The sequence below is a fragment of the Amphiprion ocellaris genome, chromosome 11 (genome assembly GCF_022539595.1).
Source record: "Amphiprion ocellaris isolate individual 3 ecotype Okinawa chromosome 11, ASM2253959v1, whole genome shotgun sequence".
Lineage (NCBI taxonomy): Eukaryota > Metazoa > Chordata > Actinopteri > Pomacentridae > Amphiprion > Amphiprion ocellaris.
The window spans coordinates 20,002,269-20,146,447 of record NC_072776.1 but is presented as its reverse complement, the minus strand read 5'-3'; the positions used below and the strand labels follow the sequence as shown (position 1 = coordinate 20,146,447).

The window sequence follows — 144,179 nt, the reverse complement described above, 5'->3', positions numbered from 1 at the left end:
TGTCAGTTCCTGTTTGTTTTGTCAAATGTATTTTTCTCTGAAGGACCTTTGTCATCAGTTTGCTGTTGTCGTTGAATTTAAGTTGCCAGTAGGTTGGATTTTTAATTACTTCCAGAAATTTACTTTATCAAGTTTCTTAAGACACTCTTTTTGCAATATCCAAAATCCTTAGCTCTACCTGTGAAGTTCTCACAACTGCAAGAGAATGACAGGACCAAGTCTGTCCAAGAAGGCTCTCCTCTTGTCCTCAGCTGTGAACTCTCTCATGATCCCTCTGCTCATGTCGACTGGTATAAGGATGGGATGAAACTCCTGCCACAAAACAATGTGGAAATACAATCAGATGGTTTGACGCGGACACTACTGATCCCTTCAGCTGAAAACACGCATGCTGGTACCTATAAATGTTCAACATCAGAAGACACCATCATCTTCAAAGTGGAAGTAGAAGGTGATTCATTTCTATCCTTGCTATCCTCTTATGGTACTTAAATCCATCTTATTCTGTGGTGTGAGTGGCAAACACATACTTTGTTTTGAATGATCATGAGAAAATGGAATGACTGGCCGGGTAGTGTTTATTTGTCCACTGTTAGTGAATCAGTCTCTTATCCAAACCCTTGTTATTCCCTTCTCTTAGGCCGATCGCCACAGATCATGCCAATCCCACTGTCAGAAAAATACAGGTTGATTGCAATTGGTTGTCCAATTATCCTCCAGTGTGAGGTATCAGACCCTGTTTCCCAGGTCTCATGGTTTAAGGATGAGGTGGAGCTTTTTTGCAAAACAGGCCTGGATATGAAAAGAGATGGCAGCCTCAGAAAATTAATAATCCATTCTGCCAAGGTCTCTGACTCTGGCCTCTACAGCTGTAGCCTCGTTGATGATGTTGTGACATTCCAAGTCAACGTCGAAGGTGATTTTCTTGTATTCACTTTGATTAATACACTTCCAGGTGCACGTCAAGCATTCTAGCATGGCCTCAATTACCTTTAACTACACTTCTCTGTACAAATTACTATTGACAGAGCTCTTGAAAAAATGTATTTAGTAACAGTGTATGAAAACAGTTCCCAATAGTGACTGTGCTAAAATAGCCAAAAAGTTTGATGTCCTACATTTAACACTACTTGATAAATGATGTTGTGCCAGCTAAACAGCAGTGCTCTGAAAGTGTTATAATACCCCTCCAGCTACTCCTGTGAGATTCTCAGCGCTTCCAGATGTCGCACGAAAAAAAATTGTTGAAGCAGGCTCCCCAGTCAGGCTGCAGTGTGAAGTCTCTGAGCCAACTGCCCAAGTCTATTGGCACAAACATGGAGAACAGCTGCTTCCAAAGAGTGAATATGAAATCCAAACAAAAGACAAACTGAGAGGGCTGGTTATTCAATCAGCAGAAGTCAGGCACTCTGGGGTGTACAGCTGTGAGGCCGCAGATGACCAAATAGAATTCAAGGTGGATGTTGCAGGTGATCTAAGTATTTTCAGCTTTGTCGGAATCACTAACTTTCAATTAATGCTTGGCTACTAGACCAACATAGGCTAAAACATTTAATTTTATAATATAGTATTCTAAGACAATGGCCACTAATGCTTAATTATGTCCTTCTATTTAGTCATTCATGGTTTTTCGTAAACAGATTTACCCTAACAGAAAATTTATTGTGACAGCTTTTACTTAAATTTGATCATGGTAATTAATAATTCAATTATAATAGTTTAAGTAACAACAGTGATTTGTTTCTGTATGTCATTTCTGATACTTGTTAAAATTGCACTAATCCATATTTTTATATTACCAAATTACTGTAATGTTAGAATTATCTCACAGTAATGAATTGCAGTTCCATATTAACAGACAGGCTGCTCCATTCAGCTCTACAATATTTACAAGTGTTTTTCCGTGGAAAACTTTGGTTTTTAGTCCAGCAACTTTAAAGTTTGATGGTAGACATCAAAGCAGTCTTAAAAAGACAGTGAATACTGAAGTTATTTTTATTGAAGAGACGCAATCACAACACCAACTAATGCTACATTTATGTTGTCTGCTTTTGTGTCAATAGGCAACTATTTATTAGGGGTTGACTGAAGTATTTTTCTCTCATACTTAGCAGTACATTACTAATTAAGAAGACTGATAGACTTTGGAGTCTAAATATAATAATGATAATAATAATAATAATAATAATAATAATAATAATAACAAGAAAAACACTCAGAGAGCATAGTACTCCGCCACGGCTGCTCAGTCATATCATTTCCAATGGCTGATATCTTGAAAAAATTTGTGGCAGAAATCACAGCAACATAGAATGTGGCCATTTAATATAGATGTACCCACAGACAAAATGACCTTGCGCTGAGCACAGCCGTGTGTTATGCATGTGTACGTTATGTACGGACACCGAATCGCATGACCTAAATATGGAGCGGGCGGCGGAAATTGATGGGACTCAGAAACACCCCACAATTTAATCAATTGTTCCTTGTATCATTTCCGACGGATAAGTCCCGATAAGTCTGCAACGGTGGATTTGTAGTAGGATCGCAATCATGTGATCATCAACAGGCAGCTGATGTAGTGTTCACTTGTCATAGTTACAGTGACGTTGTGCCGTTATCTCACAAGTTACAGAAATCTTTAACAAATCCATGGATCCAGACTATAAGCTGCATCCCTGCCAAAATCTAATCACTTGGTCCTTGTGTCATTTCTGACCTTCCCTGAAAATTTCATCCAAATCCGTTTGTTTCTGAGTAATGTTGCTAACAGATAAACAGATGGAAGGAAAAACATACGCGGATCGTCACATAACTTTGTTGCGTTCCTTGGTGGAGTAATAATAACTCAAATTCCAACACAAAATTGTGCTGAGAAGCCTTTATGTATACATGTGTTTTGTTTTTTTAAAGAGAGCGTTTCAACATTTATCCTTCAGTGTTGCTAGGTTGATAGGTTGCTGTGGGTGTGGCAAAAAGACCATAGAGTGACGACTACCCAGGCAAGTGGCAGTGTAAGAGCCAAAGAAGAACATTTTTTAATTGATTTATTGTTTTTCAGGAATTAGTTTAAAAAAAGAAAACAAAAAACACCAATAATCAGAAAAAAATATGAATATTGGATTCAATAATCAGCCAAGCCCATTAATGCTCAAACCCTGCTATTTACTAACATATTTATAGCATAAACATGTATATTCCTACATAGCAGCACACTGTTAAAATAACTCAGTGGCTGCACTCTAAGCCTGCATAAGCACAAACTTTGTTAGTCTAATTTTGATGCTGTCTGTTCCATCAGGAGCCAAATACCAATTTTGACATTTTTTCTTAAGCAAAGTAAGAATGTGGTATAGCATAGCAAAACATAACAAATATGATCACTATCTGTTACTGTTTAATGAACTGAAACTCCTATAGCATGGGTTTGATTCTCAGCTGTTCCAGAGGCTGAGGAGAACAATTCTGTTGAAGCAGGCAGCCTCACCAAACTGCAGTGTGAGATCTCAGACCCTGCAATCCAGACGTACTGGTATGAGGATGGAATAAAACTCTTGCCAGAATCGAGAATAAGCATCAGTTCAGAGAACAATAAGAGGACACTGGTTATGACGTCGGCCACATCTTCATGCTCTGGGGTGTACGATTGTAAAACTGATGATGATTCAGATTTCGACGATTTCTTTGTGGAGGTTAAAGGTGATGTGCTAAGCTTTTTCTTGGCAAGATGTTTTCACTATTCGTGTTTGTTCACCTCCATGACCTCTAATATTTAAAAAAGCAAAACCTAGATCATCATCATATTCATCATAGCTGAGTTTCCTCTAAGTGTCCTAATTTTATAAAACATTTAGTTGCTTTTCATATACATGCTTCACACGAGGACAGTGTCTTAAAAAGTAGCATGTATTTTGATAAGCCCGTGTTTTTCACCATACCCGTGGTAATTGCATTACAACAAGGCACAGCTTCAAATAACGTTTCACTTTGCTGAACAAGTGGATTAACACTTATTGACGATTATGATGTCTGCGAGTTGTCATTTAGACAGCAAGGCTTAAGATCAGCATGTTTAAGCTGTGAAAAAACACTACAGCTATTGCATGTATGAGCATAAATACTGAGTTAAACTTTCAAGCATTAACTTACTTTTTTTGTGTGCTGTTTTCTGCAGCGCCACCGGTAACATTTGCAGATGTCCCGGAGAAGGACCTTTTCCACAGTGTTGTGGAACACGAACAGCTCATGCTGTCATGTGAAATATCAAGGGCTGATGGTGTTGTCCAGTGGTACAAAGATGGAACTGAAATGCAACCAAGCAGTAATGTCACAATCCACACAGATGGCACCAAAAGAAATTTGACCGTACATTCAGCCCAACTGTCTGACACAGGCACATATACATGCCGTGCAGGAGACAACATTTTAATCTTCAAGGTTACCATTCGAGGTACTGACATACCTTATTAAGCCTTACTAAAAGTACATTACATAAAAATTAATAACATGTTCACTTTAAAATTGATTTTACCTGTGTTAAAATGTAAACAGATGTTTCAGTTTAATTTATTCTTCCTTCAAAGAACCTCCTGTGATGATAATCTATCCCAAGGAGGATGTCCATCTTGACCGTCACGTTCCTGAAGAGATTATTTTGAGCTGTGAACTGTCTCGTCCCAGTGGCGTTGTCAGCTGGTACAAGGATGGCCAAAAGCTACAAGAGAGTGAGAACATCAAACTCAAGATAGAAGGCCCCTATCGGCGACTTAAGATCATCTCTAGTGGAGTTGAAGATTCTGGAGAATATGTCTGTGATACAGCTGATGATTCCATATTCTTCCACCTCAGTATTACAGGTAAAATCTCTGATTCTAAACATACCGTATCTCAGTATTCTAACATCAAAAAGCACAGTGTTTTGACTGTGGTATGTAAGGCATCAAACTAACAAGGCAATGACAAGCGTTATTAGAACATGTCTCAGGCCAGTGATATATGTTCTGTATCATCAACCACGGTCCGCTGTGGTCTGATGTAAATTCCATCATTCCCCGAGTCTGCAAGAGTCTATAGGGGCAATAATGCAGGTGCTCAGCAGTGGTGTGCATACATGAAAAAATGTAGATCAACTTACACCATATGTATGGAATAAAGTCCTGTTAGCGGACTCCCACTTGACACATGTAGAGAAGTATGAACTCTCTTGGACCCCTATTGTTTGCACCTATATGATGGTACACTTCCTGTAAAATTTGTTAAACATGAGTCATAATATCTATTTCCAGAACCTCCAGTGCAAATTGTATCCCCAAGTCAATCACAAATGGAACTGTGTCAGCAGACCTCTGAGAGGATGGTACTGAGCTGTGAGATTTCACGGTCCAATGCAGTGGTGCGCTGGTATCGAGACGGACTTGAGGTGGAGGAGAATGACAACCTAATTCTAGAGGTGGATGGTGTCTACAGAAGACTTATTATACCTGAAACTACTGTTAAAGATTCAGCAGAATATGTTTGTGACACAGCAGATGCCTCAGTGACGTTCTTTGTAAACATAGCAGGTAATTGGAATACTTGGTAATATTGGAATAACTGGACAAAGAATACACATTTAAAACAATTGTGTTGCTGTGTCAGGGTTTGTTTATTTTAACACAAAATTTTCTTACTAAACAGAGCCTCCTGTTCGCTTCATACGTCCACGGAAGATGGCAAGTAGAGTCGAGAAAGTAGCTGGGGAGACTCTGGTTCTTGACTGTGAGGTTTCAAGATCCAATGCTGAAGTCACATGGAAGAAGAATGGGGAAGAAGTAGAGGACTCCAGAAATATCACTATCCTTGAGGATGGTGTCATGCACCAATTAACCATTCACTCTCTAAGTGTAGAGGATGCTGGGCAATATGTCTGCGATGCAAAGGACGACGTGATGGATTTTAGAGTGACAGTGAAAGGTATGCTATTTCACTCCAGAATTAAGAATGTACATTCACATGATATATCATGGTGCCCCAAAGTCACAAAAGATGACATGCTTTCTATCTTGTAGCGCCCCAGTTCATAGAGTGGGCACACATCCCACTCTCAAGGGGAAGAACTCAGTAAAGTTTCAAATTAGATTGTCATAAAATTTAATTCTTTCCACTCAAGCATTAAAAAAATAGGGATTGTGCCAAGAAGGAATCATCTGCTTTGTACTTTAACAAGACTACACAAATATAAATGCAATCACTGACTTCAACTGGACACTAGAATAAATATCTTTAACATTTAACATTCTTGATCAGATACCTTTTCTTAGCCTAAAGGTGTGTTCAGGGTCATTGTCCTGTTGAAAAACAAATGATAGTTCCCACTGAATTCAAGCCAGATGTTACTGCATATATGTGTACAGATAGATAGAAGACACAGATTCATACTTCCAGGGTTTCGTACCTAAGAAACCTAGGGACTCAATCTTGTCAACTTGCAAGGTGGGGCTTTCCATATCCTTATTTTAATTGACAAATGGTTTCCAGTAGGAAAATGTATGGCTGAATTATTCTAGTATTACAATTTGCCATTGTGTTCCGCAGAGTAACTTTACAGATCCCTGTGATGAGTAGGTGTGTCCCAAACTTTGACATAATTAGTACCTCCTGAGACACTGGGGTCCAAAACTATTTAGTGAAATTAACCTAGTTGTTTAATTTTTTTTATTACTATTTTTTTTTTTTTTGCCGACGGTGGATACCAAAGACTATGTTGCAATAGAAATTCTCTTCTTCTTTTCATTTTCAGATTTGCCTGTAAAAATACTTGGAAAAACTGATGCAAAGACAGAAAAACAATTCGTAGTATCAGATGATATTATTCTAGTGTGTGAACTTTCAAGATCCAATGCCTCAGTCACTTGGTACAAAGATAATCAGCTAATTAATGACACTGAGCGATACTGTAGTGAGGAGCAAGGTGTTTTCCGATCACTGGTTGTCCTCAATGCTGGGCTCGAGGATTCGGGGGAGTATACCTGTGATGTAGTGGATGATAAGATGGTGTTCTATATCACTGTCAAAGGTAATCATCTCAATAATTTATAATTAATAAATGTAGCCTATATTTCACCACTTAGAAAAACAATAAATGATACTATATCTTTTATGTTTAGAGCCCCCTGTGCAGATCGTTGGAAACTCAGGCCACCCAGAGCATCATATACTGGTAGCAGGAGATGACCTTATTTTGGAGTGTGAAGTGTCGCGGTCGAACGCCACAGTCCAGTGGTTATGGAATGCCGAGATACTGAAACCAGATACTCGAATAAAAATTGACAGCTATGAGCTTGTGAGGAAGCTTGTTCTCTCTGGACTTCAGCCGTCAGACTCTGGAGAATACATTTGTGATGCCATCGATGACAAACTAATAACAATAGTGGAGGTCCAAGGTGAGCTTAAAATGATTTTGAAACGTGCTTCTGGTTTTCATGTATCTTACTGCTGTACTTTGTATGTACTTGGAATTTGCAAGTAACATCTTGGTAAATCAAATTTTTTTCAGAGCCACCAGCCAAGTTTGTGAACAAAAAATCAAATAATAACATCTCGGCCTATGAAAATGAGAGTGTCACATTGTGTGCTGTTGTGAGTCGCGAAAGAGCTAATGTTCGGTGGCTGAAAGATGGCCAACTTTTGAACGAGGACAACATTCACATCTCCAGTGAGGGTAATTCCCACAAGCTCACCATTAATCCTCTGCAGCTGTCAGATTCAGGGGAATATGTCTGTGACGTAAACACAGATGAGATGTATTTCAGTCTTTTAGTCAAAGGTAAGAATTTGGCACTCCTTACCAAAATGTGACCTCCATTTCCAAATAAACACTAACCTGGTTGCAACTGTCACAAAGTTTATATCTCTGAAATTGTATTTCTTCATTCATCAGACATGAAGGTGAAATTTATCAGACAATTGGAGAATATTGTGTCTCTGAAGGGCAGCAGTCTTATGTTGCAATGTGAGATCAACAAGCCAAAGGGAGATGTCCAGTGGCTAAAAGATGGCCAGGAGATCTCCCCAAGCCGTCGACATACAATACGGGCACAAGGTCGAGAGCGAAGCTTTACCATCCACCAACTAGTGGAAGAAGATGCTGGGGAATATGTCTGTGAATCTACAGATGACAGAACCTCAGCAACTGTCACTGTAGAAAGTACGTCTATTCAAATTCTACAATTTTGAGAAGGGTTAAGAAGAGAAACAGTCTATTAACAAAAATTGTTCTGCTGTCAGTGTGCCATATTAATATTTAGAGCACCATTAATCTAATTCCACTTAATGTTTTTCAGCTCCCCGTGTTGTTGAGTTCATAGCAGAGCTTCGTAACATCACCGTCTGTGAAGGAGAAGATGCAGTATTTAAGTGTGTGGTTTCACCAGAGGACACAAAGTTGGTGTGGCGCTTAAATGACAAGCAAGTAGCTCTGAATGAGCGTACTGTCATTTCTAGCAATGGACTATGCCACATGCTCTGCATCAACAACTGCATGGTTTCAGATAGCGGCAGAGTGACAGCTGATGCAGAGGGATTGGTATCAGAGGCAGAACTTCAGGTTCAAGGTGAGTTGGTGTCCCTTCCATTGGCATTATGGATCACAGAAGTTACACTATTTCACAGTCACTTACTGCTGAATAACTTCATATCCCTCTAGCAGTTAAAAAATAATTCAACTATGAGCTATATGCAGAAAGACTGAGGTGAATGTGAACATATAAGTAAGCGTTTAAATCCTAGTACACCATTAATACCACAAAACATATTTGATGAATGTATGATAATTTCAAACAAGTTTAAATTATTGAAGAGGTGTTTTTCACAGCTGACACTTAGCAGATTCTCATGTTAGAATTCCTCTGGTTACTGATAGAGACAAGTGGCTCAGTGGTTTTGGTGTATATAGGCTGCAGGGGGCAATTCTCCTCAGAGCTTTTTGCTTGTTCACTTTGCTTGAACTTGCCATGTAGCTTTGCTGGCTTTCTTTGGTCTGTATCGTATTTCGTTCTGTCTGAGTGTGGCTTTATCGCAGTATTAACAAAGAGCACATACATAACTCTTTCATATAGTGCATAAACTGCATAAAAAGTACATATACCCATAGATGCTGCTATCTAGTAATTCCTGACATTCATTTTAAGAGCAACAGGTGCTGTTCACCAAGAAAATGACACCAGTTGTAGCTGAAGAGTACAGTGAGGCAACTCTAGAGGTGGAAGTGAGTCTAGATGCGGGAGAAGTGCAGTGGATGAGACAAGGGGTGCTGATCCACCCTGGGGCCAAGTATACCCTGAAACACATGGGCCGAAAGCACAGTCTTACCCTCCACAAACTGGCTGTGTCTGACCGGGGCACCTACAGCTGTGAAACCCTCCATGACCGCACGCAAGCCCAGCTCACAGTGGAACGTGAGTGTGCACGTGTTCTCACTATGCGCTGTTGTTGTTTGTTTACTGCTGTTGCCGACGACTCCATCTCTAGCGCACCCTCCATCACTACTTCTTGTGAAGGCAAAAGCTCAATTAACTGAGTAAGAGTAATTTGAGTGACTGGGGACCAGGGTGGCACTTAAACTGGAAAATGATGGAAACGAACAGGTGATTTCCCTACAGCGCTGATGACTTTCAGTCCAAAGTTTATGTATTGGCACATAATCAGTAAAGATGATTTCACATGGGTGGAAATCAATAACACAGAGAAATCAGCCCACTGTTTTAAGGGAAATGCTGCTATTCAAGGTATAGAATTATATTTTGTAAACAAAGTGAAAATTTCCTATGAATAAGCCTCAAGTACCTTTCTCGAAAGCAGTAACCATGGCACACTGTAAAAACAGCATCTTGTACTGATTAAGATGTACTTATGCTTGTTTTTCTTGTGCATGCCTCTTATATTTCCCAGTTCTGTGATCCACAGGCCAGTGGGTGAATTAAAGGCTGTTCTTTCAACACTAGTGTGGGTGGGAAGGGGAAAGTCAGGACTTCAGGCTGCTGTTGGCACCTCCTATGAATTTGGATCTCCTCTCATTGCATCTAAATTTACACCCTGGCCTTCAAAACTAAGGTTGTTGTCATCAGGTCTCCAAAATAAACACTCCTTTTTTTCCACGGGGAATGCTTGTCTGTGTTAGAATAAGTGAAAAATGTTGGCAGTTTCAAAGCTGGCTTTTGTGTAAAGCCCAGTGCTCAAATGGCTAAAATATCAGCTTGTCAATGTGTGCCAGCTTGTATTGTTGAACTGCTGGAAACAGAACAGACTCCAAGCCGTAACAGAAAAATGACACCATGTCTGCTCAGTGTTAACTTGGAATGAAAATGCTTGTTCCTGGCCCCAGTCTGTCAAACATAACTTTTCTTTCCTTGTTGCCCTTGCAGCACGCAAAATCACAATCAAGAGGGGTCTGACCGACATTAAAACCACAGAGAGAGAAACGGCTTCTTTTGAAGTGGAGCTCTCCCATCCCAATGTACCAGGCACCTGGATCAGAAACGGAATCCAGCTTAAGCCGACAAATCACTTTCGTATGAGCGCCAAAGGACAAGTCCACAGCCTCACTATCTCTAACCTATCAGTAGAAGACACTGGCACTTTCGTGTTCTGTGTAGAGAATCTGAAGACATCTGCAAGACTTGTTGTGAAGGGTAGGCAATTTAGAAAAGCTGTAAATATATTGCCAATACCCAGACTAAAAACCAAAAGCAAGCTTAGTAATGATGTAAACAATCTAATAGTCCAACTTAATAATTACAAACAATTAATTATTTGCACATTTTGTCCACAGCAAACAAACAATGTACAGTCCACTGCACTACTAACAAAAACAAAATTTTACTGTACTCATTTTGTTATGAGCCCAGACTGGTAGCTAAAGTGGTCTACTCAACGTAGGCCAAATGCCAGCCAGTGGAGGCATGATAATAGAATGGAGTGACGGCTCTGCTACCGTTGCTTTTATCCAGGCTCACGTTACAAACACAAAATAGCCTAGCATGACCCAATGAAAAGCAGTAGCTCTGCTCAGTCTTTTCTGTCAGGTGCTAGTTTAACCTCATGCTGTAATTTAATCCACTCCATGCCTAGTCACTCAGTATGCATCATCCCCTTGAGCTAGGGATGAAATGCTGTGAATGACAATTGGATGAAAATGTCATCACAATAAATTAGTCCATATATCCATATAGGTTACTTTAAAGTTGAGCAGTTCTGCATTTTGGAGAAATTTGAATGATGTTTTGTTTGTTTAACTAAGCAAGATGTTTTCTCTACCAGAGCCTCCAGTCACCATTTTCAGAAAACTGGAGGATCAGAAATTCCCTGAAGGGGCAGTGATCTCTATTGAGTGTGAACTGTCAAGACACAACATTGACGTGAAATGGATGAAGGCGAGTGTTGGATCTTTCTTTTTCTTCATAAGCAACATTTATGATACTGACAAGAGTCATGTTTTAATGTTGTCACTTAAAAGACAATAAAAGAGATATCCAAAGCATTAAAAAAGAACTTTCAGGGATTATAAATACCAATAAATAACCAAAATATTTGTCAACAAATAAAGTTGTAACAGCAATAAACCTAAATTTTTGACCTTTCGCAACACTTGTATTCGGTTGGTTTGATTTGTGTGGAACAATAAAGAAGCACAAATTACTGTTTAGGACAATACATAACATATGACATAAAGTGTGTGATTTTTAAATTTTGTTTTAATGCTTTACAGGATGGCACTGAGGTGAAACCAAGCAAGGACTTGCGGATTTATGCAATGGGAAGAAAACGGTTTCTTCAGATCATGAAATGTCAAGTCAGTGATTCTGGCATGTACAGCTGTGATGCTGGAGATGCTATGACATCCTGCTCTGTGGAGGTCTACGGTAAGGTCTGCTGTCCTAATACCACAAATTTCTAACTGTAGCTTTTTAGTGGTATTATATGATAGTCTAAACAGGCTGAAAGAGTCTGTTAATACCAGGCTGAAAATCAATATTTTGCTGCCAGCTGGCTAAAAGTTTTATGCCTGCTTCACCTCTAATGATGTGTAGCTGAGTGTAGTTAGAGTTGTACTCTGTTAAACCTGTAACCACACCCAATACTGATGCAGCTGGGTTCTGGAGAAGAGCTGCAGCAAACTGTAAAGTTATACCCAGGAGGTCAGCAAAGTTCGGGTGTTAAGTTACTCTTCAAAGAATGGGAATTGTGTCATGAAAACAGCACAAGCTGTGTTACAGTATTCAACAAAAACACAGTAAAATTGTAAGCAAGACATAGGTAGGATTTACTATCAAAACACACAAAGAGAGCCCTCTAACTATGACAAACCACTGAGGGGGTCAACAAGTCCAATGAAATTATCACCATCAAACTAGAAGCCACTGAGGCATATGTTGGATAAGATGCACAAGTTATGTTTCTTAAACATCACTTTGTAACAACAACTTGTCTAGAAATGTGACTAACTCAAATATATTGAATATGAAACATCCATGGTATGACTCCAGGGGACCCTTGTTGCACATCACTCCAGTCTCTCTTCATGTTATTTGCCTTTCTCTGCAATATTTATCAAATAAAAGACAAAAGTCATTCAAAAAACTAGTCTTTGAAAGGAAAGTTGGAACAATAGTTATTAGCTATGGGTCCTTTAAAACGGATTTTTTTTTTTTTAAATTTACCTAATTACTGACTGAATGCATGAGCTATTCTACTCGATTCACATTGCAGCTGGCTGTTACTCAGAAGTTAGACTCAGCACTAGCAGCAATTGGTGCAATTTTTTCTTAGTTTTAAGATAAAATTGAATTTTCATTCATTTCAGTGGCTTCGACTACTTCAAGCTAGGTAGCTTCGCTTGAACTGGCTTCTTCTGCAGCGCTGCTCAATTAACAAACTGCCAAGTGGAAGCGACACTGGGCCACATGCTCTCAATTGTATGTGTGACGGAGAAAATGCACTGAGCACTGGTCCATTCACGAGTTCAAAACAGCATACACTACCAATTAAAGTGAGAGTTTCCTTTGCCCCATAGAAAATCTGAAAAAACCAAACAGATTCGGCCTCAGGTCACCTGCTTGCAGAAATGACCCTTTTTCACCAGAACAATTCCAAGACATTGTTAAAATAAGTGCTGCCCTGCCTACCACATGCATAGCACAAGTGAACAATTGTCATTTGTTTATTACTTTTTCAAATAGTCTAATTAATTTACATGTTGCATGTTAAAGTGGCATTTTCTCCAGCACCCACATTAACTATTTGGCACTCCTCAATTAAAAGTCCACATATGATACTAATAGTGCTGAACTATGTAGAAATATTTATCCAAATTTTGGGTACTAAGCTTTTTTGCTGCCAACATTTTTGACATATTTTGACAGAAAAAAAAATACAATGTAGTCAAAAAATAAATACTAAATAGATTCATTTTAGCTCTGTCTTGTGCATGATGGCTCACTGTTACTTCTCTTTGTTCAGAATATTAGTTCTACCTGTGCTTTTCCAAGACGAGTAAAACAAATCTGTAGAATAAGGTCAAAGAAAGGAAGTGATGTCTAAGATACTCTTATTCTTTAGTGAACCGGTTTTTTTCCCCATCCGGCACCAGCATGTTGTGAAAGGAGCACAGCTGCCTACAGCAGAGTTTTGGAGACCTAGCAAAGATGTTGCTAACGCTGCTAGCATAGGCAACTTTTTTCACAGTATTTCACAGTAACATTGAGGTTAGAAGAGAGTCTTTTAGAAAATGTCAACGCTTAGCATGTTTCCTTTACAACAGGCAGGTAGCTTGGTAATGCTAGGTACAATAATTCTGAGCAACAAGAACGTAAATACGTAACTTCTGCACAACACTTACCACTATGTTGGGGCTAGCCGCTGTTAGCCACTTCTTCATTAGCTGCTGCTATATTTACAGCTCCATTGTTCTGTTAATAAATAAACTGTATTATCTCTCTTGGGCTAGTGGTCTTCTTTAGATACTATCTAAGCTTGGCCAACAATTAGTTTTTCCCTAAAAATGTCGAAACCGGTTGCAGGCTTGAGGCCTTCATCCTAGACTCTTCTGTTAGCTTTGCAGCACCTGTTCGTCCTGGCGTCTAATTAGAGTAATAGAAAACAGCTGTGCAGGATGCTGCATATTATTTTCAATAGACTTGAAACTCCGATAGAAACGAATGTATGAGTTAAATATTACGTTTACAAAAATACTTTGAAGTATTATATTTCAGTACACAGGAGGATTTTTTCTATAAGGGTATATTTTTTTCAGTAACAGTTTCTCACCTATTATTGTTATTATTAAGACTTGTTTGACTAGTGTGCAATCTATGACTATAGTACAATAACGGCAATAATCTTTATTTCTGTAGCAAAACTGGAGTTAGAAGGTGTTTCAACAGTAACAATAAAACATTAGAAATGACATTATAAATGATTACACAAATGCCAGTCAGTACACATTCGCATTAGAGCTAAAACAGTGACACTATGGTCCCTCTTTGTTTTAAGCCTGGGCTGTGGTATTTTTAAATGCAACAAATTTTTTTTTTTTTTTTTTTTGACATGAGGGATCTGTGTGCGGAAGAGGAATGTAAAAGTTCTTGGATGTAGCGTGGAACCAGACCATGTAGAGGTTTAAAAGTAATCTGGAGAATCTTACATTGAATTCTGCAGCAAAAAGGGAGCCAATGTTTTTCAGTCAGGGATAGATTTGTTCCACTTGCTGTGCTTTGAACCAACTGTAAAGTGGCATTTGTGGCATCATTTAGTCAAATGAATAACAATTCCAGGTAGGGAAAAAATACGTGTGTGGTCAACTCTGCTTTTAGGAAGCATTGGTTTTACTTTGGCAATAGTTCTAATGTGTAGAAAGCAAGATTGAGTACAACTCTTCTGATCGATATTGCAGTAGTGGATGGTATTTACTATGACATTTATATTGCTGGCATTAGACTTTAATATGGTAGGAAAATTTATAAATATGGTACTTATTTTTAGCTTGCTTTATAAAGTAGTAGAGATAACACTGTATGTTGACCGGACTTTGAGTCTTGCTAATACAGCACAACGCTGCCACCTGCCTGCATGTAGGAACTACAATGCACAGACTTAATGATGTCTACACTTCCTACACATTTTTTTCTCAGAAGGGGAAACAGAAGTTCTTGCTCTGATACAAAAACAGATGTTTCTTAGGGTGTGTCCAATATCACCTTGAATAATTCTCTAATGTTAATTCTCTTTGCAGAGCGTGAACTGTTGACTCTGCAGCGTCTCGAGGACCTGGACATTCAGGAGGATCAGAACGCTGTGTTTGTTTGTGAAATCTCTGTGGAGGACGTGCCAGGAGAATGGTACAAAAACGGGGAGCGGATACAACCCACTAGCACCATCAAGATCCGTCAGGAAGGTCAGCTTGACAACAGCTTTAAATACTGTAACAATATAGAGGCTTGAACGGCTTTGTTGCTTTTTTAAAATGAATATATATACTACCATTCAACAGTTTGGGGTCACTTAGAAATGTCCTTATTTTTGAAAGAAAAACAGCTTTTTTCAATGAAGACAACATGAAAGTCATCAGAAATACAGTCTGGACATTGTTAATGTGGTAAATGATTATTCTAGCTGGAAACGGCTGATTTTTAATGGAATATCTCCATAGGGGTACAGAGGAACATTTCCAGCAACCATCACTCCTGTGTTCTAATGCTACATTGTGTTAGCTAATGGTGTTGAAAGACTCATTGATGATAAGAAAACTCTTGTGCAATTAAGTTTGCACATGAATAAAAGTGTGAGTTGTCATGAAAAACATGAAATTGTCTGGGTGACGCCAAACAACAGTAGTGTATGTATCAATTCAGTAAAAGACCTATCAGTAAATATTGTTAAAAACATCATGTAATTGCATATTTTTAGCCAGTAGAATGAAGCCACTTACTACTAGTCTTGCTACAAAAATTCTTGATAATTAATGATTTATTTTTCATAATTATTCTTTCATTCCAGGGACAAAACATTTTCTTCTTATGTGCAATGTGCGACCAGAGGACTCTGGAGAGATCAAATTTGTTGCCAGACATGTTGAATCTGTCGCTTACCTGGATGTGGAAGGTATTAGATTAATGATCATTTCAGACCTTTTAAAAGTATTCACTCCCCTTTTGCCTTTTTTTTTTTTTTTTTTTTTTTTACCTTTCAACATTGAATCATGGTCAGTACAATTAGGATTGTTTTAGAGGATTTTAGTTGAAAAGGTACTTTCAAGTGAAAAACTATTTTTACAAAGTAATGCCCATTCATTGTTCAAATAATTGATTGCATAACTATACACACCTTTAAAATGACTCACCTAATTCAACATAGGGGCTGCCAACTGGTGCTGGAACTCACACAGTTAGTGAAACAGAGATTATCTAAAGACAGTTAATGTGTCTCAAGGGTTGTAGTATAAAAACACTGGTATCTGGAATGTCTAGTTACTGGTGAATCAGTACTAATGGCTATAACTACACCATGAAAATAAAAGAACACTCCATTTAACTCTGTGAATAGGTTATTGAAAAACACAAGTCCAAAATATTATTCCAAATCATGAAATAACTCCTTGGAGTACATTACGTCCATCCTAAAAAATGAAAGGAATGTGGCACATGTGTAGATCTGTTTAGCGCAAGCCATCATCAAAAACTAAAGTGACAGTGCAGTGGGGGCCACCAAGACACCTATGACTCTTTTGAAGGAGTTACAAGTTGCAACACCTGATATAGGGGAGCCTGTGCATACAGTTTTTACTGGTTCTTCATGAGTCAAAGCTTTAGGAGAGAGTTGCAAAGACAGTCATCCATCCGTTTTCTGTACACTGCTTTATCCTCTGTAGGGTCACAGTGGGGCTGGAGTCTATCCCAGCTGACTTAGGGTGAAGTCAGCTGACAGGTCGCCAGCCCATCACAGGGCTACACAGAGACAGACAACCAAGCACACTCCACCAGTTAACATAAACATGTTTTTGGACTGTGGGTGGAAGCCGGAGCACCCAGTGAGAACCCGTGCAGAGAGAACATGCAAAGTCCACACAGAAAGCTGAGCTTTCAACCCAGAATCTTCTAGCTGTGAGGCAACAGCGCTATCCATTTTTCCACCACACTGCCCCAAAGACAGCCACTGTTGAAAAAAATAGATGATGATTCTTTGGACTGATGAGACCAAAATTGAGCTTTTTTGGCCATCAGACTAGGTGAACACACCATCCCACCATGAAGCATGGCTGTGACAGCATCGTTGTTGTGGGGATGCTTCTTGGCAATAAGTCCTGAAAGACTTGTAATGGTAGAGGGTAAAAAGAATGCAACAAAGTGAAGGGAAATTCTGGATGACTCCCTGATGCAGTTAGGAGGAGAACTGTCACTTATTATTTTGCAGACTGAGTCCCATCCGCAGATCATCAAAGCTGTAATTGCATTCAAAGGTCCATCTACTAAATACTGACTTGAAAGGGGTGAATACTTATGCAATCACATATTTTACAACTTATATTAATTGGCATTGTTTTGTAGAAATGTGTTTTCACTTTGACGTGAAAGAATCTTTTTAGGTACAACAATTACACATTAAGTCTTGCACTAGATACTGTCACAGTGTGGTCTGATTTCTTCTATCATGCTGTTCTATAGTGTGTCCTAAATTTTATTTACATTTCTTCCTTTTCAGAGCTTCCTGTCAACATTGTAAAACCTCTGCAGGATAAGACAGCCCTTGAGAAAAGCCGTGTGATCCTGGACTGCACCGTGTCCAACCCCAGATGCAGTATCCGCTGGTACAAAGGCAGCAATGTCATCCTGCCCTCCGAACGCTTTGAGATCTGCAGTGAAGGCTGCTATCGCAAACTGATCATCCAGCAGGTGGCGCTAGACGATGAGGGCACATACAGTGTGCAGGTTGGAGAGTACACATGCTCTGCAAAACTGACAGTGGAGGGTAAGAATTCAAGATTAAAGCGCTCTGTAGTTTAGAGCCAAACTTTGTAAATGGATTTTACAAATTAAATTGACAATATCAGCATAGAAACCAGTTGTATTTTAGTCTGTAAACTGTTTGTTAGCTGGATGTTGTTATCAAGTGGGCTTGTATACAACATGCAAACAAACAAAATAATACAATACACTTATTTTTAATCACCTTACTCTGAAATTCATTTTGCATCCTTAATGCAAACTTCATGAAAAAGGCAAATTCACACTTGTTTATACAATTCACATGTGGCCATTTACAAAATCATGCAAACACATAATGATGGTACAAATAAAAGTTTCAATCTACTTGTTAAAAAATATTTTCTGACCAAGAATCCCATTTGGCAACACACTGATCCTGGTTAGGCAGCAAAATGGAATCATGTATAAAAGAGTTCTCCAGCTTTTTATAAATACTGTGTGTATACTGCAGCTCTTGTCATTGGTGTGTGTATGGCATTGGCAGTCCTATACTGACTATAGTCATGCCAGGACCTCAGTTGTCATAGCTCAACAACATTTCATTTTCCCCAGCAACATATCTGAATCTATTGTAAGATAACAATAGCAACAGTATGAGACCCCTCTCTTATAGCAGTAGTGTAGTGGTGCAACGAAGGGAGCTACAGACTGTATATACATACTTGACAGCACCACCTACCGGAAAAGCAACGTTAAAACATGAATTCTCTGCATGAGGAGGTTATTACCAGCCCCCCATTTCTCAGTTTGAACATCCTCAACTCCTCTTGTCAAAGCAGAAGAGGCAAAGGAGGAGAGAGGAGTCAGGTCAACAGGCATTGAACAAAATGAGACATCCTTGTTTCAGATAGCATCCACAGCTGCATTATCAGTCTATTTTTTTAGTTTTACCACTGTGTTTCATAATCTCTGTCATATGAGCAGAACAGCCCACAAAGAGGTACATGTATTCTGATTGAGTGACATACACCAATCAGGTATAACATTATGGTCACTGACAGGTGACGTTAATAACACAACAAAGGCTGGCCCATGTGGTCCGATCCAATAGACGACTATTGCTCAAATTGCTGAAGAAGTTAACGCTAGTTGTGATAGAAAGGTGTCAGAATACACATTGCGTCACCACCACATTTCAGTCACCACCAAAAGCACCGACAATGGGCACACGAGCATCAGAACTGGACCACGGAACAAGCCTCCTCAATGCTTGATTTGCATCTTTTGAATTGAGACGCCCCTCAAAATGGCAGGCTAAGATCAATTTCTAGGTCACAGGCAGGTAGAAGGAGAAAAGGCCCAAAATAGAGAAATGAGTCTCATGGCACGTTTTCATAATTTGTAATCATGCTTTTACATGCATGTTTTCCTTTTACACTTGGCTTTGTAGATAGTGGCCTCTGCAAAAGGCTTGACTTTTTAGTTTTTTATTTTTTGCATTTGAAGAACAAGATGCTGTTAATAGGTAGTGGAGTCATTTACACTGCATTCTAATGGAAGGTCTGCTTAAACCCACAGGCCACAAAGCCACACGATGAATAACACCCACTGAATTCCATTTAGCTGCCGTAGTACTGAGCATTCTAGTTCACTACCAGACTGTTATGACTTACTGGTGAAAAAGTTAATGAATATTATTAGTAATACCTGTTCTTTCCCTACTAGTACAGGTCAACACATGTATCGCTTTTATGTACTATAAATGCCTGGGAATGAGCTATCACATGGCACAGGCTAAATAAAACACTATATATTTTTAACCAGTAGATGTCAGTGTTGTCAAAGTTTTACACTTCTGGCTTTGTTACTTTTCCTCTAAAATCCTCCTAATTTTACCATTCAACTCTTACATATGCAAGCAGCGAACTTGTTAAAAATACATATGTGTTTACATTAATTTAAAAAACAGCCAACACTGCTCCCTCTCTGTTATTTACTGACACAGCCCAGTCTCTGCTGATGGTCAGCGAGCTAAAAGACGTGGAGGTCGTGGCTCCTGATGAGGCCTGCTTTGAATGTGAGGTCTCAGTTCCCGTCCTTAAATCCCCCATATGGAGTCTGAACGGGGAGCCCCTGCAGCCGAGCTCTCGGGTTCGCCTGGAGAAGATGGGAACAGTCCACAAGCTGACCCTCCGGCCAACCTCCCCAGATATGAGTGGAGTGGTGGAGTTCACCTTTGGGAAAACAAAGAGCAGAGCCCAGCTTCGGGTAGTGAGTAAGTAGAAGAACACCATTTATTAACTGCAATTTTCTGAACAGTTTAAATATGATGTAGACATGGACGTATAGGTTGAAGGATATATCTGTGTACATTTAAGATTGAGAGAAGGCCGCAGGAAGAGATTATGACTTCCTAAAATTACCATTCAAGTCATTTGCAAATATGTCAAAGTAATCTATTTAGTTTACAAATTGCTAAAGGAATATTTTATTACAATCAAACGGTATTAAACTAATACTCACTTTTACAGGTGTATAGGCTAGAAGTGATGCACCTCATTAGCACCAGGAGTTACAGTGAATTTAGTTGACAAGCTGCTTAACACTCCTGTTGTCTTCATTTACAGGCACCAAAAAATATAGTTTCCTTGTCTGAAGAAAAATTTGAAGATTCAGCAAAAAAAATTCCCAAATTTCAGAAAATTTGCAAAACCTTCAGGAAGAAAGTTCCAATAATTCCTTAAAAGTTTTCCTTAAAAATTTCAGTTTAAAAAAAAAAAAATCCCCCAAATTTGGTATGGAAATTTTGGTAAATATTTTCAAAAAAAACAGTAAAAATCTTCCAAAAAAAAAATCTCCAAAATTTCTAAAGTGATTACATATACATCAGTAAAACTTCTATTTTCTTTAAGAACATTCACAAAAAAAATCAACCATTTTTTAAAAAATATTTTTTTGTGAATGTTCTTAAGAAACTTTTTTTTTTTTTTAAACATTTCTTTTTTCCACCAAAAAGTGTTCAAAAATTTCCCAAAAATGTTGAAAATGTGGACATCAGAAGTTTCACTGTGAAAATATTATTTTTCTCCACATTTTCAAACTTTAAAACGGGTCAATTTGACCCGCAGGACGACACAAGGGTTAAATGTGTTATATACTGTATAACCCAGTAATGTAATTCAAAAATTGACCACTAGATGGTAGTAATGACAAAGCTTTGAGTTTGCTTCATATGTCTGGATAAAAATGTCATTAGATTAATAAGAGGAATGGTCCATCCTAGCAAACGAAAACAGTGTTTAACTGTAATAGTATTTTTTTTTCAAAGAATTCAGTTAAAAAGCCATATTTGCAGTAGCATGAGAAAACTAAAACTGCAGCAACAAAAACATAAACCCTTCGGACTGATTCCAAATTGCCCAGGGGGCGTGTTTAAGCGCGTTGCATGACTTGGCGCGGCACATGCAGCCCATAGCAATAAATACAGTAACTGTTTTGGCCCCTAGAGTGCTGCAATCTGTAAATAATATAGGGTATTTATGGGGCCTACCCTATCAACAGACATGTAGGTCGAGCAATCCAGAGCACATACCCATAGAACCTTCTGGAGCCTTTTGAATGTGTAGACGTGTAAACTAATTTTAGTTTTATTATGTTGGCTTGAAATGAAAGCGTGTTATGTTCAATCATCTTGCCTCAGTGGTAAAACTGTTGTAAATTCATTTGGGTTTAAACTGAGGGCAAAATGCAGCTCAACCAGAACTCGGCCACAGCTGGGAAAATTAAAGTGCTGGAAAACCCTATAAGAGTTGTGGATACATGTCATGCATGTCAGTACGCTGAGTGGTTGCTATCAATACAAAATGACACTGGTGAAGCAGATGGTTTTGCTCTGAATATTTTTTGAGCTAAATGTAGGTTATGTGCTACCAGTGCATACAGTAGAAGTGAGTACACCCTTGTGTGATATATAGTTAAATGTCAAATGATTCAAAACTGTATCCCCTCTCAATAACTGCACTACTTCTAAGTTCATCTGTGATCTCCAGACCTTAATTTTGGGCCTATGGCCTGCGTCTAACATCACGGTTCCACATGTAAACAAACTTCATAAATAAGGAAAAGGAACCAGAAAGATTAGCGACCAACTAAAAGTGTTTAAAAACACAGTTGCAGCAGTAATCAGGAGGTACAGAATAAGCCATAGTACCACTTTCCGAAAATTATGCCAGCAGCAGTGCACTACTTGCACAGTCTGTCTCTGAAAAACAGTGGGGCAGTGGCTTCACGCTTGGCTTATCAGTGAAAATCAGTTTATGGGACAGCTGGGTGGAGGCCATTACAGCATCACTCTATGGACAGAATCCAGGAAAAAGCCCTGCTTGCTGTTCAACACAAAACTGCAAGATTAAACTGTGTTAAGCATTATGAAATGAAGCCTGATCAACACTTTTTGGTATGATCAGGCCAAGATAGATTAGTGTGAGTCAAATGGAGTCCAGCTTGGTTTAACATGAGCCTAGCCAGGACCACCACAATGATAGTCCTAACAGTGAGGCACAGAGGTGGGAGAGATGATACTGGGACATGTGAGTGCAAAACGTGTTGGGGAGATGACATTTATAGATGGCACTATGAACATAGTAGCTGACAAGAAAAAAGTGGAAGCTATGACCCAGCCAAGTATGTCCTGATCTGAATCCAACAGAACACCTTTGGGGTATTTTAAAGAGAATGTGCGCAGCTAAAAAATGTCTCTCAGAATGACAGAACATCTTTTCAGAGACATGTTATCCTCCATGCTGAGTCTGAAGTCTGTTATCAAAATTAGAGTTATACACTACTGTTCAAAAGTTTGGGGTCACCCAGGCAATTTCTTGTTTTCCATGAAAACTCAACACCATTAGCTAACACAATGTAGCATTAGAACACAGGAGTGATGCTTGCTGGAAATGTTCCTCTGTACCCCTATGGAGATATTCCATTAAAAACCAGCCGTTTCCAGCTAGAATAGTCATTTACCACATTAACAATGTCTTTACTGTATTCCTGAATAATTTGATGTTATCTTCATTGAAAAAAACTGCTTTTCTTTGAAAACTAAGGACATTTCTAAGTGACCCCAAACTTTTGAATGGTAGTGTACATAAGAGGTATTGAAAAAATAAAAGATTTGAATCTCACTCCTGAATTTTGTTTGCGCTGAGTTCCGACCGTGGGCCCATATTTTTTGTTTTTATTATTCTATCCATCCAGTATCTATACACTGTTTAATCCTCATTAGGGTCGCAAAGGGCTGGAGTCTATCCCAGCTGAATAGGGTGATGGCAGGAGACACCCTGGACAGGTCACCACTCTATCACAGGGCTACACATAGAGTCAAACAATCACATTCACATTCACACCTACAGACAATTTAGAATCACCAATTAACCTCAGCATGTTTTTGGACTGTGGGAGGAAGCTGGAGCACCTGAAGAAAACCCACGCATGCACAGGGAGAACATGCAAACTCCATGCAGAAAGATCCCATTCCCAGGCCGGGATATAAACCAGAGATCTTCTAGCTGCACAAGCCACTGTGCAGCCCTATTTTTATTACTATATTTTGTTTTTCTGTAAATTTAAGCTATTAATTCAGAGCAAATACCTTCTGTTCAAATGAGACGTAATGCAGTTACTGTAATGTGCTACGGTGTAGAATCATTTAACTTTTAGGTGATTATTGCACAGACGTGTACTCACTTGTGTTGTTTACTGTAAATATTGGGAAATGTCTTCAGGTGTTAAGTTTAGTCAAGTATAAATATTTCTGCTATGCAGCTGCTTTGGCAAAGTGAAAGCTTTGAGCAGGACCCATCTGATGGGTTACAAAATAACTATATGAGAGAAAAACAGATTATCTTGCGCAACATACAAAATGTAGGATTTATTATAATTTTAGCTTTCTTCAGGTTAAATACTCAGTAATTTTGGCTATATAAATCACTTGAGATCCCTTAAATGAATTGCGAGATGGGGAAAAAAAATCATTCATTCTACTCATATCTCATCTTAACATGGCTCAGGCCATAACTTGTAGGGGTTCATGAGTAGAAATTACAGTCTTTCGAGGTGTTTCAGTTAATCAGTTTTTTAGCACATCCTTTGCTGGATAGAGTCTGTGATTTGTAATAATGTGTACAATATGTATGTAGTAGACTCTTGTAGTAGACTTGAGTAGTACTCAGGTTTGCTGACATGTTGACAGAATAAGGCCAGCTTCGTTCACTCTCTGTTCTTCAATCTATTTTTTTTTCTCTGCTCAAGTTTCACAGGTGACCCCGGAGTGAAATCCCTCATCTGTCATCACCTGATAACTAAATTGATTGATTTCAAGTTGTAACATTGACATTGCTTATATATTTACATGCAGGCTATAAAACTGGCTTAAACAGGGTTGTGATGGATTTTCATGCAGTTCTTTTAATTGTCTCATGTAAAATGTGTCGTAGTGTGTGAAGATATTTCGATGACTTGATTTTGTTCCGTTGTCATTACACAAATAGCAGTTTCAGTGTAAATAATGCCCTGTGTGAAAGTGGTTTGACTGTTAACTGGCCGGAAAAAAAAAGCTTCAGCTTCATGTGTTTTTGTGCCAATAAAAATCTGGTTTGAATACTGTAAAGAGGAGTGTATAGTTAGAATCAGTACAATCCACATTAAGAGTTCTATCTAAGACATTTTAATTAACAGGACCGATGCTAAGGCCCCAAACTGGCATAAATCAAAACCAAAATCTCTTATATTTGCGGATATCTAGTCTTGTTCAGGCTGCCCACACACACTGATTGTACATGTGGTTTTTCCCCTCATAAATTCATTTTTTGTGCTCCAGATGCTAATTTGGTCCTTTGTAGAGCTCCAGAACCACAACTTACAGACTACATATGCATTTCGTAACATCATATACCTTGATTTGCACTAAGTTTCGGTTCATCATATATCAGAGCATGGTTTTGTGTGGCTGCAGTGACAGAGACTCAGAATTCTTTGGGTTTAGAAAACAAAAACACCAGCATGAGGTATTACCAGTGTTAGCTTACAGTCAACTCCCCTAAATCAGATCAAACAATATGCTGAATGGATCATTTCAACAACAGCTCATTCAGTTTCACAGTTCGTCTATTTTCATGATCGGTTCATTGTATAGAAATTGTTTTGTACGTTTTGATGACAAGTTTGAATGAGGAAAGTTCTGTCTTGCAGCAAGGGGCTTGTAATGTAAATACATTGGGCCAAAAATGAAGTAATTTAGGAAAGAAATAGGTTAAAAAAAATGTACTTGATCACTTTGATTGATAATCAGGGCGTGCTTGATTTACTAAAATGCTTTGTTGAGTGGATATTACGTTTGATGAGTGGAGAATGATAGCTGTTTTCATATGAAATCTGTTCCATATTCCATTTTTCCATTTGACCTGTTTCCAGCTCTGCCATGTTGTGTTGAGCGTTAGGAATGTGAAATCAAGTACTGTAGTGAAATATGACCTGTTTCAATAAAACATGCTTTATTGATGCACGGTAAAAATATCTCTAGTTGGTTATTATTCTTTTCTGTTTGTTTGTTTTGTTTTTCAGTCTCAGCAGCAATTTAAAAACTCACTTGTTTGAACCAGTTTAAGTCACAACGTTAATACTCTTGATGCATACAGTAAAAAAAAAAAAAAGTTAAATCATTATTCCAAGACAGGTTATAGTTGTTCACGTATTGTCAAAGTATATTTTGTTTAATCTGAAACCCATAGAAATACTCACGCTGACGCAATCACACTGTAACACCACACATACAAAAACACACACTCGCTCCAGACTGAAGCAAAGTAGATCAGGACTCAAGCATGTCTGGCACAAGTTTCCCCCCATGAAACTGGACTTACAGATCAACAAGGCAGTGCACTTGACTCCATTTACGTCTTACAGCTCGGATTCAAGTTTGCCGATGGGAGGCATCGAAGTGTGCTTTCAAATCCGACTTATTTAAGATCCTGTAGCAGGTCACAACCTGCTCCTGCACACATTAAACGATACTGCATTACTGATGCACGGCACACTGTGGCAGCTGATACAACTAGATAAAATAACATTAGATAAAATAACATTAAAACCAAATCAAAACGATTGCCTAAAATCCTGATATACTGTATTTACAAGAATAATCTCACCATTTCTGCAGTGGTAAGTCTGTGTGTGTGTGAAAGGTCCAATAATCTGTTCCTTAATGCTATTTCAGAGTTATATATATAACAGATTTTAGAAGCTTAATGTTTTCAACAATTACTGTTAAGCAATTATGAAGCTAAAATAATGTGTTATGTTTTCATCACTGGACAGGGCTGAACAACTTCTAAAAGGATTATTACGCACTCATAATTACTTTACTGCAATATTGGATTTAGTTGTCAACTAGAATAAATATTACATTCAGTGACAGTTCATTACTGTGTTCTGAATCATTTTAAATCTAAATGTAAATGCTACAGTAAATGGTAGATTTTGTTCAAAGCTTTCCAAAGGCATACAGTAAGTGCACAGTGTTTGGAACATGTCAAAGTGTGCATTTCAAGAAATGATTACACCTAAAATCTCCAGAGTTAATGATTGTCAACCGTGTTTGTATTAAGTTAATGGATTCTTGTTCTTTTCTGTGTGTGTTTACGCTTGAAATCTTACTAGAAATGCTACATTGTACTGAATTAAAATGACTGATGGCGGTTCATATGTAGAAAGGCACTGAACAACTGTTCACACAATCTAGCTTTACAGCACACTTACAAAGGTCACCGCTGTCACATAATGACAACAACACTAGCTGCACTGCAAAAGACATCTACAGAAGTCATTTAATCTCATATGAAGTCTGGCATTACGACAAATACGGATGGATTAGGTAACTGTCAGTGCAGTCACACCTAACCTGCTGCTTTTACTTTTTTTTAAATCCAGCTTACTAAAAGAATATGAGATTAAATGGCGGGTAAATTTTCGCAGTGTGGTCCTTGTAGTGGGAAGCAGTGTGGAGCCGCTGGCCCACCGGCCTCCGTGGCCCCGAGACAATAGCCGCTGGTGATTATTTCCATCCTAGTATCCTGCCTCTGTTAACTTGAAGTCCTCTGCTGCTTGAGAATATCGTAGATGTCGTCCACTTTGCTCAGTCTCTCAAAGAAAGGGATGAGATCGAGGAGCTCAGTGTCTGACATGTCGTCAAACCAGGACGCTACAGGAACCTGGAGGTTTAAAAAGGCAGAAGTTGGTAAAGTTAGAAATCCTTTTCAGTACTCTACAGCACTTTGTGATGTGAACCTTTATGTGGATATTGTTCTGAAAGTTAGGTATTACTGTTGGTCTTAATCACACGTATGCTGTATGACAGAGAAACAAACAGAAATGGCATACTGCGTTGTCAGGGTGGAAGACGTAGGAGGCTGGGGAGTTGTCTATGATGATGACCTTGTTCAGGTCTCTTCCTAAGCGGCTCAGGTCTTTTACGTAGTTCCCTTTGTGGAAGACGCATGACTCCCGAAAGAGCCGGCTCCGGAAGGCCCCCCACTTATCCAACAGGTCCGAGACAGGATCTGCGTACTATAGAAGCAAAGAAATTAATAAATACAATGATACAACAAGCTTTAAACACAGCTGAGCTCCACTACCATTCAAAAGTTTAGGGTCACCCACACAATTTCATGTTTTCCATGAAAACTCACACTTTTATTCATGTGCTAACATAATTGCACAAAGGTTTTCTAATCATCAATTAGCCTTTCAACACCATTAGCTAACACAATGTAGCATTAGAACACAGGAGTGATGGTTGCTGGAAATGTTCCTCTGCACCTCTATGTAGATATTCCATTAAAAATCAGCCATTTCCAGCTAGAATAGTCATTTACCACATTAGCCATGTCTAGAATACATTTCGGATTAATTTAATGGTAACTTCATTGAAAAAAAGTGCTTTTCTTTCGAATATAAGGACATATCTAAGTGACCCCAAACTTTTGAACGATAGTTCATGTTTGTCTACAGTTCTACAGCTGTACAACAGTTATGTTTGGGTATGTTCATTAAATTATTTTCCAGTCAACAACAGCAAGACAAGCACAGACTACTGAATTAAACAGCAGATAATAGGTGGTGGTGTGCGCTGTAGGGCACAGATGCTCAACTTCATTTGCCTGAGAGCCACTTTTGCAAAATGACAGGAGGCCAGGGAGCTGGTAAACAAACACATTTCTTTATCAGATAGACAATTAGACAATTTCATTTTCTTTTAAATGATGTATTTTCAATTAAGTGTGCAACCGCTAATTGCCTAGGGCTGAACAATGAATCAATTTTAAATCAAAATTGTGATTTGAAACAATGCAATTAGCGAATGAAAAAGGTTGCTAATTGGTATACATGTGATGCAGGACGTGTAACCCAGGCTTTTAATGGTCGTGTCAAAGGTTTTACAAATTCATGCCAGCCTCTTTGTGCAACAGCTAGTGGTTGATAATTTTTTTTCCAGCCTGATGCCGACATTGACTATCTATAATTAAGAAGATGTAGAAATGGTGATTGGAACTGAGATACGTGTGCAGTAAAAATGTAGATTTTATGTGTGTTTAATTACAAGAGCTTTTCAATATTTATCCTTGTGTGTTAAAAGGCTGTCAGACATCCTGTACAACCAGACTGCATAATCAGATAATACTGTGGGGGGAATCAAAGACCACGGAGTGACTACAGACAGACAGAGGCAGCTCCTTCAGGGCCAGAGTTGTGCATTTTTCTATTAATTTATCTGATAAGGAATCACTTCAAAAAGTAAGGAAGCTGAAGAATACTGAATGTGGAACCTAGCCTGATAATCAGTTGATCCCTCATGACAATCACACTTTTGAAATGGTAATGCTCCAACCCATCCTTTAAATCTACTGGAACTGGTGCTTGACTTGTATCGCAAATCAAACCATAATATTAGTCGGAAAAACTGCAATTAAATATTCCACAGAACATTCAGTCCTAACAAGGTTATTATTGAGCACTCACTCACTAATAAAACAAAAAGAAATCTCAGTGTGAATCCATTTAGTTGCAGCTATTAGCATTTCGTTGTGTGTCTGATGTGTCCCCACAGAGCTGGCTTTCCATTTGTAAAACTATAACTTTGTGCATATTGTACATTAGTCTGGGAATGATGCCACTTTACAAGATTTTAAATGAATTATTCTTCACAGTAAGCTTTTTAAATATGAACATTATGGCCTCCACGGAGCTACAACCTTTCACGGCATCAGATGTTAATGTGCAGTATAAGCACATTCACTTTGTGTCTACCATAAAGAAGCGACAACTAATAACAGCATTCAATCCCAAATGTACCCATTAGTTGTGTAGCAACCAATAATGTAATACCTGCCAATAATGTTAGAATTTCAGCCATTTTAAATGCAATAAAGCCAAAACCAGAATAACTTGCCAATAAATAGGACTGCATTTCTTCTCTGACATATAAGAGAAGTACTGGCAGAGAACCTAGAACTAGACACAGAAGATGACTGTTCCTTTAGTATTATGAAGCTCTGCAAGGCTGCTGGATCAACAGCGGTCCAAGTTTACACATAAAACAGTTATTTGGCAAGGCCAGCCGAAGGATGAAATCTGGATTCTTCTCAGTAATATACAAAGTTAAAGACATTTACTGGGAGAGGTAATGTCAATTTTATGTTGATGTTTTCCCCTTAGTTCAAAATATGTCCATAATACTCTTCAGTTTTTTGGAGTTAAATGCCATTATAGTGCCAATCCAGTTATTTAAAAACAGTTTTAAGTGAGGCCTGAGAGGCCTTGAGAAATGCTTGAGAAAGGTTTTAAAGAAAAGTTTTCCAAGAAAAAAAATGCAGTAAATTCATTTGACAATGCAACATCCAACAGAGACACTGACATGGAATTATGAATTTAGACATCTAAGCAAATAAACAATGTTCGAAATAAAGATTTTGTACAACAAATTATTTCAAACTGAAGACTGACAGCTACATGGGACGTATCTTTGATGAGTCAATATGACAACTTTGCACAAAAACTGCGGAAAAAATCTTTTATCTCCAAGAAATGCTGTCCTATTTATGTATTATTATTATCAGCTGCAGTTACGACATTTTCAAAGGATTTTTTAAAAAGATTTTTTAATGCTAGGCCATTAACGTAATAACCAACCAATAACGTAGTAACTGATTACATTATTGGCCGTTACTACGTTACTGGTTGCTACAAAGTGCTGCAGAGAAACAAACGCAGTGACTAAATCCTGCAGTGTGTGAGTGAGTTCATGAGTAATGGCTGACCAGATGATTCACAAAGTTAAGATAAGGTTAAGGTTAACACAGTTTGAAGTAAATGTTAGAGGTTAAAATGTCTGTGCAATCCCCAGACAGACATCTGGATGCGAAAGGCTGGCTCTAAATCACTGTCAAAGATGAGCCTGGGCTTGCAGTAATTCAAAGCATAATGTTTTGCAACTGCGGGTGTCATTTTGCAACATGCTATCTAGTAAGGCTGAACAATGTGCAAAAAAAAAAAGAATATTGCGAATATTTTGACAGATAACACATATGTAGTGGTGATTTTTATATTTTCTTTCTACTGAAAAAATATGATGTGAACCTTGCTGCAGTTTGTACCAAACAAACATGGTCCCTCATGTCTGGAGAATATGATTTGCTAGTTTAAGAATCTGTGTAGCAGCACTATTCTTCATTAACAGCATTCTGTGACATATTGTATCTTTATCAAAACATGCAGCTCTGATTAGGATATTACACTTTGCCATATTGCAACTTCAATAATATTTTCTTTTTTAGTCCTACTATCCAGGACTAAAAAATAAGTCCTGGATAGTAAAATTTGAACTAAAGTTCAAATTGGAAGTAAAATGTGGAAGTAAAATTTGAACCAAAAACAGACATTGAGAACAGACCTTGGATAAGCTTGCGGTGAACAAAACGCACTCAAACAACTCTCCCATCCTCTTGAGGAATTCGTCAACGTGGGGTCTCTTTAATACATACACCTGGGCACAAAGGACACAGCAGTATAAATACTATATGAGTGCACATCATTCTGTTGTTAGGAACTGGTTCAGAAACACAAACAACTCAAGGGAAAATACATAAAAAACTGAAATCTAATGTGTTTAGAAATTCTGAGGACAAAATCTGCACGTACAGCCCCTGCACTCTTTATTACAAGTCATTTGTGTTTGTGCTAACTCGCATATAAAATATAACAGTCTCTAAACATAAGAGTTCTATCACTATTTAATGTCAATTATTGAAAAGGAACAGTATGCATCTTCTTTTGTATGTACACTACCGTTCAAAAGTTTAGGGTCACTGAAAGAAAAGCAGCTTTTTTCAATGATGAAAACATTAATCAGAAATATAGTCTAGACATTGTTAATGTGGTAAATGACTATTCTAGCTGGAAAGGGCTGATTTTTAATGGAATATCTACATAGAGGTACAGAGGAACATTTCCAGCAACCATCACTCCTGTGTTCTAATGCTACATTGTGTTAGCTAATGGTGTTGAAAGGATAATTGATGATTAGAAAACCCTTGTGCAATTATGTTAGCACATGAATAAAAGTGTGAGTTTGTCTGTGTGACCCCAAACTTTTGAACAGTAGTGTACTTGCATGTTGTTTTAGTGACATTAAATTTAAAAAAAAGATGTAGCCTATTATTTACATTAACTCTCTGAACCCCAAAATCCACTAAAATCACAGCATTTTTCAGAGCTAGAAACAGTCAAAACAAATCTGATTTTCATCTTTCTAATGGTTCCTGAACTAATATGTGTGATAGACAGACAATTTAATTGGGAGTGAACCAAGTCTAAGCTTAACATCATATTTCATAAAAACAACTTTATTCTTCATTTTAAAAACTGTCAAAAATCATTTTTGCACTAACTAGATTCTGTTAAAAAAAAAAATAATAATAATAATAATCTGCCATCCTCAATGGAGCTGTTAGTTTGACCCAGCTGTGGCCAGCAGTCACATGAGAAAAATTCAGGAAGTGTTTGGCTGAACTGCAGGCTGTGTTTATACAGCGCTGAGAGGAGGTAAGTATGGAAACAATTAAAATTATAACATTTTTCAACAGTTCTCATGCATCTGCAAAGTTTTTGAGCATGTTTAGGCCCTCAAAAATGCCTTTGTTTTGTCCCAAAAATATAATAATTCCTTCAGTTCCAATAGGGTCTTCGCACGATTCGGTAATTGGACCCTGATAAAACCAGCAAGATACCTATAATGTGTAGATCCACTAGTGTGGTAGCAAAGTTATAAATGGTGATGGCAGTGTTTTTTGTTGGGGTTTTTTTGTAAAATAAATAAACAAATTCACCTTTCTTTTTTCTCCTTTTCAGTGATTAAGTCATTGTGCCTGTGTCATACTGCACTGAAGACATTAATGAGTCCTTTCTACTTCTAGCCACAGTTGTGCTGTTTTCATACAATGAAGGACTGTTTATTGCAGTAAAAAAAAATGTAAAAATGTGTAAATGTGAAGAGGCAAAAACTGTCCAGAAACCGTTTGGAGTTCAGAGGGTTAAAACATACATAAAAGCACTTCAACAGTACTTTATTTCTACTTCCACTAAGACGCTGGCAGCCTTGTTTCTGAACCAAGTCGTCCCGAATAGGCTTTCCCCACTTTAACAAGCCTATCCTGGATTACTTGAAACAGACCCAGGCCCTTTGGACAACAAAGCTCCTCTGTCTTCTGGAAGGCCAAGCACAACAGACTGTAGTTACCATTTAAAGCCTGCAGGGAAAAGTCACTGCCTTTCCCAATAAGCACCAATGAGCAGGACATAATATGCACAGAGAGCGAGATTGATGGCCAGTGATTTCTGAGAAGCCTGCCAGGCTTTTCTCATTCCGTCAGTCCACTGAAATAGGCACCTGCTGTTTGGAGCCATCAACAGAGAGGCCTACAGCTCTGTCAGGCCACTAGCACAGTGTTCCTAACTGTAGAGAGTGGGACTTTTTTTTTTTTTTTTTACTTTTACTGTCTTTTTTCTATATTTGTGGGTCCATAAACTTGTCAAAATCAGATTGTGCATAGCAGAGATATTGGTTTCCGGCATTTTCACACAACAAAGTGACACATAATTCAGATAAAATGGTGCTCTGTGTTAATTCTGCTCGCACAATTTTATACAGATCTTCTACAAAGAGGTCTTACAGGATTGTAGAAACTACTGTGTAACTTACATGATGACAGGTTTATGCTTTAATACTGCAGCGAAATGGTAATAAATTCTATTTTAAGCATGCCAAGTGCCTACCTGGTGAACTGTTCCATCAATTTCCACTGGAATGATAAAATCTGCATTGTTCACTGGCTGTTGAAAACAAACACAGAAAGACACAAATAATCATTTTAGTTTAATCTCCAAAGTAAATCAACACTTTGTCACAGAGATGAAGTTGATGGCAATAAATCAAAAGTGAAGATGTGTCAAGAAAGACGTGTAGACGCCACCACAGCTTAATTTCACTCCTGACCCTTCAATCACTGAAATATAGGTGCTACAGAGAGTGACAGGGCCCATAAAATATCTGATTTACTTCAGTGGTTCTCACACTTGAATATGCTTCTCGAATGTTAGTATTTGAGAGCATGTTCTATGTAAGGCGTCGCACCATGGCCTACATTGAGATATGAGGTCATGTAAGTAAGACAGAATCACATGACTTGCAAACAGAAAGTTTAAGTATACCCTCATAAATGATGCACGTGTATTTTAGGTCGCATGTTGGTTCGTGACATGTTCCACACCAACTGTCTGATATGAGTTTGACTGGATTTGAATAACATTTCAATTAGTGAAACAATTTTTGTTCTTTCTGTTCTTACTCCTACTGTAAAGAAGTGGCTTGAACTCAATCTAACCATCGAATGTAATTCAAAACCAGGATCACTGCAGTTTTTTGCCTTGTGAGACATTAAATGTCTGCACCAGCCGTTTTGTTTTCCTCTCGCCTATGTTATAGAACTCCTTTGTCCGCCTCCACGCAACTTTATAGATAGCCCTGGTTCGACAATCCAAGGATTTGAAATGTTCAATTCAGAAGTTATTTTCCACTTTTAAAAATAAAAATATTTACCACAGAAAAATGACTAAGCTCATCAAAATTGCCAACATATACCCATCAACCACTGTAATATGTACACCGGTGAAATCTAATGCAAACCAATTCAGCAGCTCTGTCATAAATTCTACTTTAATAAAGCTTCTTCACTTTCAGTTTTTGTCAATGAAAGACGATAACTCTACTTCATCTTTATTACTGGACAGTTTTACATTTAAAAGTGTTTCTAATATTTTGCTCCACTCATGTGTGATAACGGTGTGGACAAAATACTAGGAATCAGAAATGCTAAAATATTTATGTCAGAGTTGTTGCATTAGAATGTATTAGATTTACGAGACATACCAAATGTTATTTACACTACCATTCAAAAGTTTGGGGTCATTCAGACAATTTCTTGTTTTCCATGAAAACTCACATGTTTATTCATGTGCTAACATAATTGCACAAGGGTTTTCTAATCATCAATTAGCCTTTCAGCACCATTAGCTAACACAATGTAGCATTAGAACACAGGAGTGACGGTTGCTGGAAATGGGCCTCTGTACCTCTATGTAGATATTCCATAAAAAAAATTTAAAAAAAATCAGCCATTTCCAGCTAGAATAGTAATTTAACACATTAACAATGTCCAGACTGTATTTCTGATTCATTTAATGTTATCTTCACTGAAAAAAAAAAAAAGCTTTTCTTTCAAAACTAAGGACATTTCTAAGTGACCCCAATCCTTTGAATGGTAGTGTACATACATACATATATATATATATATATATATATATATATATATATATATATATATACACACACACACACATATATATATATATTAAAAAAAAAATATATATATATACACATATACATACACACACACACACACACACACACACACACACACACACACACACACACACACACATAAGTATATCTAGCCTAATTAGTCCAACAAATTGTACAAACTTGAATCACTTTTCAAAGTTTTTTTCTGTTCATTAGGATCTATTTTAAAAAATTTAAATGAAATTAAAACATTTCTTGGCAGGTGTTGTCTATTATATTTTAGTGCAGAGATACAGTATTACAGTTACAATCTGGAGGTGTTTAGGCAGAGCACCTTCAGCCACAGACTCATCCCCCTTAATGCAGGTTTGAGTGCAGCAGGAAGTCCTTCCTACCAGCTGCCGTCAGGCTTTTCAATTCACATTAATATTTTAACATGTGATTTATATGCTGTGCATATGTTTTAACTTTTATGTTTTTTGGTCATACTGATGACTGTTAGTGTTCTGTCAGGTTTGTGGGTTGTTGGTGTGTTAAAACACTGCCATAAGAAAGCAATTTCCTGTAAATGATCAATGAAGTATTATTCTATTCTATTCTATTTCACAGCCATGTTTATGTGGCCTCAAAAAGCAGCAAAAAAAGGACAAAAAATGTCTTTATTTCCTAAACCGTCCTAAATGGGTGGTCTTAAACCGACAGAAGGTTGATGATATGATTTCAGAGCAACATGTACAGTAATACTTCAGAGCCAGTGCACCCTGAAGCTTATATGCACACTCCATGTCTAATCTATTTAAAGTTTCAAATAGCTTAAAACCTATGCCACACAACTCACATGAAACCAACTCTAAAACTGTGTGACCGAATGCTATTTTTAGTATATGTGTCAAAGTAATAATGAGTTTTATTATCAACCTTGCCTTAAACATGAAGTTCATAGAGTCTGACCCTGTTTACGCCGAGCTAATGGCAATATCCAGTGACATCCTTAAGGACAGTCTGTGACCTGAGAAGGACTAAACACCACATGGCATTCATTACATAATTGTCGTGATGTGAGCCTTGACTTCTGGCATTGATTACTTTGTTCACTGAATGCTACCTTAAAAGGTATCAAACTCATCAAAAGGAAGCCATGTAACAGTATGAACAATGTAAAACTCAATACATTTTCTAAAAGCATATTTACATGTAATATATTAACACTAACAGATTTACCCTGTTGAGCAAATTATGTGGGGCAACATTCTTTTTAAAAGTGTATATAATTGCATTTTTTTTCTTATAAAGCATACATGGAACTAATGACTTTTCTTCCTAGAAAATCAGATTTTATTGGCTTTCCAGAGATCTCATATAAGCTTTAGGTTCCAAGTAGCTTCTACTTCATGAAACTAGAGCACTCATAAAATATAGAGTTAATTTTCAGGAAGCAATATTTAGAAGTCCTTTACGATAAATAAGTTAAGCGTCTCTGAAAAGATACAAATCCCGTTGCTATTCTTGACTACTTTGTACTATTTTTGACTTGGGTATGAGATTACATGCTTTGCGAGGGAAGCTTTACATTAGTGTGTCTACGATGCTGTCAAGACATCAAGTCAAGTCATCGCCATATGCATATATAGCACATATAAAGCAACAAGTTAAACCATGGTGCTTTACAATACAGAAAGAGCACTGGTGTTAAGAATTTAATGAACAAATTCATAATATTAAGGTGAAAAACCTACAAAATTGCAGAAAATTTTAACAATCTACCTGACTAAATGAAATATTAATGTTAAGACCATACAACATGATTGATTATTAAATATTAACGTTAAAACCCTACAGTACAAATGTACCTATATTTACCATATTTCCCTGACTATGTTTGAATATTGAAAAGGTGACCTCTAAACACAGCAAACAGGGTAGGCAAAAAGCCATTTACGCCAAATGTAACACATTAAATAAATAACAATTTGGTTAAATGCAGAATTATTATACTTTATATTTAAGAGTTAAGTATAAAAATGTGTAATGTCTTCTACAATAAAATATTTGCAGGATTTTTCTGAAGTAGGTAGTTATCCAGTAGGAAATACTGTCTGTTTTGCAATTAAAACACCTTTGAGGAGCCAAATAGCTTTAGCATGTTAGCATTCCACCTGCCATCAGACTACAATAGAGTCAACTGTTCTGATGGCATTACAAACATGAGCTACTAATGAACAACTGCTATTGATTGACAACTGCCCAGCTACATTATACTCTAGGGCCTGAAGACAAATTTCTAAGGACACTGCAACACTAAAAATTTAGACTCAGACTAGTTGTTCTCATTTCTAGGGAAAAAAATCATGAAAGAGTAACAACTACAGTGAGCACTCAGCAAGCTTAGCTTAAGCACTGGAAAGGAAGGGAAGTAGCAAGCCTGGTGGATTCCAGGTTACAAAATTGACTTATCAGAGCCTCGGTTGTTTTTTTTTGGTTTGTTTTTTTAAGTTACTTTTTGGCTGTTTTGCCCTTATTTATATAGGACAGTGGAGAGAGAGACGGGAAACGAGGGTAGAAGAGTGGGGGAATAACATGCAGTAAATGGCCATGAGCTGGATTCGAACCTATGACCGCTTCTCCTGTTTATGGGTCACCTGCACAGCCAGCAAAGTTATCTGGGAGCCTGCCTCTGTCTTGTCTATACAAAAACCATAGCCTAAAAATGGAAATATGCTGTTTTATGGTGGATTATATGTTATTTTGCTTGTTGTTTTTCTGGAGCCATCCCTGATTACTTAGCAACCACACAGGTATTTATGCTACCTATTTGGATCCTAGTTTTACAGGGGATATTGGGGAAGGAATATTTTTATATAATTTTTTTGTTGTAGATTAAATTGTTAAACTCTTTTTCTTTTATTTTACAAACCTTTAAACTTAGTTATGGTCGACAACACTGCATGACTCTACCCACCAGCCCATACTGGCCAGACCCTTCCACAATGAGTTGACTAAAAATATGTATACGGTATATTCACCTGTACTATCAAACTGACACAAACTGACACATCACCACACTGAAAAATCTACTCAGGAATGGTGGAAGGAACATGATAAAGAGACCAAAGTGTTGACCCGGCCTTCCAAATCCCCAGACCCCAACTCGATTAAGTATCCACAGGATGCCCCCCCCACCCCACAGGACCGCTGCCAGTGTCCTGGTGCCAGACACCACAGGGCGCCCTGAGAGGTCCCGTGTCCATGGCACGACAGTTCAGATCTGTTTTAGCAGCACGAGGCAGACTTACACAACATTAGACTGATGGTTTTAATGCTGTCACACACAGGCCAACTTACCTTAAATGAACTATGCACTAGTGTTTCATCCAAATCAATGACCACACAGATCTTCCCTGCATCATTCGATTTCATCTGTGGGAGTAGCGGCTGTGCTGGAACCTGGAGACAAAAACACACAGTCAAGACCTAAAGCACAACTATCGCAAAGGTTGCTACCAATTAAAATGCTCTTTTAACCTTTTATAGCATGAGCAGCAGCAATATAAGCAAGATAAGAGTTACTTTAAACAAAAATGATCACCTCAGTATGTTGTGGAAGTCATTCAGCTTGTTGTGTGTGTTTCTTGTCAGTTAAGAGATTAAATTGTGTTGTGTTTCGGTGAGGGGTTACAGGAAACTTTGGATGCTACAGCTGCTACCACGTTGATGGAACATGTAAATAACACTCTAAGGTGTCCCGTCCTTCAGCAAGTGGTCAGTGATCGTGGTTCATTAATGTGATTCTGCTTCTAAAAACAAGCTGGTATGAACAAACAGGCGGCCTGTAACACTGAAGCATCTGTTTGTCCGTGTAGAGTGAACTGCCACGTGAGCATAATGACAGAACAGGAATTTGACACAGATGCCACACAATATGCCAAGTGGAGATCTGTAACTTATTCACTGCCACGACTGGCGGTACAGTCTAACCGATGTAAAAATAGACCAAGAACATTTGCCTCGAAAAGGACTGTTTTAAGTTTTGCCTACAGTTCTGAAGAAGTGCTTCACTCTGAGGGTGCAAAGGCGTATAATACCTGCTCTGTTGGTGGAATGCAGTACTCGCATTCACAAGGCTCACAGGATTCATCGTCACTCTCCTCTTCTGAATCCCTGCTTTGTTCGGAGGCCTTGTTATCCTCAGTCCTTTTAACCGGCACATCCCCTGCCTCAATTTTGACATGTGCTGAGACACTGTGAATAATATCTGAAGGGGGTTTTAGTTGTCTTGAACTTTCATTCAACACACAGTCCTCATTGGCTGTTTTTTCCACAACAGAGCAGTTCAGTTCAATGACTTCAGTAATTTGATACGTGACCGTTTTGCACTTCTCTGGGCTGGCCTGTGCTTCTTCCAGAGATACAAGAGCATCTTTTCTCTTGTTTCTAGAAGCATCGTATGATCTTTCTTCCATAATAAATCCATTCAAGGCTTGTTGAACAGATGACTGAATGCTTTTAATCTGAAAGGCATAGTAGTCCTCAACATCCAGCTCATAAAACTCTTCGATTTCTTCATCATCTATAAGTGACCAATACGGCTCCATCTCTGAGCATACAATAAATATGTCGTCTTCAGGCTCAGGCTCATCTTTGTCATCAGTAACAGTTAATTCAGTCTCGTCATTTGTACAGGTCACATCACGAAGAGATTCATACTTCTCTTGAGTATCATAAATCTCATCTTCATAAGCATCACCTTCAACAGAGATTTCCTTGGCACATGGTGCAAACATACTCTCCTCGTTACCAGCAGACAGGCAGACCTCATCTTCTTCATTACAGACTTCAGAAACATGGTCATCTAATGCACAGGGTTCTTCATCAATAGGGGCTTCATCGTCTTCTGCTTTGTCACTGTTCTCTGTGTAACCGGCTTGGGTCTCCGATTCGTTTTCTTCATCTTCATCTCCTGTCAAACTTGATTCTGATTGTCCGTTCCACTCCTCATCTCTCTGGCCTGCATCTTCCTCGCTGCTATCCTCGTGTGCGTCCTCTGAACTCACATCGGTTTCTGGTACATTTATTTCCTCATTTACTTCTTCACATTTGTATACATTTTTGGCTCTATGCATCTGTGCCTCTTCTTCAAGATACAGGTGGTCATGGATATCTCCCCCGTCGAAGCAGGAGACGTAATGCCGTTTTTGCGCAAACATGTGTCTGTGGTAGTCGGCTCTGTCAAATAAGTCAAAGTAATCCTCAATAACAATATCAACAGAAGGTGTTTTCTGTTCGTCCTCATTACTTTTGTTAATGTTACTTTGCTGTATTTCTTCATCTTCCTCAAAAGACTCCCACTGCGTCTGTTCATCACTTGAATCTTCCTGAGCTCCTTTTTCAGATTCTCCAGATGAATCGGAGCAGGGATCAGAAGGAATACTGCCATCTGGACAAGTCTTGAAGGATTTGGTTTCCACAGAAGAGCAATCTGAGGAACCGTCTTCCTCGGAGCAGAAGCTGTTCTCATAGTTGCGCCCTGACTGATGAGTGGGTTCGTACTCCTGGCTTGTTTCAGAGTTATCATTTCCACATAGCTCCCTGGGATCTGCAGACATGTCTGATGTACTAGCTTGCTGTGAGTTTTCTTTACTGTACACATGGGTCTCACAGAAATCCCCTACACAGGGGCTGTCTTCACTGTCTTCTACTGATCTAGAGGACTCTTCATCACTAGGCTCCAAGTCAATTTGTTCACCTTCATAGCTCTCATCATCATCATCATCATCATCATCATCATCATCATCATTTGCGCATTCAGTTTGATTTTGATTTTCGTCATACTCACAAAATTCAGCACCACAGTCCAATGAGTCCCCTGAGTCAGAGATGATAGACATTTCACATTGCTCAGAGTCCTCTGTTGATATGTCTGGCTCAGAGTCAAAGGACTCACACTGCTGATGTGACAGCTCGTATTGTTGTAGCAACTCAAGGTGTTCTGTGCATTCAGGCCCCAAATCAGACATTTCATACTGACCAAAATTGTCACAGTTGACTTCCAATTCATCTGGCTCAAAGTCAGAAGACTCCAACTGCTGATCAGTGGGCTTACATTGTTGAAATAATTGGAGGTGTTCTGCACACTGTTCACAGCAAGGACTACATTTGGAAGCTAAGCTATGATTAGCACAGTGCTCAGAGGACTTGCAAGGTTTAAAACACTCACAGTGTTGAGCACATTTGTCAAATGATTGGCTTAACCCTGAAGTCTCACACTTATCGAGGGTTTGGTCGGACTCAAAAAATCCGTTGCTTGCTGAATGTTGCTCAAAGATCTCAGCATGTCCATGGCAATACGTGCAGGATTCAATCTCATCTGTGTTGATGTTGCAGTGTTCCAGACAAAGGACAGAAGGGTCCATGTCTCTGCTGACGGTCTGCTCGGGGTATTCCACAAAGACCTTCATGCCTTGATTAGCACTTTCCTTCAAAGGGATGGTTAAATCTGCAGCTTCTGTTAATTTAGAGGCCTGGCACTGTTCAGTAAGCAAGGCTTCAGGAGATGAACCCCCTTCTCCTTTGCTTTGCTCAGAGTTTTCCAAATACATGAGGAAATTGTTTCTCAATCTGGACTAAGTTTGCTCCAAGTAGTTACTCCATGCATTGGTTCGTGCTGAGTACAAATCCAAATGACAGGCAGGTAACTGTCAGGTCCATTCAGAGTGGGTATTCACAGAGCTGGTGGGGGGAGTCACTGAGACCATGGCCCGCCCAAGAGAGTAACAGCAACAGGAGCAGCGTGCTCCTGACATGACAGGTTGTCACAACCAAAACTGAGACTAGCACTTGACTCGACCCTCCCTTTGCCAAAGACCAAGCAATTTATTTTGGGGGCTTGGAAAGACGTGACAAATAACTTCTGGAATATCAAATCTCTATAAAAGGCTGAACTAAGGCATAAATCTGAAACTGACACCTGAGAACGTCTTGCCCACTTGATCTTCAGACCTCAACTGCCAAAAGCCATCTTGATTTCCAAGAATACACTCACTTTAACCATAGGGGGTATTGTCAATTGTTCAAAAATTTGTATGTAAAGTAGTAGTGGCTTGTCACTGAATCAAGCAGTAACACTTACATGTTTTGTATCGAACATCCATCATGCACAGCAAATGTCCTTTGTACAAAGCCTCTATTGATTCATTTAGAAACCATTGAATAATCTGTCATTCTGTTTGTGCATTCAAACCCCCATGAATGCAGGAAAGGTCCGCTGACAGCACATGCTCTTACAATCACTCCTGATACCAGGTACTATACTATATGTATCTCCAGTAAGTCAAAGGGACTGCCCTGTCATGTGTCCTGCTCAGTGGTGCCTCTGTAGTAGCTGTTCTTAGGTTTTGCAAAGCAGTGATCTTCAGGTCAGACACACACTTTTGCAACGTTTCTTCGCTCCGTATAACTCCATGACTGATGCACGAACATGGAGTACTTTTCACCTTGCCATACATAATAGCTCAGGAGAGACGCTCTTGTAAACATGAAAAGCTCTGAGCCAAGCAAACATGTGTTTCCTGCATCAAACGAGCGTCAATCATGCTGACCACATGCTGCTCAAAAGACGACAAAGAGGGAGGTGGGAGAAAGACGATATCTCACGGAAGAGTGAGCGGGGGACGCTGAGAGACAGACTTACTTTTGACAGAGTCCCATTTTCTTCTACCAAGAGCGGGGCGTTGTGTTTTACTGAAGGGGGCTCGGATTCTTTGTGACACAGACAGCAGAAGAGGCTGTGGAAAAGGCCTCTGCTGCGATGCTTCTTTGAGGCAGAAACTTCACATGAACCTGGATCATAGGGAGACAGAGAGGATACAGTGTTCATACCACCACATGACATTAACACAATGATTACAACAATTTCTCCTTTGAACCTTGAACTAGTTTGTTACCTCAGCTGATACTGATATTATTGTTCATTGTTCTTGTATCTGTCTTCCATGTTTTTCATTTTTAAAACTACACACCTTGCTAAGTGGAACTGATTTAGGATCACTGTGTGTGTGTGTGTGTGTGTGTGTGTGTGTGTGTGTGTGTGTGTGTGTGTGTGTGTGTGTGTGTGTGTGTGTGTGTGTGTGTGTGTGTGTGTGTGTGTGTGTGTGTGTGTGTGTCAGGTAACATAAGATTACAACTATAAATCAAAAGTGGAACCAGTCTTACTGCAATTTGTTTTGTATGACTGTGCAATTTTATTGACTAGGAAATTCCAGCGATTGCATTTCAATCTGACAGATAGATGCCATGATGTCAGCGTTGGCTCCCTGGGCTCTTTCAGTGTATCCGATCTGCGCATCCCTCCAGCTGTTCTGTCAGTAGGACCACTACTGTGTCCTGCCAAGTTGTTTGGCTATTTTAACTGCCCATTGCATAACAAAGTCTAGGTGTATATTTCAGCCCCAAAATAGTCAGGTGGAGATGTCCTGTGTCAGTTGGTTTTCCAGTGTACAATTTGTTGATTTAAATACCGAGAATTTGCTTAAAGAAATCACATTTTTTTTATTTGTCTCTAGAAGTTCTTTTCAAAGTCTGAGACTAAGGGCATCCAATTAGATGAAGCTTAGAGAAAAGATGGTCTTCCATTCATTCGTTAGTTTGTTTGAATTCTTGGATGCCTATTAGATTGTGATTACTGTATTCAATCCCATAGACCACTGAACAACTGAGCTGAGATAGCGTAATATTTAAGTTCGACATAACTTTACACTATAAGACAAAAAAAAACAGTTTGTCCTAAGGCATTTATTAATTTCTGACTCTGGGAAATCGAAGAAAAACAGTAAAGGCTTCTCTAAAAACTGCTCTTTAACCAAGTAATCTTTTGATAACTAATATTTTTTACACTTCCATTCACTAAGCCTCCTTTGAAACAGTTTGGAGTCCTCCTGGGGAGGTCCACCACCCAATTTGAAAACCTCTGGTCTTTTAAGTCCCTGCCTCTCTCCACTCACTATGAGGATACAGACAGTCCCAAGCTGCAAGTTAACAGGACTTGGGTTAGTTACATACAAAAACCTAGAAATTTTAATCTGTGTTTCTGAGACTGTCATCAATACATTTGAAGTTTCAAGGCTAAAAAGCTGTTGACTATTTCGCTAATAATGTGTCTTGCACCATATAAAAAACACCACATGGACACGTTACCAAGGTAAAAAAAATAAATAAACTGATTTTCACAGCTGGTGGTCTTTAAGCACTTCCAGTATGTAAATGCAAAACACACTCTGTTTACAAATGAACATAAAGTGTGAATATTGTTAAAAAAAACAACATATTTTACTTTTTTTACTCCAAATAACAGTGTTACATTTAAAAAAAAGACACATTGTAAAAGCACTGCATTAGATCACTGCAAAAATGTACCATACGTGAAAAAGATGATGTTCACTGTTAAGTTGTGATGCTCCAAATATATGCTGCCATTCAAAAAATAAATTGCTCTCTCTAATTAAACCATCTAAATATTTCTATAAATGAACACTGATAACACACATTTCTGAGAACATTGTTTTCCAAAATGAATTTATTTTGAACCTGAATCCTCCTCAGCTTCAATGTTGCACTATGTACCAAGACCAAGCAAAGCAATACTGCTTCAAAAGTCAAAATAAGAAGCAAAACTTTTGTTGGTGTTTGGTTAACACAAGATGTGCTACTGTCGCCCAATTTATAGCACACTACCTTCTATATCTGCTAACATCATCACCCCCAGCAGGAACCACTATTGGCACACGCAGGTGGTAGAAAACATCCCGTCAGCTGGTGTCACAGCGACGAGCGCCAGTGTTTACAAAGAAAGAAACATCTCTGACAAATTAGCTGAGCCTTGATGGCCAGTCAGAGCTGTCAGCTAAAGCATTAGCATGCCGCACAGACAGGACTAAATCTGTTGCCTCAGCATGGTGCGTATCACGGACCTGTCAGACTGCTTTGAGTGTAAATGTGTGATGATTGCGAAAGAAGCACAGATGGGCGATGGGTACTTTGTTGAGCGAACAACAAACGGAGCAACGGGCAGTGAACACTAATGTCTGCGTAAATAGTACTGGATGTGCCACCAGAATGGACACACAGATTAAAAAGCCAAACATTAAGTTTTTTTGTTTTTTTTTTTTTAAGATTTCTGCTTTTCTTTGTCTTGTGTGATGACAAATGATGAGTATTGCTGGGACAAAACAAGTAACTTGGTGGCATCACCTTGACCTTCAGGACATTCTGATGAGGACATTTTTCTATTTTAGGCAATTTCATAGACAAAAAAAAACATTTGTAGGAAAACTATTGGCCAAATGAATCAATGAACACCAAGTTTTAATACCATACTATTTATTTACTGTTTATCTGGATGTATTGACCAGTTGGTGTCAGTGTTGTAGCCTGGATGGCAGGAATGACTTTCAGTTGTGAAACGCACACACAAGACACTAAAACACTTCCTCTATGAATTAAATTATAATGAAAACAAGTGGGATGACACAAACTGCAATTATTTTTTATTATATCACCTCTCAAGCTGTAAATAACAATAATTCCTGGTAAATTGGTATAATTGATTAAATTAATGCTACCTGGACCTACACAAGCAGCAAGAAATAAATGAATCAACCAATTAAAAATGATTTATTCCTTTAATAGTAGCAATGATGAGTTTGATCTTTGACCAAAATAAAATTAAATAGATGTTATTTTTATAAGTGATCAATTGCCCCTGCTATTTATTAAGAAAATACACAACATTTAGGTTGCATAAATTAAACAAAGCAGCTCTAAACTTGACACTGACATGACTCTGTAATAAATAAGCATGGTTACTGTCACTCTGTGTGATAAAGCTGTCTGTTCTTGTAACAATTTCAGGATTATGAAGGCAAAAGCTGGCTGTAAACACATACCTAGGGTATATAACAGTAAGAAGCCTGAAAATATAGTAACAACTAAATACATCAGATGAAGAAAAGGTGCCTCAAAAGTTGAATTACTATAATTAAAGGTGAATATATATGTATGTATGACTACCTTAAACCACACCAAACAGTGCTACTTTACAGCAACCTTTACTAACCTTTCTATTTGGCCCACTTTCAGCTGCATCCATGAACAAGTCTGACCTACTTTAGACAGTTACTCCCTATGGCTTTGGCCTGTTGACTGCTTCATTCAACTGGGGCTGAAAGAGGCCGATGCCACTGGAGAGCGATCATTATGGTCAGGGCATGCTGGCTTGGACATGCCTCTCTTGGTCCCTCTATGACAGGTTTGTGAGCAAAACATGTGTTGAAGGAGCAGGCAGGTGAAGACGGTTAAAAAAGACCTCGGTGTCCAGAGCATTACCTCTCCTGAGGGTGCTTAAAATAGCCCGCTATAGCAGCTGCTGACAGCGGTTAATGATGAGATCCGATGTATACATGTGTGCATAGTGCAGCGTTCTCACAGCAGGCCATAAACAGTCACAAACAAAACTTTGTTGTGTCACTCACAACCCACAGCAGGAAATAGCAGTGTTTACACTGTGCAGTCTCGCTTCAGTGCTCTTATAGAAAACTGAAATAAGTTAAACCACTGACACTGTATACTCTGCAACATCGTGTCATTCTCAAAGCCTCCTAAGTACCATCATGCTTACAGGGCAAATGTCAACATAAACACAATGCCAGGCTGCACAGAGAGCAGAAGAGAAGTCGCAAAACACCAACCACAAAATCTTTTTATAGCTAATATTCTGTGGGGGTGACAAGGAAAAGCGTAATATTAAAAGGAGCATTTCTATTCAGCCATGTCACATCCAGACAAGTCTTCTGCATGAGGACTACAAGCTAAATCAGTGCCAGGAAAGTGTTTAAAAGAAATGCCACAAAGGAATATCCACACGTTTTCTCTTTTTAGTCATGTTAGTCATGAAATATATAAAACAAGAAAGATTTTTAAAGATCTAAGGCAAGCAAACTCTTACAGTACATACAGCCACATACATATCTTTGCTGACCAAGCATTTCTAATATTTGCTACACATGTGCCACACTAAAACGTCAACTCAAAATGTCCAAACCATATTCGACGTTCTACATGTTTAGTATGTAAATAAATGATTTTAAAATCCAGCTGCTAAAATGTATGATACACTCTGACCATGCGATTGCTAAGATGCCAACAAAAATACTAGGAGAAGTACTGAAGCTCATGCAAATCAACTGGCAATAAACCCAGAGAAGTTCAGTACATTATATTCAAGCTGCAGTGTTAAAACAGTGAGTCTTTTCACTCTATATATTAAAAGTACATATTAGATTATTGTTCAAATGTATAAATAAGAACAACAAATGAGTTGAAAAAAGCTTTCACAGTCGTGTATTCAGTGTCAACAGAAAACAGTAAAGGCAGGCAGCATCTCTGTAACTCAGTGTTCAGATAAGCTTAATATGTGGTTATTTATTTGTGTACTATGTGCAGGGCAGGTCTAAGGCACTCGGTGCAGAGCTGTTTTGCAGATCGTGGCTTACAGGCAGCCCTGCAGCAGTGTGCATTCAGTCACACGCCACACTTCTCGCTTGCTTTCAACAACGTCAAGCTCACTTTGGACAGCACATTCTCACACACTGGTAAACATTTTGGCTGCACTGGCCGCCTGCTCCAAACGCCATGAAAAACATGAACCTTGGTTTCCTATGTCCTGTCCTCTTAACCCTTTGATGCGCAGCGTGGGTCAGGAGGTACCCATTTTCCATTGGATTTGGGTCACTTTTGACCTATGTTGTGCATCAAAGGGTTATATCCTGACCTGTGATGAGCAAATTTAAAAATAAGTCAATGAATAAAATACAACAAATTTAAAAACTCTTTTTGTATGATGAATTCTATACTTTTCCATACTGCGCAGGAACTTTTGTCTACAGGTTCATGATAGTCTTGCTGTGCTGTGTGCTCCTGCCAGCTCGAGGTTCTTAGTCCAAGAGACACTGTGACATATGTGATACATCTTCAGCTGTAAGGAAGATTGTGGGAAAGAATGAGTAACAAAATCATGTTGTCTTTGCATAGTGCAAAACAAGACCAGATGTAGTCAGACATCCTATATGTGTATTATACAGTGTGGTAGTATGGGTATTGGAACGTACCCTGAGCACCAAAAATGCTCTTTAAAAAACCTCTGGGTGATATCGCAGACAGTTCGTCCATCTTTAAAAACAGCCAACAGTGTGGACTACAGAGGTGGATTAACTGAGCATTACATTACCATCCCTAAAGCCCAACTAGAGATAGCTAAAAATAAATTACGTGACATGGGTGCACCCACTGCCTTGACACAACAGGAAGCAGCAGTAAATAGGACTTACAAGCAGTGTTGGATGGTGTAACAAAATAAGAATACTTGCATGGCAGTGTAGCTGTGATGTAGAGAGTTTACTGACGCACTCATTACTTGACTGACCACTGGTAAAGAGATTCTTGGCTTTTTGTTACTGTTATTATTATTGTACACTACCGTTCAAAAGTTTGGGGTCACTTAGAAAAGTCCTTATTTTTGAAAGAAAAGCATTTTTTTTCCAATGAAGAAAACAATAAATGAATCAGAAATATAGCCTGGACATTGTTAATGTGGTAAATGACTATTCTAGCTGGAAACGGCCATCACTCCTGTGTCCTAATGGCACATTGTGCTAGCTAATCGTGTTGAAAGGCTGATTAGAAAACCCTTGTGCAATTATGTTAGTACATGAATAACAGTGTGAGATTTCATGGAAAACATGAAATTACCTGGGTGATCCCAAACTTTTGAACAGTAGTGTACATATCAATCTACGTACAATAGATTGTTTGCTTTGTTCAGAAGTGGACTCCATGCACTGTAAAAGTATTGAGCAGCAGAGAGCACAATGTCCACTGTGAAGACAGCGTCTCGCACAAATGGCCTCAGCAGCATTAACAGTTTCTCACTAAGCAGCCCCATCAACATGTTTGAATCCTGATATGCAGGTGGCTCATCTACGAGGCATGTCGGAGCACTGGCAACCTTTTCACACGACGCTTGACGAGCATTTAAGTGCTCCACACTGATCACATACTCTGCAACCGCATTCAAAAGAGCAGCGGGGATATTACAAATTCACTTTAGCAGAGGTTTTATAATTTATCGCTAATTTGACATTTGTCACTGCAGCTAGATTCCTCAGTTGCACCTTACTTCCTCCTCGTATCTCTGTTTAATCAGTGCCACGTGTATTATTAGGTAGCAGAAATGAGTAAGAAGCAAACTGTCCTGCAACATTCCTCACACTTCCCTGTCCAAGTCAGCTCAGACACTGATAATGAGGTTACAGCATTTCCAAGGGGCAGCAACGACCTCGCGCCACATCAGCATGTTTTAGCCTACTTAGTTGAAAGCAGGCTTATCTGGGACCCTTTCAGGCTAGGCATGCCTGTGTGCTTGGCGGCTTCTATTCCTATCCAGACGTAGAAAGAATGAGGCCCCCCACGACCGACTTTCCGCCACTTTGACACCCGATATTCTGCTACAATCTGACAACTTGCTTCACAACACTCCAGAGCAAATGGTACGACAGGTTCACGTTGGCCGAGCTGGACGTAGGTCAGGTCAGATCAAAGTTTAAGCATTTTTGCATCGGAAAATATTCACCCTGCAGCCTGTCTCAAGTCCAGTGCACAAAAAAAAAATATACTGTGGAGGTAGAGTTGCTGGAATGACTTTGGAGACATGTGCTGTGGCTTGAAGAAGATACGCATTAAAAGCAGGGTTATTGTGCCGATAAAACTGCATATTACACATCACTGCAGAAGTGATATAATAGAAATAAATAACAACAAAACATCAAGAAAAGTGATGTTTGGAAAGCTGGAAGTTGGCAAAAACTGTGCTAGACATTTTGCCTTCAAGTTTTATAACATCTCCGTTGGCTGCAGCAACTCATGAAACTAAAGAAAGGCCAAAGTGAAGCTCTCCCTTTCCTTCCTCTCTGGCCCCTCACTTCTGGACAGCAGCCATGTTTTGGCCTCATAACCTCTTGGCCAAAGGGAAGTAATCTGAGAGCAGGCTGGAGTTGGCCTTTACTCATAAACTGGACAGTGCTGCCACCTAGTGACTGGGCCAGAGAAACTAAACCAGGGGTGGGCAGTTAATTTTCATACGGGGCCACATGAGAAACTTTGACGGTTGTTAAGGGCAGGACCAGTACACTTACAGCTCTGCTCAATATATATCTCAATAAAAACAGTAAATTAAACATTACAGTGGTGCAATGAAAATGTGGAACACAGAGCACAACTATTTAATGAAATATTTAGTTTTTTCATTCAAACTATGATTGCTGCCTGTTGAGTTGCAGATATTTTTGATGGTGTGACTTCCTTCAGTGTGGGCATGTAGGTGAGAATGTTGCCCTCCAACTGGCTTGAGAGAAACTTCAGCTTTCTCATAAAAGCGGTCACCAGGCTGTACATTTCATGTGCAAAGAGGCCCTCGCCTTGCAGCTTGGTATTTAGTTCATTCATTAGTGCAGTCACATCAACAGCAAAAGCAAGGTCTGCCATCCAGTCTGCATCTGAGAGCTTGGTGATGTCCCTGCCTTTCTTCTCACAAAACTCTTGAATCTCTGCTCTCAGATCCCAAACTCGTTTAAGCACCTTGTCCAGGCTGAGCCATCTGACCGCTGTCTGGTAACCAAGATTACCATGTTCACTATCATCTCCTCCAAAAAGACAACAAACTGTCTGTAATTCAATGCTCTTGCCCTGATGAAGTTAACTACTTTAGCTACAACATCAGTCACGTGGTTGATTTTTAGCACTGACTTACACAGCACCTCCTGATGTATAATACAATGCAAAAACATCAGTTTTTGTTCTGGGTTTATTTCAGTCACTTTATCTTGCATCCGTTTCAAAAGTCCAACATTTTTCCCTGTCAAATTTGAACAGCCATCAGTTGTAACACCAACCAAATTCTCCCATTTTAGTCCCAGCTCTTTCATGCATGTATTTACCTCAGTGAACAAATCACTCCCCGTCGTGGTTCCCTTCATTGGCTGCACAGCTGCCAGCTCCTCCGTCATCTCAAAGGTTTTTGTTAGTCCACGTACAAAGATGAGTAACTGGGCTGTGTCACGGACACCACAGCTCTCGTTCAGAGCCAAGGAGAAAACGTCAAAATCGTTCACTTTGTTGCGCAGCTGAAGCTCCAGATTTTCGGCGATGCTCTCCACCCGCCTCCTTACGGTTCGCCTGGAAAGGGCCACATTAACTAACGCTCCTTTTTTCTCTCCGGACATATAAGCGCTGCAGAGTCCACCAGACATTCTTTGACAAACGCTCCATCAGAGAATGGCTTACTGACATCCCTTTATGTGTGAGCTTTGGTTAAAAAAAAAATCCTTGCTGCTTTAGCAGTTTAGCTAGCAAACCTTCAGATATCCTCTCTGCTCTGCATCAGTCAAATGTTTGTACTTCTCCGCCATGTTTGGTCTCGTAATGTCGATTCAGATTATAATCCTTGAGCACCGCGATGTGTTCTCCACAAACCAGCCCACAACTTTACCTCTGACTTCAGTGAAGAAATACTTGCATTCGGAATCAATCTTTCTTTTTTGCCGTTAGCTTCCCGGGCTGAAGCTGACCAACAAACCAATCAGCGCATAAAACTTATGCAAAGTACGGAAAGCACGCACTAAAAAACGTAAGGTCGCGCGTGACCTTATGGCCTAAGGTCACGCGCGAAAAAACGGTAATTTAGCAGATCTTTCAAAATAAAAGCAGTGCAGGCGTATTGCTGGCATGTATTGTGATGATATATATTTGCATTGACTTTTAATATTTTCCAATGACCTCATACGGGCCAGTCAGGGTCATCCGGCGGGCCGGATGTGGCCCGCGGGCCATACGATGCCCAGGTCTGAACTAAACACTACATAAAGACGCACAGTCAAACACTGGTTAGGTTTTTATTCACACTGCTTCTTCATATGCAGCCCTTTGCCACAATGCTTGCTTGTGGATAGGTCATTCATTTCAATTAATTAGTTCATTTAGATTCAGCAGCTGAGGGAAAAGCCACAAGGACTGGGCCAAATCACATTACTGTGTGCAATGATTAACATTTAATTACTAAGTTGCTACTCCCAATTATCAATCTTATCTTCTTTAAAGTGCAACAGCATTAGTATTCCTAACCACTTAACCTTTCTGTTTCTTAGAGTGAATGGGAACACTAATGAAAGTCAAGTGGATCAACCCAGGACAGACTTTCTGGGAGGAGACCACAGAGTCACCACCATTAGTCCAAGGCCTCTCTCATGATGGTGCAATGACATGACGCTAGGTTATGAGCCACATTATTACTTTAAAAACGATCTATTTAAAGGACCAGTATTGGATATTTTCATTAACTGAGCACCTCCTCACACCAGACTGTTAACAAACCCAAACAAAAGCACACAAAAGGGAATTGCACAAACTCTGTTGTCTTAAACAAGTGACGTCTTTGTTTATCTGTACACTGTTCATTTATAGACAAATACTAGGTTTGTCTGGGCCGATACTGATATTAAGGCATAAGAAATTCTGAGAGGAATAATATTGAAAAAGAAGTATAGTGGGGCCAAATCTACAATTCTACATTTCTATAATTTCATTTAGCAGACGGTTTTATCCAAAGCGACGTACATCTGAGAGTAGATACAACACAAGTAAGGACCTAGTCAGGAGAAAACAACCTGGATAAGTGCCATAAAACACTTTCAAACACTTCACTAACTTTCTAGCACAAACTAGTTAGCATCTTAGCATGAAGATGACGCTTTACTCTGCTCAGCTATATGTACTCTCCTGCATGTGCTGCAGACAGTCAGACCCACTTTGCTGGACAAACTACATTATTAATGGAATTTCTAAATTATCCCAACCATTTTCTTTCTGCATTATGTTCTGATTTTAAAAATAAATGATGTTACACATCTGACACTGTACTTGCTGATACAACTTTATGACCACTATAGATGATTTTAAAGGAATGCGATTTTTAGGAGCAATTGTAGCCACTAATGTGACTTCTCCATTCCGCCAGAGGTCTTAATAATGGAGTGGCCTTGGTTTTCAGTGGCTACACAGTATGTCCAACATAATTTAACAGAGCAGCCAATAAATGCTATGAACATAATTGAATGAATGAGTTTTTAGAGTGGCTAAAATAATGAATGCCCTTGTGTATGTGTTTTGAACATATCCAGCATTACCAGCCACTTAATGATATGGTGTTGAAGAATGGTCTTCATAATTACACAGTGTAAAAAACATGATATACCTGCTAAAGGCCAATATCGGCCAATAATATCAGCCGACCGACATATTGGAATTGCTCTAGTTTACACCAAGACAACCTTCTGGACTTTTAAACAAAGCTAAAATTCATGCCCAATGTGGATTTATCAACATCATGATCAACCACATGGCTGTGGTTTGTCACTGCCAGGAAAAAAAATAACAATATTCTCAATAAACAGATAAATATTCGATTCTGAAAACTGATCTTGTACAAGGAGTCTTTTATGAGGCTAAAGGGATTTCAGCGTGACATATCTTTAAGCAAATGCAAGAGTGTGAAACAGTGATAAATACAGAAGCAGTGTGAAAAAATATCATCTGCATATAGAGGATATTTTATGTGGCACTGCTTCTCAAACATCTATTTATTTATGACGCCAGTGTTAACCAAACTCTGGAATGTCTCTGCGTAGACAGAACTGAATCCAAATCACTGAACCAGGGTTCACTTGTCTTCAAGCTCAGACATTAATATTAGACACTATGAGAGGATCTGGCAGCTCTGTCTGCCGGCATGGTTTAGGTCCATTTGTCCCCTTTGAGTGAGGAGTCACTACAAATCAATACAAACATGGTCTGAGTGATCACCTTTACCCTATGATGAAACATTTCTAGGTTGATAAGAGCTGTCTCTTTCAGAATAACAATTCCCATCTACAGGGCGCGAGGGGCTCAGTGGTTTGAGTATGACAATGACTCGAGTCAAACTGTGTGGCCTTCATAATCACCAGATCTCAACTGAGCTGAACCACATGGCAGACAACACTCTCTACCACCCTTATGGAAGAATGGTGTTCATCTCTCTCCAACAGACATGCAGGGATTTTTAGAATTAATGTCAAAGAGCACTGAAGTAGCAAATGGTGGCCCAACATCTAACTCGGACACTTTAAGTTGCTTTTTCCTTTTTTTGCCACCAGTCTGTATATAACACTATCTACACAGGACTTCAATGCATTTCCCAAAGACAGACTCTAGAGAAAAAAGTGCTGCACATAAAAGTGATGTTATGATGTAAGTGAAGCTGCTCCTGAGTGAATTAATTAGTTAAAATGATCAAACAGGCTATACATATCAGGGGAATCTGGGGCTATAATTATAATCTTCTTTATGTCGTTTATATTCATTCATTACACAACAGAATAATATTCTGCTCTAGACATCACATTCTTTATCATGGTAACATGATCGTATGGTGCTCTCTATATGCTGAGGGACATATCAGGAGTGAAATAAGTAATTAACAACATGAATGAGCATTTCCACCTTGAACCTGCAGAGTACTGATGAGAGTCTTAAAAACATGGAGCAGTCTTCCAGGGTTTCACGTGTTACAAACCCATGGAACCAATCCTATCAATTTGCAGTTTGGAGCTTTCTGTATCATTATTATCTTATTTGCAATATTATGACATGTTGCTGTGTGGCACAGAGTGGTTTAAAGGCAAAGTTATCACTTCCAAATGTCCAATTCAGACTTTTAAAAGTAGTTGTGCACATCATATATATATCACAACGACTAAGCAGAAAGTCACAATGCAGAAAAGAATTTGGGGCTTCCATTGATTGAGCAGAAAGCACGTGATTTCTGAAGAATGAAGAACTTCCTAATATCTCTGGCCTATTCAATTACTTCTTAAATGATGAATAATAACGGTGTGGATGACGGAGAATCTCCTTGTCCAGCCTCTCCTCATAACACTTTTTTTTTCAGCACTATTTGTGTTCCAAGCACATGTGCAGTCACCAATTTTGGGATGAACATGGACGTCCACGGAGGAGTCCACGTGGATGATGAAATTCACATCATGTAGACTCTTGTGGACATGAGGACGTGGAACGTATCAATTGGCCTTTTCAGAGTTTAGGACTAGATGTGCACATTCTAAAAGGAATATAGAGTTACATCTAATCTAGTCTCACTGTGCCAGCCCATTCAGTAGTCCATAAATAGTATTCAGTATTTTAATTTCTTTAAACCAATCACAGTTGTCTCAATGAAGCTAAGCAAGGGATGTGGCTCCTCTGGTGTTTGTTCAAAACAGTGACGAGTGAAAGTGTTTTGGGAAAACATTTTGCATACGCGGAAACGAACGCTGTCATTAAAATGGAGAATCCACCGACAACATCAACAGGTCTGCCTTACTGCAAGATCCAAAATCCAAAATCCAAAGTTTTCAGTGTGATCAGTTGCTGGCTTTGAGGTTGTTGTTTCTATTAGTGAGGTGGGTTTTTAAAAATGGTAACACACAGAGAGAAGGGCAGGAGGAAGCTGACTGAACTGAGCAGCCAATGTCAGACTTATACCTGCTTCCTACATCCTGTAAGATGTAGAGTTACATTTAACTCACTTTAACATGCAAAAGGGCAATTTTAAAAGAAAAAAATCAACTAAATTTGTGACTTTGATACATAGAGATGACTTTTTAGAGTGGATTTTAAGGTGAGACATGCCCCACAGAGTCTAATATCTTAACTTTACCACCTGCAGTAAAACTTCTCGTGCTGTCCTGTTTCTACAGTAACAGAAATGAGACTCAGCTAAAATACTTTTTATTTCTGTACAATATTGCACCTGTACAATATTTTTGCACTATGAACAATATCCTTGGCTTTTTGCACTATTCTCACTTTAGCAATTTTCCACTACTGTGTATACACACTGATCAGGCATAACATTATGAGCACCTGCCTAACATTGTGTTGGTCCCCTTTATGCTGCTAAAAGTCCTCTGACCCAGCAGGGCATGGACACAGGACCTCCTGGGATGTCCTGTGGCACCAGGATGGTGGCAGTGAATGATGTGGGTCCTGTGGGTTACAGGGTGGGACCTACTTAGATCAGGCTTATCCTGGCACATCCCACAGATGCTCAACAAGATTTGGATGTGGGGAGTGTGGAACCTGGGTGAACACCTTAGCTCTGTTCCCCAGGCCACTTCTGAGCAGTTTTTTGTGGTGTGTCGGGGTGCTTTGTCCTGCTGAGGGTGGCAACTGGCATCACATGGAGGGTGGGAGGTTGGGAGGGTTGCTCGATCTGCAGTGCTTGCCAACAAACTTGTTTCCATTGTCAAGTGCAAGATTTCTGTGCAATACATCCATTTACTTTCAGTTCACTTTCTGTTCATCTGTTTTTTGTTATTTAGTTTACAGCTTTCATTTTGTTCTTGTGTTATTTATTTTCATTTTTTCCGGACACTATTCCTTGGCATCTACTTAGACACTTTGCGTTTTGTACTTTGAATCCTTTTTTTGATTTCTATTTAACCACCAACCTCTGTGTAATTGTGTGTATTTCACTGACCTTTGTTTATTGTACTGTAAAACAAGTTCCTCTGGGATGAATAAAGTTGATCTTATCTTGTGTTTCAGTGGGTACACGTCAAACATCCACCTGAACATCAGGACTCAAGGTTTCTCAGCAGAACATGGTATTATAACAAGATGAATGATGTTATCCACTTCATCTGTCCATGGTCATAATGTTGTGGCTGATCGGTGTGCAGTACCATTCAAAAGTTTGGGCTCACATAGAAATGTCCTTATTTTTTTAAAGTTATGTTTTTGTCCTTTGTGCCTTTATTACATATGGCAGTGGAGTGAGAGACACTAAATGTGGGTAGAAGTGTGGGGGAATGACATGCAGTAAATGGTCATGGGCTGGATTTGAACCTAGGACCACTGCCTCAGGGACTATAGCCCCTGTTTATCGGTCGGCTACTCAGCCAGCTGAGCTATCTGTCCTTATGAAAGAAAAGCAGGTTTTTTTTCAATGAATCTAGACATTGATGATGCGGTAAATGACTATTCTAGCTGGAAACGGATGATTTTTAATGGAATATCTACCGAGAGGTACAGAGGCCCATTTCCAGCAACCATCAGTCCTGTGTTCTAATGCTACATTGTGTTAGTTAATGGTGTTGAAAGGCTAATTGATGATTAGAAAACCTTTGTGCAATTATGTTAGCACATAAATGACCCTGCACTCTGACCCCCCCAATTGTGGGGATATGCAAAAATCTGAATTTCCCCTCGTGGGATTATTAAGGAGTAATAATTTTTTTTTTTTTTTTTTAATGTGTGCGTTTTCATGGAAAAAATGAAATTGCCTGGGTGACCCTAAACCTTTGAGTGGTCGTGTATATTCTTTTCTAGATGTGTAAATATCTCTATTTTTTTTCTGGAGTTATTTTGTTCTTGTCTTTTCCTTATTCCTAGAGCAGGGGTGTCAAACATATGGCCCGCGGGGTAAAACCAGCCCGCCAGAGGGTCCAATCCGGCCCACAGGATAACTTTGCAAAGTGTAAAAATTACAGAGACGTCATTAACTTAAATTTTTCAATAAAAGTAACTGCTATTTTAAATTTGTCCACTGTACTGTCACAACTTTTATGTATTTTTTATATTTAAATTTAATACATTTACAACACGGGGACAATTTAATCTTTTTTCTTTGTCGTTCCCACATTAGTTTGTGTGGTGTGGTGCTCAGGACACGGACGTGTAAATCAATGTAAATCGAAAGTAATACCTATCTTGATCTTGACAAGTTGTTTGGATCATAAAGTAAAATACTGGATTGTTCAGTTCCAGATTACTAAATGTTTTGTCCCTTTTGTAGATACACGGTGATCTGAAAATAGCAATGTGTGAATAAGAAACAGGGATGATATTGTTGAAACTGAACTTGTTTTTCTGAAGAAATTTCAGTTCGATCATAATGTTTTGTAAAAAGACAGTTCATTAAATGTGAATTGTGGTTATGTATTGGTTATTATGTTATGATTTTACTGGTCCGGTCCACTTGAGATCAAATTGGGCTGAATGTGGCCGCTGAACTACAATGAGTTTGACACCACCAGCCCAAACCAAATTCCTTGTATGACAGTGAGTCGTAATAAAAGTGATGCAGCTCAGCATCAAAGTCTCCACCAGCAGCTGTCTCACTGACCCCGCCCCTCTCGACACTTTATTTCTAGAGTTGAACTTTCATTCTGCTTAAAAACTCCGCAACACATCTCAGCCAAACTCTGCTTGCGTGCTTTAAACCCACATTCCTGTCACTTCCTAAAACTTCTCCGCCGCTACCACCGAGGCTCCGGGCCTACCTGGTCGAGCTAAGCCGGCTTCAGCCTCAGAGGAAGCCGGTGTGAGTGCGTGAGAAGAGTCGGGGACACGGGTCGGTGTCCTCAGATCGGGGTCTGACATGGTGACACGGTGGCGGACCGACACTTTGTCATGCGCAGCTCCGAAAAACTTTCAAACTCACCTTCCTCGCGACTCGCCGCATTTTCCTCGTCGTCTCTTCTGACCTGCGTGATTACCGACGAAGAGTTCTCCATTAGCTCCACTCACCGGGGACACACGGCGCCGCTTACACTTACTTCGAGGGAGTTAAGGCAGAAAAAAAAAACAAAAAAAAGATTGATATTTTGCCACTCCCTGTCTGCGCATAGTGAGCGCAAAAAACACAGAAAGTCTGTTAAAGGACGATGGAACAAAGTACAGAGGAGCGAAGAACGGGGAGATTTAGAGGTTAAAGGACTTCTAAAAAGTTCTTCTAAAAGTAGTTATCGTAGAAGTTCATCAATTTGCCCATGCTAACATGGGGGCTGACGGTTTCAAGGAAGCCCAGTTCTTAAAGCCACAATGCAGGATGTGAAGCTTTGAACCGCCTGTGAGTTTAACGCTGTGTCCGTTTACTGACACGGTCTGAGAAAATACCGTCTGGACCGATCAAAAAGGGAAATTTGTCAGAGTTTTAAGTAAAATTTGAGTTTTAATTAAGTGCAAAAATGCGCTAAGACATTAGATTTACTCTGTGTTTTTTTGCGTTAAAAGCGAACATTTTTCAGTTTTCCTCCATTTCCGTAGTATCTCAATTATTTACTAAAGTTTGTTCAGGGCCAACTTTGACAAGGCTGGGGGCAGCCTTGAAACCGGCCTGCAGGAGGAGGGACTTAGGGACAGTATGTAAAGTGTCCACACCTAAGATCAGAGGAACTCTCCTCTTTTTGAAACGCTGCCATGAAGACTCATCAAACCCAACATGATGTTCAATATGAGACACACAGTTAGTACAGTGGTTTTCTAACTGTGTGCCTTCAAAGTTGTGTTATTTATGATAATTTTCAGCTGATGATCGCATGTAAAGTTGTGCTTTGTGACTAGAATGTTAGTGAACCACTGAGCTAGAAGAGAGTTGAAAACTTTGAGGTAATTAGATTTTTAATGTTCATTAAGTTTTTTTTAATAATTTTATTTAATAGTAATTTAGGTGATCTACTTTTTATATAGTCCAGCAAAAGGGATGGAGGTGCTCATGAGAAAAAAAAGCTTGCTCATAACATCTGATAACACAATAAGCCCAAACAGATAACTAGTTATAATAATCTGAGCAAATCTGCTGCCTGGTGCTGAGGGACAAAAGTTGGTACTACACTGAGCAGTGTTTTCCACCTACACAATCTAGCCTCACCAAAGTTATAGAAACACGACATCAGATTCTTCCTTAACAGTAGGAATCATTGATGATGGTCCCCAGAGTTGTACATGTTAATATCATCTTAAAAGTCTTTTCTCAAAGATTCCCTTCATGTAAAGGTCCGTTTCTAGTTTCCTTTCTGATCTTATCTACTTTTCTTTTACATCTGGTTTTATTTTTATTGTTGATCTTAAGTTATATTACGCTTGCCTTCTACATCCTCCCTTTCTGTTACTAAATATATCACATTTGTTATTGTGGTTTTACACAATTTCTCTTCTGCTTTTAGAATTTTATTCCCGAGTAGTAAGGAGATTTGACTATATGCAATTCCTTCAACTAGTTAATATAGGCGTATGCAATCCGATTCAAGGCCGTGAAAACATTTGTTGCACTTGAAAGCCCAGAAACACTGTGAACCACTGCTGTAAATGAGTATCCTGGTCCAGTGTATGATCTGTGGAGTAATACTGTACTGTCTTGACTTACTGAGCTGCAGTTTCTCTGATCGCCACTAGATGCTAGCAACCAGAAATCTGTGACACTGTCTTCCTCTTCTTTGGCTCTGTGCTCAAAATGCTAATGCTCATGTATTCATCACTTACACTTTAGAACAGATTTAGTGACTCTTGTGAGGCAACAAGTGAGAAACCAAGCATCAATGATTTACAGTAGGCATTTGAACATTTTGCTACTAAAAGACAAACAAATGCATAAATTAGTGATTACTTATTTTTATAGACTGCTTTCACTTATCTTTTTACTAACTCTTATCTCACTGATCAACAAAAACATATCATTGTGCGCCAGTTATTATTGTAAAATCATGTCTGTCTAATTGTTAATGTGTTCTTTGCCATTTTTGCAACATCAAATAAACTATTACACTTCAAGAAATCTGAAAAACAAGATCTGAGCGAATAAATCCTTTACTTCCTCTTATGAGCATGGTTTAAGTTGTGTACAGCTTTGAATGTAGCATTAATCCAGTTAAACTGTAAGAGAACATGTTCATGGTATTAGCACCACAGCTGTGAGGCTTCATCAGAGGATGTCCACTCGTGCAAAGGACTGGTCTGTACCCAGATTGTTCTCCACAAACACTTCATACTTGCCAGCGTCAGATGACTTTGCATTTTTGAGGTCAAGATTGTGCTGGTTTCTCCAACATCAAAGAATACCCTGCAAGGAGGTTTTTAGCACCATTTGTTAGGAGTAGGATCTGAATCACTTCATTTGAATCTAGTATGTCTGACAGGCTGATCAGAAACTACAGAGTTTCCCTAAGTGAACCCACCTGTCATCTTCATCAATGTCATCTCCATCTTTGAGCCAGGCAACATCTGGAGGAGGTTCTCCACTTATTTCAGCCTTCAGAACGACTGTTGTCCCTCTCTTGGCCTTGATGCTGCCTGGACCTCTAGAAATTTTAGCAGGAACTAGGGGAGCAAACGTTTTGTCAGCGATATGATTTGGTGAAGAAAAGAAACGCTAAAATCCTATAAGAGACATTCATAATCAATGGAAAACCTTCTTATCGGGCATTTCTGACAAGGTTCCCAACAGTGACAAACATTAGCATCAAGTTATTTCCAATAGAAACAGGTTTACTTGGTGTTATAATGCTGGATGATTGTTTAAGAAATCCTTCACTGCATAATCTGGAAAATAGACTAAGCTGTTTCTGATTCTACCAATCTTGACAAATCTACAAAGCTTAAAATCATGCCTCATTGCGAAGTACAAAAAACTAAACAATTGTCAGCTACATATAATTCTCTCATAGTCTGTACACACCTTCCACTAGAATACAGGCATATCCAGATGTCTGTCCAAATGGATTCTTAATCTTAACAATGTATTTTCCCAGATCAGCCAGAACCCCGTCACGGACCACGAGTGCCACAAAATCCGGGTCTTCAAAAACAGCGGTACTTTGGACCGTCCTTCAGCTCTTTGCCATCCTTGTGCCAGACGATGAAAGGATCTGGGAAAGCACTGACTCGGCACTCCAGCTTTGCAGCGCTGCCCTCAACAAGGACCACATCTCTGAGCTCCTGCAGGATCTTAGGAGGACCTTTCTCTCGCAGCTCTTTGCGTGACCTGTATGAGAAGCGGCATGAGGGACACAACAGGCTCCACAAACTTTCTAAAAATGGCAACCATGGCAAGTATAAAGGGGGTAGAATGCTTGTCCCTAAATAGAGGAGCAAGAGTCTGTGATTTTTCTGATGGGGACACACATGAGGACAACCTCCCCTCAAAGGCATCTAATGGTACTGTGAACTGGACACAGATATGATAAAGTTTTATACATCCACACATCTAGTCTGTTGGCATGCTTGGTGAACTTCTGATTTTCTAAAGTTGTGGGAGGAATTTACCTAAGCCTTATAGAATGATATGCTTTACACTCTGCTCTAAAGGTTCTTGAATGTCTATGATATAAACAGGAATAAAAGATTTTGGTACCTGTGACCGCGATATGAGGCCTGGAATCGAATAGCAGCCTCCTGGACTTGAGGATCATTGATGTTTAGAGTGCACCCAGGAGGAGGTGCAGTCTTAGCTTTGGACATCTGCAGCAGTAAGAGGAAATTAATACTAACATAGAACACAGTAAAACATCTCCAAGCTAGCATGACCACAAACGGTAAATTCATAAGTTCTTACCTTGGAGATCCTCTCAGAGATGTGCCCGATCCACCGCAGAATCAGCAAACCTAAAGGACCTGATGCTTTATATGTAGGGGTCAGGAGGAGCTTTGTAGGTCCTCAAGGATGAAGGCAACTTATCACCAGACATTCATTCTCCTTCTTTGGGTAGCAGGAAACACATGATGAGATTGATTGAAGATGCGCAACAAATGTTCCAGAGATCTTTTCCCATCCTTATATAGAATTCACATGAAATACTCCTGAGAATCTGTGGAGCATTTAATAGTTTAGTTGTTGTTTATATAGTAGAAGGAGTATTCTGAAGTATGAGTCATCCCCAGTGAGAATAAACACATAATTGCTGGTCTTCAGGGTCATGCAGAAGGAGCATAGTCAATAAATATCAATAATTATGATTCAGTAGTAATGTCTCCACCAATTTTAAGAACAGTTAATGGTGAAGTTTCTGACACTGTCCTGCTACAGCCTTTCAGACTCACTTTTTCATCCAACAAATTGCTCGTTGCGTCCGTATATTTTGTCATATTTCCTTTTATTGTTCATAACCTTAACAACTGTCATGCCTTTTCCATGCCAGATTCAGAAATTTCACAAATAAAAAGCAGAAGCGGTAACAAACACAGTCACCCAATAAATAAACAATTTGTGAAACACACACACAAAGCGGTCACATTCATATAATCAAAATAAAGAACTAGTCATTCATTTAACAAACTATTTTCTCTGTGGGTCTAATATCCATCACGAGGCACTGCAACACATTCCACAAAAATACGGTGTAGGATTTTAATACAAAATGTGGAGCGTTCAACTTCTTTTTCAAAACCCTGTTGTCTGCTTACAAACAGTTACCATTTCATTTCATATGATTAAAGAACATATTGCAGACATTTAGAATTTAATGCAACATGGCATTCTCATGCTGATCTTGCATGTTTTCATTCCAGTTTAAAACAACTCCCTCTGTGACTAGTTCACTTCTACCCTGCATAGGAAAATGACTGAGCCAAAAAAGACAAAGAGCTGCAGAAAAAGGGCAGTATTTATCTAGCAATAGCATTAGAATATATAGAACTACTAAAATAATCTCATAGAATTACCAACGACCTCTGTAAGTCAATACACATATTAAAAGAACTCAAGATTTGACGTATGATGCGGCTTCAAATCACCCGAAAAACTCATCAGTGTCTATTTGTGACTCCTCCAATCTCCTGAATGTTGTAGAGTAATCCAAACTGTCCGCAGACATTATGCTTTGAGTGTTAAGTGTGCAAATGTGTGCTTGATATCAACGCACGTGGCAGCAACAGCATCACAAATCTGATGTTTTACATGCTGGTCTGAAAACTGGATTTACCCTTTAAAGGGAAAGCAATATACTGTATATAAAGCCATTTCTTTACACGATCAGAGATCAAACATTGATAGAGTCGATGTAGTGGAATAGACTCTTAAATGTGGCAGAGGACAGATGTCAAAAGCTCTGAAACACCTGATCATTGTGTCTCCACTTCTGTAAACCCTATCAGATTTTAAAAAATACTAATTTCATTGTGGCTGGGTATAGTTAATCTGATAGAATCTCGCATGTGTAGCTGTTTGGGGCTTTACTGTTTTGCTTTGTTGTTCCCCACAAGCAAGAGAAGAAAGTTGCGCCGTTCCCTTACAAAATTTAGAACAAGCTTTTTAATTTGACCACATAGACTAATATGAGTGAAGATTCAACAGATGGACTGATTATTTCTTGCCTCAAATTTGCTCAGAAACACATTTTGATGGATTGCTAAGGTGAAGTTTATGTCGTATAACGGAAGACTACTCATTCTGCTCACATATCCTGAGCCTCATTAGGGAGGTCTGCAGTTGGAGTTCTCGAATATTTCGTATTTTTTCTGAATAGTTAAGAAGTCATGCTTCTTCTCATATACATTCTCTTTATGATGAACAAAACCCTTTTTATTTATTTACCTAAATATATCTTATACATAGAACATGGAGTAGGAAATGCTTTCTAGAGTTGCAAGGATTGTCTTAGATTTTAACATTTATTATTCAATCTGTTTTAAGGTCTGAGGGGCTGCTGGTTTGTATTAAACCTATGTTTGGATCATTGTGTATGCTGTCTAGTTAGCTTGTATGGCCTAGAAACTAAAATATGGCACTAAATTATGGGGTATAAATTACTTCTGGAAATCTAATGCTAATTATAAGAATTCTAAGTGTAACTACATTCAATTTATGCCAGTTTCTGCCATTTAACTGTAATTTATCAACGCAAATAAAGCAAACGTCCTTTTCAAAGCAGTCGCTGTTAGCAATTGAAAATGACAGCTAAAATAATACACTCAGCAGTGTCTTTCTCAGCTAGTTTTATGCTGACAATGCTCTTTAACGGCACTTAGAGTTACCCCAACATCTCCAGCGGGTTCATAAAGTGATTCAGTTTACCACTAATCCCCTGAATAAACTTCCATTTAATAAGTGTCTCGGTTAACTCCTGCATGCGCAGCCATGGATCTACTCTGAGAACTTGTAGACCTGTTTTTTTTAAACCTCAGAGATGTGTAAATAAATATCTCGGCATAGTTGAAATAACTTACACTGGTCTGAGAGGAAGAGTTGAGTTTAACTGGAAGCCAGTGAGCAGGCTTCTAGCTTATCTGTGGTGAAGGAACCAGTGTCTGGGAGCCCTGCAGGGACACGATTATGCTGTCCACTGTATCACTGGGAGAAAAAAAAATGTTTTGAATGGAAGCTCAAAGATGACAATCTAGTAACAAATCTTAAAAACAAATTGTGATTTTGAGAACGACAGATTCATGACTATTCTGTTTAATAACACGAGGGAAAATGCACAGATTTAAACTGTTCTACTCTAATAGCCCTTGTAGAGAAGCCACCGGTGTATCTTCTGAACTTGATTACTGAAAAACAATCAAAACAAAAGTCCTCTCTGGAACTGCTACAATCTTGACAATCACTGAGGTACTACAGCAGTATAAAAACCCACGTAGCACAAAGTACATTACTTTAGTAAAGATGGATTCAGTTTATGGGTTTACGAAGAGCAATATTTACCATTCCAGGTTGCTGTAACTCAAGGACTCAGAATTAGACATCACAGGATGAAATTCTGGTCATTTAGCTGGTCAGGAAACATTTGAATAGAAAACTGAATATGAGACTGAGATAAGAGAGGTGCTCCAATGACAAAGGCATCAGTTGTTTTAAAATTTACATTGAGTTGTGTAGAGTACTTCTTCTTGTGAAGTTGTGCTAAGGACTATTTTGGAATTTAATTAACTAATTCTTCTCTTAAACAAAACTTTACATTAATACTCTATAACTGCAACTTTAGGCCTTTCATGATGGGTTACTACACTATATCAGAGTGTCCTCTCTCATCAGTGTAGAGGTAACAGTAAGAAAGGATGTAATTAATCCAAAATGTATGCAAAGTTACAAACCTCGAGGTACTAACTTGAAGACAACTTCCGGCCTTGTATGAACAAGGTTCACGCTTTATAAAATGCAGTCAGGCTCTTGCATCTTTGTAAGAGTTCCCTTATGCATGAAACCATTTTTTTAGATTCTCTTTCAGAACCACAAAAGAAAAAGAAATGATGTATCTGTAGATCTCAGCCACTGCTGGTTTCAAGAGTTTCTGTTCTTCTGACTGAGTTCGGCAACTCAGACCTGAAGGCGTCACCCCACCTCGTGGCCTAAAGTCTTGTCCCGCTCTGAGGATGTTTGTTTCGCCCACCCCGCCCCACAAAGTCCTGCCAACTGGTGTTTGGAAGCCTGTTTTCACTGGGTGACAGGTGTAGTGGGTGATGTTGGCACGTTTAGCGTGACGGGGCTGGTGGGGGTTTGTGGCGAGCTCTGGTAGGAGCGCAGGAGAACTTTGTGCTTGGTGGCCGCTTCCACTCGCCTACGCTGCTGGTCGGCCAAGAATTCCTTGAGACGGGTTGTTGTAAAGGTGAGAGTTTGCCTCCGAAGGCGCATCAGGTAGGCATCTTGAAGCCAGGAGTTATTGAAGCAGTCCTTGATGGATGGACGAGCCCTGTTGAAAATAACATTGAAATATAAATGATTAAAGATTTTTAAATATGAGACTCATATAGTATTCTGTAAAGAGAGGAGATCATTCTAAATGAATAATAAATGAACAGACCAGTTTGTATCAAGTGAACAATTTATTTGACTGTAAACTTGATGACAGATGGTATGAGAGAGGACAACTGTTCTTTGCTTACCAAGGGTAGCTACAGAGGATCTTTTTGAGGAACAGAGAGGCACTTTGGGACACATTCTGGTAGAGTTTAGAGAGGTCAGACTTTGCCGCCTGGATCCTGGCTTCAGTCTCCTGGGGATCGTTTTCCATGAAAGGCGACCTGCCACTCAACCTGGAAAATCAGAAGGACACAAACAAAACATATCAACAATGCACAATAAAAGTTACTTTAGATTAGTTGTAACATTAAATCAACATAACAGGAGAAGCAATATGTCTACATCATGCAAAATTGTAGCACATACAAATTTAGCAGGCAATTTTCAATCATATGCCTTGTTTCACATAAAGAACACAAAAAACATTTCTGTTTAACGAGGACTTGCTGGGTGGAAGCTGTGAAAACAGTACTCACATGATGAAAGTCAGTACGCCCACGCTCCAGATGTCAGCTGGAGGGCCAACAACATCCCCTTTCAACATCTCTGGAGCTACAAAGGGAAGAAAGGAAAAACGCGCTGCCTTTGTTATGTGCAAATAGACTTTGTACCACATTTACAACAGTTTGTGACTTCTGATACAGTATATGTGTTTGTGCGTTACATTAACTAAATATGTGTGAGTGCTTGGTCCTATTTTCTAATTCTCCTTTGTTTTCATAGTCGGTGCATGCCCACTGAGAAAACAGTTACATAAACCTCCTCAAAAACACTAATCAATGAAGATTGGTATTAACAGAACATTTATATAAACTCAAAATCAGCAAGAAATAAAATCTTTCATTTATACTTAATTTAACTTTTTTGTACAGCCTTCCCAGTTATGCTCACAAAGATTGTATTCTTGTAGTGCCAGTGCATAAAATGACTATAATATTTATATCTTATAAAAGTTTTGTAGTGAATTCTCCATTTGTTATCCCTTAACACTATTTAGTACAGCAATCATTTAAATTCAATAGTTTATCATAATTTGAACCTTACTACTGGAATGAAATGCACAATGACTTACAGTGAAAGCTGAGGTGATGTAGTGTGGTGTTTGCTTTGTGTAAATGAATAAACTAAGCGTTGATATTGAAGGACTCGTGTCTCTCCTGCAAAACATGTATTAATACATTGTAGAAATGACTAATTGACTAAACAACATTGTCAGCACATGAATAATTAATGTTTTTTTGGCCACATGGGTACACGCAGCAAGCTCCTTGGAGTACCATCAAGAGATTGCAAGACTGCGTCTATAAAAAGAAAACCTTTAGGATTTAAATTTGGCCGATATCTCTTTTAAAGTAGTCTTCTTATGCTGTGATACACAGCTCTCAGTGCTCCTGCTATGCCTGGAACACATGTGAAGCACTATGTGGATGTCCTCCATTGTGTCAAAAATTGCAACCCTTCAATTTCAATTAATTTTTGAACGAGATGATTGAGTCGATTGTAATGGTGCAGCTCCAACGTTCAACACACTGAGTGGCATGAAGTAGCATGCCACACTTCAGGTCATTTGCATTAAACGTTCTCCCTGAAACACCTCAGTCATGTTACAGTAGAACTCAGCATTGACAGTCAGACCCTCAGGGACCAGATGAAGCTGCACAACCTTGTGAATGTTAAGCAAAACAACAAACAGGTTTTTGGTTGCGCTTTAAACCCAATGTGCCTTCTTCACTCTAAACCTGAAGATGTTAGGCCCATCCATGGCTGTTTGGTCTCTCAGTAAAACTGACCCAATCATGTCTAACATGATGTCTGGGTTACTTTGATGCAGAGTTTGATGTTTATTCTCTGTGCAAGTTTGAAATCCATGGTGAAATCGCAAATGGGCACCTGTAAGTGGTCAGAACAGGCTTTCCAGGGAGCGAACATCATATCACTGGACAAGAAGACTATTTCAAAGTGGATAGCAGCCAAATTTAAATCTGATTTTTTTGTAGGCACAGTCTAGAAACTTCTTGATCACATCTCAAAATAAAACACAGTCCTTATGAAATTGACAAGGCTCATGTGCTAGCAAAAAGATACTTACACATCGGTCTGGTACAGAACAGCATTAGCATTCATTTAGTACTCTTGTGTATGGCTACCTGGTAAATTTAAGTTCAATACTCCCTCTTCTTTTAGCTCTGTTGTGGTCTCCTCCAACTACTGCTCTTTGTCTCCTAAATGTTCCACTATGTTCACAAATCACTAACTTTGGCTGTCTACCATTTGATGCTGACTTAGTCTGGCAGATTCACAACAAGTGACCACGTTTTATATTACAAGCCATCTTTTTGTAAGTAAATAAACCAAATGTTTTCCAAGTGAAGTGTGAAAAATAAAACTCTTACACATATATTCCAGTGTTCCAATAGGAGGGCTGAACTGCTTGAGGAAGAGAGGGTTGTATGTCTGAGCACTGCCAAAGTCAATGATCTTGATGATATTCATGTAGGTGACAATGACATTCTCCGGCTTGATATCCAGGTGGAGGATGCGTCGAGTGTGAAGGTAGTCCAGACCTTGGAGGATCTGGACGATATAGGTCACCACGTCATCCTCTGAGTAACGGAACCTGAGAGACAGCAGAAAATATCTTGCTAAATCACTTCAGGTACAGTATTTTAAGGTGATTATTCATTGATATATTCTAAAAAAAATAAGAAATGGTGTTTCTACTGAGCAAATTCACACCAGGAACCAGTTTTTTCACTACAGCTTCACCTGTCTATGAGACTGTAGAGCAGCTCCTTCCCACTGCAGTACTCAGAGATGAGCACCAGGTAGCGTGGTGTGACATAAGCTTCATGCAGAGCCATGATCCTGTCATGATGAAGGGACTTGAGAATGTCGTATTCCTGCAGCACTGCCTGTTTGCTGTCCGCCTCGTATGGAACAATCTTAGCCATGAAGAGGTTGCCTGTGGCGTTCTCCCGACACTCACGGATCACACCAAACCGACCCCTGTGTCATAAAGACATGCTATAAATTCATCAGGTAGGAGCGCTGACAGTGACTTATAAATATATAGCTACTATCTCTAATATCAATGATTTTTTTTGCGCATGGTCAAGAAAATCTAATACTATTACTGAATGTTTCAACATATTTAATTCCACAGAACTGAGAACTGAACTGAACATATACTATTTCATTTTAGTTTTTTATAAACATATTTAGTAAATCCTGCCATCAGCTTTCTTTATTTCTAGTTGTACTTTGTTTTTTTTCACATGGTAAATATATCATCCTGTTATCAAGCTATACCACTGCCAACTTCACATTTCAGTTATTTTTATTTGACAGCCGTCAGTTACAGTCTTGTTCCACCACTAATCCTTACCTGGCTTTCTCATCCATGAATGTATAAGGTTTCTGTGGAACTCCCTGGCGCAAAGATCCATCTCCAGACTTGCCCAATGGCGTCCTGCGTCCTGAAGGTGTGGCCCGTCCTGACGGTGTGGCCCGTCCAGATGGAGTACTGCGGCTGTCCCCTGCCTGCAGCACTGGTGTCAAGCTCTGCACCACCACCACAGGTGGGGAGATGGCTACAGGAGCGACTGAGGTGGTGGTAGTTGTCGGGGTGGAAGGAGATTGAGAAGGCGGAGTAACGCGAGCAGTTGCAGCTGGCACGTACATCGGTACAGACGAAATAGGTTTCCCAATGACAGGTGCAGATGGCGGCACAGAAGAAGGAGGGGTGTTGGATTTAGGGGGAACTGTGTGTGCAGGACTCTGAGGTTTGGGTGGAACAACAGGCGGAGGCGTCAGCTTTGTCTGGGGTTTGCTTACACTGATGCTAATGGTGGTCTTGGCTTTGGCTGGTGTAGGTTGGACAGTTGTTGGGGCCTGAACAGGAGCTTGTTCAGTGGAGGATGTAGTAGCAGCAGGGGGAGGAACAGCAGGATGGCTGGCATCAACCTGCACAGCAGGCTTGATGGTTACTGGAGAGGCAGATTTAGCCATAGATGGAGCAGGAGCGGAAGTTGAGGGAGGGGCACAGGGGGCAATTGACACAGTTGTGGATTTAGTCGGAGCTGGCTTAATGGGAGGCACTTTCATGGATGACATCATTACCACAGGGGGAGGAGGTGTAGTTGCAGGAACAGTCTTGACCACTACAGTAGCAGTAGATTTAGCCGGTTCTAATAGAGGACAATGAGAGAGAGGAAGCTCATCAAAGACTTGATCTGATGAAAACAACACATGCAACACAGTGATGCCCTTTTCACCTCACAAAGGAGAGTAATGTTCAATAATTTGTAATCTACATTATCACCAGACAAAAATATAATACACATAAAAACATAACAACCTATGATGACAAAAGAGAAAATATACAAATTTAATCCTTTCAATATCTGTATTTTTTGAAGAATGCCCATGCAGTATACACACTACATACAGTGCTATTTTATGTACATTTGATTGCCCTAAAAAAAATATACTCGAATCTGAATAGATTTTTTGACATAGTATATACCTGAGGCATCCAAGCTCACGACATCTGAGAGGTTGCTGTATGGGCCCTGGCCAGCTTTGTTCACACATGCCACTCTGAACCTGAAGGAGCCTCCAGCTGGCAAATCAGTCACATTATAGTAACAGTCTGCTACACCAGTTGCCACAATCAGCCAGTTGGTCTCACCTATAAGCAGTGTTGAATGAAGTGTTTAGTAAAATACAAATGCACAGCTATAAATATATTCTCAATGACTTAATTTTCAGAACAGTTATGTTGTTTATTAAGTTTGAGTAAAATTTTAATCAATAAATTGTATAGTCAGGCATATAAATACCTACAGTACATAAGGACTGTGAGCTGATTTGGGAGAAAGATTCTGGATTCAATCTTTGTAAGCTTTACTGTACATACATAGTCTGACCCCAAAGCATATGCTCTGGTCTATCTAATCCCTGAAAAAAAATCATGTTGCTATTTGAGAATTAATCTGGGTAAAATAAGCAATTCAAGATTTAATAAATTGTAAACACAGACCCTCTGCTCTCCTCTCCAGAGAGTATGTGCAAGGGGCCATGGTATCTGAGGGTCTCCACACTACCAACGCTGTGTTGTTATACTTCTGAGGAATCTCAGGGGTCCCAGGACGATTGGGCAGGCCTGTAAAACAAACAAATTTATATTACTAGTTTATCAAACTGCACTATCTAATATATGCATATATAGCATGTATATATACTGTACGTACTGTACATGGAACTGATATGCTTTTGTGCAAATAATGCCTCAGTTCTTACGAGCAAGTGATATTGTACAAGAGCTGGACACAGCGGCCAGTGGGTTTGTAGCAACACATTCGTAGACCCCTGCATCCTTTTTGGTGGTCTGCATGATCATCAGTAGCTGCCGGCCATCAGGACAGGCGATCATATTCATCCTGGCATCAATCTCAAGGGGCTTCTTGTCTGCGAAAACGTGTACATTCACGTATTTTATTGTCATTTTATTATGAGATATAAGGATGAAGATTTATTTTTACATTTACAAGACATGTTAAAGGGTCAATACTGATAAGATCTGAATATAGACACATAATGGGTTTAAACTGTATCTACAATAATTAGGAATCTCAGGTAACTCCAACAACATTTCTTTGGACTATATACAACTCATGGTACCATATATTAGTATGTATCGATTTGTAAAATATGTCTCTGCACTCAGTGACTGAAAAATATTTATGTAAATTACTGTAAATAGCAAGTAAAGTGTTTCTGATTATCCATCTGTGAAAGCCTCAGTTAGCTAATATTGCTTTGTTTACATTAGACATCCTTACCTTTAACCCAGGTGATGTGTGGGTGGGGGCTTCCTGCTGGCAGACAGCTGAGAGTCACTGGATCTCCCTCCAGTAAGACATGATCTCTCAGTTTAATATGGAATACTGGAGGGAAATCTGGTAAACAAAGACATAAAACCAGTTAAATCACATCAATACTATAATATGAAAAGTAATGTTTAACAATTAACTAATTATTTAACACAATTAACTACTATCGTATGCACTTTGCATTTAATTCTAATACACTGAGGGTGAGGGATGATAGATTGATCTCACTGCAAAATTTGCACTGACAAAAAAATGATGGCTAAGCCATCACAAGAGGCACCTTCACAATATTACGCAATTGGTTTTAATGGTGTGGCTGCTTAGTGCATTTCTGAAAAATACTTTTGTTCTAAGATATATATATATATATATATATATATATATATATATATATATATATATATATATATATATATATATATATATATATATATATATATATATGAATGAAGTACATTTACATGTGAAACAACAACCAGCGACTGATTATCATAAAGACTGATCGCGGAGGGTTAGCCTGTCATGTTCACCTCTTAATCATGCTTAATGTGCAGATTAACACTTAATACCTAATTTGTTTAATCCAAGAAAAAATGCAAAAACATCACACTGTTATTTTTAGTGGGTATGTCTGGGAGTCACTTCATAGAATCTCCACTGGTTGCTTGGCTACTGCATTCTGACAACAGCAGCAACAGAAGCAGATGAGCTGAACAGATTCCAGTTTAGCTATCCGGCTGGTGTCCCTAAGGTTATTTTTAATAGACAAAAATAAGAATAGTCCTATCTAACTAAGAAAGTAATTAAACTTTTAAAATGCCAAACTATTTCTTTAAGTACTTTTTAACCTGCCTGACACTGCCGTTGCGATTTTGTCTCGTACACTCTTGTATGACGTACCAGATGCCAGTCTGGAGTACTGGCGTGAACGTAAGGAACTGCTCTCTCTAGAGATGGCTGTTGGTATGTCAGGCTGTGACACTGTCTTATCTCGCCTTCCTCTAGTCAGGCCCCATCGATCCCAGCGGGACCTGCGCTCAACTTCCACACCTTCACAGGAAAAAAAGCAACAGCTTCATAACTCATCTTGCCACTGATAATTTTCTGGTCAAATTTAAAGTAAAAAAAAAAGAGGTATTGCCCCTTACCCTTTAATGTATCTGATTTAAGGCTGGACATAGAGTCTATGGACTCTGAAGAGGTGCCATTACTGGCCTGAGATGCCAGCTGGTTTTGAGGAACACTGGTACTCTTCATAGCACGGCTCTCTGATGTTGAACGACGAAGCATGGAAAGAATGGGTGTCCTCTTTGTGTCTTTTTCCTCTGATGTTCTCCTTTCCTCTGAGTAGCTTCGAATTCTTGTGGAGATCTCAGCCACTGTTGACTCAATCTTCCTGCGCATGGCCAACACTGGTGATTCATTAGGCTTCTTCAGCTCCTTTTCATCCTGCTCCACCATTTTATCACCTCCACCATCCGTTCGTGTCATCGCTACATCTTTCTTCTCCTGAGACCCTCTTCTGCCAAGAGTCCAAGAAAGCCTACGCCTTGAAGCAACTGAATCTTCTTCTTTCGTTATTTCATCCTTGCGCTCTGTCGATGGAGTTCTCTTCAATCGCATAGAGAACCTTCTCATAAAGCCTTGGTCCTTTTGAGCTTCACGCAGGTCCTGGACTGACTTTGACTTCTCCTCAAGTCTCCTTGGTGCAAATTCCAACGGTGCACCAATTGGCCTTGGTCTGTATATCTCTTCACTTGGCTCTGCAGAGTCTGATGAAGTAGCTTGTATTCTATCATCATTCTTTGACCGTGACAGAAATTTTAGACTTCTTGAGAGAGAAGATTCACGTTTCTTGAAGCGGGCTTCAAAGACCTCTTCAGACGTAATGTCCTCAAAGTCAGCTCCTGCTGAGAGCTCTTGTTGTGATGAGGAATGTGTGATATCCTTTGGTGGACTGGGTTCTTTTGTAATCATTTCTGGTGATGCTACCCTAGAGTATACAGCAGGGTGCTCCGTGGTTGACACAATGACTGGCTTCGATGGACCAGGTAAATCAGAGGATAAGCCAACTGGTGAAGATGTGTCAGTTGATAATAAGGATGATGAAGCTGCTGGAACAACAACAGGTGTAGAGGGGCCCAAGGGTGGGTCATTAAAAGGCTGAAGTGAAGGGACCATGATGGTCTGCATAATACTGGCATATGCTGAAGTTCTTCCATCAGGAAGAACAACTTTTGAAGCAGGTGAGGGTGTTACACATGTTGAGACAACATTTCCTTGTGGAGGGGTATATTCTTGTGTTGGCCTCACCATTACTGAGCTTGTGGATATGGTCATCTCAGAAGATTTCACAGGGACATTTACTTTCTCTTCTACATGTTCTACAGAAACTTCTACATTTTCTTTATTTGATTCATCAATGCTATCAACTCTTTCTTCTTCTTCTTTCATAAACTCTATTTCTTCTTTCTCCCTTTCTCCATCTTCATCCTCTTCCATTTTCTCTTCTAGTTTAGAGCTTTGGACCATAAGAGGAGGTGTAGGAATTCTCTGGCCCATAGACTCTGATTCAATCATTGGTTCTTCTGAAATACTCATGTCTTTCTCGGAGAAACCACTTGTGCTGGATCTCTCATCAAAGTTACTGTCTGTAGTGAGTCCATCCATCTTTTCATTTATAGTATCATCAGGCCTTGTCTCCTTCTCCATTAAGGATTCCACACTCTCTGTTTTGGTAGGACTTTCCTGCATAACAGACTCTGGAGTTGGCGGTTTTGGTGAAGGTTCCCTCGGAGTCACAGGGCGAGAGTCAAACTTAGTTTGCTCTGTTAGAGCAGACATAGAGATGGCCTCCTTGAGCCTTCTCTCTTCAACCTGCGCCAAGGGAATCTCCAGAGGAGCTCCTGACCGACGGTGTAAAGCTATAGGCTCAGAATCCCCCTGACTGAAAGAAGTACTTTTGCGTAAAACTTTAGGTTTGGGAACTTCATCCCTTGGGAAATCACTGGATGCAGCTCTAGTTAGTGGTGGTGGGCCCAAACGAGCAGTACGAGAGTAGCGATCTGAGGATATTGCACGGTTTTCATCTCCCATCCCTAATGTTTCCAACAGAGGTCCTCTCAGTCCACTCATCTTGTTGTCCACAGAGCCACCACGAAGCAGTCGCTGTCTCATTAGCTCCAGTTTCAGAGCATAGTCTTCTTGACTCATCTTGGCAGTTCCTGGGCTGGTGCTCCTCCTTGGTAGTTCCATAGAGACAGCTTTCTTGAGAACTCTCCTGCCATCCTCCTGGTTTCCCTCTGCAGCTCCTTCTTCAGGTGTGATCCGGAGCAACAATGCACTGTCAGCTGATCCGCCACGTCTTAGCTCTCCCCTGCGTCGTCCACTTTCTGGTTTGTCAGATTCCATACTTGAACCCCTTCTCAATGGTTTTCTAGTCAGCTCTGACTTTTGGGGCAGTTCAGCAGGTGATTCTTCGTCTGAGGAACCCTTGTCATTATCTTGTGATGATCTTTTCCTTTGGCGGCTTTTACCAGCCAGTTCAACTCCTTCCTTGTCCTTTTCTTTAGGGTCACATTCCATTGCCTCTTGGGCCTGAACAGGGGGTCCAGACCATTTGTTTGTTTCATTTGGCTTCCCTGTTTCCTGCTCACTGGTCTGAATGTCATTTAATGACATCCTTGATCCTGAGAATTCCATGTTAAGTGGCATTGGGATAAATGGAAGTTCATCAATGTCTTCATCAGAATCAGAGGATGATGATGGCACAGGTGAACCCTCTTTAAGGTGCCTAGGAACTGCGATGGAGATGTGGCTGGAGGAATCATTCAACAACTCAGGTATGGACCTCATGACCATTTTGGATTTATAGCTGATTAGAGAACGCTGAACAAGTAGAAATGTGACACAGTAAGACGCAGAGTGTGACAATTTAAAAATGTATTCTGCATGTAGTGCAATATAGAAAACAGTAAGAAGTCAAACATCCTCACCTGCCATTTTCTGCGAGACACAAACTTCTTTAAAGCCTCTGTACTGATGGCCTTCCCCTTACTAAGTGTCTATACAATAAATAGACATTAAATTAAGACAAGGAAATTAGGGATATGATGTTGCTTAGCACTGTAAAGTGGAACTCACGTTAAATAAGTTTTGAATGATTTACACTATACCATTACATACTACTGACTTTTTCTTACCTTGAACCAGGGGTGTCTGAGACATTCCTGTGTATCGGGTCTCCTAAAAGAAAATTGTGGGATATTTCAGTTATGTTTTCCTACACATGTTTCACTGTCTAGCACAACTCTGCTGTCTCAGCTATTTATGTGATATGAAGAGCACCAGAGGAGGACTGAAGGAGAATTTTAGACAGGGATTGGAAAAATTGAAATATACAAATCAGAAACATACGTGAGCATCTAATATTGAAACAAATTCATCACCATGACTTTCCTTTTTGATTTAACAGTTTACTTGCGTAAAAAATCGTAGATAACCTGTAACAACCTCTTAAAGAAAATGCCAGAGTTATGACTGTATGACAGCAATACAACTTTCACATTGGTTTAAACAATTATGGAAAATTACCAGATTATAAAAAAAAGCCTTTAAGAATATAAAACAGACCATGCGAGAAATGTATTTCAAATGAAATTCTGAAAACACAGAATGAAAACCTTTGAATATTAATAGTACTGACATTGAATGGACAAACCTATCACCTCAGTGTTACTGATTTTGTTTGCATTTTTGTACATTTCCAAAGTATGTAAAGTGTATTGATACGCAATAAACAAAGACATCCATCCAGCTGGTATTGAAACAACTCAATTTTGTGGTACACATATTCTAACACATCTAGGTTAAGCGTCTGGAAACACTGTCAGGATGTTCCACATTAGAACTGAAAGAAAATGTTTCCTTTAATATACTTATAAATAATGTCCTAGGGCTGTTGCTGCAATCAATATCACATGTGTTTTATACAATAATTTTACATTAAAAGATCAAGTCTAATAGATATCCAGTGGTGTTACTCACAGCCTGTCAGCTACCAGCAGCTTTATGATGAAACCTTTAGCCTCTCGGCAAAGGTCAGAAAACATGCTCTCCTCAAAGGCCACATTATAGTTCCTGATGTTCAGCACAGAGCTGCGATCATTCTCCCCAGCAAATGGTGAAACTCCTGTCAGACTGCCAACAGAGACAAATAGTTGCATTTAAAAAATCAATATAAAGGTTGTTGTGAACAGGCAAACGTGTCAAAAATTGTGGAATAAATTTAACAATAAATAATTTAAATAATAATGCTAATTTTACCCACCACAGATATGCTATAACTCCAACTGGCCTAGGAAAGTAAAGAGAAGAGTTAGAAAAAAGGAGGTTTTAAGACAAAGCAGATAAAGAAAGATTAAAAATAGGTTGTACATTATAGCTACCATATGTCCGTTGCTTTTGACACGGGAGTTTGATTGACAATTTCTGGTGCAACAAATTCAGGTGTGCCATATTTGCAGTATTGAGCTTCGTCTGGTGTGAGCTCTACAGCATTGCCAAAATCACAGATCCGGATCTGATCACCATGGGGGTCTGCCATGAGGATGTTTTCAGGCTAATAAAAGGGTGACATGTTCTAACATCAGAATCCATTTTGGATAATCCTTTGCAGAATGTAAAAACGACAACAACAAACAGTTTCAGTGTTGTTTAAAACTATTTTTTATGCAACCTTTTTATAAACAAAACAAGATGAGGTTCTACCTTGATGTCCAGGTGTATAATGTTTAGATGATGAAGGTAGTCCACTCCCTCAAGCAGTTGTCTTATACTTGAGCGTACCTGATGGTTCCAAATGCATTATTTACATGTATTTTAAAAGCAAATTGAAATTTATTCTTTAATGTGTGAAGTCATAGAACACAGGACTTACATCAGACTCCATTACTGTGGATTTCCTTGTAAATCTGTCAAGCAGCTCCTCGTGGCATCTTTAAAGATTAATTAAGGGTATTCTTTATGTTACTTCAAAAGCAATGTTTAATAAATTTGATACTTTAATTGTTTATTATTTCACTTGATGAACTGAATATTTAAATCTTCTTTGAAATGCAACATGTCAACATTTTATTCATCATATCTGCATTCCTTTTCACTTCCCAAGGGAAACTGTATGTTCTGCATCTAACTATCATGCTGTAGCTGTGTTATAAGGATACATTTCAGTGATGATGATGACTGCATTCTTCTTCTCAAAGGCATCTTGAAAGTAAAGGACTCTCTCTTGGTCCAGCTTGGAAAGCAGGTTCATCTCCCTCAGAGCAGATGTCTTCTTCTTGGCACGTGTGGAGATAAACTTTGCAGCATACTCTACTTTTCCTGCCTTCTTGGTCACACGTTTCACATAGGAAAATGCCCCTCTGGAGAAAAAAAATCAGGAGGAAATAATCATTTCAACCTTAGCTCCCAGTTTTTGTTTTAATTCTGAATAATTTCAAATAAAATGAAAATAGCACGAGAGGCAGGAAGGAATGAAGAAATATAGTCTCATTTTGGACAGTGACTAAAAACAGGTTCCAGTGCAGTGAGAGGTTTTCTAGTACTATATTGCATTTATGGGATCTCAAATGTGAGCTGAAAAATGATTTACCTTCCAATTTCCTTGTGGATATCATAGTAGTCAGTCAGTCTGCGCATTTTCCTGAGAATAGTCTGCTCATCATCCATTGGATCCTCCTTACTTTTAGCTGCAGTAATCAGTAAGTATTAATTAGAGCAATTATGCTGCACTGTCAACTGTAAAATCTTAAATCAACATGACACGTAAAGACAGCGTATTGATTTTCACAAAGATAATTGAACAAGCTTCATAAGCACACTACTGCAAAGGGGACCAAGCAAACCACTCACAGTTGCTTTGATCTGTATTGCCGCACATATGGTTACATTTTTGTGGAGGCATACGTCAGGCTATGGCGTAACAAACCAAACTCAAGATGGGATGCATATTCATATGAGTTCATTCTGTTGTTGGTTCAGCAATCAAAATATTTTTTGTCAGTCCAGCTGACTGACCTCTTACCTTCGTGAATGGTGAGTTCAGCTTTACAGGACACAGATCCTGCTAAGTTCCTAGCAGTGCAAGTGTACACCCCAGAGTCTTCTGGACGAGCATTTAGGACCACCAGGGAACATTCGTTGTCATCGTACACAAATGTGTAATGACTGCTCTCCGACAGCAGGATGTCATTCTGAAAGCAAATAGTGATTTCAAAACCTTCAAAATGTGTTTAAGGTAAATTCACAGTTCAGTCCACTGTATTCCTTACTTACAGTTGCACTCAGCTGAAAAGTAATATGAAAAATATTGTCAGGTTCATTGCAATATACAGCTAAAATAAATAAGAACCTTGAACCAGAGGATATCAGGAATAGGTTTGCCTTCCACAACCACAGCAAAGCGAGGAGTCTCCCCTGCACAAACATCCAAGTCTTCCATAATGGTCTCAAATGTTGGCGGTGCTGTTGTATTGCAAAGACACAATACAAAGTTAGATGGCATTTAGATGGATAAATGGATTTATAGATAGATATAATGATAGACGTTCTGCCCACCTGCCATCTCCACATTAAAGGTGCAGCTGTCATTGCCATACTTGTTGGAGGCTACAAACATAATTTCTCCAATGTCGCTACTCTTCACTTTTAGCAGCTTGAGTGTGTGTTGGTCATCATCTGGCATTGTCATCTCATACAAGCCTGGCTTGTTGGCCAGGATCACTCCTCTCCTGGGAAGAAGCGTATTTTAAACCAGGATCAATACGTGTATATGTAGGAGGGCAACAGTCTGTCAGTGGTCATATTTGGCACTTGCGTGAGTGTGAGTCAGGACATAATAAAAGAGTTTTTTGTTACTGCTCTGGAATCTTTGATAATCACTTGGAATAAAACAGCTGCTTGTATGCACTGTCATATGGTATTTATGTATTATGACTGTCCTGCAATGTGGCAGGCATTAAAGGTGGGGATTTTACTGCAACATACCAAACTAATTAATTAATCATGGTAATTGCACTGATGTAATGTTTACCACTACAAATGCAATTGCAGTGTTGACTCTAAACCTATTTTTTCTTCGGTGCGACTGAAAAAAAAATGTTATCTAAATATACTGTTTGTGTTCAAGAAAATATCACAGCAAAATATCAGGACAGTGTATTTGTGCAATTATACTTCAACTTGTGTAATTCATTTTCTGACACGAAAAAAAAATTGACATTGACAGAAACTTCACAAAAGGACACAGATACCTTTTCCAGATGACCGAAGCGTTGACATGATTTAGAGTAACAGAGATTGTAACTGATTGATTTTCCATTACATATACAATTTCTGGCTTATCAATAATCACTGGAGCCTCCTGAAGGTAGGGTCCTGAAGAAAAATCACAGATAAGTTTTAATTAATTTGTAATGCATACTGGTGGTTTAATAGATGCTCTAAAAACCTGGATCTACCTCGGTCCAGGAGCTGCACTGGATCGGTGGCAGGTGAGGGCTTGCTGAAGGCTTTGGAGGTGATGGTCAGGACCCTGAAAGCATAGCGCACACCTTTGGAGAGAGTGCTGATGGTGTAGGTGGTCTCCTTCAGGCCAGAAGCTATGATGATCCACTGGATGGAGCCGAGGGCTTGCTGTTGGATGGCATACATCAAGGAGCTGGGATCTGATAGAAAAAAGGGTTTTCATCCAAAATGCTTTACCACAAAACAAAAACAACTATTTTATAGCCCCAAAACTACTAATTTGTCATTCACATTTCCCAAGAAAACTTATTTTTAATATAATTTGATCTAGAATTAGAGTTAATGTAATATGTGCAGTACAGTTTGTGAAACATGCAATTTTAAATGTTTAAAATTATTTGAGAGTAAAATCAAGCATCAAATGGTAAAATGTCATGTTGGGTGTTTTAGTTAATTCCTCTACATATTTATATATTTGCTGGATTTTCATGAATACAAACATAAGCAGAGACTATTGATCAATTTGTTATTGCAAGAGGATCTTTTCTTTTTCAAAACCTCTTCTGCTCCTGTTGCCCTGTATACAGTATAAATAATGTTTTTTTTGTATGCTGACCTAATCTAAAAAGAACCTCTTTCATGGTGTGCTATCATTTATTTAGTTGATTTTGTGAATAAGAGTAGAAGATCGGTATGATTAATTAGAATGACCTTCCAGGATGTACATTTCTTTATTTCTGTTAACGTCTATCACCTTGCACAGTTGCAGTCTTTACATGAATCTAATGACATTTAATTCAGACTTGTTCCATATTGGATATGATACAGAAAAGTCCAAACTAGTATTGCTGCTGTCACATGTATGGAAAATGGGTTATTATTCTAACAAGAGAGTGACATGTAAAATTGCAGCCAGGTGCATGTCTGAAAGGAACTTTTGTTCAGATGCATTATGTTCAGTGTATCTGCATTATTCCCACCTGGACTATTGCAACTCCCTTCTCTCTGGTGTCCCCCTCAATTCCCTCCATAAACTTCAACTAGTCCAGAATGCTGCAGGCCAGATCCTTGCCAGGATACCTTCTCTCCACCACATCACTGTTCTCCAACAACTTCACTGGCTCCCAATCACACACCGCATCATCTATAAAACCATTCTCCTAACCTTCAAGGCCCTCCATAACCTCAGCCCTCCGTACCTCACTGTACTCCTCCACGCCAACACACCCAGCCGGACTCTCAGATCATCTTCCTCCCTCAACCTCACCATCCCTCCTGCCCGTATGACCACCATGGGCTCCAGAGCCTTCAGCCGCTCTGCCCCCTGCCTCTGGAACTCCCGCCCGCCTGATATCCGAAACATTGACACGCTGGACATTTTCAAATCCTGTCTGAAAACCCACCTGTTCAAACAAGCCTACTGCTCTTTCTTTTTCTGTCGTTTTAAAACTGCTAGATTTCCTTCTTTAAAACTTTTTACATCTTTAAGTTTTATATTATTTATTTGAATGTTTTTTAATTCTGTTTACATTGTATGGTGTCCTTGGGTTCTCTGAAAAGCACCTATACATAAAATGCATTATTATTATTATTATTATTATTATTATTATTATTATTATTATTATTATTATTATTATTATTATTATTATCATTATTATTACTATTATTATTACTATTATTATTATTATGAGCTATAAGACCTTTAAATATGATTTACTTGTCTTACGTGAGGAGCAAAATGATCTATTTAATGTTCTCACATACCAATGGAAGGGTCCAGCCTCCTTGGTTTCTTCCAGCTTAAGGTAATGGTTTTACCAGTGATGGACTCTATCACTGGAGTCCCATCAGGAGGATCAGGAAGGATGTCTGAAAACCACAGGAATGGATTTAGCGACATATTTCTCTGATATGGCATTGCCTGAGGCATTGGTACAGAGTACATGGATCTATTATGTATTATTGATCATGATTATGCAATCAAAATGTGTTTTTTCTTAAAGGGCATGTCAGAAAAAGAAAGAAAATCACCTGTAACATAGAGATGAGCGTAGCAGGTCGCCTTGCCTACTTTGTTAGAGATGACACTCTTGTAGACGCCACCGTGAGCATGACACACAGACCGGATGACCAGGCTGTGGACATCACGGACTGCAGAGAGAAGAAGATGGAAGATGCAGTGGGTTTTTGTTCAGCTGCTTCAAACAACCTAGTATTTTGAAAGTGACTTCATGCACGGTAGAAGCAGTGTGATGCAGTAAAAGTTTTGCATAGTCAAACTACCATTCAAAAGTTTGGAGTCACTTAGAAATGTCCTTCTTTTTGAAAGAAAAGCAGTTTTTTTCAATGAAGATAACATTAAATGAATCAAAAATGCAGTGTACACATTGTTAATGTGGGAAATGACTATTCTAGCTGGAAACAGCTGATTTTTAATGAAACATCAACATAGGAGTACAGAGGAACATTTCCAGCAACCATCACTCCTGTGTTCTAATGCTACACTGCGTTAGGTAATCATGTTGAAAGGCTAATTGATGATTAGAAAACCCTTGTGCAATTATGTTAGCACATGAATAAAAGTGTGACTTTTCATGGAACACATGAGATTGTCTGGGTGACCTCAAACTTTTAAACGGTAGTGTATACAAATATGAAAAATTAGAGGAATACATTTTAAATGGTGCATAACAGCAGATATCAGGTGGACATTAATGCATTTTCAAAATCTTACACTGTGTCATCTTTCTGTCCTCTGTGCTTTCAATCCTTTTGCCATTGTGGAACCAGACGATGGTTGGGTAAGGCAAACCTGCCACTTTGCATTTGAGCACAGCCTCCTTTCCCTCGATCACATCCAGGTCATAAAGGGGTTTGATGAAGTCAGGCATGGTGAAACGCTCCACCTCATTCTCTGGGACCTCTGGCTCCTCTGGGATGGATGGCATTTTCTCAAGTTTAGCCCTAATGTTGAGAAAAGACAGAGCCAAAAATAACAACAGACTTTACTACAAGCTAATAATAAAGCCAAGTGGATTCTGGAATCCAAAACGTAGAACAGTTCAGGAAGTACACATGAGCTGAAATAACACACTCTTACATCTGTGAGGAGATGGCTGGCCTTGGCTCTTGTATGTAGAGTTCAGCGGAGCTCTCTGCATCGCCGTGAGGGTTGCGGGCTGTGACAGTGTAGAAACCTTCATCCTCATTGGTCACATGGGAAATGATTAGAGAATGGCGGCCGCCCTCCTGAAGAATACGAATGTCTTCACTTTCTATGAGTGGATGGTCTGAAAAGATAAAGGAGATTATATTCATATGTCAGCTTAATTACAAATTGTGTTATAAATTCTAAAATTAACAACAGAGATGATTACAAAGACATCGAAGGCACTGATATTATGGGTAAAGTTATGTCATAGACCTAAATAACAACAATTTATAAATCCTAAAAACTATTTTAACAGATAATTCAGATGGACAGGTAACTGTAAAAATGTAAAATTCTTTTCACACATCCAATAAAGATCCTGACACCACAATAATGCATGGTCCTACCAAAGTGACTCCAGATGACCTTAGGAGATGGCGTTCCACTGACTTTGCAGTCGAATCGAGCATTGCGCCCTTCAATCACTTCTAAAACATCTAACTTGCGAGTGAAGAGAGGTTCCAAGGAGGGATTGACTTTTAGTTTGCCACATGAAGTCACTTCCTCTGAAAAGTGAAAATGCGATGTCGTTAGCAGAAGAAGAGATAGAAAGGACATTGAACACATTACTTTCATTTGTAATCACAGATATTGTGATAGATGTTCTTGAGACCAACCTTTAGCTGTGCTGAGCTTGCACATGTATGTCCCACTGTCATCTTCATGTACGGAGTTGAGCAGCAGTCGGCACTTTCTTCCATCAAAGTGCATCTTACAGTTGAGCAATGCCGGCTGGATCAGTTTCCCATCTGCAAGCCAGTCTACATCAGTGTCCTTCGGTCCAATGACGTGACACTCAAACAAAACTGTATCACCAGCCTTGGCTGTAATGTCCTTGACCGGGCGGATGACAGCTAAACCTGGCTCAACTGGTGGTGCTGCGGATAAATAAAGGACATTTTCTGAACGGTGCTGTTAAGTGACACCTTAACAGGAGAGCTGTGAGATAATTACAGGTCACAATGAGTGCCTTTAGAATACAGTTACTTGGACAAAACTGACAACAAAATAATTACTGAAAGAGAGTCAAATATGAATTTCTACTTTCATAAAAGTGACAACAATTAAAACCAAATCCATGATACAGAAAAAATCAAACATACCTTTCACCTCCAGCCTTCCTTCACACTGCTTTGTCCCATACTCATTAATGATCCTACAAGTGTAAATCCCAGAGTCTGACCTCACTGCCGACTTGATTGTCATTACAAAAGTGCCGTCTTCGGTCTCACATACAACATGACGTGGGCCTGTTTTTACTGTGACTCTGTCTCTCAGCCTACAAAGAGAAGAAACAAGGGAACTATTGTTGCTCTTTTGAAAGAAAAAAGAGGTAAATCACTCACGCAGTTAGCACCCAGAGCTTTTTAAATGTAATTTATGTAATGAAGGATGGCCAAGTGCACACTTTGTCTACCATCAGCTTTCTTTGGGCTGGTAAGAAAGAGGTAGGTGGTGGAATACATTGTCCAGGATTGTCTTTTCTGCTACTGTCTCTTAGGACTCATGACTAACTCTTATGTCAGAACCTGCCTGAATGATTCAAACTATTATTGTCTGCTATATTAAAGGATAAGGCAATATCCTATATTTGTGTTATTGTCATGATCAAACAAATCCCACAAAACAACAGAGGCAATGAGTCTATTCCTCAGTTCTTTCAAACTTCCCTACCAGGGCTATCACTTTGCATTATGTAACATTATCTGTAATAATTTGTCTTAATCCAGGACTTTAAACAATCAGCCATCATTTTTTGGTCCAAATTCATTTAGACTTTTTTTTTGATAAAGCAATAGTCTCATTCACTACAGAATAAAAATGCTATATTGTTGCATTAATGTAAGTAGAATGGGGAGACCTGAAAAAACACCTCTTATTCTGATGGAGTGTTAATGTATTGCTCTATCAGCATTTTCTGTTGTAAATTGTAGGGGGAAATTGCCAAGTGAAACCAGATACCAAATGGTACTGCTCCTAGAAAATTTGCTGAATGGATTGGATTGTAGTATTAACATATGACACTAGCTCAAACCAATTACATTGCCCGTGCTGATGAAGGAACACATTGTCAGGTTAACAGTGTTCCCCTGTGGTGTGGGTTTAATAGTTTCTCAACAATTAAAATCTATGGCACACAGAAAGAAATTGCATAAGGCTTTGGTCTTTCATGGGGTTTGTTGATAATAAGAAAGCTAGCCTTATCATTTGGAGGCTCGGTGTCTGCTGTTGCAGTTAACAACAGCAATTAATAACTAGTGGCTGGCAGAACATATAAGGAAGTGTTCTGCAAACACTGCAAGACCTGATGGTTGTGAAGGAAAAAAAAGCAATCAGCTCTTCTTTTGGACGGTTTCGGCACTGCATGTGAATTCCTGATTGTTGTAAGAGCTGATTAGTTCAGCCAGATTTGTGTTTCTGGGCACTGAGCAGCTCCATGGTAAATGGAGAAAGCATGTCCTTCTTCTGTCTTCCTATTAAGACTCTTTCTGTTATCCTGAAGATTGCTAGGATCAATAAACGTAATGCTTCCACCTGCTTTAACAAATGATCAAAGCAGCATGCTCAAAAACAAACTATGCAGTCAAGTGAATTTGTTTAAGATGTGTGATTATAGGAAAGCCTTTCCATGTCCCATGCAAGCAATGAGTTTAAGTAGTCTGATGAAGTGAGGGAACCTACCAATAGAGCATGGGTTTGGGTTGTCCACTTATTCGGACAGACATGGTGACTTCCTGTCCTTCAATGACAGCTTGATCACTCATTGTTACCTGTTAAAAATTTAATGCACGTTAGAAGCTGAAAGATGCATTTTACCTGTAAGTTTTATTTGACAGATGTGTTGATGGAATGACCACACAGCAGACAATACATTCATACACTAAAATTAATATTGAGAAAATCAAGGATGACCTATACATACAAATACACATTTCCATGCAGTATTTTGCAACAGTCTAGTCAAAAATGCAGTTAAAGGTCAAGGCTAAACATATTAAAGTCTGAAGGTGAACGTGAATTAGATCAGCAGTAGATTAGCAGTCTCACCAGGAATGCAGGGGGTTTCCTGAATCGTGTATCAATAGTTCGCCTTGGCTCTGGCCCTCCATAATCCATGGCTTCCTCCAGGGGACTGAGATACTCTTCATCAGATGTAATAGGACTGCTAATATCCATCGGCACATCCAGGTTTCCCTTTGGCTCCTGCACAGACTCTGTAAAAGCAAAAAGGTGCCATAATGTTTCCTGTTATTGTTTGATACAATGTAGCTCACAATCAAGTCAATCATTGGTACAAATACAGTACATTTCTTTTTGCCTCTGCAAACTTTTATTTTTATTACTGAGACATAACTCAGCGAGAACACAGGAGTTCAAAGAGCTTGTGTATTACGAAAAACAAAGAACCCCTTAAAATATAATTAGAATCTGAGATGCCAAACGTGAAATCCAAACAATAGTGGATTCACAGTGAGTGGAGCCAGTGAGCCTCAGTGGGCAATTTATAGGTTCAGTTTCGCCTCTGAGTTGCTATGGTAACTATAAGTGAGGTTATTCAGCCGGAATATATGGCACACACATTTTGCTCAGAGAGATAATGACAAGGGAGCAGGAGAGAAATCATCTGAAACACAATGCCCGTGTGGGAAGAGACAACAATATGTTTCTTTTTACGATGTAGAAAAGAGGCTTTTCAAATCAATAGCGCAAAGTGAAAATTATTGTTAAGTACATTGACCTGTTTTTGGATGGACTATTTTTAAATTAATTTAGAGGGGGAAAAAAATGCATGTTCTGTTTCATTCTGAGAGACTACAACTACTTTTAATAACTGACTTTATCCAAGTGAAATGGGCAGACTGATATTACAGTGTCAATAATATTAAAATTACAAACACAACATTCCTTCATGTTGATTTCTGTAATACCTGTACATACATAAATTTTTACTGACCAAGCAAATAATAGGATCACCTATTATCATCATATATCATCATATAAGATTGAAAAAAAGTGAATCATCAAAACACAGTACCATATATATCTAATTATGTGTGATCTGATGTGTCTAAAGTCAAACTTACCTGCTTTAACGATAAGCATGGCACAGCTGGAGGCTTTGCCCACCTGATTAACAGCAGTTACACAGTATTTTCCACCATCACTTATTTTCGCTGATTTGATGAGCAGAGTATGTCGTTCACCTTCCACTTTGACTGCATAATTTGCAAATCCAGTGATTTCAGTGTTGTCTTTACTCCAAGTAACTTGAACAGAGAAGACAGAAAAATTAATTCCCTTGCCAATCTTTTGATTGGATGCTACCTTTAACGGTTTTGCTTTTGAAATACAAAGTACAACATGTTACCTTCAGGAATAGGGGTTCCAGCAATTATACTCTTTAGTAGCACATCTGCACCAGCAGATGCTACAGTGTCCTGGAGGGGAAACTCAAACACAGGAGCCTCCATTGGGTCTTCTCCAGCAGACACATAAGAATCATCTGAAGAATCTGCACATTATGACAAAAAAACAAGCCTGAAGTCATTTTCCCCTGCCCACATTAGAGGATAAGACACTCTGGTAAAGAATACAGTTTGATTAAACATGAAAAGCAAACAGAGTGGAGCGTCACACTGACACAGAAAGCTTAAGGAAAAAGGCACAATGAGTCTAACCTAACTCTGGAGACAAGGGTCGAGGGCGCCGGTTCTTCCCTTTGGGCTTCTGCTGTTGTCCCTCTTTGGCACGTGTACTCTTCTGATGAGGCTCACTTGTTTTTGCAGGGACATCCTCTTCCATTTTTTCATCTTCAACAACAATTGCAGGGACTTGTATTTTCGAGGCTGCTTTAGAAAGCTCCACTTCCATGATGTTCTCTGTTGGAGTAACTGGTGTTCTTGGGGGTTTTGCAGGTGGTTGAGGAGAAAGATCTTGCACAATGATAGCCCTTTTCTTTACCAGTGGACTTTCGGGTCTGTTTTCAATTTTTCTTAATACTACTTCTATTGGCGTCTTTCTGCCTGAAGTCTCATCCTTTTGTGATGTTTGCACAAGAGAGTCTTGGATGTGTGGGGATTCTTGCATCCGAGATACTCTTTGTACAAGTGGACTTGGTGGCCTTCGTTCAACCTTACGTAATGTCATCTCCGCAACATTTCTGCTTGGCGAATCTTCCCTTTGTTGATGATAAAATGCTGGTGATGATGATCTCTGAATGATTTCTGTAACTGGACTAACTCTATTTAATTCTCTTACTGAGCGTTGTCCAGGTAAGTCAGATAACTGCATTGACTCTGGGGTGCCTGCAACCTCTCCAAATCTACTAACCGTTACAGTTGTTGAACCAGCTGTCTTTTGGGGTGGGGATTTATGCTGTTCTTGCTGTGTTTGTTGTTGTTGCTGCATTGGTTGCTGACTTAATTCCTTTTCTCTCTGTTCCTTTGCCCACTGGACACGTTCTCTTTCTTGGAGCTTTTGTAGGACTTGTGGGGGAATAGGTTCAATTTTCCTGAAAGGCTGGCGTTGCTTGCTCTTTAGGGTGAGCTGTTCAGTTGAAAACGATTTCTTCAGATGAGGTTTTCCGACAAGTTTCTTAATGCGCTGGAGCTCCTCAGTGAATTTATTCTCGATGTCTTGAACTTTTTGGGAGTAGCGAGGTTTGTCCTCCAATGAGGCAGCTCTCTGTCTAAACATAGATCTCCGTTCAGCAGCATCCTCTTTCAGAGCCTCTCGAAGATCTTCCCTTGAACTTTCTCTCGAGATTCCCAACCGGCTTCCTCCATCATCTGAATCTACAGATCCAGCACGATTGAACCCTGCCCAGGATCTTCCTGAAATGGAACCTTCTGGAATATCGAGACTTCGTCTCCTCTCCTCTAAGCCACGGACTTTCTCAAAAACCTTTGAGCTTGCCCTTGTAAGCTTTGGTGAGGGTCTAAGAGTAAATTCTTTCCGGGAGTACTCACTTAGTGGAGTCTGTGGTCGGGAGTCCTGAGTGTTACTTTGGGACACAGATTTTGGCTGCTTAACCTTTTCTTCAAATTCCCCAGGCACTGTGTCTTGATATTCAGTTGGCACAACAATTTTCTTCCGCAAGCTGAGAGGAGTTGTTGAACCAGAACGACTTGGCATTGGAGAGGTGGAGGTACGTTTGACCAGTCTTGGGGACGGAGGTGGGAGGACTTGTGGGGGAGATTCTCTTGAAAAATCCTCTGATTGGCGTCTGTAATAGAAGATTTAAAGCAAATTCTATTGGAGTCAGTAGGCGGTTAGTAATTCACAACTTGCTGACAACTGTAGTTTAGTATAAAATTTGAGTCCACTGATATAGTAAAAACACCAATGTCTTTATTTATAAAGTGCTAGGATTATTTGCATGTTTCTTGCTTGCCTGTTAGAGTGATCCTCACGTCCATGTGTGCTATTGTCATCCTCTGCACCTTTGTCCATCACTGTTTCATGTAAAAGAAGAGATAAATAGATGAATCATGAAGGTACAGAATCGGGTATTGTCTGAGGACAGTGACAATCGCAGGAGTAATTGTAAAGGTGTTGCTCATAGTGATCGCAGACGCTCTCAATTCAACAGCACATTGCTCTCATGAAACCTTTACTGACTGCAGGAGGAGACTAGAAACTGACTGGTAAGCACTGTGGAGAAATAAGATCTAAAGAACCAATTATTTCCTTAGGAGTTGGCTGGACATAAAATTAGAGCTACAAAGATGGTGCAAATTGAACCTGTTACAATGCAATGTACTGCTTGGAAACCTTGAGCCCTGATATTCATGTGAATATCTGACATGTACCACCCACCTAAACATTGCAGGTCAAACAACCCCAAAAAAACCCCATGGCAACATCAGTCCTTGATGTCAGTTGCCACCCTAAGCAGGACAATGCATCCCAACACATGCAAAAACTGCTCAGAAGTGGCCCAGGGAACGTGACAGAGCTAAGGTGTTCACCTGGGTTCCTCCCCAGATCCAAATCTTATTGAGCATCTGTGGGATATGCCAGGATAAGCCTGATCTAGGTAGGACCCACTCTGCAACCCACAGGACCCACAGAATTCAGTGCCACCATCCCGGTGCAACAGGACATCCCCAGAGGTCCTGTGTCCATGCCCCACTGGATCAGAAGAGTTTTAGCAGCATAAAGGGAACCAACACAATATTAGGCAGGTGGTCATAATGTTATGCCCGATTGGTGTAAGCTTATCAAATAAAAGCTTTCCGTTCTTTGTGTCTCCTGGATGCTTATGCTAGTTGTTCCCATGCCCCGCAAAATGTCAACAACAAAAATCAAACAATGTAGCTTAAAGTGCAAAAGAGCAGTACACTTTATATTTCAAATTAGGTTCTATAAATGTTACAATACTGTGTTGATAATGGGAGTCTAAACTGTGAAGCTGCCTTTAAAGGCATTCATTTCAAAATTTCCACAGGAAAATGCACAAGCTAGAAACACGCTGGATACCTGTATGCACAGCCTGGTCCTCAACATCCCCGCTATCTTTGGTCTCAGATTGGTCTCCCCCTTCATCTTCTGTTGTTTCGGAATCTGAAAATGTACAAACAATTGGACACTAATTGTCACTGAATTCCATTTTAACTGCATAAATTCTGAAGAGCAGTATTTGTTGAGAAAAACCAAACAAGTTAATATGCTACTTGGAAGAAGTGCAGAGACAGTCAGGGAGTGCATAAAACCATTGACTCAATGAAACATTCTGTCATATTTGATCATTTAGCACTAATGGAAAATGGTGTTTCCATAGTGGCAGCAGAAGATGCAAAGAGAGCACACTGTTACTATAGGAACCAGTGGATCTTATTTAGTTGACACTTTGATGACGTTTGGTGAAAGACAACTGATGATTCCAGCACATGTTGGAGAAGACATATTTTAATTGCATCACTGAAAAAAAACTATATTTCTGACATTGCTGTAACTCTAAAACCCTGCTCAGAAGCATCATGGCAGTAATCCGCCACTAGCTGGTCATATATGTGTAATATACACTGCAGGTATAACAGGTAAGCTATTCTGAAACAGTGTATCTCCACGATTAAATAAACTTTCTTCAAGCTGAAGTTTAGATTTCCATTCCATTTTTGTTCGATTCTATATTATTAGATGAAAGTGAGCAAGGTAATACATAAGCAAAATAAATGTGTCAGTCTTTTTTCTCAGAAATTCAGCATTGTTTTATTTTATCCTTTTAATCCTAAAAATTTGTTCCAGCTGACAGCTATGAGTATTCTTCTCAGAATGAGAGAATATTCAGTCATCGGTACAACTCAAAATAGAAAGCACTATTGAGTCATTGGCTTCCCAGCAGCTCTCATGAGGTGTTTGCTTCACAGTAGGTGGAATTGCTTATAAAAACAGAGTCTATCTGTTGTTCCCTTGCAGTAAAAGAACACAATAGGCTAATGTTACTTCTACGGAATGTGATAGAGAAAAGCTAAAAAAGCTTCTATGAAACATTGTGAAAAAAAAATCCATAGTATATTACACAGGCAGGTTGTTTATCTGATCACTGGTGACTTTTTTGTCTTGAAGTGATTTATATATTTTCAGTGTGGAAAGCCCATTATCTTCATTACAACTATTAAATCTACATTCAGTTACACTGCAAAATTACATTGCAGTCATGCAATATTTATATCAAATAAATGCCTTTAAGATTTCAAAGTAAAACTCCTTTGGATATTTGTAATGAAACCTTTTAAAAAAAAAAAAAAAAAATCTAGATTAGCGTACAGATATCTAATAAAGTTGTTTGCAATTATGATGCAAATATTTTGCTAATGCACCCTAAACAAGACCGTGAGTCTATTTCACACAGTATAAGACATTCTACATAGCATTTAAAGCTGTTTCCCCAAAGCATATACATTCATTAGCAGTTTTCATCCCAGATTCAAATATTCAAGGGGCATCCACATACCAAGCTGACACAAATGTACATTTTACCTATTAAATGAAATACACTGTTTGCCCTCCAGAAATAACAAATGGAAGCATTTTCATCATTCAAGACTTTTGTCATCATGGTTACAATAATAACCATAATTATATTAGTGAATGATTATGGTCTTGCCTTAAAAAACTATAAAGACAGTCAATAAATTTTGTACAGGCGTTTACAGTTGTCATGAGATTTATCCTACTGACTTTGATGCAGTATGACTACAACTGATGACAGAAGTATTAAATAATACATTTGTGCAAATAATTCTGTATTTTAGATTGCATAACTAGTACAAACCATACTATATACAACTAACATGTAGTTGACCACTAGTAGTGCAATGGAGCAATGTTTTTATTAACAGATTCCTGTCTGCTTGTCCATACAGTTGATGGTGATAATCCACTAAGAAATCCAGGAACGCAACAGGCAAGGAGTCAAAGAAGACAAGAACCTATCAATCATGAATACACATTTAAAATAATGTTTGTTTGTTTTTAGGTCTAATCGATACACAGAGTGAATTTTGATGAAATTTGATTAGTTGCCGGTGATTAGAATACATTCTATCAGACAACCCTGGTAGAACATTCGATTATGATCACCTTCTTGAGATGAAGGGTTTGGGTTTTTCAAGCCTGCCTTAAAGGACTCCTTCCCAAAGAAGATGCAGCTAGACATCACACAGCTTAATTAGTCTGTCAAGGCTGTGATGGCAGTGATACATGGTAAGAGACTGCATTGGGTATTACTGTAAATAACCCACTACAGTCCCAGGACAGTGTGGTTCTTCAGCCTGTGACTGTGACTCTGTAACCCTGCAGAAAACCACAAAGCTCAAGTTACTGCTTCCAAAAAGAGATGTATTTTGGTGAGTACAACCTCACAGTGTCAGTGTGAAATCTTTAAGAGGAGAAGGAAATAAATCTTGTCTGAAATATTCATTCAAGATTCTGATTAAAATTTCATCAAGTATTTACACACACATGAGCACGCACACACACACACACACACACACACACACACACACACACACACACACACACACACACACACACACACACACACACACACACACACACACACACACACACACACACACACACACACATATATTATATACTGTTCAAAATACTATACTATACTATGCTATACTACAGTAACAATAATAATCAGGTTAAATACAGTGTTCAAGATACCTTTGGACACTGTATTTGACAATAAAGAAGACCATAAGTGTGATAAGAGAATGAAGAACGTTCTCCTCTAACATCACAGTGCTGTTGTTAATTATTTTTGTGAAACTTGAAAAGTTTTCTGTGATTCTCTGAAGTTACTTTAAAGCTTAGTAGGTGCTTTGAGACTAGTGATTTTTTTTTGTATCAGAATTTTAAGGCTACTTTCTCATGACCAAAACGATTATATTGCACAGCAATACTGGTCCTTTCAATGAAGAGTGTGCAGAGTAGCTTTAGCTCCCTTAAGCACTGCCACTGCATCTGACACTGTCAGCTGAGAAAACACTGTGTGGCCGGTTGTTCAGCTGTAACGTTAATAAAATACTTCTGTCAATATTTCAAATGGAATATTTTACAGGGTTTTATGCTCCATATGCAGCAAATGGTTCAACCAGAGCAGAATGAAAATAAAGAGATAAAGATAAATTGAGATAGCACTTGCCTGATTCTTTCTTTGGTCTGAATTTTTTTCATGGCCACTGTTGGTATGTCCTCGACAGGTATTTTTTGTCTTGGCTTACATTCAGCAGCAGGGTATTCCCCGAGATACACTGGGGGTTCCGAGCCATTACTACGCGCCTAAATAAGGAGATTTTCTATGAAGATATCAGCAATGTGGATGTAAAAGCTTCAACTTGTTATATACTCTCACTCTGCTTACATACAGGTAAAAGCTTCTCAATCAAACGCAAAGAAAAAATGAAAAGAAGGCACTTTGGTCCGTTATATAACAAGTCAGAGTCTCAGCAGCTCTTCTGAGAGAATCCGTTGCTGAAAAGCATAAAGCATAGACCTCCATCCGCAGGTGGAAATGTCTGTTGAATGCATATCATCCACTCTGAGGAAGCCCCCCTGTCCACACAATAGCCAGCGACAGTGTGAGCATCTTCCCCCGCTGTGTTCCACCCCACAGGCAGTGCACACCGATAGGCAGAAAAACCAGTGGGAGTGATCCAGCCCTCTTGAGATCAGTGTTCTACAGCATTGGTTGACATTTTTCATTTTTCCCTTCCTCCCCATGTGTCCGTGTCTTATTCTTCAACTGGTGTAATGAGCCGATGTTGTGTTGTTGGCAGAGAGGGAGAGAATCGCTGCAACAGCTAAAGGGACCTCCTCACTCCTCTGCATTGCTGGAACACTGCTAGCTCACACAAAATGTGTTACTGGCTGCTCAGACCGAGTACGTAAGCTGTATTCACTGCTGTGCTACTAAAATATGATGGAAGTTTTGTAATATTCTACGTGATCATTTCAGTAGCTGCTAATGCTTGATTTATTTGGTGCAGTAATTGTAGAATATTCTCTGAATGTTACTACATGCTGCATTTTGAATAGCTCAGTATGTAAGATCTTCTTTTTTCCCCCATTTCACCAAGAGCATAAATCAGTACACAGAAACAGCGACACTTAAAAAGGACATCTCACTTCACAAAGAATCACACTGTGCTCAGAAAAAGACAACCCTGCCAGAATGTTGTGAAAATTGACATTGTTAAATAAACCTATGCTAAAGAAAACACTATAGGTTACAGGTGGAGTAACAATTTATCTATCCAATGGTTGTAGCTACAAAAACAAAGAAATGATTGTAATCATTTCCATAAATGCAGATGCCTACGGGCTTAATTACATGGTCTGTTGATTATGTAATGTCAGGTCGTGGAGAGTGCCTTTTTGTTTCCTTGGCAGCTGCACCTCATGTGGACATTTTTTTTAAATATACTGAATGACTTCAACGTTCATGATGACATGAAAATTTCCTGTTAGTCACAGCATGCTTTGGCAAAAGCTATGTATTGGAATAATAGTCCATACTACATGAAGTGCATGTTCTTATTGTAACTGTATAAAATATGAGACTGCCTGAGTAATGTATGTACATCTGTGTGATATTTCACAGCCTGTTATTTTCTACCCTGCTGGTGACAAAACAATGAATGCAGAGGCTGCCAGTATATAGAGCTTTTCTTCTAAGGTGTCGTATGGTAATGGCCTTGAATGATTTATTCATGCTACAGCACTATGAATAAGGATTAATCAAAAATTCTTATTAACAACAGATAAAATGAAAATGTGAAAGGGGTTCCTGAGCCCACAGGGATTTATCCAGCTCTAAAGTCCCTGTCATCTTTACGGAGATGTTCAGCCTCCTTCAGCGCTTTGGTTTTAGTTTTGTTTGGATTTCATGGCTTGCACATTTCTTTCAGATAAAAATGATTTCTGTCTGTAAAAAGCGGACAGTAGTTAATTTCATGGAACTGCAGCAAAATCAGCTTTGTCTTTGATGAATGATATGTTCATTAAAGCCTTGCTTGAATTTACCTGTGTCTGTCAAAGTCCAGGAAATTAAAACCACAACACAGATGGAGGAATCTAGCAACATCGCTTGCATGCTTAGTTTGTGTAACGCAAACAAGTATGAGGAAGTCCTGTTGTGGTTAAGTTTCAGTTGCGTGAAAAAAAGTCATCTTGTAAGACTATTTTTCAATATGCTTTAAAGCATTTTTTAAGGAACAATATGGATCACATACAACCAACCCCCTAGAGAGGTGGTTATAAACAAAAGACAATCACCATTATCGCCATTGTTAAGTTAAGCATTTATCAAACACAATACTGATGTATGAGTTACTTTTCAACCCACACTTTAGAAGATGGCTACTGGTCTCTATGAGGTTCAATAACTCAAGTCCTGGGACAGATTTCAGTATTTCAACCACATTTACTCAAAGCCATGCTCTTCTCTATTTTTTATGAGCAGTTATTCCTTTACTATTATGTTTATAAAAAATATGACCATCGAAACAATAAACCTCTAATACAGCAAAAAAAAAAAAAAACTGCTTAGAGTGACTGTAATTCCAAAAAAACCTTCAGGATTTCCTGTCTGGTTTAAAAAAAAAAAAAAAAAAAAAAAACATGATTTGTTGATCTGCTTATTGAAGCAACATGGCGGTGTAGGGGATTTCCACAGAGTAACTGTGGCCCCACCTGTTCACTCACATTCACAGTTCAGGAGGAAGACAACACGTTGAGGAAACTATCCAAACACACTGGAAAGGGGCCACAGTCACGCTCAGTGGCAACATCTAAAGTTCCCAGAAATAAGCCTTGCCAAGCAGTATAATTACTCTGCCCCCTTTAGACAGGCTTTATAATTTGCTTCATGAAATCACTATCAGTCCGTTTCTGAGCTGAATCACCAAAACCCTGCAGTTTCTTCCTGTGCAGCTTTTCAGCATCTCGAAGATTATTTTAGATTTGTAGCCTGCAGTGTGCTGTTTGGCTCAGTCTCACGGTGCTCTTCTGGAAACACAGCTCAAAACGTTAATGTTCTGAATCTGCTGAATTTGTCAAAAGACAGCTGTTTGCTAACAAGTTTGCCACATCACCTCAAAGGGTAATAATTAGTCAGCATCGTGTTTATAGCTTGAGTGTGCGGTCCAAAAATGGGCAAAAAATCTCATTAATGCAGGTTGCAAGCTGATCATGTCAAATGAATACATACATAGATCAATTAGTCATTTAGTGACAAACCTACAAAGAATCATAACCTGACTCTACAGTGTCTTAGCATCTTCCAGCTTATTGTTTGATTCTATACCTGAAACTTACAATATAGAAAGCTCTGATAAACTGACTGTAAACCACCTCACCAGCTTCAAATGACAGCATTTAACAGCTAAGAGTTTAATGTTTTTTATAGGATGTGGTAGTAACTAAGTTAAAAAAGAGAGTGAATGTTGGTCTTATATTCATCAAGTGGTCAAAAACACATCTACAAATGAATGTTACTGTGGTTCAGTATAAACATGCAACTAATAACGGATATGATCAATCACTATTAGATTTCAAAAGAGAGCTGAGACATGACTGCACAAATAATATGGATTTGGAAAGACGCAGGGCATCATACAACATGTAGCAGACATTTTATGCTTGTGTCTTCAGATGATGTGGATTCAAGTTGGGCCCTTTCTCTGATCGGTGAAGGCGGGGGAAGTCATACAGGGCTGGGCTAAAATTAGCAGTGATGTCTTCCTGTGTAACAGGAGAGATGCTGGCCTGCTAACATCACAAAAATCTAAGGCCTGGCACATTCCACTGTATAAATAACTAGGGAGAGTTGTTGGACAAGGGGGGCGGGACAGAGAGACATTTTCAAAGACGGAGAGAGAGAGAGAGAGAAAGGGTTCGGGCAGTCTCATTGAGTGATGTGACAGCTGTAGACTACGCACATGGCAAAGCAGCAGAGAGCTGAATCAAACTGAAGGTTAAAATGGTGCGTCAAAGGGAAACTTCCCAACATAAAGCACCGAGTAGCAATGGACTAGTACAATCCTCACAAACTATAAATGTTAACAAAGCTCTTGTCCAGCTGCAAGTTGGAAATCTGATTACTTACAACTGTGTTGCCTGCTTACATGAAACCACTTTTTTTTGGGTAATATTATTGCTGCAAACATTAATATACGGTATCACGCAGGTATAAATAAAAAGCACTTGAAATGCACTTCTCCGTTGTAGTGTATTTCTAAATATGGCAGCCGCCCTGATCCGACGTATGCTATACTTAAGTGAAGTGTTGACACAATTATAGAACTCTAAAAATTTAAAGCAACATATTCATCCTGTCAACAACATCTATGCTAATAACTCAAAGCAGAGAAAGCAAATAACAGCAGACTTACTGTATTTGTAGGTTTCCATATTTCATTGGTATTTGTCATTTACATTCATAACAAAAGCATTGAAAATTTAGAGGAAAGGCTCGATCATTTTTTGACAGTCATACTTAAATTTTGACTCAAGCACACATTGTTACTAGTTTTCCTGAAATTAGGTGGGGAGGTTCTGTCATATACTCAATGGATTGTCTCCTGTGTGGACTCTAATCAATGATCAGAAATGTAACACACTGTGGTTTCTTGCTGCCTACACTAGAAGGGATGCTTACCATCATGTCATCCAGGCTGCAGACATCACAACTCCTAGTCCCAAATTTTTGTCCTAGGCTTGCAAAAAGCATCTTATTGCTTGACATCAGAAGGGATTGTTATGTAGACACACAGTCTTTTTTCCCCCACAAAATCAGAGAAAGCTTTCATTTTCCAAAATTCCCCTTATGTTTAACTGATCGAACAGTATTCTGCAGTGATGAGTTTTGACATCTCTGTGCATGTCACATATATTCTATGAGCAGGAAAAGGCACTTCAAAATTGAAGAGCGCTTCCACTATACGCTGAGCACTGCAGAATAACGACAAAGTGCTTGAGCTGATATATGAAGGGCATATTTGAGGAGCTGGTAATGTCCTTTTTCAAAGCAGCTGAGGTGGTCAAACTACTCAGGTGAGCTGAATTTAGATCAGTGCCGAAGATGATAAGAAGCATAGAAAGAGGTTTTGTTGATCAGAATGCATGCTGCATTGGCCTTCTGAGCATCCTTGGTTGGACATTGAGGAATCTGACCGCACACACACTCAGGGACTCACTTCGGCTGTATCTGTCAAAAGCAGTATCTGTTTAAACAATGATTTATTTCAGTATGTATGGTGAAAATCTGATATATTCTAATCTCAAACAGCTACACATCTCATAGGGAAAATATTTTGTATCTAACTGTAGAAAACGTATGAGAAATGTAGAAAAGCAATGTGACATCCTGTGTTTGCTGAGTTTCATGTATATATAGACTGCATTTGTAAACTGTACATATATATAAATTGAATATCTGATTGTGTTTTTTCAAGACTATATTTTAAGTGTTGTGCTTCTTGTATTTTTCTTAATTTGGGCCCAATGTGATAAATAAAATGAAATATTTAGATGAAGTCAATCATGACATGTACAGACATACTTGAAGAAGAGTTCAGAGTTAACTCACACAAATCTTTTATAACAATCATATGATAATAATGCAGATATTAATTGGATATTGCCATTTTATATATCAGTAAAAGGAATCGGACATTAGACAAACCTACATTAGGTCGTCACCATGGGGGTCGGGCCTTCTGGATGACAATTGCATGCTGGGTAGTTTTCTTAGAAATGAAATGAAATAGATCTCTAGTGACTATGATAACAACCAGCTTGGCACTGGCATTGCAATTAAAGGCTACTTAGTTCAAAAAACACAAAAGTTAATGAATTAATTGTTGCTCTTACTATTTGACTGACACATGAAGTCCTGCAAACTCAATCTAGAAACAGCTAAATTCTTTCTATTAGACAACCAGCCTAAACACAAGTGAAACTTTGAGTGTATTTGCTGATATTACCTTCACCCAGATCCAAGACAGCCAGCACAGCACTGCTCCGAGCCTCTCCCAGGTGATTATTGGCAATGCAGGTGTAGAGACCAGCATCACTGGGTTTGCAATCCCTAATCCATAGCCCTCCATACTCTTGGTTCTCCATGTTGAGGAGGTCATCATTGTGGTACCAGTACAGAGAGGGCTGGGGGTCCCCAACCACAGTCACCTTGAGACGGATATCACAGCCTGTCCCCACCGCGGCGTTCCTCATTTTGCGTACAAAAACAGGTGGAGTTGGGGTGGGATAGCCAGGTCCTCGCGGTTCTGGAACAACTTGCTCTGGGCTCGCTTTGGACCGTTTTGGGGGTATGATGGGACTCGGTGGGGCCCCTGCTTCATCTGCCCCCTTTTTCAGGGTCATTTGCACCTCAGCTTTTCTCATGGTTCAACCGACTTGTTAGACCCTCTAATAGATTCTACAATTGTCCACCTGAACTAGGTGACTATAACACTAGCTGGGCCCTCTTGTAGTGATCTAAATCTAAAACCAGTCAGGGCATTAGTCTATGAGTAAGCTTTACATATAAATTGCAATCAATATGGCTGTCACATTTTTAACATAAAATTATCTATGAGCTCCTATTGCTTGTAAAATCCTTTTTTTTGAAACATATCTACAATGATTAATTCTCCTCCAATTGCTGTTGTCTGACCTCAGCTGTTGTCCAAAGAAGAAAAAGAAATTGTTGATCACCAGGTAATTAAGCAGATAGAGATAGCTGCTACTCTTCTGCCCCGACGTATTTTTAGGGCAAGACCCACTGGATCATGTTGCATTAACAGCTCCCTCGCCTTGTCTCTTGGAAGTGACGGCCCTGCGTCTCCCCCGCGTTTTCCTGATGTTCTGTGACTTTTCAGTCTTTTGTAACCTTTTCCCAGGAGAGTGTAACTTCTTCGTAAAACATGGTGTGCAGGGTGTCGACGGGTTTCCTCTTTTTTCCTGGTGGCCTTGAGATTTGTTCTCGCTTGGCTTCTGGTGAATGCATGCATCAAGTCCTGTCCAGCAAGTTGCACAGTTCCCCCCCCTCCTAGTCCCCTGAGCTAAACCACCCCACTCATGATCTCCCCCTACCTCTGCCAGTCAGTCTGACGGGGGAAATGACAGTCACAGCCCAGCAAGCCGTACAATGACAGCTGCATGGTGATCCTTCTGCCCAGTCACTGCTACGCTCCCGCCCTCTTGTCATTTTTAGCCAACCTGAGGTCAGTAGAACATGTGAGAGGGTGCAACACTTGGCACATAAGGAGGGGGGTGGTCGGTACAGACCAATATTTAATTTGTAGGTCACATGTAGAAGCTGACGTTGGTCTGTCAGTTCAGTCGGTGGTCAAATATCATGAGAAAGGAAATATTATCACTGCATTATCAGTGTGAAGTAGTAGCTGCAGCTTTATAACAAATAATCAAGTATCCATTACAATTTACTGGCAAAGCTGAGGTGGTATCACAGATGGCGCCGTAAAACAAGTGCATACATAATACATTTTCAAAATTTGCAGCGTTTAACAAACCAAAAAGATCTTACTAGCTTAGTCACAACAACATAAACTCTAATGTTAATTTTAGCTTGGCTAAGTAAGTGTTACAATGCTTGTAACTACTGCTACAATATAACAACAAACACACATTACAAATGAGGAGTCTAATAATCATAATTATGTTGAGAAAAATATGTCTCAAAACTTAATTTTAACATACTACTATAACAAACTTTGTTTTTTCAGCAGTTTTCTTAGAACACATACATAAACTGCTAGCATACTGTGGATTAAGCTACTTTTTAAACTGATACCGAGGACTAAATCCAGTAGTTCAGTGTTGCAGAATAAGACTAGTAAAAATTTAAAACACATAAAAAGCAAAAAAGAATTTAAAATGAATTATCTTACTCACCAAACCACCAGCCACAAGCAGATAACTAGAGGAGAAATATAAACAAAACAACTTAAGAACAATTGCTAACTCCTACTGCTAGCACGCTACCTCACATTTGCTAGCTGTAACAATACAACTCTTAACAAGAAGTGCCTGATAGTAGGTGCTTAATACAAATAACTTCAACCTACAATGCCTGAATTAAACTTTTAAATGTTTAAAAAATTAGACTTACCTGATTAAGAAAACCAGGTAACTTCGCACTAATGCCTTACCTATCAAAGCACTGTCACAAGCACATTCACGGACCAACAACTAGCAGAAAACCCGTCAGACAACGTTAGCTAGCTTGTAAATGCCAGTTCAGCAGGACTGAAAATTCATTTTTGTAGTTCATCCAGTTTGTGATAACCAATAAAGCTTCTTAGTCGACTGTAAATATTGGATATGATGTCTTGTAACTGTTGAAATTCAAAGAAAGTGACAAAATAAATGTATTCAATATGGAATTCGGTAGCTATACTAATAGTAGTAATAGCTAGCAATGGTTGTGTCTGTGAAAATAGTAGCTGTGGTGATAGTAGCAGCTAGTACTGGCTGTAGTAGTTGTGGTAGTAATAGTATTAGCTAGTACTGGTGATAGTAGTAGTAGCTATAGTAATAGTAGCATTAGCTAATAGTTGTGGTGGTACAAGTAGCAATAGATGCCATAGTGATAGTAGTATTAGCTTGTATAGGCAGTAGTAGTAATAGTATTAGCTAGTACTGGTGATAGTAATCGTAGTTATGGTGATAGTAGTAGCTAATACTGGTATTAGTAGAAGCAGCAGCTATAGTCATAACAGTAATAGCTAGTCATTGTAGGTGTGTAGTACTAACAGTAGCTTATAGTGCTGATAGTGATAGTAGTAGCAGCTGTCGCAATAGTAGTAATAACTGATAGTTGTAGTAATGGTAGTAGTATTAGCTAGTATTGGCTGTGTAGCAGAAAATGTGACAGTTTTTGCTGGTGCATTTAGGGCAGGGGTGGGCAATTAATTTTCACACGGGGCCACATGAGAAACTTTGACGGTTGTTAAGGGCCGGACCAATATGCTTACAGCTCTGCTCAATATATATCTCAATAAAAACAGTAAATGAAACATTACAGTGGTGCAATGAAAATGTGGAACACAGAGCACAACTATTTAATGAAATATTTAGTTTTTTCATTCAAACTATGATTGCTGCCTGCTGAGTTGCAGATATTTTTGATGGTGTGACTTCCTTCAGTGTGGGCATGTAGGTGAGAATGTTGCCCTCCAACTGGCTTGAGAGAAACTTCAGCTTTCTCATAAAAGCGGTCACCAGACTGTACATTTCATGTGCAAAGAGGCCCTCGCCTTGCAGCTTGGTATTTAGTTCATTCATTAGTGCAGTCACATCAACAGCAAAAGCAAGGTCTGCCATCCAGTCTGCATCTGAGAGCTTGATGTCCCTGCCTGTCTTCTCACAAAATTCTTGACTCTCTGCTCTCAGATCCCAAACTCGTTTAAGCACCTTGTCCAGGCTGATCCATCTGACAGCTGTTTTGCAACCAAGGTCACAATGTTCACTATCATCTCCTCCAAAAAGACAACAAACTGTCTGTAATTCAATGCTCTTGCCCTGATGAAGTTAACTACTTTAGTTACAACATCAGTCACGTGGTTGATTTTTAGCACTGACTTACACAGCACCTCCTGATGTATAATACAATGCAAAAACATCAGTTTTTGTTCTGGGTTTATTTCAGTCACTTTATCTTGCATCCGTTTCAAATGTCCAACATTTTTCCCTGTCAAATTTGGACAGCCATCAGTTGTAACACCAACACAATTCCCCCATTTTAGTCCCAGCTCTTTCATGCATGTATTTACCTCAGTGAACAAATCACTCACCGTCGTGGTTCCCTTCATTGGCTGCACAGCTGCCAGCTCCTCCGTCATCTCAAAGGTTTTCGTTAGTCCACGTACGAAGATGAGTAACTGGGCTGTGTCACGGACACCACAGCTCTCGTTCAGAGCCAAGGAGAAAACGTCAAAATCGTTCACTTTGTTGCGCAGCTGAAGCTCCAGATTTTCGGCGATGCTCTCCACCCGCCTCCTTACGGTTCGCCTGGAAAGGGCCACATTAACTAACGCTCCTTTTTTTTCCTCCGGACATATAAACGCTGCAGAGTCCACCAAACATTCTTTGACAAACGCTCCATCAGAGAATGGCTTACTGACATCCCTTTATGTGTGAGCTTTGGTAAAAAAAAATCCTTGCTGCTTTAGCAGTTTAGCTAGCAAACCTTCAGATATCCTCCCCACTCTGCATCAGTCAAATGTTTGTACTTCGCCGCCATGTTTGGTCTCGTAATGTCGATTCAGATTGTGATCCTTGAGCACCGCGATCTGTTCGCCACAAACCAGCCCACAGCTTTACCTCTGACTTCAGTGAAGAAATACTTGGAAGTCCATGTATCGTTAAAACTCTGCATTCGGAATCAATCTTTCTTTTTTGCCGTTAGCTGACATCTTCCCGGACTGAAGCTGACCAACAAACCAATCAGCGTATAAAACTTAAGCTAAGTATGGACAGCACGCACTAAAAAACGTAAGGTCGCGCGTGACCTTATAGCCTAAGGTCACGCGCGAAAAAACGGTAACTTAGCAGATCTTTCAAAATAAAAGCAGTGCAGGCGTATTGCTGGCATGTATTGTGATGATATATATTTGCGTTGACTTTTAATATTTTCCAATGACCTCATACGGGCCAGTCAGGGTCATCCGGCGGGCCGGATGTGGCCCGCGGGCCGTACGATGCCCAGGTCTGGTTTAGGGTTAGTAGTAGCTGTAATGATAGTACAATTATGTAATTATTAGTACAACTACTAACAGTATTGTTGCATTAATAGTTTCAGCGGTAGTAATAGGTGTATCAGCTTGTAGTAGCAATCGATCTTATAGGTGTAGTGGTTGTATTTGCAAATTAGTAACACTACTATTAGCTGTAGTCATAAGATTATTAGCTTGTAAATAGTGGTATTAAATGGTAGTAAACATTGTTTAAGATATACAAATTTGGAAGCTCCTCTTGAAAAGTAGCCAACTGTAACAATTTAAATATATTATCCCTACTGCAAAATCCACAATACAGTTGAATGTTTTCTGTCTGCATGTGTGCATTGACCTTTTTTTTGTACTTTGTTGAAAATGGAATCAGTTTTCCTGTTAAATATCAAATACATGACTGACTGTTACTTTGTGTCCACAATATACAACAGAGACTTCAACATACTTGAATCATCCGACTGTTCTGATTTTCTACTTGAATAACCCGACTGTTCTGATTTTAGACTGACTTTGTGAGGCTAAATTAAACTACAGTAAAAAGACTTCTTCTATTCAATAAGTTTCGGTGCCTGTCAGTGGCACTTCTCAGAGATAATTCTGTAATCAAGAGGGAGAGACTATTTCCTCATTGACCTCTTTTTTGCAAATTCCTGAGGTTTTGCTGACGCAGTCATCAAAACTTCTGTCCCCCCCAAACAAGCTGTGAGGTTGCAACAAACAAAAACAAACCTTCTGAGAAACCGTCCATTTCAAAAGAGAAATATGAAGTGACTCTGTGGTGTTATATTAATCACAAACTAAAGAGCAAAGTGGATGTTTTTTGTGATTTATTATTAAACTTTAATGATAATTTCAACTATACAGACACTTCAAATTGTTTTGCATGCGAATGACAGCCAGCTGTCTTGAAAAATGATTGTAATACATCATTACTGTAAAAAAAATATACATATTTGGAGTTCAACATGGTACATGTTATTTTTATTTTTATGCTGCAGTTTAGGCATCTTGAGCTTGAAGTACAAAAAAAGGAGAGTAATAGTGGTCTGTAAATTTGTATCATACACAGTCTAAACGACTGCGCAGAGGCCAAATATTTCACCACCTAACACTGACTTGTATTTCAAAGTCTGAAGCATTTCCCACCTGCATGTCAAAGTGTTCATCAACAGTTGTGACATAATGTCATTGTGTTGAAATATTTTGACACTTGAAATTTTATTTTGTCAGACAGGTTTTTCACAGTTTCCTCAAAACTAGAAATGGCTAAGTAAAGAGAGGGGATTTCAATAGCTCACAACAAATGGTTAAAGCTTAACATTAAGCAGCATTTTTCTGCTATAAACTGGAAAGCTAAGTTAAATAAGATTATAAAGAAGAACAAAGCATTAAAAACTCTTTACAAACTTGCAACACAATAGTAAAAATATGTACAATACTTTTTGATAGTGGCCATTTGGTGGTCTCACATGAATGTGGATGTGATTTCTGATGACAGCGAAGATCTACTGCTTCTCGACACCGATGCTCTTTCCACAAGGCCTGTCTTCATCATCATCTGCAAGAACCTCTTCCTGAATTTCTCACCAACAAACGCATACAGCACTGGGTTTACACAGCTGTGAAGCAGGGCCAGACTCTGGGTAGCAAACATAGCCCGGTCCACTGCCAACCTCGCAGGACACTGGTAGGGCACTATCTTTGCCCTGATAAACGTGTCTGCCAGCACTGCAATGTGGTACGGAGTCCAACAAAGCAGGAAGGCCACGACCACGAACACGATCACTCTCATGGCACGTTGCCGCTGAAACCCCCCACGGATGTGAAGGAGGCGCTGGATAGTTGTTCCATAACAGGGGAGCATAATGGCCAAGGGGATAAAAAAACCCAATGCATGGCGAAAAATTCTGGTGGCCAGCCTCCACTCGTTAGCACTGTTGGCATCATATTGTTCAGCACACACTATGTGACTGGAGTTTTGAGACGAAAAAGAAGAACTGAAGAAACCTGGCAGGGACAGAAACGCTCCAACAGCCCAGACAGCAGCACAAACTCCCCAGCTGACCAGCTGTCGGTTGGCCTTGCGGGCCTCCATAGCTCGTACAATCACCATGTAACGGTCTATACTGATGCACGTCAGGAAGAGAATGCTGGAGTAGAAGCTCAGCTCTTGGAGGATAGTAACTACTTTGCACATGGCGTCTCCAAACACCCAGCCCTGTGTAACAGAGGTGGCCCAGAATGGGAGGGTAATGGCCAGTAGGAGGTCTGCAATTACCAGGTGAAGAAGGTAGAGGTCAGATGGAGGCAGGGACTGCTTGCTATGACTGATCACCAGTCCCACGACCAGATTTCCAGGTATTGCCAACAGAAAGATCAGGATGTAAAATATACAGACAACAACCATCACAGCATCTGGGATGGAGAAGGTGCTGCACGGCTGGGTGGCAGGGTCGACGTAAAACTCACTTGAGTCATTGTAAGTGAAGTTGAGCGCGTCATAAATAGAGCTAAAGTCAAAGGAAAAGGCAGACGAGTTTGGATCTGAGGACAAAAATCAAGATTAAATATCAGATTAATTTCATAATACATAACTGTGTGAAGTATTTTGGGCTACAATGCTATGGATATGTTTAAGACATCAAACAATCAATGTAAATTATTATGTAAATTATTATTCTGTGGATGAAAGAACTCACCAGTCATTGTGGTGTCTTCGCTGAACTTCTGAGTATGGCATAGTGAGTATGTCACAAGGAGACAAGGAACAAACTGTATTTCTCTACACCCCTCCCACCAGGCTTATTTTCCTGTTTGCTTCATAAATGTACATTATGATTTGCTCAAGAGGAAGGTGTTTCCTGTCCCATTTGATTTATGTAGAGGATGCTACCATACCCTTATATCTATTCACATTTCATGTTTTTTTAATCATGATTTTTATTTTCTGTCTTTTTTAAGTGTGTATTTTTGTTGATACATTGTTACCAATCATTTTGTATAGTCATTGTTAGGTTATTCCTGGACCACAATACTTCCCCCAAAACAAACCCGGTCCAGTATCTGATTCATTGGTGTCATGAGATCTGCTGTCACACTACATGAAAAATTGAAAGAGAAACTATTAGTTCATAAGATCTTGAATTCAAAACAAATGCTGTAAGGATGAAGTAGATATTGAAAATGCCAATGTGTCAATGTCATATCAGGTTTGTTTGTTTGTTTTTTAAAGATGTTTGCAGTTTTTGATGCCCTTTATTTTTTAGACAGTATATATACACACTACCGTTGAAAAGTTTGGGGTCACTTACAAATGTTATTTTTTGAAAGACAAGCATTTTTTTTCAATGAAGATAACATTAACTTAATCAGAAATACAGTCTGTTAATGTGGTAAATGACTATTCTAGCTGGAAACGGCTGATTTTTAATGGAAAATATTCATAGAGGTACAGAGGCCCATTTCCAGCAACCATCACTCCTGTGTTCTAATGATACATTGTGTTAGCTAATGGTGTTGAAAGGCCAAGTGATGATTAGAAAACCCTTGTGCAATTATGTTAGCACATGAATAAAAATGTCAGTTTTCATGGAAAACATGAAATGGCCTGGGTGACCCCAAACTTGTGAATGGTAGTGCATATATTAACTTAATTATTTTTTCTAATTTGGTCAGTCTCTATGTGGGCCTCTATCAGCCCAGTACAATTCTAAATGTCATAAACCGCATGATGGAGAGGCAGTTCTGACTGACCTGACCGCCGCTGCTGAGAGGAAGTTCCCAGCTCATGACATGCATCTTTGTTGACACATGAGCGTCTAGCATCACATTTCCTGCCACACTTCTCATGTGTTTCAACTTCCAGTGTCACAAGTACGGTGCTTTTCTGCTAATCGGTAGTGGAAGTACATAAACATATTTTGAACATATGATTTATAGCCATGTGGTATTGTGGAAAAAAGCAGCAAAGACAAAAAGCAAAACAAAACAAAATGTTCAAATGAATGTAATTGTGGAAAAAGGGCATTCTGACCTGATTTTCACCTCTGCTGGAGGATCTCAATCTGTACTCAGACTCGAAATTAGGACACTGGAGATACAATCTGAGGCCAACACCCTTAAAATAAATCACTACTTTTTTTAACTTCTAAAACCGACAGGTAACCATTGGATGGATGCAAAAATTGCTGTGACGTGCATTCTTTCATTGGATTTAGTGAGTAGTCTTGCTGCAGAATGTTAGACCAGGTGAAGTTTGAAAACAGCGAGCAGAGCGTTTAATTGGGATGTAAGGTAAACATAGGTGGTCTTTGTTAAATATTATGAAGGTGCAAGAAAAAGCAAGATTGAGGAACAGATTTACCCCTAAAATGAAATTTGTTATCAAAGGTAACACTTGAATTCTCATTGAAAGAGTCTGGACCTAATATCCTCTGATTTATGGGGGTTTTGCTTGAAGAAGGTTGTGAGAAAACCATCTTGCAACATCTGTAAGATGTTAGAGGGTGGCACAGTGATGCAAGCAAACATGATGGTCAGCTGGGGCTTTTCTGTTTGTATGTTCTCTGTGCCTGCATGGGTGCAAAGAAATACATGGTTGGTTGACTATGAGTGACTGTGACTGGCAACGTGGACAGACTGTATCCTGCATCTCCCCAGACGTCAGCTGGGATGGACTCCAGCCCCCCTGCAACCCTCTACAGGATAACTCAGGTATAGCTAATAGATGGACTGAAGATGGGATTATGTTTTGCCTTGTTTTGTTATGTCGCTGTAGTTAAATGAGAAATAGATCTGAGGGAGTGGAGGAAATTACAACTTTGAATATGCGCGACAAATTTGCTATAGACAGATAAAACCAACCTCAACCCAAAACTATACCTTATATGCCTACTAGATGTTTAAGACAATTATTCAAAACGGCAGTGTCAACTGCATTGAATGATCGAATAAGATCCATAGCAATATAAAACGTTTGGTCACAGAATATCATTAAAGACCCAGAAGTGCTCCTCTGTGATGTGGCTCACTCTGAAATGATTCAAAGAGCCTGTTGCCATTTATACAATCAATGATCAGCTCAGTAACCACTTTGTTCTAAGACCTCGCTTAAAAAGGGAAGTTTAGAAATTGAGCAGAGGTTATTATAAACAGACGGGTCAAAGGGTTGGCTTTCTGAGAAATGGTTGAACTACAGCTGACTTTAAATATTCAGGCATTTACCCAGATGAGATTAAGGATTTCTTTAAAGAGGTAGAGGTAGGAGTGAAAGAATGTCTACTGAACAAGACGATAATTCAATTTTAGTAATAATATTGTTAAGATGTGTGGTAGTTATTAAGGATATAAATAATGGAGTAATTGCTTTCCTGACCACCTCAACCTTATTTGAGAAAAAAAATCTAATAATTCCTCAAATTTATCATCTTAAAGCTCAATAAGTAGTTTGAGGTGCCAAAGAGGCAATGAGTCTTACCTCTGTTATGCTATTAGATCAGAGAAATACTTAACATGCAAACTTTAGAGATCTCACATCCTTGTGAAGCTGTGTGTCCTTTTAGATTTCACATTATGACTGGCTTCTAGAAAGCATGAGAGAAAACTGTTCCCATATAAAGCTCTATTTCAGTCTTAATGCTCATGTAGCTGAAGCGGCTCACAGATGAATCAGTATGACAGATGGTTTCATTTCAGATGAGCCCTACTTGGCCACTTCTGTCCACTCCAAAATGCTGTTCCATTTATGCCTGCACAAGAAGAACATGGTTTCATGCAAGTAAGATTCCTTCTTGCAATTTGAAATGTAGTTCATACGTGCACTCATCGAATTTGAACAGCATCTTTGCCCTCTGACGCACTCAACGGGAAGAAAAAGTGCGTCAAAAGTGAAATGGAGCAACTTTCACATCTAGAGGCCAGAAGGTTTAGGTGCTTGGTGCAACAAAGGATGTGAAGAAACAAGTGGTTTTCATGTATGCAATGTATTGCTTCAAAGTGGAATAATTAATGCACGGGTAAACAGTACACAACTCAGATACAGCACGTATGTTCCCAAAATAACAAATGGTAGTTTATTTTTCTAGCCACTAGATGGTGTTGTACAACGAGCTGATATTGGATGAGAGGGTGGCAGCAGTATGAGGCTCTGAATGTAGTAGTGGCAGTTCACAGCATGATGGGGTTTAGTGGTGACTTGTATTCAAATCCCCACACACTGATCTCATGTTGGGGTATGACTGTGGTGAAACTGTGTGCATCTGAGGGAAAACAGATTTCAACAATGACAACCAAAGAATAAGCCTTTACATCTTTGAATGTAAAAGGTTTGAATTGATTTTGCCATATACAAGGCAGCTTAAGCGCAGGATGAGCAACATGACATTTTATTGACATTAATAGTAATTTAAGTTCTCAGACTACAGAAAACAAAAAGTGGCAGCAAAAGTACTCTAAATTTATTGGTGAACCGTTCTGCCAGTATTTAAGTGGTCCCACCTTGATAAAAGGTACAGTTGATGGCAAACAAGAAAAACATGTCTCAAGAAAAAGAACTGTTTCATATCGATCTACCTACCTACCTACCTATCAGTAAAAATTCAAAACTAACACCTTTCCTTTCACAGAGTCACTTCGGATACAGTTTGGTTAAAAGAGGGAAGACCCTTTGAAGAATTTCCCTCGGGCATTCAGTCCAAAAACTCATTTTCACCAACTTAAGGCCTTTTCCACAATTAAACAAAAGCAGAAATTGATTTCCTGATTTAAATGACAGCCAAGCCTCAACATAAATTAAGAGAAGAAAGTGCATCAAGTGTTCAAGTAGGGTGTATAGTTTGAAAGAAAATAAGAGGGGTAGGGGTTTGGTTGGTGTGCAGGGGAGGTAACACTGGCACAGAAGTGGCAATTTGAAGTGAGATTTACAGGACAAGGGTTTAGACTGAGAAGCTGACCATAACAACCACCAGGTCTCATCTATGCAAGAATCTTGATAGTGCATCAAGTGGTAGATCATAATCACACTGTGCTGCTTACTGAGAGCATTAGTACTCGCACTATGCATAACAAACAACATTTGACTATGTTAGCCTGTATAAAAATTATGCATGTAGTCCCCAACTTAATTTATTTTGAAAGCCAACATGGGCTGTTGTGGAGGAGGAGTGGGAAGGTTAAAAAAGGGCAGGGGGAAATGGGGATGTCCGTAGTTTTCTCACACGATCCCCCCCAACCCCAATTTCATCTTTTGGCACGTCGTGGATCCCTGCCGTTGCTAATGGTAACTGAGGACTTTGTGGCTGTTGGTGGTCCAGCAGCAGTAACCGGGGGTGCTCCATTTCCAGGTGACCGGCCATTGGGCCGCCCAACGTTCCCAAATGCGGGGTCACGAGGCGCACCGGATGGTGGGTTGTTGTTGTTGTTGGCAAATGGTGGCATGGCACCGTTACCTGTGTGAGGAGAGATGCAAGTAAGTCGTCACTCAAAAGTTTCAACTTAAGATATTTCCACTTTCAGAAGTTTTTAAATTTTTTTTGGAAACCAAAAGTTTGTGAAGCAAAGATGTAAATTAACAATCGCTGCTTTGAATTCAAGGTCCTCAGTGTAGTGCAGAATGACTCAATGACACTGCCAAGGCTTACTGAAACACTTCTTTTGGACAAATATTTTTAAAAGAAATTCGGAACACACAAAAGCTTCATCCACTGATAAGTCAAACTCTCTTTTTTGAAAAACCCTATTGTGCCTACTATTCACATTACAGACTGTCAATGTTCATATTTAATTTTTTTTAAAAGTTCATTTAGTTTGATTTGTTGAATCATAATTTATCAATGCAAACAGTTAACTTGTCAAGATCTTTTTTGCGATACTACAGTTGTTACTTTGCACTAACGCCACTGAAATGCACTATTGTACATGACACTTTGCTCCTACTAGTGCAGTCATATGCATGCAGAAAAATATACTCACCTGGTGGGGCAGGTGTACCTGAATTCTGATTGGGTGGAGAGTTTCCTCTCTGGTTCTGGTCAGGCTTACCCTGTTAGAAGAAAAGAATGTCACCTTTAACAGAGCTGCACTGTTATGAATAATCTCCATTCACTCACTACAAGGGAGATGACACAGAGGACACGTTTTGAATGGCAACTTACAGACTTGTTTTGCTGGTTCGCTTGGGCTAGCAGCTCTGGGTTTGGTTCACTGAAGTTGGGCACTTCTGAATACACCATGCAGAACCTAGGAACACCATCATATTTTAACATGGCATTTAAAGATCTGTAAGGACATATTTGGTAGGATTTGACATTTCAGTCATTAGTTCAGTAGACAATTTCTTTCTTTCACAAAAAGAAAATTTGATTTTACACAGGAGGCAGCACACTGTAAAAGCCACAGTAGGACATGTGTCAATATGATATATGGGAATAAAAAGTTTAGAAAATACATAGTTTTTTTTTTTTTTAATTACTAATGAATTAAATCAACGTGTTCTTAAGCTGTGTTTTCAAACCAACTTGTTAGTGTCACTTCACAAAATGCTCAGGCCTTCTATAATGGCTGAGCAGGGGAAATATGGCAACCAGAATACCAAGAGGGACAAGTACTTTACTTAAGTATAAATAGATATATGGCCAGCTACTCACTCTCCAATCTTCTGGAGGTCTCCTCCTCTTCCAGTGTACAGGGTCAGGCAGCCTTTCCACATGGATGCATAGCTGCCACAGAAATCACACGTTTAAGTCATGCAAACAAATAATTTTGTGAACATTACCGACTTAAAAATTAAGAAGACTCCGTTATCAAGCAGACAAACAATCCTACCCTCTGGTTAGCTTGATGATGTCCCCTGGCTGGATAAGGCTGCCGAGTTCATCCCAAACAGAGATTGCTATGCTCCCGCTCTTGTCTGCTACCTTGCATGAGCGCACCTCATGGCCATCCTTCGTTTTAGTCACTCGTCCTGACATAACAAAAGTATAAAGGATAAGTTAGACAAGACAGCAAACGTATTTAAAACACCTCTCATCGGGGTCAAATTGATAACTTGTAGATGGACAAATTCATTTAAAAAGCAAAGCCCTGTTGACGGTATTTCTCCTGTGATTTAGGTGGAGAAAAATGCAGCAGCGCCGAGATCCCAAAATGGCTTTTGCCATATGGCAACGGCTTTTGCCATATGGCGAAATGGCTTGCCATATGGCAACGGCTTTTGCCATATGGCAAAATGGCTTGCCATATGGCAACGGCTTTTGCCATATGGCAAAATGGCTTGCCATATGGCAACGGCTTTTGCCATATGGCAACGGCTTTTGCCATATGGCAAAATGGCTTGCCATATGGCAATGGCTTTTGCCATATGGCAACGGCTTTTGCCATATGGCAAAATGGCTTGCCATATGGCAATGGCTTTTGCCATATGGCAACGGCTTTTGCCATATGGCAATTAAAACTGTTACAGTTGCATGTCATTTCCTTGTACGGAAACCAAACAAATCAATCAACACTGTTTCTTAGATGAGTGGCAGCTTGCAGAGGACGTCTGCTGCACTGCACTGCTGCACTGCAGTGGGGTTTTCGTTCTCGTTTTATTTTTGTGTACTTGTATACTAAGAGGTAGGAATCTTGAATCTTGAAGTGTGTGTGGCAACCAGTCATGACAGACAACAGCAAGATTCAAATGCTAATTAGGGCCATTCACACTTCTGCTGATGTGTGAAACCCTCACCTCCATCCCTGAAGAACCGGTTCTGCCAGTTTAAGGCACAGCTGAAGTTCTCGAAATCTGTCTCTCATGCTGCGTTGAATCTCAGAACAATGAATAGCAATGATGTAATGATCAAGACCAACAGAGTGTCAGAGTGACAATTTAAAAGCTGAAGTCAAGGATCTCACTTTCTGTAACTTTACTTGAAGGTATTTCTGTAGAAACATAGAATAATTAAAGTGAGAAAAACAAGGCAAATTATATACACGTTTATATACACATTTCTGCTCGAATTTGCAACAAAGGAGAAATATCTATCCACAGTTTAAAACATTCTCATATTTAAGAGAAATGTAGCACTTTAATCAATAATCCAATGATTGTCATTGGAAATACGCACTGACATTACAGTGTGACAAAACTGAGTATGTGCCCCTGGTTTGCACAACAACCTCCATGGCCCTCCCACCTCTAATGGATCTGGTACCACTGGTATATGTGTTATATATGCCATGATATATATATATATATATATATATATGGCATGCCGTTTAGGAAATTATATATATATATATATATAAAATCTAGAATTCTGAATATATTGAATGAAAGTCGGAATATATTGAATGAAAGTGTTCAGACTTTCATTCCATATATTCAGATTCTCATTCCATATATTCAGAGTTTCATTCAATATATTCAGAGTTTCATTCAATATATTCGGATTTTCTTTTCATTCCATATATTCAGACTTTCATTCCATATATTCCGACTTTCATTATATATATTCCGACTTTCATTCTATATATATATATATATATATATATATATATATATATATATATACATATAGCTATCACATGTAATAGCCATTACAGGCGAGGGAGGGATGTACACAGTACATCCCTCCCTCAGCTGATGCGACTGCAGCCTGTGAACTCATCCACATTGAAGCGTCCCAGCTGCAAACATCTCACCCTCAGTCTCTTATCATCATCTCAGGAGACTTTAATCATGCATCGCTCTCTGCCACTCTCCCCACGTTCACCCAGTACGTGACCTGCCATACCAGACACAATAAAACCCTGGACCTGCTGTATGCAAACATCAAGGATGCATACAGCTCCTCCCCCCGCTGGGCCACTCAGATCACAACCTGGTGAGACTGCAGCCCATTTACATACCTATGGTGAAGAAACAACCCCCCACCATCAGGTATGTGAAGAAGTGGTCTGACGAGGCCACTGAGGTGCTGCAGGACTGCTTTGAGACCACAGACTGGGATGTGCTGTGTGGTCCACATGGGGAGGACATTGATTCACTGACTGACACTATTACGGACTACATTAAATTCTGTGCAGAGAACATCGTACCGACCAGGAAAGTACTGTGTTTCTCTAACAGCAAACCCTGGGTGTCCCTGGAACTGAAGGCCCTGCTGAAGGAGAAAAGGAGGGTTTTTGGATCTGGGGACAAAGAGGAGCTGAGGAGGGTGCAGAAGGAGATAAAGACGAAGATCAAGGCGGACAAGGCCAGCTACAGGACCAAGATGGAATCTTACCTGCAGGACAATAACACAAGGGAGGTCTGGAGAGACCTGAGATCCATCTCTGGTTCCAGCAGAGGCCATGAGAGGGGAGCTGCAGCAGGAGGCCGGGAGTGGATCAATGAGCTGAATCTGTTCTTTAAGAGATTTGACTCTGCTCCCACTCCTCCCCCCTCTCATCAAAGCACCGACCAGCCAACTCCTTCTTCACACCTCAGCTCTCTACCACCAACACCACCACCTCTCCTCCATCCTCCACCACCTCCGGACTCTACATACAGCCCCATCACCCCTCCTTGTCTCACCCCCCACCACCACCATCACCCCTCCCCCTGCCACCCTCCTAAATATTATTACTACTGTTCTATTATTATTTTATTTCTACTACTACGTCTATTGCTACATAAACTGCTGTAACAATGTGAATTTCCCCTGGCGTGGGGAGAAATAAAGGACTTATATATATTGCCATGTGGCAAAACCTAAATGCCAGATGGCAAACCAGAAATGCCATGTGGCAAAATGAAATGCCAGATGGCAAACCAGAAATGCCATGTGGCAAAATGAAATGCCAGATGGCAAACCAGAAATGCCATGTGGCAAAAGGAAATGCCATGTGGCAAAACCGAAATGCCAGATGGCAAACCAGAAGTGCCATGTGGCAAGACCGAAATGCCAGATGGCAAAAATGCAACGGCACATGGCAAACCTGAAACGGTATATGGCAAGGATGATGGCGTGTGGCACTGTATTCCACTGGTAATGGCGTATATAATGTCACTGGTCACAATCAACCCTGTGGCGGTGGTGGATAAGTAGAGGAATTAAAAATGGCGTGTACTGAGTTTCAATTCTGAGTCATCTCTCTGCAATCTCTCATCTTTCACCTAAGAAACCTCTAAAACTGTGTCATTGTTGACATGGAAAAATACACCAACGACGCCCCCTACTGGCAGATATCTGACCGTGTGAAAGAAGCACAGTTTTTTCATACAGCGGATATTTCAGTGAAAAAATAAGTATCATCTGTACATACACGCAAGGCCTGTCCCTGCCTTTATTAGTAATATTATTACTACCAATCGCTGTAGAATTGGTAGATGTGGTGCAAACTGTGTGGCTTATATTTCACAAGTGAAACTGTATATGGCTGATTTCAAAATTAAAAGAATGTCTTTATGACCCTTGGAAATGACATGCAACTGTAACAGTTTTAATATAGCGCTATTAATAATGTACAGTCGTTCATAAAAAAACAAAAGTGCAAGCATACGTCTTGCGATTGCACACACACACACACACACACACACACACACACACACACACACACACACACACACACACACACACACACACACACACAGTATATACAGTGTATAGACTATTAGGGCATATGGCCGGTTAAGGCTAGGCTGGCTCCGGTGTCTAACACGGTTAGCCTAGCCACCTAACACGGCCTGTGACGTTACGGTACTCATCGGCGGTCATACGTGTACAGACGTCAGTGTGAGAAACATAAAAAATATAGTAAACCTAAATCGCACTGCACGTGAATCAAAAGCACATTGCATGACAGTATTTTGTGACTAGCGTCAACAATGATTAGTCACACAATTTCGCCATATACCAATCCTGAGTCTGTCATAAGCCACTGCTGAATGCCATATGGCAAAACCGCTCGGCCATATGTTGCGGTCGCTTTAAGAAAGAGAACACGAGTTGACTGGGGACAGACTGCTTTAGCCTCCCAGTGCAACTACTTACCTATTTCCAAAACGATGAACACAATATTCAAATTTTTCGACCCAGGCTTCACATCCTTAATCAAAAACAAGGCCTCGTTTGCTGGGGCTGCCATTGTTAAGTTCGAGAAAAAAAAAATCACTATTGGTTCCCTTCCTGTCACTTGCTCAGCAGCTATGAGTGCGGGCTGTCGTTACTTTGTAATGGGTTGCTATAGCGCTAGCTTTAGCCCAGCTAATCAATTAGCCTGTTAGCCGAACGTCAACTAAACCCCACTTCACTCACTGTAACTTTCCCTTAACTGTTTTTAACGTTACAAACAACGCTCAGCTTCTCCGGAAATCGACTACATTCGAGTTAATGCTATAAACGGTCGTGACAGTGGACGTAAGAGCTGAAAGATAACTGCCCTTTTCACTACTAACTAACACTAGCAGGAGGACTAAATTTGGTAGCTTGATAGCTATGCTAAGGAACACTTCGCTAAATATTTGCTAGGTCGTAGTCAGCTACCTTCTTCTAATTTGAAGAAACGAGTCTCTGGGCATCTCGCTTTCAACGATTATCGCCATAATGGCAGCTTCATTCTTCACATAGCAGTAGTTAACGTGAAAAGCGTACTAATGTAGCTGGTTACGATTTAACGATGCAATTGGCCAAGCTACCTAAATCTGATAAAACAGTGCCAATCCTGGCTGACAAATCCAGTCTCGCTGTCCAGTCTGAACTGTTTGTTTAACGAATACCACTCAAACGACTCAAAGTATGACTACAGCTTGACACATTGTCTGTACTGCCAACTATTTTGGAGATAAGAACATTCTCCGACAACTCAATTTGGCGTTAATGCTTTCAACCCTATCCGCCTCTTTTCCTTTGTGTGGCTCTTGTAAGTATAAGGAACTGGTAGCTTTGTTAGCGCGCAGTCTGGCCAAATGCTTTGTTACACGACTAGTGTGTCTGTATCTATCTGTGTTCCCCTACACCGTTTCTGTTATTCGAAAAGCCATATATTAGATGTCCTGATTATATCTAAACGATACTAAAGCTCCAAATCGCTATTTAAAAGTCAGTACTAGCTGTTCACTACGGTTTACCCTACTTCAACAATGCCCCAAAAACTACGTCAACATCGACTGCCGGTGCATTTTATCCATCCCGGCCAGTTCCATGATTGTACGTGGAGAAGGGGTATACCGGTAGAAATTTCTTTTGGTGTGTTCTTGTACAGACAAGTCGAAAGATAAAGACAAAACAGACAAATCATCTATTGTTGTAAATACATTTCAGTCACAAACGTAAGCAGACAATGTGCTAGAGCTGTTTAAAGTTAAGAAAGAAAGCAGTTGGTTTGTACCAAATGGACTTCGCTCCCAAACAACGCGAGATGAGAGCAAACGGGAGCGTTTTAACGACTAAAGTGATGGTGTTATTTTTGAACTCACGATTTTAATCACTTTAGGTCATTTCGATTAGCAGTGACTGCTGTCATCAAACGTATGTGTGACCACAGAAAAGTTACAGTGCAGAATATGATAGTACAGCAGTTGTGTGATTGTGTAAAACGCCTTCACTACGGTGCATTTTTATAACTGTATCGGGTTTAACTTGTGGTATTGTTTCGTGATGTGTGCACGTCAAGCAAAAAGATGATCGTCACGAACAGGATTCGAACCTGTGCGGGGAAACCCCATTGGATTTCGAGTCCAACGCCTTAACCTCTCGGCCACCGTGACTATACAAACTAATATGGCGCCTAGCACTGTTTTTAACGATATACATAACTGAAAGCCATTTTTGGGTTCTGTAGATATTATTTGAATAAAATGTCACGAACAAATGTTTGCATCTGTGTCCTGCATAGATAAAGCTGTGAAATCGACAATGACGATGTGTAGTGCAGTGGAAGAAACGCAGGGTGTTGGCGCAAGTTCGGACATAGGAGGGAGACAAACACCATCTTTAACACCCACGGACATGGAAATAATATATATCCTCATTGAAAGGATGCCTAACTCATCTTTAAATACTGTGCCATTAAACAGAGGGTTTGATCTATGCACTTACATTGATAGGCGTCGTTTTATGGCAGGGTTTACAACTGGATGCATTCTAATAAGTGAAAAAAGTTTCGTCACCTCATTTCTTGTTAAATTCCCACTTGCATCAAAGATAGTCCCCGTGCAAATCCGTTTCAGTTGGACAATGTACACGGTGAAAGTGTTTCTCTGATATAAAGCTCTTATTTTGCTCTTACTGGTGCATGATAACAGAAACTGGATAACTAACAAAGCTTATTTTTCAGCCAGCTGGCCAAGACTAACCTTTTCTTTTGATACAAAAGGTCTCTAATTCTTAAAATTAACCACCTGCTAGGAGAACGACTGTGTTTGTAAATGAAAGCCTGTATTCAGGGAGTTTAGTGATACTGTAGCTGTCCATCACAAGAAACCTGAGTCAGCTTTCTTCAGAGAACACATAGTAACTGAATTAGAGAGAATCAGGAGCAATTTTAGTTCATTTTGAGTGTAGTCAAAGTTGCGCATTTGATAACATTCCTCCTCCCAGTATTGCTCTTCATAAGAACTTGATATCTTGATATGATAAGTGTTTTTCCAAATAAAACATGTTAAATTGTCATCCGCACATACTGAAAGACTCAAATAATGATGGAATCTTGATTCACTTTTTTCTTTTTTTTTTTTTGCAACATACTATATTTGTAAATGTTTTCAAATTATAGCAGAATATTGTCTCATTACCACTGCTCATAAATGTTAAAACCCTGAGCCTTCTGCTTCCACCCAACACCGTTAGGGTGAAGGGGATTTCATTTATGGTGCTTATTGTATTGAGAGAGAGACAGAGAGGGAGAGAGCATTTAAATAATTCAGCAGCAGTTTATATCCCAGAAAGCACCTCAATCCTCTGAGTAATCCCCAGACCATGCGGTCAATAGTTTTCATATGGACAGACTCAGCCACCGGCATAAACACTCTAAGCAGTTGTTTATGGCCACAATCGCTATGGAGAGGAATCACTGTGAATTTTTGTGTTGCTCATTCCTAACATAATGTTTTGTTGTCATGTAGCAGCACGATCTTGACTTTGTGAGTCTGCTGGTTAATATGGCAATACATCTTAATGTGCAACTTATTTGAATGAACCAAGCAGCTTTACACAAATGGCGCCTGGCAGAAAATTAAGGACCGGAAGAACAGAAAATGAACACGGCCTTGCATCATCCGCTACATCCACAATAGTGTACATTTGTTATATGCAAATGTGTTGCTTTTATAGTTTAAATATATTGACTGTGTTATTGTTTCAAATGCAGTGTAATTGTTAATTGCTTAACTTCTCAAAATGTTTTGTTTTTACAAATAGGAAGAGATTTGCTGTTCATTCATTTGACCAACTATGTGGGTTCATTCAGTTATGACCAGGGTAAGTGATATGGTGATGCACTGGGAGTGTTGTAGAGGGCCACCAAAATCCAAGAACCAGACTTTCATATGGACTATTTATGCATAAAGTAGTATAGTGGGTTTTTTTTGTTGTTGTTGCTTTAGTAGGCAAAGACAGGTTGTTGCAACTTACATTCCCAGTCAAAGGTTTGGACAGACCTTGTCATTCATTGTTTTTTATTGGATTATTTTATACATTGTAGATTAATACTGAAGACAACAAAACTATAAAACATATGGAATTACGTTGTAAACAAAAATGTGTTTATCTTTATTATTCTACAATTTAGAAAATAATACAAATAAGTAAAAAACATCGAATGAGAAGGTGTGTCCAAACTTTTGATTGGTAGTGTACTTCTGAGAGTTTAGAGCACTAAAAATGAAATTCCAATCACTCTGCTATGAGACAGAGGCAGAAATCTCAGAAACAGTGTCAGCAAATAACATGTGAGCTATTTCTATTGATAAATAGTGCTGTGGGTAAATAATAAAAATGTTATTTCATGAAGCAAATCTCCATCCTGGCTCTGGTCCCATCATCTATCTAATCTTCATTTCATATGGAGCCCTCTGAATCCATGGGCTGTGCTCTGTAAATAAGGGTTCAGCCACTGAACCACTCCTTTCACTTGAATCTACTGCTGTATTCCAGTGAACCAAAGAGCAGATAATGCTGCTCTTTGGTTCACTGGAATACAGCACTCTGACCTACAGTAAAAGCTGCAGCGAGCTTAACTACATGTTTTCCTGGGATCTGTAGGTCACAACATGAATGACACACAGATCATGAACAACTGTAATTTATATATGTGTGACACCATCACCTGGTATAATGAGACAAAAACATCATTGTAGTGTTATAAAACCTTTATTGATGTATACAATACTAAACTTGGAAAATAACTTTGATTACAAGATGCGTTAGGAGGAGCATCTTTAAACACTCTGATGGCAGCAAATCTCCTGCTTTGAAGGGAACTTCTTTGGTGTAACTGGTGAACTAAATGAACAGGCTTAAAAGTCAAAACCAAGATGATGTTTAACACAGAATCACTATCTGGTGTTTGAACTTTCGAAAAAAACAACGTGGTTCTCACAAATGATTCTCAATAATTTGTGTAATTGAAAAGAAAAGCAGACTTTTGCGCAAATTCATGTGTATATATTTATTTTTTTTAAACACGAGACAGTAAAATCACCAAGTAAGACATTTGCATGAATAAGCAGAAAGCAACATGAGCCTATTGTTCAATCTGTTTAAACTTGGGTGATATATACAAAGAAGAATTAAAATAAAAATAAAAAAAATCCATAAAATGATAAAGGACATGTAATAAGCACAGTTTCCAAGTAATTTTAAATGGATATATGTCTAATTATATATTTTCTTCTTACAAACCCCACTGAGGGAATTGGCTGATTACTTTATGAACATATAAGGCACTTTAACAAATACGGTGACACCACGTGCTGCATTTCTCTTGTGTTTGTCCATTTTGGACTTAAGTGAGAGATAAAGGTGAAAATCCTTCTCTTTTACCCCTACGTCTAAATCTAATGATAAAAACTATGTCTTAAAATGATTTTGACTTAATAATGCCATAACATATAAAAGAGCTGCAGAGGAGATTCTCAGTAACAGAGCTGAGCAGAGCACGCCTGTTTCCTGACTGATAATAAAAATAACACAGCTTCAGTTCATATTCAAGAGTTGAATAGTTTTATTCTATTATTTGCATTTGAACATTTAATAGGATGTATTTTTTCTCTTTATTTTTTTAATTTTTAATTTTTTTTTTTACATTTCGCAAGAGCACAAAACAGCAAGAATAAACTGGAATTTGTTTCCATTTTGGACACTTTCCTGTTAATTCATTTCCTATTTGTATATTCAGTTGTTGTTACTTTCCTGTGTTAATTACTCCCAGTGTTTTCCCACAAATAAAATACACTTTTAAAAATATAATTGTAATCTATGTTCTGACACAAAAACATACCACTGAATAAGCTGTAAGGATTTTTTTTTCTCTTTTTTTAAACTCTAAATCTACCAAAAGGCAGAGACATAACAGGATCAATACATATCTGTGATTGGCTATTCATTCTTTCAGCATTCATATCTTCAATCAGACACACCTAGCTGACTTAGGAGTAAGTCACTACATAAATGTATGTTATTTCTTACCCTTAGAGTAACCTTTCTACTTTAAAGTTGGTACTTGTTGTTTGAAGTTGGAATGAATCCAGACTTAATAAATTGATTTTCTTGCATACTTTAAATATAAAATATTTTGGGCACCATATTTCAACTTTAAAAACAAGTTAACAATCCATTGTGTATGTGTTATCTATATTTTTCAGAAGCAGTATAATGGATATGTAGTACAGGCAAACTGAAGAAGAGGTTTCCCAGTCCTGCCGTGCAAGTTATAGATATACATCCCCTAAACATATTGCAGTTCCCATGGTTCAATGCATCGCAGACTCTCACAGTTTAATCACCTTTCTGCCAAGATGCACATATGCCTAAACCAAATGCAACTTTATCATCTTTTCCAACAACCTTTCTCTCCAACACCCCTGTCCTCCCTCCTACTTCCAGCTCATGCCCAGGAGCCTCTACAGGGTTCAGAACACCTGTGGCTCCATAGAGCGTCTTCCTCCCTTTGCACTGTCTCAACAAGGAGGCCAAGAGCATGAAAAATGGGCTGAGCAGGAGTCATCCGTCAAACCTAGGAATGCTGCCTTCTGCCTTTATCCACTTCAGTGACCTCTCTAGTATCTGGATCCTTGGCACCTGGTATCACTTGCTACATTATTTTTAGGAAGTCATGGCATAAGACAAGCCTGTAGCTGAGGCTGGTAACGCTCTGACACTGAGCAACAAGAGGAAGGTCACTTTATAGCAACTTTGAAGGACTGACTTTCAACCATAAAGTTGATTGTGACCGATGTATTTGCACGTCCTTTAAACTTTTTTTTTTTTTTTTAAATGTAGTTGGTGTGAAGCCTTAACTGCGCTCAGAAAAGTGATAGCTGCAAGGGCTTTCTCAGAAAAAGGAAAAAATTTCAGGCATGTTTTACCATCACTCTTATCTACAAAACCATAGGAATCCATCCCTTTAGGAGTGGAAATACTCACACCAGCTTGTACAAGGTAAAGGCACCGTAGGAGTATGTGTGTGCATGCAATAAGGCAGGGCAGCTTTAGTGATGTTGCCCTGGCAAATTTTTAAGATTGTGTCTTAAACATATGAAACTGAGTAAACATTTCACCATGTAACTTATGGATGCCTGAAAGAACACGGCTTAAAAACACCCGAGAATCATATAGTAACACAAATAAAATTCACAGATACAACATTTACTGTAAAAGAACACACACTCAAGGCAAGCATAAAGCTACTGTACTAATTCAGGATGTTTAAGCTGTAAATATCTAGCAAGTAGTGTGCCTCACATAGAATAAGACAATAATTTCTGTACATAAACATAAAAAGTAGCCCTGCAAAAGAAGAAAAAGGGCTGCAAAAGTGACATTTAGTGTCTCACTATTAAAACCTGTACGGTCCTTTGCGTCACTTATATATTGTTTTCTATATCGAGAGCAGCTTCTATCCTGCAATGGTGTCCTTCATCTGCATCAGTGTGACTGAACCCAAACATAATGTTAGCACTTGTTTCTGTAATCTTTCTCAGAGTGTCAAATACATGTGATTTTCAAGACGATTTGGACTATTTCAAATTCCAACTATTCTACTTTATTTTTCTATGGTGCAAATGTTAATTGGTTGTTGGATGTCAAATGGCAATTGTATGTTTTTATAGGATGCACATAGGTTTTAAATCAAAAGGTCAGGAAAGACAAAACTGGATCTCACTGTCACACTAACATAATTTCACAACTGGAAGGACAAAAGGCAAGATGGAGTCACCCCAGATTACTGAAATCACCTGCTAGTTAAAATAAGGGCTTCTGCAGGGCAGGTCCAAAGAATTCAGTAAACAACCTCTAGTCCTCTACTAAAAAACACCCCAGGGCCTTTTCACTGAAAATGCAGAAACTCCCCATTCCAACTCTTGCACAACCTGGCAACACACTGCCTCAACAGGCTGTGGGCAGTACCACTATTGCCAAAGATTTACTATTTTTTTTAACAAAAAACACAAAGAACAAAAGAGGCTATTTGTCAGTGAGAAGGAGAGGGCCAGAGGCAGACAAACACAGCAGGAGGGAGATAGTTGGTCCAGTGCCCTGGAGATGTGCACCTATTGAAGTGGTGGGCACCGGTTGATGAGAGTAAGATATGGTGTATTGCTGCAGTGTTGCCTTCCTTGGACAACCTAACTACACTGGATGCTTTAATCTGAATGTTTAGTGAGGTACACTGTTGGGTCTTATTGCTAATGCAGACCATGTCAAGGTTTGTCAAGGACTGTGCTGGTGATAATTAAAGGCAGTGATGTAGAAAAGGTCCAAGGTCGGGAAAGTCAAGAAAATCTTTCTAGTGTATAGGGGTGCTAATGACCAGAACATAGGACTTGTTACAGGAAAGGGAAAACTTGTGCTTGCTGGGGGTTCAGTAATTGTCGAAACTTGAGTAAGAAAAGAAGAAAATGCGAAACTGGGACTGATGCTCAAAATCTCAACATATTAAGACATTTGCTCCACAGACACTGTTGCTGCAGCAATCTGGACATCGGCTGCTATCTCAACAGGGCTTTTCTGTTTGTCTTCTTCTTCGTCCTCCTCTTCTATATCCTCGCCAAGATCTTCGTCATGCTCTGGAACTGCAAGGTCAGCCAAACGATCCCCATTCATCTCACACTCAATGCTTGGTGCTTTTCCATTCAATGCCAGCTCTGCCTTCATGCTATCTGGGGTGGAGGGGCTCAGCATCTCCTGGATTTCCTCCACAACACCCTCCTGGGTATGCACCTCCGCCAAAGGAATCTCACCATCCATGCTTCCCAGAGGAGGGATCTCCACACGGGCTCCTTCCAACGGTGAGCCCATATCTGGTGTGGGGGTCTCACCATCTCTGACCTTCTTGACGGTGAAGGTCATTGGGGACACCTTGAAGGAGGAAGACTTGGCGGTCGGGCTCTTGGGGTGGTTGGGGGTGAAGCTCTTCTTAAGTTTCTCACGCTTCTCTGGTGGCACAATCTTAGTGGTGATCTCGGTCATCTTCTTCTCAATGCTCTGGCGTGAGAAGGCTTTCTTGAGGCTATCTACCTTCTTCAGGCTGTTGCGCTTGAACCTGTCGGCCCTTCTCTCAAATGTACGCGAAGTGCCAGTCGCAGCATCACACTCCAGGAAATCTTCATTGATGCAGTGTGATGGAAACTCAGCATCCTCATCTGAAGACAGACTGACGGTCTGACCCTCCTCTTGGGTACGGATGCCTTCAACAGAGCCTGTGACAGATGGGGCAGGCCGGGTGGACTCTGCATCATACTGGCTTGGTTGTGGGGTCTTGAGGGAGTCCTTGACTAACACACTGGCAGGGATCTCATTGTCCTCCTATTGGGAAACAAAAGGACAAACAGAGGTATATTTAGCGGGCTGCCATAGTTTAATGAAGACTGAATTTAATGATATCTTTATTGAACTAGTTACGGTCAGGGGTAAACTTCAAAATTTTAAACTGTGGTGATTAAAGTAAAGCTACTACACATCCCCCATAACCATGTTAATGTATAGTCCTCAGATACATTCAAGGGCAGTAACTGCTTCTTCTACATGGTCAAAGAAGTATTCATCAAAACTGAAGTTTGTGTTAAAGACACGTTGGCTTGGTCTGTCTCCTGAGGATAGAAGCAACCAGTCTCTGCATGCCTAACTGATTTTCTCCTCGAGACATCTGAGGAATTCCACCTGTTTCTTTGCAGGAGTCAAATGCTGCTCTTTATTTTCTCTTTAATATCTTTCTCAACCTCTGACATCCATCTTTAAACACATTGATCAACTAAAATGGAGTGAGATGGAGCGGAATAGTTCAATATCCTGAGTTTCAATTTGTTTAACTTCTTCGCTTTTCTCTATGTTTTACTATCTTCTTTCTTCCCCCCTTTGACTCGGTGCCCACTCATCTGTGCACAGTCATACAATAACACACATGCGGGCACAGACACACACATCCAATGTTCTCCTCCAGTGGGGATTTATGAGCTAGAGTTTCCACCCCCCATTGCCCATATCCTTTCACACCCGAGAGTGAGTGGAGAGTAAAGGTGCAGCTTCACTGGTTGACATACTCCACTAAACATTTGAAATATTCATACACAAACCTCTCCCCTCCACGACAGCTTTAAGTATCACCATGACATTCTTGGCTTTGAGTAGACTTAATGTAGCACAGTGTAAAGCATATATTAATGCTTTACAGTCCACAACACATGCTTGCGTATGGGTTAATTAACTGCTTTCATTTGCCCATAACAAATTAAATCCAATAAAGACTTGATTTAGTTGGTGTTAACTGTACTAATTGTCATATCCAGGCATAGATCAGCGATGGTGCAACTCATTTTGGAGCTGCAAAACCTCAAACTATGTTGATATCAAGCACTTGTGTCAGCCCCACTCATCCTTGGTGCATGTTGGAGTGACATATATTGTAAACACTTGCTGATTCTTTGCACAACGCATGTATGAATGAGTGTTCACTGAAGTATGACTGCATTTCAAAGAATGCATGGCAGCTCCTAAGACATTTTAAGAGTGCTTAAGACAACAGAATGCCTAAAGTTGTTGAAGGACAGTGCAATGCATCTTCCTTGGGGTGTCATTAACATCCTTAAGGACTGGGCCAACCAGATGGTCTAGAAGAGTGATCACACATCACTTATCACCACCACTATTTTTTTTTGGCTAAGAAAGGACAGTAGTGTATTATGCATTCAAGCCCATTCAAGTGGATTTTCGCCAGTATTGTATTTCATGAAAATGTATGAGATAAGATGATAGACTATCGGTGATGAGCATGTAAAATTTGCTGTGAGACTGATATGTAAACTTCAAAGGCATATTGCAGATAACTCCCTTTGTAAGTAAAAATGTTCAATCCATATCAATCAGTATTGGTATTACAGTGTTAAACTACCGAAGATGTGACCCATTAGAGTCAACTATCCAAGTGTGTTTCATTCATACAACCACTTCCCACTGTTTCCGTATCACTTTCTGCATTTTCCTGATTGCATAAGGGCCTTGTGGCAATTTGAAATGAATGCTCAGATTACATCTTACTGCTGTTTTACCCTGATCCACAGCAGTTTGCAGCACTCCCCTTAGACGCCTTAAAAATTCAGTGCCATACCTTCCTCCAGGGAAATGAAAAGCCATGCAAAAGCCCCTCTTTTTTAACTACCTTGCAGACATCTGATATCTCTCGCCTTGATCTCAAACATGCAGCTGTGATTCACAGTTCAGGTGTGTGCCAAGCATGTGTGGTATCTCTCAGCTAATGGCAATAAATCTGTCAGCGTGTTCTTAAAGGTGCAACATCAGCCTTAAGAACAGGGACATGTTTTCAAGTGAAAGAGAAAGAAAAATAAAAGCTTCAGAACCTACGAATATATAGTACAAATAGACAACAGAGAAGTGCTAATAAATTAAATATACTGCTCCTCAACTTGTGTCGATTCTAAATAATTTAAAATTACTTCTGATCTATACAACGTCAAAGAACCAGTCTTCTGTGACAGTTTTTTCCCCCCACCAACCACTAGGGTATGTCTTCTAACCTAAAAAAAAGCTGGGAATCATGATGGCACTGCAGGTTTGTAACTTGAAATCCAAAAAGACAAAAGGTAGTACCTTGGGGAACAGCTCTAGTTACCACTATCTCGTTTGGTTTAACTGTAGTCCCCCTTTAGAGTTTTGTTCTCTGTGGCTCCCTCCTGTTGTATCTGAAAGAGCAGTCTCTCAATGCCCTATTTTGCTGCAGGTCTGACACTCACCACACCCACAGAGTGTGGAGATCAGAACATGTTCATGCAGACTCAAATCAGAATGTGAGCAAGTCTGTGGGAGACAGTTTTTCTATTAAATGTATGAAAGGGTACAGAGAAACGAATAAAGCTTGCTCCTAGGAAGATGATACCTCTGGCTTTACGCTTATCTCCCTTTTCTGTGCTTCTGATAGAGTCAGGCAGTTTTAATCAGCATGAAATGTGAGATAGCTTAAAGGTTACGAACCCACCTAAATCTGACCAGTCGTGATTAGAAAATTTAGAGCCAATACGGCCTCTCCTGACCCCGACGGAGCACTACCTGATAATGAAGGTGAATCTTTCATGATTGTCTGGTGGTGTTAAGGTTTGTAAAGATTCAGTCCTGACACCTCTGCTCCAGTCTGGGCACGCCATAGCCTTTGTGATTTGGCTCAAACATGTTTGATGTAATCAGTGTGGGCACTGAAGTGTGTGGGAGGCAGCAACTGAAACTCAAACACGAATGAGAACTGAGCCCACCTATGACTAACTATGAAGAACTTACTGCAGTAGCACTATCTTACTGGTTGATTCATGTGTTGCCTGTGCTGATAAATACCAATAATCCTTCTCGTGTCAATTCTAATTGACCACTGCTTCTAGCAATGACACAACAACATCAGCAAGTGAGTCTCCGGTTTTCAAGTGTGCTTGGAAAAACAGATCAAATTCAGTCTTTTTTTTACAACCATGATTTCATCCAAGAATTTTTTTCCATTTACTGGTGAAGATGCTCAATATGTATTAGGCTGCCCAAACAGTAAACAGTGTGAAATCAGCATGTCCCCAGTTTAACCCCCAACAGTCTTGGCAGGCAAACTACAATAAACAAAATTTTCCTAAATACCGTTTGACCCTCATCTGCCCTGTGTGTGTGTGTGGACCTCACATTCTGGCACTTTTCTCTTGGGAACCCTGTTAATTAACGTACCTTCTAAGCAAGCACTCATTAGCTACTGAGAATGTGATACAGTATGTGTGTGTGTTTGCGTGCCAATGGGCATTTGAGTGCAGCCATGTAGGACATTGGCTATTGTTAAAAAAACAACAACACAGTTTAAAAGAGCAAGATGAAAGAAAACAAAAGTAAATTTGGAGCACACCAAAAAACAAAATTAATTTAGTGTGACAGCCAGTTTGCTGTACATTAAAGGGGACGCACTTCAAAGATATTTTGTTACGTAATGCAATTCAAGATCACATTTAACAGTTGTATGGTAGAATTGCCCTCTAATTGCAAGTCCTGCAAGGTGTTACAAAGCTGGAGCTTATGTAAGGCATGCCACTGGAGTCTCTGGCTTCACTCAAATGCAGAGATCAGGGTGGGGCACGTTGGAGCTGCAATGGAGTGAAAGAGCTCCAGGGGGCTCCTATTACTCGGTGGATGTCTCTGTTTATGTGTCATGACATCCTATACCGCCTTTTTAGCATTTCCTCTCTCTTATTTGTTTATGTGTGTTTGTGTATACAGGCATCTGCACACATCTGCAGTGAGTATAGAATGGATTTTCTATATTCATGATCCCCAGAGAAGGAAACCTTTGGACTCTGGGGACTCCCTGACTTTTCACCATGCATCACAGTTATTGACAGACATTCATGTCGCCCTGGGGAGGATTTTTAATAACTATAATCCTCTGACCTTTCATCTAGTTCCATAAATACCTGATAAACTAATGACATTGCCGTCACCTTCTGTGGCTTGTGTGAGGCAGATGATTTTAGCACACTAGAAAAACATGCAAGATATCAGAGCTGCAGCTAATAATGAATTAATTAATGTATTAATGTGTTGATTACTTTCACGATTGATTACATGCCAATATCAGCGTTTCTTATAGTCTAAAATGATGCACTCAAACACCCAAAAAGATTCAATTTGCTGTCATAGAGGAAGGAAAATAAATATTTAAGTTGCTTGACTTACAAGATTTGACTTTTTTTTCTCTACAGAAATACTTAAACAGATTAGCTGATTATGACAATATTTAAAAACCATTAAGCATATTAGCATGCCTTACAGTTCTGCCTCAAAAACAACTATGCCAGCTGTAGCATCCTCATCTTGTTCCTATACGCCAAAATTCCAAAAACTTCTTTATGCTAATTTGCTATGTAATTTTTAGTTGAACTAAATCATTTACTCAAATGATAATAGGGTCATTAAAGTTGGTATTACACTGTTTTTTTTTTTTACCTACTTTTATCTCCTGAGTCCTGCATGTGTACAGTTTATAGACACATCTTACCATTTTATAAAATCCTTTACACTCCCATCTAACATCAGTCATTTACTTCCACTAATATAGATTGAGTTACTTTTTAAATAAAGTTCAGATCAAAACAGACAACATACACATGCAAGATAACTTTTTAAAGTAATAATTGACTCGCACATCCATGCCAGACATAAAGTAAACAGCAATTTAACCTTATGAACCATATTGCTGCAGTTTGCACATGTGCATTAATGTGTATGTACTCGCACTTGGACTAGCTGCACTTTCCTGGCACTTCAGAAGACTAATGGAGGTTTTCTTAATCCTGCCAGGTGAGGCCGGTACAGGTGTATTGGCACAGTGAGTCAGGCGCCTCTGGGGGCTGCACCAATGAGAGGTTAAACCATCACCAGCGCACACACAGGAGTGCACACATTTGCTCTTGTCAAGTCCCCTGCAATTACTTTTATAGAATGACCAGAGAGAAAAGAGACACCGAATGGATTTTTATTGATTGAAAGATTATTTTTAGATATAAAGTTCAAAATAATTTCCTCTTTCCACATTTACCTATTCTCTAAATTTCCCTCTTCTTTTTATCTGTAATATAACCCACCTCATTCAACACACTGTCCGCTGTCTCCAGCCCTCGCTTGCATTCATTCAGCAAACAATGGCAGCACCTTTTCTACCTGAATGTGACTGTGCAAATTTGCCTTCATCTGCATATGTTTTGATTACAGCACATCGTTTCCATTACAGTGCAGGGAGTTGTTTTACAGGTCACCCTAACCCGGGGTTGTTGCGTAACACCCCCCCCCCCCCCCCCCCAACTCCCACTCCCACCCCAGTGTACATGAAGAGCCATCTGTGGACACAGGAAGGAAGGAAGGAAGGAGGAAAGGAAGGAAAGGAAATGGAATCCTGTTATTTGTCATGAGACTGTGTTACCACAAAACATGATAAACTTCTAATGCGCTGTTGACAGAGGAATGAAATCTATACACTGAGATGCACTATTAAGTGTAGAAATAAACGTTCTGTACTAACTCAAGTTAAGACCGTGCAATGCCGTACCAGGTATGCTCAAACTGTGGGAAGCGATCAGATTTTTATGAAGAGCCATAAATATCTCCTCAGCACCCTCCTTCCAATCCTGAATCATGCCTCTTGGCCTAATACCCATGAGGCTTTGCATAACAAGTTAGGGCATTCTCTCGCATTCGCACCCCTCCCATAATCTGCCTCACCAAAAGAAAACACGGCATGTTTACTGGCCCTGCGAGCTTGTGTAATCACACAGCACAATAACCAATTCAGGCGCGATGTCATGCTGACGTGCTGGTAGAACAGCGATGGCGGCGACCTGGAGAGGCTACCATTATTCCTCATGACATAAATGATGATGCTGCAGGTCTGAGGAAGCCTCTTCATGCAACACATAATTTCCAGGGTAGAAGTCGGTGCACAGTGGATGACGACGGGCTTCATATTCTGTGATATATTCTCCCCGGTTCTCCTAATTAATTCCATATACATGGCCTGGTATTCATTATAATAACTCCATGGGTGAGCGCCTTGTCACTTACTGCATTTCCTCTGAATCATATCGCTAAAGTTTCACAGCTTATTTAACGCCGTATCTATGTGATGAATGATGCAAAGCGCTAAAGAATGTCTTAGCAGTGTCACCGCGACATTCCTGCACATTTACAGCTCGAGTTTTGACTCTACACCGCGGCTATGTTATTCTCCTTCAGCTGTTTGGTCCAAATCTCCCAAGATCCTCCTTTGCACAGCACAGTCCCATACTGTGCCTATCTGAACCATTGTTTGATAAGAGAGAGGAGATACAGCAAACATTTTTGATAAGGCTATGTACAATTGTCACAGTGTTTACCTCATATGGAGGTCAAAGAGCATGTGTGTCCGTAGTGAAGCCAGAAAGTCATCACGTTATCTCGAGATATGTTTTCATGTTTCTTTAAGGAGCTGAGGAATAAGAACAGTGAGAGCTAAAATGGCAATTGTTTTCCCTCTTCCTGCAATGGATGTAGAGGCCTTGGTGAGCGGATTAGTTGGGTCTAAAAAGTCAAGAAGGAGCAAACATGTGGATGGAGTCCTGAAGTCTAACAGCAAAAAATAAAGGAGGTGACAGAGGAGCCAACAGGATATATTTGGTTTATTTCACACAATAGGACACTGGGTTTCTTTGGCAGAATACCAGTTGAAACTCCCAGTATTCCCAATTTCTTTAAAAAGTTGGATAAATCACCACCTCCACCTAACTTGTGGTGTGAAACCGAGGAGAGAAAGCCAAAAAACAAGAGCACAGGTGAGTGTGAAAAACAGCTTTGTTATATTATAAATAACCCCCGTTTATTTGAAAACATGCTAAATGTGTGCTTGACACTTCCAAAATAAACGCTACATCATGGGACATGCTGGGAGGCTATAAACAGCTTTGTTTATGTTTTTATGTTGCACCTACAACTTGTGGCAACATGGCACGAAAACACCATTTAAAAACAACACACTTAAAACACAACATGGAATAGGGGAGCTAAAAAGCCCAATCACACATTACCACTCTATGGATGCTCACACAGACTCTCCAAATATCACCACTTCTCTGTGTTATTAAGAGGTGTTGAAACTGGTATTTTACTCCAGGAATCTGCGTCTACAACCCAGCCTTAGCCTCCGAGACTGAAAGAGCACAGCAGACTTGTCAAACCTGAATGTGACATTAGGAAGAAGAGCAGGCACTTAAGGTAATACTGCTCCATCCACATGTATACACAATAGTTTATGCATACAGTTTGCAAACCTCATTATAATCTCTTATCCAAACTCAGTCCTCTCCTATTACCATTACGTGACAAACACTGGCCATATATTCACTTTGCCCTTTCTTTCCCCTCTGCTCATCACTTCTCCCTCTACATTTATCTCTGCCTCACTTTTCTGCCACTTTTACTTTGCGCCGTCAGAAAACCCAGAGGATTATCTGAGGAATGAACCCCAAAGGGAAAATAAGAATGATAACAAAGCGGGAATCCACGCTGTAAACAAACTTCATTGTTCATTTAGAAAGCATGCCTTAAAGGCTGCGCAACCATTTTAGACTGTTATCACAGAGACCAGTTTTACATACTTTAGAGCCTCGCATCCGACAGCACTTTTCTAAATATAAAAATCTCACTGTGGAGGACAAAATGCATGAAAGTCACTCCTTGTGTGCTGCTGGTTAAATTCATGATTCAGCTTTAGTAACTTAACACCATATAGAGGCTGTAAATAGTAGCGTGTGTATTTAAAAATTAGTATTAAACAAAACTTCTGCTATACACTACCATTCAAAAGTTTGGGGTGACTTAGAAATACCCTTAATTTTGAAAGAAAAGCAGTTTTTTTAAATGAAGATAACATTAAATTAATCAGAAATACAGTGTAGACATTGTTAATGTGGTAAATGACTATTCTAGCTGGAAACAGCTGATTTTTAATGGAATATCTACATAGGGGTACAGAGGAACATTTCCAGCAACCATCACTCCTGTGTTCTAATGCTACATTGTGTTAGCTAATGGTGTTGAAAGGATAATTGATGATTAGAAAACTCTTGTGCAATTATGTTAGCACATGAATAAAAGTGTGTGTTTCCATGGAAAACATGAAACTGTCTGGGTGAGCCCAAACTTTTGAATGGTCATGTACATAATATTCTTTTTTATGAACTGTATCTTGACTTGTTCTTGCTGGAAAAGCACAGGTTCCTCATTAATCTCAATCTTGTTTAACTGGAATGGGATGTTTTTTTGTTCAACATCTGCCACTTATTTATAATCAGTGACTAATGTGGTCCTTTAACGTTCTAAAATTATGTAATGCTTTCAGCTACAGTTGTTGTCTCAAGGCGTTTTTACACAAGTCCAAACCTTCCACCCCTCGTATTAATTACTACAGACAGAATTGGAAAAGCAGAGCCTGTATTTTTAAATCAGTGGCTGCCCTATGATCTAAGGTTACTTCCAGACCATCAGTTGCCTTAGTAACTAGCTGAGCTCTGTTCTCCGTGTCCAGAGTCCAACTCTGAACAAGACGCAGAACATATGTTTACCAGTTTTTCACAGAACTAAAAGCTCACAATACGAGATCACTTTGAACTTACTGGAACTCATAAGATTAGTCTTTATTGCTGCAGAATCGGTCCATCTCCTTCATTGTTCCTGTGAAAAGTGAACACATCTTGTGCCCTAACATGCACTATCCAGTCAAACAGTGAACAAGCGAGTCTGTCAGAATATGAAAAAGGTCTCCAGACTAATTTTGGGAGTAGTTTTGGAGCACAGAATTTAGGATCTCATGGTTTTCATTGCACATTTTGGTCGATTTTAAGTGCTGCTTTTTTGGGTTTTTTTTTTGTCAATTTCCACACATGCTTCCTAACATATTATATAAAATGATTGTCAAGAGGAATAAAGATGCAGAGAAATGTATTGTAAATGTAACCCGTTCTATTCCATAAACATGATCTGGGTCCCCCTCTGGTCACTGATTAAATCTCTATAAACTCATCTCAATATACCAAAATTACAAATTTAGAGGTTTTAATTCCATGAATATTATCCCTTTGTGTTTTTAAATGGCTTAGATGTAACTGTACATTGTTGCTTTCTTTAAAAAGTACAGATTTATGAAGTTCCTGCCTCTCTCTCCCCTAACATCTCTCCACTCACCTATGATTCCACTCAAACACTGTAAAACCATTCCTAGCTACACAATGACAAGTTGTAATATTGAAGAAGAATAATCAAAGTCCAACCCCACAAGTTGACAGAATTGGTTCCTTTGTTATAGATGAAACCCTGGATGTCTGAAACTGTGCTCTGTCACTGCTCCACTGCAGTTTCAAGGTGTAAATAAGCAGCTATGTTTTTGACTTCTTCTTTCACTCATGGTCTGTCTTCCAGCATAAAAACTTCATATAGACATGTTAAAAACCCCTCTGGTGAAAAAAAAAAATGACGCCAGAGGGGTTTTAAAGTTAGTCAAAGGTAGCTATTCTATGGCTCTATAGCAGGGGTGTCAAATATAAGGCCCGTGGGCCGGATTGGACCCTCTGGTGGGCTGGATGACTTTGCAAAGCATAAAGAAAACCCTCTAATCCCCTGTCTGTTCCTGCAGCGCAAGTCAGACAATTGTGTAACCAAAAATTAGCTTAAAAAGAGTGAAACAAGGCGTTCTAATGTCAGATGTACCTCAGCTGAAACTAACTGGGCGGGCCACCCAGAAACACACACACAGACAGACGAGCTAAAAGTCAGGCGCACCGGTGCAACCAATGAGAATGTTCAGTCACAGCTGGCAGATTTTTGGTTGCATGCTGGAGCCCTGTCAAGGTAATGAAGGGTTACTGTCAGGGATTATACTGTTACACAACTTACACCACTTGTTGCTAAGCAAAACAAAAATGACTGCAACGGCTTGTTACTTTCCTCACACTTCTGGTTATAGTCAGCAGGAGTACATGAAAGAAAAATACTGCGTCACACACACATTTAGATTTTATGCAGCATGGCAACAGCTGAGTAAATCGAAGTAAGCACTAACTAAGCAAACTTTAGGTTAACTACCACTCTACCGAACATTTGCACAGGTGAAGCTGGGTGACACGTAGGCTCAGCTGTCTGAATGCACTGCTTTTGGCTGTCAGCTGGTGCAATATATCACCTCAAAAAGGGAGACAGAACTAATTTCAGCTGTAGCCTGCAGCCAGCGGCCTGCTCCAGCTTGTGGAAATGGATATAATTTTAAAATGCCAGATTCTAGAGTGAAAATACACAATATGTACAAATATCTAATTTCTCTGGTTACATTACAAATCTTATTTGGGAAAGTAAGATTGTTTTCTCTCATATTTTTGCTTCTTCCGTGCTTAGTTTAAAGGGTCACTCTTGCACTAAAGCACTGATTGTGCTGCATTCGATGAGACAAAGATTAAGAATACTTATTATACCATTACTTCGCATTATTTAAACCTGAGTTTACTCAACTCCGTGTCATTAAACTACAGTGACGGTAAAGGATTTGGGCGAGGCTGGAAACATCAGTATTCGCTCGTCCTTCCTTTTAGAGCATGAACAGTGTGTGAAAAAAACAGCCTCTACTTCCTGCTGCTGAAAGCTAAGATTAAGTCCCAACCTTTGCTCAAGTGTCGCTACACTACATTTCCATGACGATTGGTAGCAAAGCAAACAAGATGACAATGACTGATGTAAAGCTAATCACTCAAAACCTTTGCAAGCATATTCTGGTGTGAGGAATGAATCTGTAAGTGGTGAAAGATGGGAAAGTTGTTTTACAATCTGAGCTCAGTCCTACAGCACAACTTGGTTATTGTGTTTGCTTTGGCTGGGGCGTGTATTTCTGTTTCCTTGAAAAGTGATATGAATGTTCTTTGATAGTGTGTGACTGTGATAGTGTGTGAGAGCTTATTCCCTTCCTCTCTGCAATTGAGGATACCAAAAATCCAGACAATCACTAAACATCCTCTTTCCATCCCATCCAGAACCACATGACACTGCTCTCCTAAATATTAGAGACCAACAAAAATACCTACATATTATCAGTTACTGGAATATTGGTATATGGGCCTATCATAGATATATTTGCACATGTTATCAGATATCTCAATAATTAAAAAAAAAAAAAAAAGCATAATGTAGAAAAATATGCTTGATGTAATTAAGAGATGGTTTCACCACATAGCTTGTCCAGCAGAGTGGCTCCAGCTCCATTGTTTACAATACTCTCAGCCCTGTCTGCAGCATATGTAGCAGAGCCAAGGACAGTGGATAAATAGCTTGTGAAATACATTGCTATAAAGTTCATCAACAATGACCTCTTTTCTCTGTTTAATGTCTATACTATGTGTGAGTGACAAATTACAGGAAAAAAAGCTGAAACCTTGACCCCTACAATAAGGGGATCTCTGTTATGCTGTTGGGGGCATTTTTCTGAATTCGCTTGTCTCTGTAGAAGGAAAGGCCAGCGCAAGTCAATACACAGCTATTGTGAGTAATCTCCTGTATCATATGATGCAGCATTTTTATCCTGATGGGAGTGGCCTCTTCCAGGATGACATGCTACCATCCATACTGCACAAGGGGTCATTGTCTGGTTTAATAAGTATACACTACCATTCAAAGGTTTGGGGTCACCCAAGCAATTTCATGTTTCAAATGAAAGCTCACACTTTTATTCATGTGCTAACATAACTGTACAAGGGTTTTCTAATCATCAGTTAGCCTTTCAACACCATTAGCTAACACAATGTAGCATTAGAACACAGGAGTGATGGTTGCTGGAAATGTTCCTCTGTACCCCTATGGAGATATTCCATTAAAAATCAGCTGTTTCCAGCTAGAACAGTCATTTACCACATCAACAATGTCTAGACTGTATTTTGGATTAACTTAATGTTATCCTGTATGAAAGAAACTGCTTTTCTTTCAAAAATAAGGACATTTCTGAGTGACGCCAAACTTTTGAATGGCAGTTTAACTATTATCTGAATCATCAATGTTTGAACATCTAGGGGAGGTTGTGTACCAGCATGTCAGACAGCGCTCTCCACCATGATGAAAGAAAGATCTTTTGGAATAGTAGTGTTCCTTTTCTCCTGTAGCATTTCAGAGACTTTGAGAATCAATGCCAAGGTGCACTAAAGACCCTAATAAAACACTTGATGTTGGTTTTTCCTCCAATTTGCTACTTATCTGTATATATAAAGAGAACATGGTCATGGTCAAAATCTGAATTTATCACTTCCAAAAAAACGTTATCAGCCACATAAATCCAGTATTGGGTTTTACTAAATATATTATAGCAAAACTGTGACTCAGTCTCATACAAGGAATGGGACAAAACAAATAAAATCCTTGCAGCCCAACTTGTTTGTTGTGATGAAATTCTTCTGTGAAGGAACACAGCTGAGCACATTATCATCTACTCAGACATAACTGACTTTTGTCGCAGGAAATTAAATTCCAAATGTGCCGTGTTTCATGGAGCATCTCACACAGATGCAAATTCAGTTAAGTTTTAAGATCTCCAAAGCGACTGTTGATGTTCAAACTCTCAGGTAATGAGCCTCTGAGGTGAGCCTGTGTGACAACAGAAACTATCTGCAGCCCAACATTTCAGCTCTCCAAACAGCCCTGACACTGTGCACAGTGGAATCTCAGATGGCTGGGAACTGTACGAGTTTTCCATGTGTGTCCCAACAGAAAAGGCCCAGAGAGGGGAGAGCCATGTAGAGACAGGAAAAGCACTGGTGCACAAAAACAAACAAACAAGGCCCAAGCAGCAGTAATTAAGTCCTCATTAGTCCTTGTTATGCACAGGAATGCAGCCGAGCGGCAGGCAGCGCTGTCATTTCTGACCGACCGTGGCCAAAGCCTGGAGCCGGTATGGACCCCTGCTCTGTGCAACAGTGGGCGCTTACCCAGAAGCCCTCTGTGTTTCCACCTCAGCTGGCACGTACAGGGTGATGAGTGTTTTGCATCAATTTTGTGGAGTGGATAGAGGAGGGGGAGGAGGGCCCCTCGACCGATAGCTACAGGGCTCGGTGCACTGAGTTTGGCTCTTGGGTGTGCAGCAAATGTGTGTTATCAAAGAGCAGTGTGAGGCGTGCAGCATGTGCTTTTGTGTAGTTTCAGGGAACTGGGACAGGTGGCTTGACCAAAGGGAGAAAAAGTAACTACATCCAAGTTGGAGTTTCTCTAAAAGACAGCAACAGAGGGTTTGGAGCGCTGTGAGAACAGAGAAATCGTCTGGCATTTTAAACATAAACCAAAAGATATCAGGCAAGAAAATCAGAGCACAACATTACATGGAAGAAATACAGAAACAATGCTGGCAGCAGATAAAGAGATTAGAAAGTGATGGGCACAGTAAAATCAACACGGGAGAGGGAACAAGGCCTGCACTTACTTCTTTTATTACCCACTCCCCTCGAGCACTGCGAGTCTCATTTTGCTCTGAAACGGCATACACCTGACCCAACACATCAGCAAAACATCCAATGGGCAAGCTGCACGCACACACATGCAGTGCACACACATGCAGCGCACACATGCCCCAGAGGCCATACCTGGACCTGCTACGCCCATTTAGAAAAGCTCCACTCTTGGTTTGACTCAATTGGAGGCAAATCAGCAAAAGGCAGGAATGCACTGTGAGCAACACATTGCTTGTGACAGACGCTGCAAACTTTTAAGTACACTCCAATTTGAATAATGTCAATAGAAAACAGGCGGACCCCAGTTAAACTGAGTCACAGAGGAGAGAAAAACTGAATCCATGTCACATGAAATTCAACAGTCATTGAGAGCAAACAGCACTGTTCCCTCTCACTATCTCCAAAGCAACAGGTCACTCCCTTCCAGCACACACACACACACACACACACACACACACACACACACACACACACACACACACACACACACACACACACACACACACACACACACACACACACACACACACACGCTGCCCGAGGATTCAATCCAATCGATCCGCTGTGCCTCGCCCACAGTCACGCAGAGCCAGCTTACACCAAGTAAGGTCTTGGCACCTGTTGCATTTGAACAACAGAGCCTCAGTACCTGGGAAACCAGATAACAGCGGCGGTTAAGAGCTCTCAGCGGCTCTGGCTGTGTCAACAATGCCCCCCCCTTTTTAACTACCTGGGAACACACTTGTACGCACACGCTCACATGTAACCACACACACATACAAGCATGAAAAAGCACGTATGAGGACATGCACGCTGCAAACTCTGGAGATGATGCCAGAATCAGGTTTTTTGGTTAAAATGGAAATGCATGAGTAAAAAACACAGTGAACTCAGCTGTCACCTACAGACCAAAACTGCAGGTTTGACTATGTAAAGATTAGAAATTTTAGCTCTTTTCGTGTTCTGAGATAAGCGAGGCCTGGTTTGGGCAAGGATACTCGTCATACTTTTCACTCGCAATTTCCTCTGTAAATTAGAAAGCTTGTCACTTTTCCTGTGCCAGTATAGAGCTTTACCCTCACAGGTGTGATATGGCAGTTAAAATGGAAAATCCATCCAGAAACCGTCTGTCTGTCTGAATTATGACTGTGGGGTGTAAACAGATCCAGTCAAAGTCAGCATCTGAGCCTTCCTCTATTATCCTGTGGAGCGCCACTCCCAGACACACCCTTCTTCTCTCTCTCTACACACACACACACACATACACACACACACACACACATACACACACACACAGAGGAGACTCGCATGGGCGTGTGTGTGAACCTTGTTAAGACCTTCACTCAAAAGTAACTGGATTATACCATGCATTTTTTGCATTTTCTATCAGTGGATGTGTGCTTGTTTGAAATCTGGTTGAACAAGTTCCAAGTGTTGAAAATGTAATAATAGAGTGTTGTTAACCTGAAATGTATCACGTGTCAGTGTCAACTAGGTGCACAATAATTGTGCACACACCCACTAGTGCAGTCAAATATGAATGCAAATACTGCTGACACACTCACCCACACAGGCTAGAGTCCTCATGAGGAGTTCATTCACTTTAAAGGAGTGGCACAACCATTTGTAATGCACTTTAAGAAGTAAACAAGGGACCCACAAGTGTGACATAGATGTTTTGACTCTGAAAACACTGGTTCTTATATTTCCAATAATGCTACTTAATGCCATCTTTAGTTAGAGCTGCAGACATTTTCTTTAAACCTCATCTTTAGTTTGCAACATTTGATTCTACCTTATATAAATATTGTACTATTTCCAAGCAGAAATAGGAACTTTTTTTAATTTAACAGCTTCCCTTTAGAAGCCACAGACATTACACAACTGTGATGAATAAACTGAACCTCATGCGTAAAATCAGTGGACAATAATAAGTAATAAGCTACTATCACTAAGTCATACATGTGGTGTTTCTGTGCTGTTTTCCTCCTCCTCACCTGGAAGATGAGCACTTTGAAGTGGTTCCTCTTCAGCAGGTGGCTGTGGTTGGCCTCCAGCTTCTTCACCTGGACCGCCTGCTTGTCCATACGCTCCTTCACATCCTTCAGGTGCCCGCTCACTTTGCGGGATCTCTCCAGCAGCTTGCTCACGCAGTTGGAGGTGCTGATGTGGGTCTTGGACAGGCGGGTCACGTCGCCCTGCACCACCCGCACGGCGCCCTCCAGCTCGGCCTGCCGCTGCTCCATCCGCTGCTGGTTGTCCTGCACCGCCTCCAGCATGTTGACCAGCTTGTCCAGCAGCGCCACCACGGTGATGGCGCTCACCTGGCCGCGGTCCACGGGGCTGCCCGGCGCCACGGGGCTGGTGGGGCTCTTCAGGCCCAGCCGGGACAGGGTGCCGGTCGGGGTGGGGGAGGACGGGGCGGAGGAGGCGCTGAAGCTGGGGATGAGGAGCTCCGTGTCCTCCTGCTGCTGCTGCTGCTGCTGCTGCTGCTGCTGCTGCGGCTGCTGTGGGATGGCGTGGGTGCTGCTGGAGACGCTGCTGCTGTTGGCCTCGGCGTGGGACGCGTCTTCTGCCATGGCGCACAGGTGGTGGAAAGCCTCCCGCTCTGATGGGATGTTTCACCTGAACACAGACGGTGCGTGGTAGCTGACGGGCTCTCTGCTGATCACTGGCTCCAGCTGAGAAGTGCAGACGGAGTGTTTTTTACTTCTTGGGAGTTGGATCGGCCTCCACGCCCCTTTCTGTGTTTCCTCCCTCCGCTCACACACACACACACGCGCACAAACACGCTGGGAACTTTCAAAAACACCTCCCCTGCAAGCGAAAGGGAGGGGCCAGGTTGCCATGGGAACCGTGCAGGCCTAGCCCTGTTGACAGCATGGTGTGTGTCCTTCCTTGTATGCCTGCTTGCTTGCTCTCTGTGTGT

The 144,179-nt window shown here is 39.7% G+C and overlaps 7 protein-coding genes and 1 non-coding gene across 26 annotated transcripts in view; 1 reads left to right on the top strand and 7 right to left on the bottom strand.

The window, feature by feature from the left end:
- The window catches only part of obsl1b (obscurin like cytoskeletal adaptor 1b), a 41,216-nt gene extending 15,692 nt beyond the window's left edge, over positions 1–25,524 (top strand). For 12 of the 18 annotated variants that reach the window (XM_055014927.1, XM_055014926.1, XM_055014923.1 and 9 more), the window contains 22 exons: positions 173–451; positions 641–916; positions 1,194–1,469; positions 3,439–3,699; positions 4,175–4,450; positions 4,584–4,856; positions 5,286–5,561; positions 5,677–5,952; positions 6,779–7,054; positions 7,146–7,421; positions 7,535–7,804; positions 7,919–8,185; positions 8,322–8,591; positions 9,168–9,434; positions 10,401–10,667; positions 11,296–11,408; positions 11,744–11,897; positions 15,266–15,427; positions 16,030–16,134; positions 17,731–17,997; positions 19,960–20,229; positions 24,264–25,524. In XM_055014927.1, the coding sequence (XP_054870902.1) occupies positions 173–451; positions 641–916; positions 1,194–1,469; positions 3,439–3,699; positions 4,175–4,450; positions 4,584–4,856; positions 5,286–5,561; positions 5,677–5,952; positions 6,779–7,054; positions 7,146–7,421; positions 7,535–7,804; positions 7,919–8,185; positions 8,322–8,591; positions 9,168–9,434; positions 10,401–10,667; positions 11,296–11,408; positions 11,744–11,897; positions 15,266–15,427; positions 16,030–16,134; positions 17,731–17,997; positions 19,960–20,229; positions 24,264–24,286 (5,180 nt within the window). In that variant the 3' untranslated portion in view covers positions 24,287–25,524. The remainder of the gene's footprint in view (positions 1–172; positions 452–640; positions 917–1,193; positions 1,470–3,438; positions 3,700–4,174; positions 4,451–4,583; positions 4,857–5,285; positions 5,562–5,676; positions 5,953–6,778; positions 7,055–7,145; positions 7,422–7,534; positions 7,805–7,918; positions 8,186–8,321; positions 8,592–9,167; positions 9,435–10,400; positions 10,668–11,295; positions 11,409–11,743; positions 11,898–15,265; positions 15,428–16,029; positions 16,135–17,730; positions 17,998–19,959; positions 20,230–24,263) is intronic. The other 6 variants (XM_055014928.1, XM_055014925.1, XM_055014924.1 and 3 more) reach the window with 6 other exon arrangements.
- LOC111578393 (probable serine/threonine-protein kinase kinX) lies at positions 25,483–41,768 on the bottom strand. Its single transcript, XM_023285177.3, has 6 exons — positions 39,006–41,768; positions 38,266–38,367; positions 33,339–33,395; positions 30,958–31,050; positions 27,390–27,575; positions 25,483–27,220 (listed from the first exon to the last, which is right to left on the bottom strand). The coding sequence occupies exons 1-6, from the start codon at positions 41,517–41,519 to the stop codon at positions 27,092–27,094; spliced, it is 3,081 nt and encodes a 1,026-aa protein (XP_023140945.2). The 5' UTR covers positions 41,520–41,768; the 3' UTR covers positions 25,483–27,091.
- Positions 41,769–60,497: 18,729 nt separating this feature from the next.
- On the bottom strand, positions 60,498–62,680 carry spegnb (SPEG neighbor). The gene is given in 7 exon segments (XM_023285190.3): positions 60,498–60,921; positions 60,924–60,961; positions 61,077–61,218; positions 61,577–61,707; positions 61,709–61,882; positions 62,252–62,358; positions 62,453–62,680. Coding segments are annotated over 6 exon segments (690 nt in total). The 5' UTR covers positions 62,453–62,680; the 3' UTR covers positions 60,498–60,823.
- A 291-nt stretch (positions 62,681–62,971) lies between these two features.
- Positions 62,972–101,872, bottom strand: spegb (striated muscle enriched protein kinase b). Of its 2 annotated transcripts, none has more exons than XM_023285179.3 (41): positions 100,774–101,872; positions 91,751–91,834; positions 90,663–90,723; positions 88,948–90,494; positions 88,638–88,781; positions 88,354–88,536; positions 87,317–87,483; positions 86,951–87,039; positions 85,372–85,547; positions 84,886–85,146; positions 84,616–84,774; positions 84,158–84,347; positions 83,792–84,021; positions 83,089–83,208; positions 82,822–82,926; positions 81,051–81,257; positions 80,844–80,967; positions 80,149–80,321; positions 79,943–80,055; positions 79,616–79,784; positions 79,184–79,280; positions 78,753–78,953; positions 78,467–78,524; positions 78,298–78,375; positions 77,976–78,148; positions 77,858–77,884; positions 77,575–77,727; positions 76,731–76,773; positions 76,524–76,592; positions 73,677–76,416; positions 73,429–73,578; positions 72,478–72,594; positions 71,936–72,103; positions 71,676–71,798; positions 71,160–71,324; positions 70,020–70,821; positions 69,401–69,640; positions 69,028–69,251; positions 67,111–67,186; positions 66,718–66,867; positions 62,972–66,524 (listed from the first exon to the last, which is right to left on the bottom strand). In XM_023285179.3, the coding sequence occupies exons 1-41, from the start codon at positions 101,189–101,191 to the stop codon at positions 66,269–66,271; spliced, it is 10,830 nt and encodes a 3,609-aa protein (XP_023140947.2). In that variant the 5' UTR covers positions 101,192–101,872; the 3' UTR covers positions 62,972–66,268. The 2 variants fall into 2 exon arrangements, with proteins under 2 accessions (XP_023140947.2, XP_054870929.1); XM_055014954.1 differs by lacking the exon at positions 100,774–101,872 and adding an exon at positions 94,932–94,974.
- Positions 101,873–106,353: 4,481 nt separating this feature from the next.
- Positions 106,354–108,393, bottom strand: LOC111578399 (C-X-C chemokine receptor type 1-like). The gene is made up of 2 exons (XM_023285188.3): positions 108,243–108,393; positions 106,354–108,087 (listed from the first exon to the last, which is right to left on the bottom strand). Exons 1-2 carry the CDS (start codon positions 108,247–108,249, stop codon positions 107,009–107,011), a joined length of 1,086 nt encoding a protein of 361 aa, XP_023140956.1. The 5' UTR covers positions 108,250–108,393; the 3' UTR covers positions 106,354–107,008.
- Positions 108,394–111,910: 3,517 nt separating this feature from the next.
- On the bottom strand, positions 111,911–119,668 carry nabp1a (nucleic acid binding protein 1a). Its single transcript, XM_023285183.3, has 6 exons — positions 118,557–119,668; positions 114,364–114,502; positions 114,186–114,257; positions 113,694–113,778; positions 113,512–113,581; positions 111,911–112,988 (listed from the first exon to the last, which is right to left on the bottom strand). Exons 1-6 carry the CDS (start codon positions 118,648–118,650, stop codon positions 112,780–112,782), a joined length of 669 nt encoding a protein of 222 aa, XP_023140951.1. The 5' UTR covers positions 118,651–119,668; the 3' UTR covers positions 111,911–112,779.
- Positions 119,669–120,189: 521 nt separating this feature from the next.
- Positions 120,190–120,271, bottom strand: trnas-cga (transfer RNA serine (anticodon CGA)). The gene has a single exon. It is a non-coding gene; the product is annotated as a tRNA-Ser (tRNA).
- Positions 120,272–123,156: 2,885 nt separating this feature from the next.
- Positions 123,157–143,957, bottom strand: cavin2a (caveolae associated protein 2a). Its single transcript, XM_023285180.3, has 2 exons — positions 143,248–143,957; positions 123,157–127,529 (listed from the first exon to the last, which is right to left on the bottom strand). The coding sequence occupies exons 1-2, from the start codon at positions 143,827–143,829 to the stop codon at positions 126,660–126,662; spliced, it is 1,452 nt and encodes a 483-aa protein (XP_023140948.2). The 5' UTR covers positions 143,830–143,957; the 3' UTR covers positions 123,157–126,659.
- Between the last annotated feature and the right edge of the window lie 222 nt (positions 143,958–144,179).

Excerpts from the sequence above, each read along its gene's own strand:
- LOC111578393 (XM_023285177.3), bottom strand. The coding sequence starts at position 41,519 with ATGTATTTGGAAAACTCTGAGCAAAGCAAAGGAGAAGGGGGTTCATCT. Across the intron at positions 38,368-39,005 it reads GCATTCCACCAACAGAGCAG|GTTCCAGCACAGCCGCTACT; the intron begins GTATTATACGCC and ends TTTTGTCTCCAG. Across the intron at positions 27,221-27,389 it reads TCTTCCACCCTGACAACGCA|GTTCCTGTAGCGTCCTGGTT; the intron begins GTATGCCATTTC and ends TTAAACCTCCAG.
- spegb (XM_023285179.3), bottom strand. The coding sequence starts at position 101,191 with ATGAGAAAAGCTGAGGTGCAAATGACCCTGAAAAAGGGGGCAGATGAA. Across the intron at positions 88,782-88,947 it reads ACCCTTGTCTCCAGAGTTAG|ATTCTTCAGATGATTCTTAT; the intron begins GTTAGACTCATT and ends CATAATGTGCAG. Across the intron at positions 70,822-71,159 it reads CGTGAGCTTGGATGCCTCAG|AACCGGCTAAATCTACTGCT; the intron begins GTATATACTATG and ends GTCCTCTATTAG.
- nabp1a (XM_023285183.3), bottom strand. The coding sequence starts at position 118,650 with ATGGCAGCCCCAGCAAACGAGGCCTTGTTTTTGATTAAGGATGTGAAG. Across the intron at positions 113,779-114,185 it reads GACCTCCAGAAGATTGGAGA|GTTCTGCATGGTGTATTCAG; the intron begins GTGAGTAGCTGG and ends TGGTGTTCCTAG. Across the intron at positions 112,989-113,511 it reads AGGTACACCTGCCCCACCAG|GTAACGGTGCCATGCCACCA; the intron begins GTGAGTATATTT and ends CTCCTCACACAG.
- cavin2a (XM_023285180.3), bottom strand. The coding sequence starts at position 143,829 with ATGGCAGAAGACGCGTCCCACGCCGAGGCCAACAGCAGCAGCGTCTCC. Across the intron at positions 127,530-143,247 it reads TCAAAGTGCTCATCTTCCAG|GAGGACAATGAGATCCCTGC; the intron begins GTGAGGAGGAGG and ends GTTTCCCAATAG.